A 144,179-nucleotide genomic window follows, 5' to 3' on the forward strand; every position below is an offset into this window, starting at 1 on the left:
GGACAAAAGACGCGTCGAGTTTTGGTCATCTTGATGAGCTTGGAGCCATAACTGCAGGTGCTGTAGCCCCCAGGACTAAACTTGAGCACCTTGTTCCTCTCCCTAGAGGACGATTCTGCTGCATTGGGCACAAACAGCTGGCACTCCGTGCAAGGACGGCTCCTCCTCTGTGCCTAATGCTTGTTGGGGGCTTAGCTCTGGTCACCCAATAAGGTTTGGGTGGGTGGCAAAGCGGGGTGTGCTTGTGACTGTCAGCTCTCGAGGCCGCCGTTCCACATCCAGGAACGTCTCTGTCCGTGGCCAGCACACGCTTGTTTAATTGACTGGCACCCCGTCCAGGGTGGTGCAGACTACTTGGTCATCCAGCATTCCTTCTGTTCTTTATCCCCCCCAAGGTGACATCCCAAAGTTTTACGACTCCCTCGAGTCCTCAAGAACAACTCCTCTTAAGACACAAACAGCAGCTACCCTGAAGACAGAGCCTGTATGTTGATAAGAATAGAGACGGGCATGGCGCGGATTTCAAGAAGAGAGTGCAACGTAAGAACACGAGAAGGGAGCCATTCGGCCTGTCCAGAGCCACCATGCCTGCCCAGTCCCATCCGATGAACGGGTGAACTCGCACGCAGAGCTGACGTGTGTCCGACACGTTTAACCTCGCAGGGGAAAGGAAGAACACTCTGCAGGCAGGCACTTGGCACCGCAGTCCAGTGGATGGCACTGGGCATTCTAGGGAATGAAGAGGGAAACGTGGCTGTCGGACCCCTGCACTGCATAAGACCCCGCGACACACGCACCCTGATGTTGGCCTTTTTTTGTGTAAGCGCCGCGAGTCGCCGAGGAGAGGCCGGCGTTTAGGAGGCCCAAGCGCCCCATCTAGTGGCCGCCCGGGGAATAGCACTGGAGGTGCGGCAGGTGCCTCGGCTTAGCAAACGGCAGATACGGGAGCGCAGCCGGGTGCCTCGTCTTGTCTTGGTCTTTAGTTCATCTTTGGGTTCCTCGACCCCGTAAAAAAAGAAAAAGAGAATTACCGGAGGAGTCCTGCTCGTGCTGGCAGATTTGAACCCGTGTCACGGCTATGGCCAATCCATAAATTGTGCGAAGTGAACCAACGAGCGTTCCGTTAGGTGGTCAGCAGAATTAACACTTCTTTGAGTTCGATCTGTTGTGCGACTTGCTGATGTCACTCTGACATTTGTGATCCAGCGGTTTTTCTCGAAGGTGACTGTGCGACAGGGATACGATAGCCGCCAGTCTCGGACAGCCAGACGGACTTCACACCTGCGCCCTGCCAGACCAAATGGTTTTAATTACCGGCTGGCCGCTCGGGTGACCGACGCCAGACTCGAGACGGAGTGCTAAGCGGACCTCTGGGCACCGCCACACCTTCCTTTCGCTGATATTGATGACCACCTGGGGCGGCAGCGCCTTTCCTAATCCAGTTTAACCCGTCACGCGGTGGGCTGCTGCGCGCCTCCGCTCGGGTGATATCCAGGGCGCGCGCCCGCTCCCCCTCCGTGAACGCCCTTCCACCATCCCGCCCGCCTTTGATGGCCAACGAGAAAGTCGTCTGTGGGCACAGAGGGGCCAATCTAGGCAGGCGCCTGGTGTAGAGGGGCACAGTGGTGGCCACGTCTAAAACACAAATGGCCGAAGACTGCCCGGTCTGCAGGAATGCGCCATCCATCTTGTGTGGCACTCCTGTCACCTCCACGCTGAGTGACCCCGTGTGTGTTCGCCTATACCCGCTCCCGAACTGGATTAAGCCAGTCCTGACCACGTGTCGTGCTGCTCATCTCCATCCTCGAGTGCTCGGCGAGCATTATAGCGCAGTGCTGTGTTGTTGGCTTTCTCCTAAGATTTTACAAGGTTTGAACCCGCGTCACTTGTGTCCCCGAGTCTCGGCTACTGCATGCGCCGCCCTGGTGACAGACTTCCAGCCATCGGGGCAGGGCACGAGCACGGGCGACAAAGGGACTGGCACAGATGGTGGAGGAAAACCGGAGAATAAAAGAAAAGAACGCCGACCTCGACTCAAACGGTCACCTGACCTGACCTGGCCGGGACTCACCAGGAATGATCGCGACTTCCCGAGTCCCGCTTGAGGTCTCGTGTCCCCTCGGCACTCGCGGCGTCCTCGTCTGTCACCCCTGTTGAGATATCAAGACCTCTTATTTCACACTCGTGGCGTCCTCGTCTTCGGCCGTTTTCATTCTGTACGTCGGTGCTCTCGTGTTACACACACACGCACGCGCTCGCTCGTTTATAATCGGTATGACCGGCAGTCACCTTACTGGTCACTTGTACCCCTCTCAGTGGCCGTCGTGCTATGGACTTGGGCACTCGCCAGTGCCCATGTCGCAGAATCGGGTCCTCAGACACTCGGAGAATTGGCTCGGCTGCGATTCTGCTTCTTGAGCCTCTGCAAAGAGTTACACACTTCGTCCTTGGGAGCAAATAAAGTGTCGGTTATATAGTGCCTTTCACATCTATCTATTATGTAGTACCATTCATATCTGTCTGTCATTTATATAGCGCCTTTTATCTATCATGTAGTGCCATTCTTCTGTCTGTCATTTATATAGCGCCTTTTATCTATCATGTAGTGCCATTCTTCTGTCTGTCATTTATATAGCGCCTTTTATCTATCATGTAGTGCAATTCATCTGTCTGTCATTTATATAGCGCCTTTTATCTATCATGTAGTGCAATTCATCTGTCTGTCATTTATATAGCGCCTTTTATCTATCATGTAGTGCCATTCTTCTGTCTGTCGTTTATATAGCGCCTTTTATCTATCATGTAGTGCCATTCATCTGTCTGTCATTTATATAGCGCCTTTCTCCTCTCTCTTCTTTATTCTCGTGTCTCGTCGCCCTCATATCGCGCACCGCTCGTTTCCCAGTCTTCTGTTTCTCCTACGATGGACTTCTTGCAGTTTGATGGCGTCTTTGAGAGTATCGCACATTCCTTTCGCGTTCGTCCGTCGGTCTCCTCGGTTATTCCCATACCCCCCCCCCCCCCCCCCCCATCTTCTTTAATTCTCACGTTGTTCTTATTTGTTCTCCCCGACCTTCATAGCAGCTGCCACTACTGGCTCGGTGTGACCCTGAGCCCCCCGTCACTTCAGCTGCGTCCTGAGAGATGGAGCCCGTTGTATCTGAGATGCCGTCAGCTCCCCTTAGGATGAAGGCGAGAGCCAGATAAGTGAACGTGGTTGTTGTCGTTCTTCTTCTTTGTCCGTCGCTCTCGAGTGCCACCCCGGGCTCTCCGTTATTCGACTAGCGCACGCGCGGTGGTCTTTAGGACCCTGCGGCGCCCCTCCTCCTCCTCCTCCTCCACCCCACCACAGACGCGGCTCCACTGAAGTGTCATCTTTGAAATGTTGAAGGAAAAAAAAAAAAAACTGGCGACTCGGGCGGACTGGAGGGGCTACGAGAGGCGAAATCCCAGAGCCCTCCGATGTCATCACGTCACACCGCCGTTACATAGAAAAAGTAGAGGGGCGAGTCGGCGGCGGCATTGGTGCTCTGGCTGGCCAAGTGCTGAGGTGCCACCTCGGGTCTGAAGGACGCTGCGCTCGGGACTCGTCTAACGGGACATCGCATCGGCAAAAAGAAAAAGTCAAAGTTCCTCTCGGCTGTGGAAGCCCAACTTTGGACGCACGTGGACTTACAAATGTGTCGGGGGCATTGAGCAGGAACACCGCGGCCAGGCGGGCTCGAGCTCGGCACGGCTTCACCTGCGAGGAAAGGCGCTAGATCGCTTGGCTGACTTTAGGTGTGCAGCCCGACCTGATTGACAATCGCGCTGCTCTCGTCGCCTGTCATTTCTCGCACCTTCTGTGGCCATTTCGTTCACTGTTCTTTAAGAATGGGGTGCGAGTGAAATTCCAGAAGAGCCTCCTCCGCGCCCCCTAAGATGGACCTTCCCCAAATCCTGAATACGACTCGCCTGCCCCTCGACTGATGTGCGACTCCTCGGGATCTCCACTTTCCAATGGACTCTTGACAAGTTTGGTGGGAAGGCTACCCGCTGACCGCCCGGCAGCTCTGCCCGGAGACCCCTAAGAAGACCACCGTGCTTCCCGAGTCGCCAAAGCCGGCCAGATGCAGTTTCGACTTTTCTCCTGCGCGCTCATCATCCTCAACTGCATGGATTACAGTCAGGGTCAGACCAGCCGCTGGAAGAGGAGCAAGCGAGGTCAGTCGGCCGCCGCCGTTGCCGTTCATTCATTCATTCTGTGATTGGTTGAGGTGCCGGCCGGGGTTCTGCTGCAGTTGGACTTCTCATTTAGTTGTCGCACCAGACCGAAAAGAAATCCGGTAGGGTTCAGGGCGAGTGACACGCGTGAATGTGGAGACCTTCGGGACGCTCAAGCATGAACCCAAACCTGACGGAAGAGAGTCGCGTTGTCCCATGGAAGGTAGATGGTTACATAACGCCTCCTACTTTAATTAAAGGCGCTATATGAATGCATGGGATTATTATTAATATTATTATTATTAATTACGGACTCCGTTAAAAAAATCATGCCAGGAGCGAACAAAAATTCAAAAACTAGGATGCGTCTCGTCCACCGGGAGCGATAAGCGCACGTCCCGTGCCGTCCATTCTTATTAATTTACGCTGCTTTGAGAAAGGGCAAAGGCGCCATATGAATAAATGACACTTGTATGCCTGTCTGTCTGTCTGTCTGTATTCTCTTAAACGCGATGGCGCCTTTCCTGCTGATGCTTTACGCAGAGCGAGCGCATCCCGTCAGCCGTCCTGCAGGTCACCCGAGCATCTGTCCGTTACGAGGGTCCAACAGGCAGTCTGGACGGAGAGCCCGTCTAGAGGTGTGCAGGTAGTCGTCGTATTGCGCCTGACATGGTGATGCGCGCCGCCTGCACGAATAGCCCTAATGTTGTAAAGTTGTGTTTTTTTTTCTCTGTAAACTCCTCACGCGATTTTGGGTTGCAGGCGCTATATAAGAACAGACTGAGCGGAGTCGAATCGACGGGTTCGTCGTGACATGGCGACGCACGCACTTCAATCTGAAGGAGACCCGACAGCGAGCGCAGGTGGTTGACGGACGCGTTAAGATGTTTATAGCGCCTTACACGGTGAGCAGCGCCCCGAAGTGCGTGGACCTGTGCCCGTTAGTTGCTGTTTGTATCAGTTCCGTAAAATCGCCGGCGTCAGCCGAACACGAAGTGACTCCATGAGGGTCCACGGTCGGTCACACTTTCACCCTCTAGGAGTTGTTTTAATGTCGGCGATTTAACTGTGATAGCCGTGAACTTGTCATTCATTGAAAGGCGCCATACAAAAATACACTGAATTGAAAGTAAAAGTGAAATCACTAATAGCAAATTATAAAGGAATTCGCGTGTCGGTGATGGCACCCGGCGACAGCGGCACGGGTGTCCCCGGAGAGCCCCTCGACAGACTGTTATTAGCAGAACTCCCTCGGAGGGGGCCGTCATGCTACCGGGACGGGCGGCTCAGCGACACTGATGTGCGGCATGGAGCGGTACGACGTGGGAATAAAGTTTATTATGGGGAGCCGAGCGTCGCGTCGCTCGTTTTTTTGTCTTGGATGAGAAAAGCGCAGGCTTGCTGGACAGGTGTGTGCAGGTGTGCGCCCGCTGGGTGCTCTAGGCGGGCATACCTACACTTGGCACGCATTCCGACTTTCAGGGCAGGAGTTAAACTCTGGGGTCAATGGTGCAAAAAAAAAAAGTGCGATTCGGAGACTGCGTGACATGGGGGCTCTCTGTCATCATGGTGGGTCCACCATCTCCTATGGCCACCACTCAAAGGCAGCAGATTAACGAGCAATTAAGGATCGCCATAAGTACCCTGGTCATGCATACCCCCTTGTGTCTCATGTCTAGAGCCCCCCATATCCCCCACGGCCAATGGCAGAGCTGACTCCTTGGGCCGTGACGCTGTCTGTCTGCAGCTGGACGGAGTGTCATGTCGGTCACACAGGTGAGCCGCTCCATCGCCGTGTGACAACTGCACAGCTCAGGGCTGTGACACGTGTGAAAGAGCCGCACATCAGTGGGGGTCTTTAATAACCGTCCCTCCTAATCCCTAAAGTACATTTATATTATGAGCAGACCCCCCCCCCCCCCCCCCCCAAAGCCGTGGGCCACTTGTGAATCGTCTGCTCCTTCGCGCCGTCTTTGCCGTTTTTGAGTGGGCTGACAACTGGAATGTCATGTTGGTTTCATTTCTCGAGCTCTTGGTAACAGATGGTTTGCAGAGGGGGCTTTGCCCATTCATTTGCTCTTTCCTTCCTTCCTTCCTTCCTTCTTTTCCTTCCTTCTTTCTTTCTTTTTCTTTTCTTTCTTTTTCTTTTTGCCATTTTCACTCATTGGCCGGGCATTTTGGGATCCAATCTGTGCCAACAAAAGACGTCTTTAATTAAATGGGCCTCGGCTAGACGATGGTGGGGTGCTGCGTCTGTGAATCCCAGGGGTGTGGGAGGCACTTCATGAATAGCCCCCCAGGCCCTCGGCGGCGGGCTAATCTGCTTTTAATTGATCTGATGGCCGCTGATTGATCTTCAGGCACTCGGGGTGCGCACAACAATTGGCTTCCCGACAGCAGATGGATTTGCTTCTTGAGTCAACATGGCGACAATCGCTGAATGATCTCGACGCTCCACACTGACTTGGGGCTTTTCATCGGGAGATTCTCTCAGCTTCTGTGGATTATGGACGTGAGAACTGCGGAGTGGCACTCCGAGCGCCTTTGTGTCGAGAAGGTGTGTGTGTGTATGTGATCATGTGAGTGTTTATGAGTGTGTGAGTGTGTGTGTGAGTGTGTGATCATGTGAGTGTTTGAGTGTGTGCATGAGTGTGACTGTTTGTGTGTGTGTGTGTGAGTGTTTCTGTGTGTGTGAGTGACCATGAGCGAGTGTGACTGTGTGCACCCAGCAGAAATCCACAAAAATTCAATTCATCACCTGGAAGAAAATGACCGGGTAATTACTAGGGGTCTGCCCAAGACTTCAAGGCATCCTTAAATAACGGGGGCACAGAGAGGTGGAAAGACTGGCCCAGGTCGACAGCAGGGGGCAGCCTTGGGCTTTAGCGTCCCACCCAATGGTGTTGTATGTGCTGTGTTATTAGTAATAACGTGACCACTAGGGGGCCTCACTGCTTGTCTTTCTGTACTTCCCATGGTGGGCCACACTGCCTACACACCGGACACCAGGGGGCTCCACTGCCTCTGTGTTTCTGGATGTGTCCCCTATCTTTATGATACGTTTAGCTGTCTACAGAACTATTGGGGGGCACCTGCCAGGAGCCTTTGGCTGCAGCACTCAATTCACCCCCACCCCACCCTCGGGGGTCCCACTGCTTGTAGATTTGAGCTGCCTTGGGCTTAATGTCCCACCCACTGCTTTTGTGTTTCTGCACACCTTGTCATTTAATATTCTGCTCACTGGACACCAGGGGGCTCCACTGCCTCTGTTCACCTGCCTTCTGCCCTGACCACTAGGTGGCCCCTCTGCCTGCGTAGAAGTATCAATGCCAGCAGCCTTGTGCTAGGGGGTCCTACTGGCTGTGACTATGAGCTGCCTTGTAGTTTACCTTCCGGACACTGGGGGGCTCCACTGCCTCTGTGTTTCTGGAGGTGTGTATCTCCGTTTTAGCACTTAATTCATAGCCCCCCCACTTGTATATATGAGCATCCCTCCCACTGCCTGAGTGGGTCTGTCCAGAGAGCTGCCTTGTAGTTTTACACTCGGCACACCGGACACCAGGGGGCTCCACTGGAGGCGAGTATCTGACTGTGCAGGGTTTCTTCAGCTTTGTACCTTGATGGCCTCCACTCTGAGCGCCCGGTGGTCCTAATACCAGTGTGCGTTTGTAGAAATGGCCCCGACACGGGGAACACCAGGGGGTCCACTGCCTCAGTGTTTCTGGAGGTGGGCTCTAATGCGGTGTTTGTGAACCTTTTTGGGGTCGCCACCCACTTCTTTCCATTTAAGTGTCTTCCTAACCCACCAAGTGGGGGTTCCCCTTGATGAATTGACAATCAGAGTGAAGGGGAGTGGGGGGGGGGGGGCGGCGTCAAACACTACCCACTTCACGACCCACTTTGACACCCTGGGCAGGCGTGTGGCCTCAGCTCATGTAAGTGGCCGGCACTTGTTGGGCTTCTGCTTTTGTCATTGTGGGGGTCAGCTATGTGACCAAAAGTGGGCTAAGCGAGTATCGAAACTGCAGGGGGACATCATGTGGGGGTCTTCTGAGACCAGCATAGGTCTGTAAGTTTGGTCTTTTCGATGTGTTTGGCTCCAGTTGAACCTGCTGGTGGTGTGTGCCCTGACGGTGGTGCCCGTACGGCATCACGCTTTTCCAGTTGGACCCTCTGCTGTGCCCATCTGTAAGTGATCAGGAGAGCCCAGCGGGGTGTTGGCACTCCCACGTGTTCTGCTGCTCCCTTCTTGTGATCTCAGAGGCTCCATAGTATCATTGGCTGAATCCGCTTGACGTCTTGGCATGGCTCAGTGGGTTAAAAAAGCCAAAAGTGAAAGGGGGGGGGGGGGTTTGTGAAGCCCCTCCACTTGGGTTGGCAGTGCTCTAGCGAAGCCCTTGAACTGTGCCAGTAGTCGTGTGGCTTCATGGGTGCTCTGGCAAATGGATCTGGCAGCAGATTTTGTTATGGGTTTTTGCATTTAGATTCTATTTGGTGGTCCGAGTTATCGGTGGTCTGAATTATCACATGGCAGCTTCTTTCAAAGTGACGCTAGGTGGTGACAGACCTGCCTCTGTTTGGATGAAGTTTGTTCGTTTTGCTGTTTTTTGCACCCTCCGTCTAAGATCTCGCCACTGCGGCCTAACCCATCGCAGTGAATATCCAGACACCGGAGGGTCCCAGGGTCATTGGCGTAGATGGCAATGCCCTCTGGTTTTGGACATCTGTCCGCGTCTTGTGATGGTCATATGGATCCTGTGGACCTTTCCTGGATTTCCAGCCTCCAGTTGTCCGTGTGAGGCTCACCTGAATGGTAATGGGTCTCTCAGACACAGCCCAGTGGGTGTCCCCACCGGGTCACCACAAAGACACCAGCTGTCCCGATCTAACTGCCTTTGGACCGGGAGGTGAAACATCGTTAACCAAGTTGAAGTCCGAAAGACCAGAAAACAGGAAACAAGGTCATCCAGCCAAGACTCAGAACAGAGTTTGTAAGCGAAGACTCGTTGGTCTTACAGGATAAAATCCTGGAGGAGAATCCGCAATCTCGGACAACCAGGAAATGTTCAATGCTGACCTTTATGGCATCACGTAAGGGACATCACATCTCTGCTCCTCTGAGTACAGTGAGACAAGACGCTCACAAAGTGGCCACACTAAGGACTCAAAATGAGACTTAATGGCTGGGAATTGACATCTTCTGTGAATGAAACTCCAGTGAAGACCCACAAAGACGGGTGCAAAATCGTTGGGGTGTAATGATGGGGGGGACCACTTGGGGAAACGCAGGGTGGACACGCAGACTCCACACACAGAGACTCAGCAGTCACATACTGTCCCACAGGACCCCCCACTTCGCCCCTCGGCGTGACTTCGACTCTTTGAGCGCCCGCGCTCCTCTCGCTGTGATTGGTGCATTTGAGTTTATTTTCCGTGTCTCCCCTGCGGAGTCTTTTGGACTTTTATGCGACCAAACAGAAGATTTTTTTGCGGTCCTCTTTCCTGACACACTTGTAGTATTTTTGTGACTTTTGCGTTGCCCAGTTGATTTCCTCAGGATTCCCTTGGAATGAGTGATGTGTGACGTCATTAGGACGACCAGACAGAAGGTGGTCTCATGCGCTCCTGGGGTATCTGCGATTCTCTGTGTCAATTCTGTTATGCACATTCACCTCCCCCCCCCCATTCCCAGTCCAGCCATTGTTGGGATGTGAGAAGAAGCTGGCTGGAGGTCTTCTGGCAATCATTAAAGTCAAAGTCGCCTCTCTGTGCGTCTGTAACTCCTGGACTGGTAAGGCGGCTCTGCTCGTTTTCTGTGTTCGTTTTCAGTTTCCCTTCTTCTGGTAATAATAGCGAGGCGGACATTCACAAGTGTACGGATTTGTTAAACCAATGGTTTGCAAATGATGGGTCAGGACCCGCCATTTCCCGTTACAAATTGGTCCCAGGTGGATCCCAGAGGACGAAAGAAAGGAATGCAAATGACATTTCACATCCAGAGATTTGCTTCCCAAGTCGTCCATTCTCGTTCAGATCAGTTTGGGCTTTTCCTTTTGTCCTGTGATTTGGGAATGTTGAACCCTGACCCTTGAGCTCCACTGAGCACTCGTCTTTCTCAAAGGTGTTCACACCAAAGCTGCTCCTCTCTCCTTGTCTCCTCTCAGGTTTTCGACTTGTCAGATCCTCCGGTCAGTGGGTCAAGGTCCCCTGAGGGTGCAGGTCCTCCATCTCGACGGTGTGTTGCCCTGCCAAAGCGGCCTCCCACTTGTGCTCCGTGTGAAGCGACCTGGCTTGGCCACTGCAATAACGTGAGTTGCCTCGTCCAGGTTGTGCTCTCAGTTGGTACAGCTAGCCTCAGGTATGCGCTCAAATTTTTGACCGCGCCATCGAAGGTTTTTCTGAACTCCGAACTTCAAGCTCAAGTTTGTGGTGAACTCCATTTCAGTTGGTGTTTCTTTTTTGGTTTGCACCTTAACCGCTGCCCGCTCTTTTGTCCCCCTGGTGGTCTTGCATGATAAATTGTCCTTGAGGTTAGGGTTAGTTACTCTTCAATAATTTTTCAGCTCTTTGATTTTCTCTCAAAGTCCATTATTTTCATGGCCACCAGATTGTAAGGAAAATAAAAATCTGGACGTGTTACTTCAGGGTTTACCCTCCGCTGTTTGGTGGTCTGCAGCCCACTGAAGCTCTGCTTCTGAATGTTAGGATTCTGAGCAGTCAACATTACAAGATGAGAATCTGAGACACTCAGCTGTGATGGACACGTCAAAGGCTGTTTAAGACGGGATCTGAAATTGTGGATGACCAGGGCGTGCTCAGCACTGGCCTCTATGGTGCCATGACGGTGACGTCACATGCTGTGTGCTCCTGGTCATCACACCATAGGAGGGGTGGAAAACAGAGGCGGCCATGTCTGCCAAACGTGGCATCACATAACAGGCGGAAATAATTTAATACTTGAAGCTCAACGTGGTTTGATTTTCACAGACCTGAATTCCGTGCCCAATGAAACCCCACAAGGGAGGGAAAAAGACATGAAAAAAATAAAAAGGAGACCAGACGTCTCAACAAAAAGTGTCATTTCATGAAGTGCCAGGCTTACAAATGTCTCGTCTAATGACACATTGGTCTCACTACCTGTGTTATGAGATCAACTTGGGCGACATGCTGGTCCAGCAGCTGGCATTACTGGCACCACTGAACTCCACTTTGTTTTTGTGTCCTTCTCACATTCCTCTGGTTGGTCAGCTTATCAGAGTTTTCCATGGCTGGGCTCAAAACTGCTGGGAAATTGGTGTCAGTAGTGGGATGACAGAAAGTTCAATCTTGATGAATGCCACTGATCTGGCAGGGAAAGCGGAACGGCAGGTTTGTAGTTTAGTTGAGTTTATTAATAAAACAACCAAAGTGCTGCAAATTAAAATGAACAAAAAAAAGCACCAGGCTAAAAGTAGACAAAAGACAATAAACGGTAAATAAATCAAGAATATTTTAAGAGCCAAATGTAATTAAAAGCCAAAGAGAAAAGACCAGTTTTCACCGCCTCAGTGGCTGCTGTGTGTGAGAATTTGCTTTCTGATGTTTCTTGTATTTTGTTGGTGGTTCACCAAGAGGCGGGGCTACCCCTCCATCTCCACCCTGCAGAGCATCATGGGTAATGCTGTCCCGCGTCATGAATGCGCTTGGCGGTGTGGTGAGTCCTCATTTTGGATTATTTGCTTCTTTGTATTTACTGGTTTTGGACTTTCTCCTGCTGTTTTATGGATTGGGATTTCCAGGTTTTTCCTGTTGAAATGTATGTGCTGAGGATGACCTTTTAGGCCACACCCTTTGTCCTCCTTTTTTGAATAGTTTGTTATTTTTACATTTTTTGTTTACAAGTCGCCTTTTATAAAGATTCTTGTGAATCTAGTCTCCGTTCAAGCCGGAGTTTTCCTCTGGTAGTCCCTCTTGTCAGACATATTTGATATATTTAACACCGTCTTTTTCCATTCTGAACTTTAAAAGCCTATTCTCCATTTTGAGGCCTAGGTAGGCCTGAAGCCTGCCATTTTCCTAGGACCAGGCTCCCCAGTAGTGAGACCTTTTTCTTGGGCAGTCCACTTCAGACTCTGGCCTGTATTTTGTGGCCTTTCTGCCATTTGTGTGCTGCAGCAATCATGGTGGGCCTGAGGGTGGGAGTTTTTATCACAGAATCCCTACACCCCCAGTCATCATCCCAGAAAGACCTAGCAGTGGGGCTCCCACTATCACAGCCGCTGATGACGGCCCACGGGCACTGGCAGGACCACACCTGCCATCCATCAGGGCGTCTTATGGCCTGACTGCCACCCGGGTGGGAGTAAAGTCATGGACTCTTGATTGTCATCGCAGCCACATGCACGTCCATTGAGTCGTGGCTGGCCACTGTCGCCACCGCTGATGCCGCCTCATCTGGAGTACTGTGGGCAGTTTTAGGCCACAAAAGGACAGAGCAGCACAAGAGAAAGTCCAGAGGATGAGGCCAGAGGTTAAAACTTTAAAGTAGGAGGAGAAATCTTAAGGAGATGAAGCTTCTCAGTTCAAGTAAAAGAAGATGAAGAGGAGACACAACTGAAGAGTTTAGAACTATTAAGGGTAACGAGTCCAGTGGGTCGACATGGTGGCATTAAAACAAATTCGTCAAGAACAGGAGGACACTGACGTAAACTTGTGAAGGCTCGATTACACACCAACATTAGGATGGGGGGCACAGACATGTGGAATACGTGACCAAGTCGTGTGGTGGCCAGGAGTACTTTAGGGCCCTTCAGAACTCGACTTGCTGCTATTTTAGAAGAATTCAGTGGAGGGGACCGGCGAGCTTCGTTGGGCAGAGTGGCCTGCTCTCTCTCGTCCAGAGTGTGCCAATGTTCTTACAAGCGTCTGAGGTGTCTTATCAATCCACAACAAAAAGATGCTGACGTGATTTTGTGAAAATCCTCGGAGAAGCGGCCCCCCACACTTGGACGATTATCGGCGCTTACGTTCAGGTAAAATTATAGAATCAATTACGGAGCAAAGTAGAAGCACATGTTTACCTCGATGGCTCGTAATTTCCTGGGCCGCTCTAATCGCTTTTTAGACTTGGGGGCCGCGTTACCAGGCTTGCAGCCACATGGAATTTCCCCAGTTGGTCGAGGCTGATGAAACGTAGAAGTCCTTTGTTTATGTACGAGTTAACTGATTTCTTTGAAAACGGGACGATAAGCGGCATCTGGCGCTGCTCTCTGGATGCTAATTACTTCAGGCCCGGGCACTGCCCATCCCACTTTGGCGTCGGCGCTTTGTACACAGAAGCCGCCTTCTTGGATAATTGTGCGCTTGTGAGCGGCTTACCTCATTTCTCGATTCATGTTCTTCGTGGAGTTTCCTCCTCCTCCTCAGATGAGCTTCCTCCCTCTGCCTTTCTGGTTGTTCTTCTTCTTGCCTGGAATGTGAAACACCTAAAGAAGGTCCTGCCAGCAGACTTTGGGGCCCACTGACCCCAGCAGAGGGTCCCAAACTTCACAGAGCTTGAGGTCCAAAGCGTGTGTGCGTTTCTTCTGGTGTTGTTCGCCCCTCTATTGTCTTCAACCACTTAGAGGGTCACAGAAAGCGGGACACAAGGCAGCAGACAACCAGAATGGGACCCCACAGTGGTGACGCTCCACTCAGTCACACCGAGCGAATCTGAGGTTCTTAATGAGCCGTCACCTTCATGTCACAGAGATTAGGGTTAGACCAGAGCGGGAATCTGTCCTGTACCGCTAGCCGGGCTCTGATAGATGAGGGGCTCACTGGCCGCTGTGTGTTCTTGTCTTCGGGGGTCTCCAAAAGCTTGCCGTATGGCCGATTTGTGTGAGAGAGTGCGTCTCTGCCATGGACTGGTGTCCCTTCCATCGGTGGTTCACGTGTTGCTCCTGCTTTTGGTGGGACAGGAGACGGGCTGAATGGGTGGAATGGCACAGGTGCAGGGGGTCCCCAGGGCCGAATTTGTAGGGCAACAGCATCGATTTCTGTTCTGTCAGTGCAGAGACCTCACAGATCTGTTTATCGAGAGATCCGCTTATTCAGGCCAAAGTTACCTCCTGTGAGCTCATGCGGCCCAAACGTCTACACGACGTCCTAAAATAAGAAACGTAGTCAGGAGGTGAGAGCAGCAATTCACGAAAATATTCACCGCAAGTCTTTGATTGGATCCACAATCTCGGATAAGCACAGTGCCGACCTTTAACCCGACGTCACACGCCACGTTCCACACGTTTATAGCATCATCATAGCAACAGCACACACACGTCGTTATAAATGACGGCACCCATAAAAATCCACACGGTGTCCTGGGATATCGTGAAACATACAAACAAAAAGATGATATCAAAAGAAACAAATTCAGAGCAATAAAATACCTCAGAAGGCACCGAAATCAGTCGCCAAAACTCGAGGATCAGAGCAGAAAGAAACGATAAACGGGCAGAAATCGAGACAACTGCGTCTGGACAGAAGACATTGGAGGACGTGTCCAGTCGAAGGACCACCAAGGGCACCAGGAAGACGACAATTGAGAATCGCAAGCGATTTGTTGTACGCAGGCTCTGACTGTCACGCGCCGCTGCCCTCGACTTCGGCCTCAAGCCTGGATTTCCAGCTCGAGGACTTTTGAATTATTTCGTCATGTGACACTTCTCCACCGTTTTGGATTCGTTCTTCTGTTAGTGGCCACGTTCTTTACTGTCGTCACATCGATGGAGGAAGCTGACGTCATCTCGCTAATCTCGTCTGAAATGGCGGCACGCATCGCTGTGTCTTCAGGTTTTCAGATGACCAAAGTCTTTGACGGGAAGGAAATGAGGGAAAGGGATTGTGAGGAACGCCTTAGACCTTCTCTCAAAGAACGTCTCCCCTTTTTGAAGTGACGCCACTCAGTTTATGTTGTCTGTGTGTCCCTGAAGGTTTTCACCTCCCGGGCTCTGGTGGCTCCTTTTTAGAGGCTGATGGGGTGACATCAGCATGGCGGGCAGATGAGCTGAAGGCTCGGCCTCCTGTGCTTACTTTGGTTATCCTGGGAGCTTCATGGAAGGTCGTGGAGTACGTCTGCCAGGTGCCGGAAAGCCTTACATGGGATGAGAAGGAGGAGTTCCCTCGGGGCGATGCCCCCAATCCCAGTCACTCATCCTGTCTGAGTGGGCTTTGGGTTACACGGCAGCCTCCTCTGCTGTCCTACCGCAGGAGGTCTCTCTGAAGCGGCCACTAGAGGGTCGAGGACCTGAGTGACTTTTGGGGGCAGCTTCAGGATGCCACTGGGGTCAAAGGGACCGAATCGGAGAGCCATCGGTAATTTGAGATCCTCCAAGTGCAGCCCAAATGCTGCGTCCTCACCTGGGCGGTGATGAGATCTCAGCTGCCTTGACGGTCCGAGGTCCACAGACAGGTGGGAGGCTCGTAGAAAGTCCTCACTCGATTAAAGACGCACAGGAATCAAAATGGTGCTCGGAACAAACCATCCGTGTTCTTACACTCCAATGACCCACTGGCCCTGTGTGGACCCCCAGATCACCTGCACATGCTGCTGGACAGGGAAAAGGGAATTCTTGTAAAGACAAGACAAGAAAGGCACAATGACAAAGAATCTGTGGCCAAAATGATTAACACCCTCAGGGACATCACAGCAGGACTTTGCTTCATAGCCTCCAAAAACGTGGACAGACAGGACGACCTTCATACTACTAAGTCATCGGACCTCCAAAGCCCCCAGAATGACGTTTAAAATATCTTTAGAGACCAACGACCCACTTCAAAAAATTCAAAATGAACACCAGGTGATGACTCGAAGAAGGTCACCAGCAAACATTCTGCTTCACACCAGTGACCTCAGTAAAGGGCCACCAAAACTGAGCTGTGACTAGTGGGGGTCCAGCCCCAAGAGTGGTGGGTGGGCTCAGCGTGGGCGTCGACATCACCCAGGTGCCAATCCATCTGCCCGCTCATCCACTTTCAAAACCTGCACATCACCACCGCTAAGTCAGCGTATGCCCACTTTGTGACCTTACAAGGTGAAATGCAGACAAATGTCCCCAAATTGACTTTCTGAAGTTGACAATCAAATGCAGGCACAAACAAAGCTGGATGCTGGGAAAGGAATCCAGACTGAAGCCAGCCCACCATTTGTCACCGCTGTGCACCCAAAGCCAGCCACCTTACCTCTCATCCAGCACTTGTGACTCGTCATAACATCGGTGACACCAAAAGTGTCCCACGGCTGGACCGTCACCTTCTACACACCTCAGTCATCGAGGAAGCGCCCATGTTGTTTCGGGGTCAGCTGCCCACACTGCACATTGATGGGCCGAGCTGCTGGAGACTTGAGGTGACATTTGTGCCAGCGTGGCCTCTGACACTTGCCCAGGGGCCCAGGACTGCCTGCCAGGGCTCTGCTGAGTTTGTATTCAGGGTAATCCAAGCGAAGGATAAAGACGACAATCTGCACGTGTGGCTCAGGCTGGATATTTCATTGGTCACAGTGCCACCTAGTGAGCAGTCAGGGGACAGCGCTGGCACTCGGCTCTCTCAGTGCAGAATATGAGCTGTCTGTGTGTGCTGCGAATACAAACAATCAGATGTGCGATGACAATGTGCAATGACGCCGGTGACGGCACGGTCCACTGAACACAGCCAGGGGCTGATCTGGCAGTGCTGGGTGGGTTGGTGGGGGAAGCTTACCCAAAGAACAATTGGTATCTTATTTTGGCATTGAGGTGCCCTCCTTACATATCCAAATGTCACCCTAATTGTTTAATTTGTCCACCTAAAGGAATGGCAGGGAGACTGCAGCCCTGCTCAGAACTGAAGCCCGGGCATGGCACTGTGAGGCAGTCCTGCCACCTGCTTTGCCACTGGGGTGCCCATGTGTGACGCCCTTCCTCCTCCTTGTTTTTTTATTACTTATTAATGACAGCAGTAAGTCCTAGCCCTCGAATGCCACGGGGGTTCAAACAGGTCTTATAGAGATGAAATGATAACTGAAGTGCCATTCATTACGGACCCTGTGAAGCTGGCATGTAGACCATGCCACGCCATGCCACGCCATTAGAGACCAGAACATCTTCATATTTGTGACACGCATGTCAGTTTAGAGCCACAAAGCTGGACGGGGTGAAGTGGGGACAGAAGTCAGTTAAAGGTGGACGGGGAGGTGACGTGTATCGGCCGGGTGGTCAGGTCCAAAGCCCACGTGGTGAGTTCCAGTGGGGCAGTGAGATTTGTTTGCTGGTTTCTCTGTTTTTTGCTCACCAGTCCCTTATAAGTTTGTCTTCTCCCTGTGATCATCCCTCCTTTAGTTTTCAGAAGCCCTCTTTTTCAAATCGAGTTGTGTGGCACCAGATTCAGTCCCAGGACAGGAAGAAAGACTTGATGCGACACCAGTCCACCATGGAACCTGCTCATACAAGGCCAGTTTGGGGGTACCAGCTCATCTGTGGGGTGGAGGAGGAGGCTGGAATACCAGGAGAGCACACAGTCTGAGGGGCCGGGGGCTCAAACGCTGGGCGATGGCCGTGCTGTCCACAGTGTAGGCTGGAGTTCATTTGGGGTTTTATCAAAGTGACACGTGGCCCGCTGCCACCATGGACCTGTAAACAGACCCAAGTCATCCATCATGGCTTGGCGTGGCACTACAGGCCACAATATGCCCGCATCAGCGGGTGTGAAGGAGGGGCCCACCAGATCTCCTGCTGTAGCCCCCCTTTGTGCTTTAATGGTTGTGAGGCTCCCTTAATATAAAAGGTGGAAAGAGTTTGCTGCTGTTGGCGTAAATGCCAGCCCTTTTCTGAGGCCTAATTGAACCCGCTTTGCTGAACAAAAACGGAAAGTTCCATAAACTGGGAAAGTGAATCCCAAAAGCCAATCTGTGTTCTCTTCTCATTTTCTGCCAGTGATGCTAACTTGGCTGGAATTCTTTCCACGGGTTTGCGTGGCGCTGCCACTGAGGGCTCCCCTAGGTGTGTCACTTTTATTGAGTCTCCAGGGGGGCTTTTCAAAGTGCAGTTTAGATGTGGGTGGCACCTGTGGGTGCAGTCAGAGAGTTAAAATGTGGATGAGGAGAAGGGGCTTGTCTGAGGGGCTCGTGAGTGGCATCACCTGAAGTGGCTTGGCCCCAACTGTTGTGCCACACTTAGATTTCCGATCCTTTGCCAGGGTGCACTTGTTTCATTGTTTTCGGATTTCTTTCAAAGCACAAAGTCAAGTGCAAGAAGCACAAGGCCTGCCCTAGTGGTCTTCACAGTTCAGTAGGGGGCGCCAGAGCTGCAGTGTAATCATCCGCTGCTCATCAAATGCTGGACCGTAGCCTGCCCTGAGGGCAAGGGGGGGCACAAAGGAGGAGGCAACCAATGTCTTGGCCAAAATCCCCCTGTGGCATGGGTCAGGAAAACCGTGGTGAGACAGACATGAGGTGGAAGTGCCAAGCACTGAGCCACCGTGCCCACCCTGCAGAGCATCTTTGGAAAGCTTTTTACTTCTGGGGGTGCCCTGCCATAAATCATTTTTAGGAAGCCTGCCGCCTCTGTCTGGAGCTGAGGGCACGCTGCCTGATTCAGTTGTGAGTGGGACACTGAGTCACCTCGGGGGGACCCCCTGATTTAAGAATCACCTTTCAGCCCGAGAAGAGGGACAAGAGGCCACTCTGAGATTGAACCCAGAGTCCGAGAGGTGGTGACAGCTGACCGGTGACTTGGTGACACCGAGAAGAGTCGTGTGAGGGAGACTCGGCCATCTAGCGAGGGAACGCCATTGGACAGCGATGTGGGGGGCATTCCTGCCTGGAATTCTCCATCCTGGTGGTCCTGCCCTTCTATATTTGATTCTTATTAGTCTCGTGAGGAGCCTTGCTGTCCATTTCAGTTATATTGGACAGTTGGGTGTCCATTGAAATTCTACTCAACAGTTGGACTGGGGGGGGGGGGGGGGGGCTGCTGCCCTCCTTCGCTCTTCATGCAGGGCTTGTCCTGTGTCTCTTATGTCTACATGACACTCAGGGCGTCCCCGTCACTCTCTGTGGATGTCACGTTGCTGTCTCTTCATATCTTACTCACTGGGTGGCTTTCTTCTTGTCTGTCTCTGGTTGGCGTGTTCCTTGGTCTAGTAGACCCTCGCTGCCCCTCTTGACTCTCTGGGCGGTCTCGTGAGGAGCGCTGATGTCCATTTTAGTGATTCTGGACAGCCATGTCAAGGGTGAATTCTGCTCAATGGTTGGTTTGGCTTTCTTCTCGTCCTTCTTCACTGGACTGGCCAGTCGTTCAGGGCTCGTCCTTTGTCTCTTATTTCCATGTGACAGTCGGCTGAAGGACATTCTCGTTGCTCTTCGTGGATGTCACGTGAGGAGCGTTGCTCTCCATTTAAGTTTTACTGAGCTGAGAGTTGAGGTGAGCTCCAGTCCTTTGTTTGATTCGGAGACTCGCGTCAGTCGCCTTCTCTTAATTGTCAGCAATCCGGTTGGACAGCCTGGGGACGAGCGGGACCGTCGGGTGAGGAGCCTTCCTGTCCGCTTCATTTCGGGCCTTTGTGTTCTTCTTCATGGCCGTCTTGATTCCTTGTGAGGGATGTCCGCGTCCTTCTAGAGTGCACTGGACAGTGACGGGGTTAGCCGCCTTTGCCTGTCATTTCTGTTGTCTCTTTGAATTGTCCCGGCAGACGTCTGAGGGGCGCTGCTGTCCACTTCTGTCGAGTTGTGGCACGAGGTGACGTTTGTGCCCTACACTCTCCGTTTCTCTTTGCCTCCCTCTCTGTCTTTTGTGAGGGTGGTCCTGCCTTCTCCTGTCCCTTTGGCCTGAAGGACGTGTCCGGTCACTCTTAGTCCTGTTGGACGCTCTCAGGTGGTCTGCTTCTTTGCTTTCTTTGTCGTCGAGCGTTTCTACTGGAGAGTCGGCCCCGTGGCATTTCCTCCACTCTCTTGATTTTACTGGACAGTCTCGGCCGAGGAGCATCGCTGTGACTGGACACTCGTCGGACTTGGTGGGCTGCAGGACCTCCCTGTCCCTTGTAATTCTGCTGTCCCTCCACACTCGTGCAGATTTGCTGTTGCTGCCTCCCTTAAAACAGGGCCGGCTTGAGACCCTGGGGACCCCCACCTGCTTTGGAAAAGGACGGACGGACGGACAGACGGACGGAGTTCTGCTCTTTAAGAGGACTCGAGGCGCTGACGGACACTTCTAGGATGGTCTTTGCGGGGTGAGCCCCCCTCGCTTGTCTTCGCTCGTATCCTTTGCTCAGGTCCAGGCCGCCCTGGAATCGGATCTCTTATTGATTTCCCAGCCTGTTAATCTTTCAGCCTGATTATTGAACTTTGCGTTAAGATTGTAATCCACACTCTGACGTCAGGCGAAAGCGATGCCACGGCCCCCTCGGTAGTGTTAGGTGACAAGGCACAAACTTATTTATTTATTTATTTATTTATTTATTTATCCTGCTTGTAAATCTATTCGGCGTATCATCGCGGGTCTCGTTTTTTTTGGTTGTTTTTCAGAGCGCCTCGTCTTTAACAAACGGTCAATCAGCGGCGCCCCACATGTGCCAGCAGCCTTAATGTCTACCAGATGTTTTGGTTCCAGGCTACATTTCACCACGCTGTAAAAGAGCATTTTCGGAAATGTGAAATAAAATGGATTTACTGTATAACTCTTATAATGTGGCCCATATTTTCCCGCGTTGTTAGGAGACGCCAGCCCTTCAGCCAATGTTTGGGCGCGGGGGACGCCGAGGTGATCTTTACGTGACTTAATTAGGCAATTAGGAAGTTGTGGGGAGCCAGCTTCCTTGTACCCGGGACCTGCTTGGCATGGGGGCGCCAGCGAGACGTCTGCTCCGGGGGGTTGGAGGGCGGCATTTTAAAATGGCCCCTGTGTCGTCGGTGGGGTGGACGTGCAGGGCAGCTTATGGGGCGCACACACACACACACCTGTTAGCACGCTCCCTAATGCATTACGCCTCACATCTCATCGTCCCAAAGCCTCGGACTGCCGTCAGTTCAGATTCGCTTTCCACCCTGACGCCCCAAAACGCCTCCATCTTCACTTAGAGAGGAGTAACGAGACGACCCCGTCGAGCTCAGTAGCGTTAATCGGTTTAGTTTGGACCACAAGACTCAGAAACGAAATATCCGATGAGATCAAAGGAACGTCAGACTGGCGATTGAGGGGGTCACTTGAGAAAGATGGATGGAGGACCAGCGCCGGCTAACAGGGATAGAGGCAGCTGCCCAAAGTGTCGCCCATCACACCTCACCTGACTTTCTATAAAATGAGGACCGCTTTGTTTCAGGAGCGGACACCCCAAGTCACAAATGATAAAAGCCCACCCTGGCGCCTTTTTCACTGAATCCGTTTGGGGTCTCCAATTAGCAGAACAGACAAACCTCTGGAGGGACGTCTGAATATCTAAAGACAGAGAAGAAGTTGTCACTGTCCGTGTCCGGACTGGGATTTGAACCCGTGTCATTGAATGTGTCCGTGCCAACTTGCAGTTTAAAGGGTCCTTAACGTCACATGTGCAGAGGTCACTGAAACTCTGTTGACTTGTGAGGGACTGGGGACCTACTCGGTCGTCCCGTTTAGTGGCAACACAAAAGTGCCTGGGACCGTCGCGGTCCAAATTCTTAAAGTGTCCCGAGGAGTAAACTCTGCTGTGGGCTCAATAACGGGCACTGCCCTCAGGTCTGACTTCTTGTATACCTGCTGAGGCAGAAGGGACATAAGGGACTTCAGAGTCTGCAGATGAAGTGACATCAGAGGTCCTCCTGTAATTCTGTAGGCACAAAAAGGAGAAGCAGTTGACAGCTGTGCCACCCGATGCTCTGGCTTTGCTGTGCCTACCTTGGCAGAGCCCTGAAGAATCTCGATGGGCGCCTGGGTCTGACAACGTTTAAAGGGTCCTTCTTGTCACGTGACTCCAGGGAGATTTAAACTGCAAGGTGCTGCCCCACGTTGCCACTCTCTGTGTGATTAATGAACACCAACTGCTCTGCGTGGCACTGCACACCAGGTACCAGGTGGCGTCACTTTTGCTTGATGTACGTTGTTAGTCCCCCGAGACATTGTGTATTCGCCTGGCCTTTGGAGGGGGGCGGTGGGCAGTGGACGGGGGGGTCAGAGCACAGGGTGAGCCACTGTACAGCGCCCCCTGGAGCTATTTTCGGGGCTCACTGGAGTAGGACCCTTTGTGGTGGTAAATCCGTGTGTGGGGGGGTTTGTCCACTTAAGGCCGACACATCCTCGCTGCTGCAATTCTCCAAAGTTAATTTACTGAACGCTGAGCAGGCGCAGAGTAAGATATCCGAGCTGTCGAGACCCTTGGATTACTACGGGGTATCTTGCCCACGGATTGGCACCCCACCCAGAGCTGGTTCTTGCCTTATGCTCAGTTCTGCCCCGGTAGGCTTTGGCTCCTCACGGCCCTGAACATTAAAAGATCTGAATGGACCCGAGGGTCTCCTTGTTTGCAGCCCCCGCTCTCTGACGCTGCACTTGGATCACGACGCGGCAGTTTTGGGGGTACAGCTGGTGCGGCTTTCCTGCATTGTAAATGGCCGCTGTGGTTACGTGGCTTGGGAGCGGCGCTGTCCTGGTGCAAATCCAGTTGCAGCCACAGGCGGATTGTGTGCTTTGAGCGAGTCGTTTAACCGCGCTGTGGCTTTGCTGCTTGGATTGGACCGAAAAACCAAAGTCTTGCTCGACCAGTTGTTGATGGAGCGTTCACACTCTGAGAGCCGCCGCCACCGCCACCGCTGTTTTGTTTTTTCTTCAGGAAAGCCGTCTTTCAATTTTATGGAGTTTCTGGCCCATCAGACCCTTGCCAGGGACACGTCTGCCAGGGGCTCTTCAGGCTTATGTGCCCGTCGGAGTAGCAGGGACGTGAAGAGTCATGGGGGGGCGCGCTTTGTAATGAAGGTCCCTGCGGCCACTTCAAGTCAAGCAAATGTCTGGAGGACACGAAGCCGCGGAGGGCATCGGGCGCCCGCTCAAGTGCTGCCTCTGGGAAGGAGGGCACATTGCTGAAGTGTCCCGAGTAATTGGCGAGTGTTTACGGCTCCGCGCGCCTCTAACTTTATACAGATGGACGCTTTTTTCTTCTCTCTCTTTTGCTTTTATGGAACCTCTAATTAGGCTGAACACACCACATCAAAATGGGGCTCAGCATGCGATGCCTTTGACATTCAGAGGAAGTGTGCTGGTCAGATTTAATAAAATGTCTCTCTGCGCGGCTCGTCTGTAATTTCAGAATATAGGGTGCATTGATTTAAGGGCACCGCTGCCCTTTCTTGCTGCCTCCTAAGTAACTAAAAGCTACAAATGTCTGTTTATCATATTTTATTTGGCCAAATGAACTTTGTGCTTCACTATGCACGACATTAACCCTTTAATCAGATCGAATATGCGTTTAATTGGGACAAACGAGGCTCACCCTCAGAGATCACTGGCATTCGCCTCGCTGCCCTTCACACCCCCTATGGGGGCTGGTCAAGGTGGGCAACAGAGCAATGAACAAGTTAAACAAACGAGCGAGGGTCTCATTGAAGTCGAGGATGAGGGCCAGTGCGGGATCACAGTCTGGCTATTGGCTTTCATACGATGAAGGAGAAGGAAGAACAGAATGAGGAGGAGGAGGAGGAGGACCGTCACAGGTGGTATGTCTGTGGGCAGGCTGGGTACTGTGGCTCAACCACAATAGCCGTAGCACTCAAGTCAGTCCTTCTTAAGGGGCAGGAGCAGATACCATCTGATCTGACCTCCACGCCGTCCATTCAGTCTGCCAGTTTGGGAGAACGGCCAAATTCAGGAATGACTGGCCCATGGGTACGAAGAGGTGGAGGGAAGAGACCACCCAAAGGAGGTGTAGTCCTCAATCACACATCTTCACTTCATCCATGTGGCAAGCCGTGTGCAGGATGACGAAGGGTGGGATGGGGGGTGTTTAGTCAGGACCCCACCTCTGTCCTTGCTGCAGTGGGTGGCCCTAAGCAGGAGTGCATGACTCAGAGGATTACACAAACCACTCCACCACGCTGACTTAGTGGAGAAGGAGATGGTATGAGGATCATCTCACAAGGTCGATGGACACCCGGACTGTCAAAACCACAGTCAGCTCTTCCCATGCTGCAGGATGACAGCCATCATGTGCATCTGGAGGTGGTACACCGGTGGTCTATTTACTTGAGTCCATTCATTCCATTTCTAGGAGCCATGAGAGCTGAGTCTCTGGCATGAGGAGGACCATCGTCTACATCTGCAGGTGGCTCAGTTTGTCCTAAGGGGCATGAGGAGCAGGAGGACGACCATAATGGTGGCCAGAATAGGTTGAACTCATCCCAGGAGGCAGGAAGAGGACCATCCTAAACAGCCACCCATGGCTTGAGTACTGAAGTCAATTTGTCACCAGGTGGAGCGCCAGGAGGAGCACCAGGAGGACCTTTCCATACATCTATGGGTGACTTGAATGTGGACACTTAGGTCAAGTTGATTCAGTGCATGATTCGGTCTGCAGCTGTAGAGAACCTAAAGCAATATGAGTGATGGGTAAAGTGACAGCCATGGGTGCCACACTTAGGTTGTCCAGATGAATAACCAAACCCAATTAAAGGGTCCATGAAACAGAACAGTTCCTCCTTGGGCTGCTGAATGACTAAGACAATATGGGAGTTCTGGGAATGGCGGAGTCCTTTATTGGTTCACATGTTACAGAATTAGAACTTGCCATGCTAACCGCTTCAAATTAACTTACAACACAATAAAACGTCACTGAAGGCCAAAGCTGGCAGCAAGATCTGAAAGAGCAGGAGATGTCAAGAAATAGCAGAAAGTCTGCCAAGGTAAAGTCGTAAGGTTGTCAGCATGGCATTGCCTGTGCGTTCAACTCTATGTGACTACGGCTCCTGCTTTATGCTACCTGGATGGAGTTGGGGTGCCACGGATGCTGTACTGGCAGAAGTGGCCTCCACAATGTCTTGATGGATCGATTTCAAACATGGCACGCAGCCTGACATCCACAGGGACGCTGTGTGAAGTCTGCATGTCCCCTTCATGTCCATGAGGTTCTTCTCCCGGTTCTTTGGTTTCCTCTTTAATCCCAGAAGTGTGGGTGAGAGGCTGGCGAAGAACTGACATTCTCTCCAGTTTGTCCTGGAAAGTCTTGACAGTATAATGGAGGAACTGGTTTGAGAAGTCTGGGCATGGATCGATGACAAGCGTCCATTCAATTTGAAAAGACCAGTAAAGAGCGTGGAAAGTGAGCCGCGGCTTTGTTTCCTCCATGTTTCCTTAGCGTTGGAGTGATGGTGCTCGTCATCAATGACGCGATACGAGAGGACGGCCGATGGAGTGATGGGACTTGAGAGTTCAGATACAGCAGCCATCGTCTAAGACACAGCGTGCGTCAGGATTGGTGCCCTCGTATGTGACGATGTGACCGGTTGGGTGTGACGTTGGCCCTCTGAAGGACTCCACTGTCCGCTCAGCATCCTCATTAAATCTGTTGTGAGTTGTCATTTTTGTAAACTAAGGGGCTCTGCCCCCTGCTCACTACACTCACCAACCCCTGGGCGGGCGCTAAGCACTTGCCACTTCACGGCTCTGCCACTCGCGTGTGGGGAAGCGGACGTACAATTTAAACAGATTGTTATCTTAATGGGAATTGTTCCTTATGTATAATAGAGCTAACTATTTTACATTACAGCGAGTTATTAAGCAAAGTAGAAAATAGTAAAACGTAATAAATTGACAGTAAATGATGTTTCGTGTTGCATTAGAGGGATTTGCTGCGTTATACGTTTTTGATCTGTTTGGCTTTGAAATTAACACGCAAATACTTTTTAAACTTACACCTTTACTGTAAAACTTCAGTAAAAACAATTTTTTGAATTATCATGTCGTCAATATCGCATTGAATTTTGATTCCGTGTTTGGACTCACATCGTGACAACACAACGTGTAACTGCCCGTGAGTGAATTTCGTTTCTCTCTCTCTAATAAATAAATCGACTTTTTTGAACGTTTGTCCCTGTGATTTGTGAATCGTCATAGAAAAGCTAATCTAACAGGAAACTGTAAACGTTTGAATACGAACGGCCTATCGAGATCTCCTGTGGTGTGTCATGTTAGATGGACTACATGACCTTTCTTGTCGACTGTTCAAGTTTGACATGTCAGAATTGTTCGACCGATTTTCAATACCACTAATCTTGTCCCTCTGCATAGCCCATCACTCAGTAACATTACGACACGTCCTTCTGTCAGCAGTAATTCAGCCGGTGGAAGACCACACGGTGTTAACGGTTGTAGATATTCTTTGTGATTTTATAAGTTGATGTTTTCATCTTCTGCACCATCACCACCAGCTGTTCCAGTAGAGTCTATTGATACGCATTTAATTAATTTGCAGTGTCACCGATCGACAATTTTCATGTTAATTTGTTTGACTTCATCGCTTCTCACTGCTAGGATTGCCCGTGTACTCATTTTTACTGTTGATGACCCTTCATGATGAAATTCTTCAATAAGATTTGGGCAGAATACGTCTACTTTTACTGGGAACTTAAAGTGAAGAAAACGTAAAAATGTATCAGAGCTGAGAGTTCAGGAAGTGTGACTGACAAAAGCATTCACACCAATGAGAGGCGAGAGGACCGCGAGAGGGTGTGGTTTGAGAGGAGGGCGGGACTTGATCAAATCTCTTGGCGATAGTCTCGTCTCAAGATGTTCCTTTATTATAGAGAGATGTCTTTTAATTGTGTTATCATGTACTGTACGTTGTGCTTTGTACCCAGCAGTGCCACCAAAGAGGCCTGGCACCTCACTTTTGGCCATCATGCTTCTCAGATTGCTTGCTTTGTTTTCCCCCTCGTTCTCTGAAGGTGGGCTTCTTGTGGATGAAGCGACGATACCGAAAAGTGTTAATGCGGCCGTGAAAGATGTGCAGAATGCCAGTGTCTGTCGGGCTCTTTGAGGACACAAATCCTTTTTTTCAGTTATTAAAGCGTATGACTTGAGCAGCCCATAATATCCCATCGACAGAGAGACAGACAGACAGCCATTCCACTGTCATAATATTCAGCCCTACACAAGTGTCTTCGGCATATGGCTGACTTTTTAGACGTTTTTTCCTGTGATGATTTCCTTGTACCACCCAATACCAATGTAAAGAGTAAGACCTTGTGACCCAGCGGTGGCGGCCCACTGTCATGCTTATGGTGCGCGTGAGTTCATTTTTTAATGTCTTCAGTGCTACATTTTAGGTCCTCCTATCGCTGCCTTCATGAGAGCCATCATTGGCGCCCCTTCCCGAATTGCCAGCGGTGGCCCTTCCAGGGTCACTAAGCCCTGCCAGAGGAAGTTCAGGTTGGCATCATATGTCCAGGATGCCACAAGCCATTTATAAGGCTGTCGCTCATCATTCACGGCTAGTCCTTTTGCCAGTTCAAAGTCATGTGGTCTGCACGGCCAGCACTGCAGCTCACTGAAGGAGTCCACCTGGATGGGCCGACAGTTCATCAGCACACACGTCTGCCGTTCTGCTCAGCATGGCCGGATCTTGTCCACTAAGGCAGTGGCCACAATCGACTCAAACTGCTTTTTTGATGGCTTAAAAGGATTTGTGTTTTCTCAAACCAAGAAGTCCAAAGAGCCCCTCACTCCATGGACAATAAGTCCCCAGAGACAGACCATAAGTAGAACCCTGCAGTCACCTTTGGACCAGGGCTTCTGTTCTGCCTGAGCACAGTTTAGTGATATGATAGAAATGTACCGCATTGAACCTGGATGAGGAGCTCCAAAAAGTTCTGGGGTCCTCAGGAGGGGTCAGGGGTCTCGAGGCATGTGCCCAGTGCCTTTCCTGCTCTGTCTATTAACCCCTCGTGCACGTCTAGACTGGTGGGCTGGCACCCTGCCTGGGGTTTGTTTCCTGCCTTGTGCCCTGTGTTGGCTGGGATTGGCTCCAGCAGACCCCCGTGACCCTGTAGTTAGGATATAATGGATGGATGGATGGATGCATGTCTAGAGGGTGTGAAGGGACAACACAGAGAGGAGCACAAACACCTCACCTGCCCCTCATGAACTCATCTCGATGAGTTCTTTTAATTCCCAGCATCCCGTGCAGCATCCCACCAATGAGATAGACTGGTGTCCCACCTTAGCTTGAACCCTGGAAGAGCATCTACAGAAAGCTGATGGAGCTGGGGATGATCTGCTGAAATTCCAGGGGACTCGTCCAATATCCGGAATAAAGCGTCAGCATCTGGCAGTACACATGGAGCGCAGTAGCAGCGCGGCACGGGGGTCTGTGAACGCCACCCTCAGAAGGGCACGTCTGTAACCTCAGGGTAACGTCGCTGGGGCCAGATGAGACCCTCAACCACTTCCTTACAGCAATTGCAGTCGAGATGAAGAAAAAAGGAGCTTCGGTTGGAGGAGTGGTGCAAATCTGGAAAGCTATTAACATTTCTCCAATTCCTCTTCCTACCGTTACACACTTGTATTACATTTTGGCCGACTTTCCTTCTACTTAATATTGTTTTATCTGAACAGCTGCCAGCTCCTTCAGAGCAAACTGTCTTTGCCTTTATAAACAACTGTCAGTGATATCATAAATCTCACATTTCTTGGCGACGCGCTCGAGCGGAAGTTCACAAGTCGTTTACGTTATTTACGGGAGACAAGAAGGGACGGCGTCGTCGGTTTGTCTGTCACGTGAGCTTTGTCAGTTTCCAAATCTGATAAGTGGGACCTTTAGCTCCTTGCGTAGTTTCCTGGGGTTCGGAGATCAACAGAAGTCCTCTGCTCGGCCCCCAGCTGTGGTTTTGGCCTTCGTCATTGCCTTGATAAGGTGCCTCTTCACTCGCACCCAACTCCTCATCAAATGGCTCTTTATTGTACCCCATTATATAGTTGATTTTCTGGATGACATATGGCTGCACTAAAAGTGTAATCAGCCGTAAAGATCTCACACGTAACTAATGAGGGGCTTTTCTCGGTGACGAACATGCAGGCCTGCACTGGTGCACAGCGGCTCCACTCTCGCTACGGTGAAAACGAAAACAAACGGCCCCGAAACAAACGGCGGACGACTTTCCTGTACGTCAGCCCTGCACTGTTCAGTTGTCTGACAGAATTGTGCCCGTCACGGCGGTTTACAGCTTGGTTAAGATAACGATTATGTCAGGCAGGGAGTCACAGGCAGTCTGTAGTGTCGTCATGTGTCACACCAGAAGGTCCCACCTTGGCTACTTAATGGCTTGGTGCCTTCAAGCAAAATCGACCGCCCCCAACCTCTCCGCCCCCAGTCTCTCTGCCCAGTTCCTCATTTGCTCAGGGAGTTCCCGCCTCCAACCACTAATCCTAATCTCTCATTCGCTCAGCTAGTCTCCACCTCCAGACACAATGCACTTTCTCCTTGGCTCTCCTTCAGCCTCCGCCCAACTTCTCTTTTGTTCAGGGAGTCCCTCCCTCTGGGCTCAGTCTGGCTTCTTATTGGCTGTCTGTCAACTTCATGCTAGCCTCTCCTTCATTTAGGGAGTCCCCGCCCCCAGCCTCTCATTTGCTCAGGGAGTCCTCATCACCAGCCTCAATCTGAACTCTTATTCGTTCACCAAGTCCCCACCTCCTGCCACGGGCCAGTTTCTCATTCGTTCTCAGTCCAGCTTGTCTTTCCCTCAGCCTCTTATTTCTCAGAGAGTCCCCACCTCCTGCCACTAGCTGTCCTCTCATTTGTTCCCATTCTGCCTCCGCCTCCAGATGGTCATGTGCTCAGTTAGTCCCCACCTCCGGGCCACAGCCTGGCTTCTCATTTGCTTGCGTCGTCTCCGCCTCCAGCCAACTGTCAGCCTCTCATCTGCTCTCACGTAGCTTTAGCCCAGCCTCTCATTTGCTGAGTTAGTCCCCGCCTACAGCTGCACTCTAGTTTCTCATTTGTTCACATCCAGCCTTGGCACCGCCTCTCAGTCACTACATTCATAACATCCAAAAACGTAACAAAACAAATCACACTGAAGAGTTTGTCCTGAATCTTTGGTTTGGGACTTAATTTGATTGTTTTCAGTTGGTGTAGTCTGTTGTTAAAGTTGCTGAAGTATTTTATCGTCGTAGCGATGACTTCATCTCAGTGCCATCGTCTTCACGGACTCTACAATCTTTTGTCACGTCGGTGGCCCTACTGATTATGTGGCTTTTTAAGATGACAAAACTTGGCCTCCAAGCTTTGGACTTCATTATAAGAATCAAATGGCAACTGTTAGTTGTGTTAGTTGGGGACACCTCATTCGAGTCAATGTGAGGACCTTTTTATGACGTAATTCTGCTTTTGCTTTTGTTGCTCTGGCGTCTCCTTTTGGCCGTTTCTTCTTTCACTAATCCACTGGGTGCTTCTCTCTTATAAGGAGTCCACAGCAGTCCACTGCTTCACCAAGTCAGCCACGTTAGCACCGAGTCGAGCAGGTTGTGCTTTAAACATCTCGAGGCTCTCATTCCTCCACAGTGGAGAGGGGCGCACCTTACAGCGCCGACTAATACGAGACGCCTCTACGTCCACCCAGTGGTGAGCCCTTAACTTCAATTCTGACTTCAACTTGAAATACAATTCTGGTTTCCTTATCGCTTTTCGGACTCCCTGTGGCTCTGAGCCCACCGCCAGGATCAACGGCAAACTGAGAGGTAAACGTGGCTTCCAGAAAGCAAAAAAAAAATCAATTCCGAGTTACCAAATGGACGCAGAAATCCATATTATGTGAGTAAGCCCTGCTGCTGGAGAGCGTGATGGACCTTGTGGGAGATGATGGATGTTTGGCCCAATGAGTTCTCCTAGTCAACTGAGTTGGTGGATGCTGCACAGAACAGGACACCCAAATGAACAAAATGGCAAGGACTGCCATGAAAATGAGGCAAACATTCCAGAGGACTAAAGACAAACCTGAAAGATGGCGACCATCATAGAGAGAACTGAAAGGGTGGATTCATTTTATACCTCAGCCAACATAAGAAGGAAGAAGTTCAGTGTGTGTGTGTGTAGTGACCCACCAGAGCAGCTCTGGAAGTGTGTAGAAAGAACGTCCAAACAAACTAAAGGAGGAGTGCAGACCACTCCTCACAGACTGAACGTGCCCTGCTTGACCGATCGTCAGTGACGGGACCAGGTGCCCATTGATCCTGACCACCAAGAGCTCCAAAGGGGTCAAATTGTTGATGGACGCTTTCCAGGCTGAGGAGGATGGACGTCTGAATGAAGGTTTCTAGTGAGAGTCGATTGTTCTGCTCTCAGCCTGCGGGTTTATGTATTGATGAGGTGGATTATCACCACTCTTCCTATGAAGACAGATTGGGAGAGCATGGGGGGTCATGTGGTCGCTGGTGTGTGTCGCCCCGATATCTCTGCAAAAGGACGAAGGTCCAAGTCTTTAGAGTCCTGGTGCTTCCTGTTTGTGAGACATGGACGCTCTCCAGTGACCTGAGATGAAGACTGGACTCCATCATGTGCGTCTCTTCAGAGGGTCCTTGGGGGGCCACTGGTCCGAATGAGGCACATGACCTGCAGTGTGGCACTACGACCATGTGGCACGATTACCTGAGGGTGATCCGGCTCACAGGACCCTCATTGTTGAGGACCCGAGGGGCTGGACCAGGCCAAGGGGATGCCCACATAACACCTGACTCATTTCTGGAGAGAGGGTTGCCAGCTGGGATGCCAAGCTGTTTTGTTGTGTGGTGGGTGCGGTAATGCGCTGTGCAGTGCAGGCTCCCCAACCTGACCTGACCTGAGGTTGGTTATGTGTTGCTATTTTGACGTTTCTCCGCTGTTCTACAAATTGTAGTTCCATACGAGCTGAATATCGAGTTATACTTTTTGTTTTATGGTTACAGTTTGTCTCTCAGTAATCGTCTCCCTCCATATACTCAATGTGATGAGATGTCCGTCTGTATTGTAGAGCATTGGTGCGTAATGTCGTCCACAAGAGGGCGAGAATGTCTGCTGAACATCGGCAAGTGGCCCGAGTAGAACAGTAATGGTGCGCCGTACGTCTGTGCGTCACGTTGTTTGACGTCAGGGCAGGAATGTCTGACAAAGAAAGGCAACAAGAAGCACAAAGAAAGACGGATGTAAGGTACATGCGGTGGACAGAAGTTCATAAATGCACGATGCGACTGAAACAGATGGACTTTCCGTTGTACCGTTACGCCTGTTTTAAGAAGTGGGGGCGTTTCGCTCTGCTAGAAGTTTGATGTTCTTGGCAGTTTAGTTTAACAAACGGAACAAACATGGCGTCATTGCTAGCGGCCCAGAACTAAAACCCATGACAGTACGGAGCACAGATCGATGAGCACGAGAGTAGGATATCAAGACAAAGGAAAGGGGAGATGGAGTGGGAGAACGCGGAAGCCAAGTGGGCTCAAAGGCCTGACGTGCCCTTCCAGGGCTGGTGCTCCATGAGCAGGACGGCCAGGCAGTGAAGTGTTGCCGGTTCAAGTGTGGGCTCCTGTGCTTTCACATCGGGATGAACGGTGATGAGCGGCCATCTTGTTTCGGTGTCTCCGGTGTTCCAAGCTCTCGTTGTGTTGTGAGGGTAACGCACACCTCAGAGGCGTCCAGAGACAGGAATGCTTGATTTACTGTGTGCGGATTACTGAACTCCTCCTCTCCGTCCCCGGCGGCTAACCGAGCCAGCAGTCGTAGTCAAGAACACAAGCTTGGTTAGGATATCAAGCCCAACAGTCCGCGCTCACAAAATATACACAGAATGCTTTATCGGCCGCTAATTACAGCTTCTGCAAACCTCATTTTTGGAATCTGAAGGGTGCAGAGCAATTATCAGGTTGCACCGTGATTTGATATGTCCACCGCGTTCTGACAAAGAGCCGCTTGTTTCCACGCTGACCACCTTTAACAAGACACTGGCACTCTGCAGGCCGTGACATCTCATTTCCTACAGGCGTCAAAGAAAATGTCAGGCAAAGGCCCGAAACGGCTTCAATAAAGTGGACTTTGTCTGCAAATCCTCTCCTCGCTGCTCGATAACGCGAGCTCCCCGCTTTCCCTGAGAGAGGAACAAGCCCGGCCTGACTAGTTGGTCCTCGCCGGCTCGTCCCAGTTTAAGGTGTCATGGCAGCCCCACATTGACGTGTGTTACATGGTACACAGCTGCCCTCTTGGGATGTTTGGAACGCCGTTGGTCAGTCAGATACGCCAGAACCAACAGCCATAATCTGATTTTAGGTACATGGCATCTTTTTAGGGAGTTAAATAGCAAATAAAGTCAAACAAACACCCGCCATGTTAGCCTTCTCAGTCACACACAGAAAAGCCACGTGAGTGCTGAGCGGATGTTTCATATTCGTAGAGACACCGGCGAGTCTGACCTGAGGCCATCGAGGACGTTCATAACATCCCAGAACTGAGACACGTCTAGCAGACAGACAGGCACGCGTGACATAAACGGACTCTGGTGGGACGGCAGCAGAGTCCTGGGTTCACATCAGCCGCTGCCTACATGGAGTTTGTGGCTTCTTCTCGTGTCGGCGTGTGTCTGCACTCCAGACCTCACTCCCCTCTCATTCTACAAAGATGTGCCAGTTAGATTTGAACGTGACTCTTTACTGAGCCATCATGTTCTGCTGTCCCACCCCGCACTTCCCATGATGGACCCTGGTTCCCTCGCGCCAGACCGACATTAAAATATTACAACAACTTTGACAAGAGCAGGCCATTGAGCCCAACGGGCTTGCCAGTCCTATTCAGTCGAGGTGTGAAGGTCCCTGAAGTCCTATGGTCCACCTCATTGTGTCTGTGGTTCCCTTCGTGTAATGCTGTGTGCCCATGTTCAGGATGAAGAACTCCTCTTCAAGTAACGGCCAGAATCCAATGTCCTGACTCCCTTTGTCATCTCTGCTTCTTCTCCTTCAGTCTCTCCTCCTAGCTCTCGCCTTGCAGCTCTTCAGTCAGCCTACTCGCTCCTCTCTGGACCTCCTCTAGTGCTGCTATGTCTTATTTGTGATATGGAGACTCCACGTCAGGTGGTTAGAGCCTACCTTGACTGTCAGGATTTGACCCGTCCATTACGACTCCTCATAATTCATTTTCTTCCATCAGTCTCAGATACGAAAGCAGGCCCTGTGCTCTGACCTAAATGTGGCTTCTTGGACCACCAAGGACAGCCTTTAAAACACGGACAAAGTAAAAATGGCACCACAGGGAAACAATAATAAATCGAGCATTACACTTAAATGGAAAACTGATGATATATTAGTATGACCCCCCCAAAAAAACACCAATTCGCTGTATACCTTACGCAAATACGTCCCTTGAAACCCTCCAAACATGCATAAAATAACTCTTCATTTATCCAGTTTTCATTCAATTCTATTTAGATGGGACATTTTTTCCAGGCCTGGTCCCTCTGTAATGATTTTGACCCATTCAGAGTCACCAGTCGACCCGCCCAGCTGGTCTGGGGTCACCGCGAGTCTCCACGCAGACACAATTTGAGCCGTGAAGCAGCAACGCCATGGCCTCCGATAAGCTTAATTCCCTTGACTTGCAGGTCTGAGGCCTGGAAAGTGTTGTGCAGATGGTAACGTCATGAACTTTCAAATCAATCTCACTCAGTGTGAAGATGGTGCCCGTCGTCGCCCAGTCTCACACAGTGGTGGCTCCCCCGTCCAGATGTGCTGCCAGGCGGGTGTGGTGCTGCTGACGTCTTCATTCCGTGTGCGTCTCGTGGCCTCTGCGCCCTGCCGGCTTGTCCACTCTTGACCCGGTGGATTTCTTTCAGATCTCCCACACTGTCAGCAGGGGGTGTGTGAGCCGATCTCGTTAAAGGGTTAATGAGGTAGAACTGGGCGATATGGTTCACATCCGTGTTGCCGGTAGGGGGCCGGCTGCAGAGCGCAGGAAGCCTGTGAAGAATTGGATCAGTTAACCTTTTCGGAAGCCTCGGCACATTCTTCAGTCGACACCCGAGAAGTGTTGTATTTAAACGGGTCCGTCATCCCAAAAAGTGACCTGCAGGAAGCGGGGTGAACGTCCCGAGCGCGTCCTGCGTGTTGGTCTCTTTGCGCCCCGCTCGGCCTTCGCAGTTCGATGAGGAGTGGCCACCTCGTCCATCATTCCTGCATACTTAGCTGACAGGAGCCCATTGATGTGCCATCCCTCCCTGAAGATGGACAGCCACTCCGTCCCGGGGAGCCGCGCTTTATTGCATTTTCAGATGATGACAGTGCTGTAAATTAAGGACGCTTTAAAGCAGGGTAGCCATGTCATGTTGATTCTGAGACTTTTGATTTATTCCTTTGTTTTTGCTTCTCCGTCTCAGCTGTGCCCATTTGATATCTTTAGATGCCTCCAGCTGTTAGAATTGGTCTGACCCCAAAGAATACGGGGGCAATGGAAAGTGCAGGACAAAAGTCCGGGCAGCAACCTGAAAACTGGCGATGATGCCCATCCAGATATCCATGTGAATGCAATTTTAGGCTGATGGGTAACGAATGGGTCAATTTAGGGGTAGTGATTGGCCTACCCTGTATGCCCTCTGGCATGTGGAAGGAAAACCAGAATACCCAAGAAGGATCCACACAGACAGAGGGAGAAAATACAAACTCCTCACTGATGGCAAACAAGCCGGGATATGCGTGCCATCTGCTGGGTCTGGTGGGGCAGACCAACATGCATCCCCTCTTTAAAGTTTAATAAAAGCCTGAGTGGCCTTTTGTAATGGCCCCCTAAGGTACGTCGCAGTGCGGTCTGGAGCCCCCTGCTGGAATATTTATTGCCATCTTTGAACAGAAAGCCTCTGAGGATATGTAGTGAGTGGGTCTGACCCCAGGACTGTGGGAATGTGGGGGGGGGGGGGAAGACTGAAGTCAGCCAGCTAACCTGGATATACCTGCAAAAGGACTGCTAAACCTGCGGTGATGATGATGATGATGATTGACCTGAAGGCCTCTGATCACTAAACTGATCGAGGTAAATAAACCCTGATATGCCAGTCGTGCCCCCTCAGAAAACCAGACATCTTGTCCCTGTCAGAACACCTTACCTCCCCGAGTGTACACTAAGTGCCACCATTGACTTGGATTTGCCTGCTTCGTGTCTGCCAGCAGATGGCACTAACGTCAGGTTTTCGGTGTCTCAGTTTGAAATCCCAGATTAACATTGACTGGGGTGCCATCTGCTTTTACAGCCTGCATACAGTTGGCCAGGATGGTCAGGTGTTTTTCCCAAGTGATGATTTATCATTGGCCCAAATACATTTGGAAGTGGAAATGAGAAACGTCGGGGCGTTTCCACACAAGTGCCCCGTTTCAGCTCCTTCTCCTTACGTTGTGATATGTTGACTGACCTGCGCATAGAAGGAAGTTTCTTCCCAGCGTTACAGATCACTTATGACTTTATGACCCCATCACCATTTTTTGTCCCTTGGCGTTCCAGTTGTCCACCTGTTTAATGCCATGGAGGTGGGTGGTGGGGGGCTTGAAGGCTTATCTACTGAGGCCTGGAGTCCAGCTTTGTCTATGGAGAGCTGCAGCGGGTGTAGGTTTTTGTGTCAACCAAGACCTCCGTTCTTAACGAGGCCCCCTCTTAATTACTGCAGCAGACCATTACAGAATGACACCATAACATTACCTGTTAATGGGAATTTTAAAAAAGCCAACAAACTCTTTCAGATCTCGAGAGCTTGCTGCATCGTTTCGAATGGCGCAGCTCTTAAGGTGTCACCTGCTGAGGAATTCACAGGTTCAAATGTCGACACAGCAGCTTCTGCTCAGCACTTAGTGCCCCCGTCCTCTCTCTCCTCTGTTGTCTTTATTTGGATGTAAATTAGAGATCCAACTCTATAATAAAACTAAATAAAAAGACAAAAATGCAAATTTCACAAGAGTGAGAAAAGGCCTGTTCATTATGTGAGGACGGATCGCAATTAGGCAATCGATTTATTAATTTAAGTGGCGTCAGATGACAACGGCCAGACACGGGTGCAAATGGCAGCAGTAATGAGTCTGCTTGTGTGGTCACGGCCAAACAGCTGGTTTAAAAAAAAAACAAAACAAAAAAATAACGACTTTTTAAAAGACATTCAGTACTGGAGAGTGGGCTTTGTGCAATGTGCTGACCCTCACTCCCTCGTGTCGCTGCTTCAGTCCCTTTACAAAGTCATTGGGCCCACTTAAGGCCCACACTGACACATGGTGGCGTATCGAATCCAGAGACGAGTCCAATGAACTTCAAAAAAACCTGCTGGCGTGGCGGCACCCCCCCAAGGCCTGAGCAGACACTTAGTGACGACTCGTAGGCAATAAAAAAACGTCAGGGCACGCCTGGTACGGGTCTAATGAGCAAGTGCTGTACCTGCGCCCAGTTGGTCTCGTGCCATCAGAAGCATTTCAGAAAACCAAATGTAGGCTGAAATCTCCAAGTGTTTTGTAAAGAAAAGCCTTTTATTGATTTTAAATGAAAACACATGAGCATTATTAAACGTCACTGCATAAGAGCCGAAGGCAATGCCAAGTGACACGCGTGGCAAAGGTCATTGAGCCTGGCAGAATTGGCTTCTTTGCCATAAAAGGGCCTCCTCTTAGTGAACTGAAATGCTTCTTTGATGTGGCTTGTGCCAGTTGGGCAGGAAAGTCGTTCTTTTGTGCCACTGCCTGCCCCGCACCTCACTTCAGTAAATGCCCTCTCGGATCGATAGTCTTGTTACCGCGCAGCCATTGAGGTCTCGTCAGCTCAGGTGCCAGCGGCACATTGGGCATCAGTGACCAGCTCTGGTTGACGGAATCAAGTTGTCTCAAAAAATCAAATCACCTGAAAACAAACATGCTGTGGGGTCTTGAGAGTGTATGAAGCAGAATCTGGTGAGCTCTGGTGGGACGTGGAGATCCTCGTGCTTCATGACTCCCTCGTGGCTTTGAGGCTTGCAATCCCATGAGCATCGGCAGCAGAGCCATCCTCGGCTACGACCAGACAACTACATCTTCATTGAAACAAAAGACCTCTGCGTCCACACAAGCGGTTGTGGATGAGTCTCCTGCCAAACTAAAACGTTCAGAATCGCGTCTGAGGAAGCTGTTCACCTAAATCGTGACGATTACACAGCGGTCATGGGATTTTACTGTAGCGACCAATAAATTAGAACCATTTAGACGAGAACAGACCACTCAGCCCAACAAACTCGCCAGTCCTGTCCACTTAAATCCCCCAAAATAACATCAAGTCGAGTTTTGGAGGTCCCTAAAGTCCTCCTGTCCACCACGCTACATGGTCACGTATTCCAAGTGTCAAAACTTCCTAATGTTTGTGTGAAATGTACCCTTCACAAGTTTGTTCCAAGTTGTTCTTTTCCATTTCCCCTTCTCTCCTTCACTTTTGATTGTCAGGTTTTCATGTCACAAACAGAATGGTCTTCAGTGTCTCTCTGCATTGTGACTTCTTCTTCAAAGCTAAAAAGGAAGCCTGGTCATTGCCAGAAAGTCAAAACCCCAAAGCCCAAAAGTCTTTGCCAGCTCCTCAGAGAGTTAACTAACTAAGACCCCCGGAGCGTTTTCACAACGTCCAGAATCTCGAACAGCAGGTCGCCGAGCCGACTTTTACACCGTCCTGCAGCTGTCATGGGTCGTGACCTCCGGTCTTCACGTGTCACTTGTGACAGCAGACTCTGGCTGTGCTCGCACATTCTGAATGGTGGGGTGGCCGCAGTACATTTACATTTATTTGTTTGACAGACGCTTTAATCCAAAGCGAATTACAAAGTCAAATATAATATTCAAAATGTTGAGCACCTTCCTAATGAAATCTGAAGAAGAAGACAACAGCAGAATCTCTTTGTGTGCCTTTAAGAACCTGCGGGTCATGGCAGCTGCCATCTGTGGTTCAGTTCTTGGTCTGCCGTTTGTTCTGAAGGACGTGACTTTGATTTGCTGCTCTGTCCCACATGTCCCTGATTTGGCCTGACGTATCTCTGGTAACCTCTGCGTCTCTTATTAGTGGTGGGGTTCATATTTGTACTTTATTATGACTGAACTCAGACTGGCCCCCTATGACACCGGAGTGACACACTGGTCACTGCCACCTTCGTCGTGTAATCTGCACATTTCCTCGATGTGCCTTCTTCGCAGTGCCTGTTCTCCAATGCGCTCGACTTCTTCTTTATTCTTTGCAGAGGTTTCCTCAGATATCAAGAGGAGCCCACTGGTCAGAATCAGAAAATGAAAATATCGACAAGGCCATTTTGTGGGTTTTCACGTTTCGCCCCCATCAGCTTCGGTTTTTCGGTCAAAGTTAAGGGCCACGTAATGCAATTACACTGCCATGGAAGCATTGCCTGAATTGGTGGGGCCTGCTAACGAGGCCCACATGCACGGCACACGTGCCAGACTTGACACACCAGCACGCCAAGGACGATCTCGACGATCTCGACTGTGACTTTCTGTGAAGAGGCTCAGCTGGCACTCGAATTCACAGCAGAAAGTCATATAATGGCTGCCTTAAATTTGCTAACAAACCAGAAATTGCACAGCCTCATTAAAACGAGCAAACTTCAGAAAAGGAACCCAAGCGAGGACTTCAGAACAACGAAGCAAATGTCGCCAAATCAAACTGACAACACATTCTCTTCATTATCTGCCCACATGAAAGCTTTTCAAGTGGTTACCACCTCCAGGGTTTCCACTTGGCACTTTGCTGTGGCGCGACACGCACACACACATGCCAATGCCCCTCGGCCCACAGACCCGGGTTCGACTCCCAGCCTGGGGTGCAGCTCTAGTGGGTTTGGCGCGTTCCCCCTCCACTCAGGGGGGCATTTTGGTGGCTCAGGGGTTTGCACGTCCAGGGGTCCTTTCTGCAGCCCTGAATGGTATCAGATGATGCCAATGATGAAATGGGTTCAGCAATTCTTGAAAAGTACACCCCAAGGGTGTCAAGATTCATCTTTTATGTTTTGTTTTTTTATAATTTCTCCTTCAACCCTAAAAATAATCGCGATCAAGTCAAAAGTGAGAAATAAGTGTTAAAAGTATGATCAGCTCTCTGTCACCCAGGGGCCTTTGGGGGTCTTAATCCAACCTTGTGACAAGGGAGCGTCCCACAGACCGCAGTCTCCGCTGGGCTATGATTATGTACATGAAGGGTCCGACTGAAAGTGACATGCCGCTAACTGGCGATTGGACCCTCCGCTGGGACGCCTGTGTAGGATTCTGGGAATTACAAGCAGCAGATCCTGCGGCTCACCTTTGACGGAGCTTACTGGTTACGTTCATCACACAGAATCACTGAAAATGGTGACAAAGCCCGCCATGTACAGCGCTGTCCCTCATTGTTCGTTACACCTGCGACGTGTTCATCTACTGTAAGTCGAAGCAAAGTGAAACATGGAAGTCAGCAGATGAAAGTGAATTGAAAGTCAAGAAAATCAGAGGGGTTTACGTCTGCGTAGCTTCACTAACCCAAGTTTCCCAGTGAGTGGGAGCTCACCGTTCTAGTGGGCCGATTTGGACGAGGCAGTTCTACCCAAATTAGCCGAGTCGTGACGTAACGCTCACCTTGGGCCTCTTTCAAAAGTAAAAAACAATAAGCAGCTTGGCCAGAAATGGCATTTCTGCAGTCAAGTTACATTTAGGGCAATGCAATATGTTTTTCAGACTGGCACTGGTCCTTTGTGCCCATTTGATTCCAGGGACTCAGCCAGCGAGTTAGGATGGGTAGTGCAGAAAGACAAAAGCTGACAGAGTGAGGGCACCACGGGCGTCCAGCTTCATTGTTCACGTTGAAAATTCAAAAATAAAAAGCAAGTGACAAATTAAAGTTCAGCAATGGCGTCCATGATGACGTGTATTGAGTCCCAGGTCTAAAGTGACAGTGTAGCTTGGGTCAGGAGGCGGGGCAGCAGACACAAGTGACATCACGGCTCCTCCATTTTAGGGGAAACAAACATCGGGTTAGTGGTTGTGTCCCATCTAAATCCCTCCCCATGACATCAGATGGCCCAAATCCCGAGTGGCGGACCCCAAACTCATGTGTTTGACAGTACCCATGACATATGGAAACTATGATCAAGTTGGTTTATCTTCTTTTTACGTATTATTATCTCTTAATTATTAACTGTCGTCAAATTGGTTTTATTCTGCTGAACATTTTTTGTAAGTCATTAATTAATTAAAATCACTGATCATCTCATCCTTTCAGGTTGGGAAGGACTGTGTGGTAAAGGCCCAAAGCACGTGATGGTGCGAGGGTCTACATAAGGCATGGCACACTATGAGGGTCTACATTAGGTATGACACATTATGAGGGTCTACATAAGGAGTAGAACACTATGAGGGTCTACATAAGGAGCAGAACATTATGAGGGTCTACATAAGGCATGACACTTTAAGATGGTCCACACAAGGCACAGCACATTATGAGGGTCTACATTAGGTAAGACACATTACGAGGGTCTACATAATGTACACACATTACTAGGGTCTACATAAGGAGCAGAACATTATGAGGGTCCTCATAAGGCAGACTACTTTATAAGGAGCAGAACACTATGAGGGTCTACATAAGGCAGACTACCAGGTCTACAGAAGGAGCAGAACATTACGAGGGTCTACATAAGGCATGACACTTTAAGATGGTCCACACAAGGCACAGCACATTATGAGGGTCTACATTAGGTAAGACACATTACGAGGGTCTACATAATGTACACACATTACTAGGGTCTACATAAGGAGCAGAACATTATGAGGGTCCTCATAAGGCAGATTACTTTATAAGGAGCAGAACACTATGAGGGTCTACATAATGCAGACTACAAGGTCTACAGAAGGAGCAGAACATTACGAGGGTCTACATAAGGCATGACACTTTAAGATGGTCCACACAAGGCACAGCACATTATGAAGGTCTACATTAGGTATGATACATTATGAGGGTCTACATAATGTAACACATTACTAGGGTCTACATAAGGAGCAGCACACTATGAGGGTCTTCATAAGGCACAGCACATTATGAAGGTCTACATTAGGTATGATACATTACGAGGGTCTACATAATGTACACAAATTACTAGGGTCTACATAAGGAGCAGAACACTATGAGGGTCTACATAAGGCATGACACTTTAAGAGGGTCCACATAAGGCACAGCACATTATGAGCGTCTACATTAGGTATGACACATTATGAGGGTCTACGTAATGTACACACATTACTGGGGTCTACATAAGGAGCAGAACATTACGAGAGTCTACATAAGGCAGACTACCAGGTCCACATAAGGAGCAGAACACCATGAGGGTCCACATAAGGTGCAGCACATTACAAGGGTCTACACAGGGCATAGCACAGCATGAGGGTCTTTCTGCAAGTCTACGAAGGTGGTGGAGAGAGCGGTGATATTGGTTATGAATGGCTAGTCAGCGCTAGATGGCTAATTAGAGGGCACAGATCGTTAGGTAATATCTGATCAAACTGCCGTTAAACATTCTTGGGGATTAACGGGCCCATTTGATTTGAAGATCTGATTAAGTGGTTTTGAAAACTTTACATGAGATATGAGCATAATGAGCGCTAATGCAGATAATCGTCCTCACCCTGATCCCGCTTTGGTGGGAGTACAAAGTCAGCGGAGCTTCATCTTTAATTCCATTAGACCTGCTTAGCCAACCGGCAGGCCAGAATGAGCTTCTGAGGCGTCTCTCTTTGGACTGATCCTCTTAAGCTTTGTTTTTGCCTTTGTGAACACGGCCATTATAAAGTATTTAAAAAGGTTTCAGCTTTCATCCCAGTAAAAGGAACGGATTTTTAGAACTGGAATCTTTCTGCCCACTCCAGTGATAACAGAGATCATGCGGCTAAAACAGTTTGTAAAGAAGCGTCCGTCTGTTCAGAGTTGTGCCTCGCTTCTTTAATATTTCCTACTTTTATTAAAACAAGGAAATGTGCCAGCGGTGTGTTGTGCTGACTCGAGTCTCATATGTGCCTACTTACCGATCCGCCCATTTGATTTTCTCTTCTGTTTCATCCAAACTTTGGGTCTCTGGGAGTCCAATGCAAGGTCCAGCCCTGGTTGGGATGGACAGTCAGTTTAGGGTGGCACAGTGCTACCAGCCTGGTGAAGTTGGCACTTTCTCTCTGTGTCTTCTCTTGTGCAACAACAGAAGAGGATGTTTTGGGGGACCACCATGGTAACCCCGTTTAATGGTGGTATTTGAAAATAATGCAGGAATATGGCTGTGTGCCTAATGAATGCCCAGTCCAAGTGACCTCTTCATAGTGCCCTCTCAGCGGAGGATGTGAGGTCACTCTTTCATCTGGCTGGCATTGCTCTAAACTGTGAGTAAAACCACGAATGGAGTGGCACCGCTTAGCTTATCAGATTCCTGAAGACGTCCCCTGAGTGCTCATATGTGCCACCTGGTGTGCTGAACCCAAGTCCTAAATGTGTTTTCAGGTGTAGTGAGTTGTTAGTGCCAGTGCCCAGGGTACCGTGTAATTCCTATTTGCGTGTGCTGATCAACATGCCAGACATCGCCACTCTCGGGTGCCAGGACTGTGTGAAGGTTAGGTTAACTGGCACTTTTCTGGGTGTGTGAGTGACTGTGCCCTGTGATGTGGAACTCCTTATCATCTCCTTATCACCCAGTAATGGGCCAGCCGCTTCAGAAAGTACTGTAAGAGGAAGCAAACGCAGACAAACTGGCAGAATCTGCTGAGATGATGGCACGTTGCTGTTATTTTCTTATGAAAGCCCAAGCCGAACGTCCGTGAAGCTGCTTTGTGATACAAATCGTCGTCCCATAGAAATTATGTAGGAAATGTGATCCACTGTAAATAAGAGAGGGAAATCTGTGATGGCTTCCAGTAACAGTTGTGCAGTCTGTCGTTTGCAGAGCCCCTGGGACGCCCGGGGTCAATACCTTAATGCCCTCGCATGTATGCCACATAACGATTAGATGTAAAGAATGAGTAATGGGACGTTAGCAGAGCGGCGCGGCGAGGCGAGGCGCTTACTTCTCTGTCTCTCTTCATTCTTCTCAAACTCCAAACAGCAGCTAACGGGGCACTGCGGCCATAAAAACAAAAGGGGACAATCGAGCAAAAGGGGGCCGCCCCGACACGAGTTTGACTTTCAGTTCTCGTTCCCTTTGTTGTAACTTTTGTAGAGAGAAGATGGAGGGGTACAGTGGTGGGCAGGGTGGGAGTCTTCATTTTGTGGTGAAATCATCAAGCCTGGACGCCTCAGAGACCAGGAGGGTCCTGAAGGTTATCAACTTTAATCAAGTGACCACCATAACCCAAGACCACCTGTACTTTTGATCAGCCAGCATTACACGTCCTGATTTGTGGATTTTGTGTGTTTATAGCCGCAGTATTTGCTGTTTTATTTGGCACAGACTTGGTTTTTATTAGTTTAAGTTTCAGCTCCTCCAGTCCGTATGGGGCATCAGGCAGTGATTGCCAGCCGTTGGCACATCTTCCCATGTTACACCCCGGGCTCTGAGCTTTTCCTGCAGATCTCCATGACCTCCTGGGTTGTCCACATCTCGTTTTCCCAATTGATGGTTTCCACACCAGAGCTGTGCTTGAAGACGCGTCCTGTGAACTCGAATCACCGCCAGCAATGGCGTCCGCTGGCCTCTCTGGTCCTGGTCGCCTTAGTATTTCACTGTTTGTTACGTCATCTCTCCACATTCACTTCTCCACGTTATGTGCTGATTTCCTTGTCCTGTGGCGTGTTTCAGTGGCGTGTGTCACTCGTCTTGTCGTAGGCCGCCCTCATTCAAAGCAGGTGGCACTTGTCTCTTCTTTATGTTGTTCTTCGTGATGCCACTTTGTTTATTTGCTTTTGTCATCTCACGTCACGTTCTCCACAAATGGACGAGTATTCGTGTGGCGTGGACCTGATCTCTCCGGACAATGAAGTCGTGGGGTGGCTGCAAACCTCCTCTTAGAAGACCATCCTGAACTATCGCCAACTTTGGCGTTTCTGACATTTTTGTGCCTTCCAAAGTTCTTCTTCTGCATGATGCCATTCAGTTTGGGGCTTTCTTGACCCAAGGAATCCTTTGGTTGATGTCAGTTTTGACGTTAGGTGCTGTAATGAAAAGACAGGAGAGAGAGAGAAAGGTTTGGGGACTCCGCGCCGTATAATGACAGTTATGATGAGTCGTCAAAAAAGACAGAGTCCCCAACTAGGCTAACTGAGGAAGGAAGGTGCGGGTTTTTATAGTTGTAGTACAGGAAGAGGAGGCGGAAGTGAGGTCAGTAGGAGGGCGTGGCCTGGGCAGGAGGGCGGAGTTTGGGTTTCCCTTCTGTGGATATGTAGAAGAGGTCAGTGCACTTTATCAACCCTCAAGCTGACATCTTAGCCTCCGTTAAGCCCTTAGTCTGCCTCCCGTGGGCACGTGGGTGACAGCGTGTGACGTTCTGGTTTCATTGTTTGTGTTTCTTGCCTTTAGGACTGTCACCCGCATTGTCAGGAGGTTATGAAGCCCTGCTTGCTACACGTTCGTCATTTCCATGTCCGAGTTGACGGATCTCGAAATCCTGGTGCTTGCCTGATTTTTCTCTTGGTCTGAACCTTTAGAGCCTTTGACTCAGATTCTCGTCTCCTGCTTGGTTTTGGTTGCCATGCTGCCTGACCTCCTGATATTCGACCCTCTTCTGTCCTTCCTTCCAGTTACTTAACAAAACCGAAGTCTCTGCCTGCCTCTTCTGGCTGACCTCCTTCATCCCGAGGGGCCGCCCTGCTTTCCTTTTAATATGTTTGATAAACGTAACATAACATCGCGTGTCACACCACATTCTCAACCTCACGGGGTCTTTGAGGCCGCAGGCTGCTCTGGGCGGTTGAAGTCCTGGACAGGCCAGCAGGCCCTTGACGGGGGTCATTGGGTGGGCCGTAATTCAGCACTCGGCCTTAAAGATAAGTCGTCACTCCTCCATTCTTGTTATTTGCTCTTTTCCATTTAAAGATCTTTTGCTCGCCTGTGTGATCCTGAAGCGGAGCCCCTTGTTTTGTTTTTTTTCTCCTTTTATTGAACACCATCGTTTTACTCGACGCTATTGAGTCGCTGATGTCATGTGAGATGATCCTCACAATAATCAATACGCTTGTTAGTTTTAAGTTCTCTCCCAAGTGCTTTTTCCTGCAAGCGCTGCTGGTGTTTTGAAGCAGTCAGCTGAGATCATCGCGCCCCCCGGCCCAGCGTGGCCCTGCACTGAGTTTGTTCCTGTGCCTTTCTGGTCGAGTTTCACCCGTTGTACCCATGCTGGGCGCGTCTTAAGACTGGAAAAGCTCCAACCAGGAGGAAGCAGATGCCTCTGAGTGGACTGCAAACCCGGCACCGAGGTTTAGGGATCAGGAGAAGATAAAGGCGACGTGATAAAGCCAAGCAGGGGTCAAAACCGAAAATACGAGAGGAAACAGAACGAGAGACGGGACATCAAGGCAGAGACGTGCAAACGCCAGGGAAACACTTGAAGGGCTTTTAAGTGGATCTCTGCAGTCTCGGATTAGGAACCGGTGTCAGCGGTGGCCTTTCATCCCGTTGGTTAGTGACGTCACGGGAGTATCTATGGTAACAAATAAGTAAAATCCCACAAAAAAATAAAATGTCGCCAGGAACGTTATGAAGACATATACAAAATCAACGTACCATTCCAAGACACGAACTGGCCGTTAGAGAAATAGCAAATAAACGTAAATCAGCAAGTGACGCCTGACCAGAACACGTGACGACTATGCACTCAGACATTGTCTTAAAATGTGACTGGGGTGGGGCGGTTTATGAAGTGAAGACCACCCATGGCGTCACGCTGGAGGATGAAGTTCAGTGACTTCTTGTTCGTTTAAAAGCAGGCATATGAGGACAAATCGGCCCACAATGTCCTTCACACTCGATGAGCCATGCGTTTGTGAGATGCCGCCGTTTCGCTGGCATTCAGGGTCTCCTTGAGCTTCAGTTTGGATCCTTGGGCCAGTTTTCCAAGCTTTGGAGTTCTCTTCTTTTTGTTAGGTCTTGGGCAGTTATGGCAGACTGCTGTAGGGCCCCCTACTACAGGAGACCCCACCAGAAGCGGGGTTCACTTACGTTATAAAGATAATGAAAAATCATAAGAGGCTGAGTTAAGAATCGTTACGAATCACAGCTCTGGATCAGCATCAGATCATGAACCTGAGGAAGTGTTTAGTGACGAGAAAGAGTAAAATGACTTCAGCTCACTCAAACACTTCGCCCGTTCTCTGTCTACCATATCGTCTACTGAATAGATTACAGATCCAAGCTTTCAATCTTTGGCTAACACGGTACAACCCTCTACTGCTACCATATCGTCACGCAGAGTCATGAATCGCTAAGCACTCGCTGTAAGCGTTGTCACGCATGTGTGTCTGAGGGTCTCCTCACGGACTCATTCGAGGGATGTAATAATCCACCGTGACCAGAGGGGGCGCTCTCGCTAACACGTGCGTCTCCTCCTCTACCGCAGCTCTGAGAAACTGCCCAGTGAGGTCATTTGGCTCCGCCCCTCCTGCTCCATGTGACATAAGAAGAGGCGGAGTCTTCCTGAACAGAGCAGCTCCCTGAAAAGGCCTGAAGATCCTGCCATTGAAGGCCCTTGTTTTATTTTGGACTGTAGAACTAAACGGGGCGACCCGCCTGGGGTCCCGACCATTCTTTGGTCTTTATTCACACGTGATTTGAAAGTCTGGTACGGTGAAGAGAGGGCCCTCTCTCTGCTTAGTAGGCCCACCTCTGGTGCACGTCAGGTCTTCATTTTACTGGAAGGACATGCGAGTCTAAGGAAGAGTTTGGGTTGGGTGGTTTGACCGATGAAATGAGATGGAAAAGCAAGCAAGAACTTAAAGGCCGACGGCCCCAGCGTCCTGAATTGGAATCCATGTGGAGTTGGCGGGTACTCCCCCTCTCTGTGAGGGTCTTTCTGTGGCTGCTCCAACAGTTGTGACGAGAACAGGCCCTTCAGCCCAACAAGCTACTTCTAGATAATGCGAAATAATGCTGGGGTGAGACTTGAAGGTCCCTAAGGTCCCACTGCTTGGTCACTTGTGGCACATGTCTGTGGTTTTTTACGTGAAGAAAACTTTTGTAAGGTTCATGCAGAACTGTGTCCCCGTGTTCTTCTGAAGTCCCCATCTCGATCCACCGGACTTTGTCATTTTAAACACCTCAGTCGTATCCCCTCTTAAACTTTGTCTCCTCACAGCTCTCAGTCCCGGGGGGCTTGTCCGCAGTCACCAGTACCTGCAGTGACTCTAAATGGACCCTCCCAGCTGTGGTTTGGTTCTCGCCTTGCAGCCAGTGCCACACCGCTGGGATAAACTCTCGGCCCCCGTGAGCCCGATTTGTCTTAAGCGGGTTAGTGAATGTTCTGTTGAGATCAAAGTGTTTAATGAGAAATTAGCGGAGTGGATGCCAACTCGCATTCCAACCTTGAGCAGGACGTGGGCTGCCCTGAAGGAAGCAGGTTAGGAGTAAATGTCACACAAATGTTTCACATGCAGCAAGTCATCCCTAAAGACAGTAGAGATGTGGCCTTCCTTGAGGAATGAAATGCCTAAGGCTCCATGTTTCAGATTTGTCCAGAGCTCAGGGACCATTTGATAAATTGAATCTGTGCGTCACAGTAAAGTAAAAGTAAACTGTTACTGATGAGCTAAACGGTGGAGCTTGATGCTAAACTTCACTTGTGGATTGACAAACACCGCCCTGCCCGGGGTAGGTTCCCTGCCTTGCGCCCTGTGTTGGCTGGGATTGGCTCCAGCAGACCCCCGTGACCCTCTAGTTAGGATATGGATGGATGGATTTACAAACACAAAACTCACAGGCGTCCTTCAGCCTGACCCGCACTTCTGCGCCAGTCAGTTCTGTGGCTCTCAGTCTCACCACTGGCGCGGAGTGCGTTTTTTAAAAGCGTGACTTGATTCACCACATGAAGGCGCACCAAAGCCCTCCGTCACGCACGTCCTCCCGCTTGTTGCCTAGCAACCGGCCCTTCCTGTTTCTGGTTGCTGTCAGCTGAGGATACGCAAACTCCAGGTGTCCGGCAGCAATAAGGCGCGCGTCATTTCTGTCTCCGATGCATCTTTAGGATTATGATTGTCATTAGAATTGGCAAAGTGGGCGTCATACTACCAGGGAAACCTCAACTCATCTCTCAGGGCACCACAAACCGCCTGGCGACACGTCATGGGAGGCGACTCCGGTGACCGAGAACTTTATTGAGGCACAAAATGGCAGGCGGACCAATGCAAGCGTTGAGAGGTGGAAAGCAGGGTGAGGTGGGAACAGCAGGGTGAAGGAAGGGGTGGTGAAAGACGAGGGCAAAGCGCAATGAGCCTCAGGGAGCAAAATTCCTTCCTTACCACCCCAAACAACCTAAAAGCCCCAATGGAGTGCAGTTTGTGCTTCACAGTTGAAAAATGAATTTTAGGAGCAGCTTTGTGAAAGCGTACAGTGCGTGAATTTCATCTCATCACTTCAGCCTCTCATGTGCTAACTCTGACATTTTGTCTTTCTTTGCAGCTAGTTATGGGCAATACCCAATATGCAAAGGCTGCTCCGTTTGTTCCAAAGACAATGGATGCCTCAACTGCCAGCCAAAGCTGTTCTTCTTCCTTCGGAGGGAGGGAATGAGACAATATGGAGAATGTCTGCACGCCTGCCCAGCAGGGTATTATGGTCTGCGAGCTCCAGATATGAACAGATGCTCAAGTAAGACATTTTTGGTTTTCTTTGTTTTGTGTGTGTGTGCCACGTGCGCCTAACGTGCGTTCAGATGGCAAAGGTAGACCTCCCATCGGGTGGGCATATGTGTGTTTGAAGTTACGATATCTCAGGTTATTTCAAAGCCACGTTTACTTTCAGAGCAAAAGTAGTACAAAGCCAAAGTGGCAAATTACAATGATGTGCCAGTGTGCCAAGTGGCTTAGCACATGCATGTGTCACTGTTGGGGGATCACACCCTCCTCCTTCAAATCACATCCCACCTTGAGAGAGGAAGTGTAGCTTTGTTCATAATGACCATCAGCTCCACCACTACCTCCAGCAGGTCCAGAGAGCCCCCCATAACTGAGGTTGTACCCTTAGTCAGCTTGTTTATTAGGTGGGCCGCTCTTCAAATGAGTCTTCTCTTTGCTCTTTCCTCTCCCATTCCTCTGTGCCCTGAGACCACTCCAGCCTCTCCCTGATGTGGACCCCCAGCTACTTGTAGCAGTGCACCATCACCACATCCACACCGGGTTTGTCAGGCGGGTGTGTTATTGTCAGATGGCACTAATCTATAAGAGATCTACAGTAGTTGGAACTCGACCACCAAACACTTAGGAACCTGAGGCAGAGATGAAGAGTCTTGGCATTAGTGGGCACACTGTGGGTGTGTGATGAGCTGACCCACTGTGTATATGCAGAAGTGCCAGGGTGCCAACGTGACCCTCTCACATTGTCACATCCCTCCACTTATCTTGAACATCGGTAAGTTAAGAGAAGTGCAGAGCGGCTTGACGCCACCCGATTTTCTGGAAATTTTGGCTTTTAAGAACCCAAAAGGAAAACGGAGTGTGCAGCAGCAGCAGGTGCCCAAAGGCTCGCCACGAAAATGGCGAATGTTAAGATGAGGTGTTTATGAAATGAAGTCAGAATAATCAGGGGAGAAAAGCCCAATTTACATTTGAACTGCAGCCAACTCTAAAATATTATTATACAATAAAAGTGGTGGCAGTGGTTCATCGATTTTGTAATGTTCTGGATAAACACGCCTTCATTATTCCAGGCCTCAGTCGAGCCGTAAAATAAAACAGAAGGAAAAAGTTCACAGGAGCGCTCAGCTGCTCTCAAAACAAAACCATATTTTCCTTCCACTCTCTCGGAATGCAAATTTCCAAAGTGGTATAAAAGCTAAAATGTGAATTTTCTTATTAGTCATCCGCCAACGTCCAGTAGAGCAGACAATAAAAAGACAAAAAAACCTTTGGATCGCAACCTTAGAGAGTCACACTGCATGAAACTTACTGGTGGACTGACTTGACTTTGATGTGCTGCTGAATTCATAAGCCAAACTCTCTGTGACCTGCGCTGCTCGCTGCTTTTTATGTTGCTGTGATTTCACATTTCACACTCAACCATCATCATCATCATCATCATCACATGTGCAGCTCATCCTCACAGAGCCCGGGCTCTTTATGCCACTGGAAAGAACTCAGCTTGACACGGAAAAAATAAAATAGCCAGTCGACTACGCCAAAGTCCTCGACTCTGATTATTGACTTGTAAGTCATCCTGGCAGAGAACGCCAGGCACAACTAACAAGCCTGGCACTCCAACACGGAGAGCTGACCATTCAGATGGAAAAGTGAAGGCCAGAAATTCACCAGGGTCTGCTGTACATTAGACCAGGGGTCATCGCTATAGCGAGAAGTGGGCACAGGCATGGCAACACGGGCACCAAGCTGTGGGTTTATAAGGTGAGGGTCAGTTTTAGTGCTGGAGTGCTATGATATGTACCTGCTATCCATCACATAGATAGATAGATAGATAGATAGATAGATAGATAGATAGATAGATAGATAGATAGATAGATAGATAGATAGATAGATAGATAGATAGATAGATAGATAGATAGATAGATAGATAGATAGATAGATAGATAGATAGATAGATAGATAGATAGATAGATAGATAGATACTATCTATCTATCTATCTATCTATCTATCTATCTATCTATCTATCTATCTATCTATCTATCTATCTATCTATCTATCTATCTATCTATCTATCTATCTATCTATCTATCTATCTATAAAGATTCCAAGAGTCTGTGCCGACTGCTCATGCATACTGTTTTGTGATAAGCCTATATGCCACTTTCTATTAGCATGCATTGACAGGTAAGTGGGGTGGCAAGTTTTTACCATTTACCCTATATAAGTCTATTATATAGTGCCTTTCACATATCTGTCTATCTATCTATCTTATAGTGCCTTGCAACTATCTATCTATCTATCTATCTATCTATCTATCTATCTATCTATCTATCTATCTATCTATCTATCTATCTATCTATCTATCTATCTATCTATCTATCTATCTATCTATCTATCTATCTATCTATCTATCTATCTATCTATTATATAGTGCCTTTCACATATCTATCTATCTATCTATCTATCTATCTATCTATCTATCTATCTATCTATCTATCTATCTATCTATCTATCTATCTATCTATCTATCTATCTATCTATCTATCTATCTATCTATCTATTATATAGTGCCTTTCACATATCTATCTATCTATCTATCTATCTATCTATCTATCTATCTATCTATCTATCTATCTATCTATCTATCTATCTATCTATCTATCTATCTATCTATCTATCTATCTATCTATCTATTATATAGTGCCTTTCACATATCTATCTATCTATCTATCTATCTATCTATCTATCTATCTATCTATCTATCTATCTATCTATCTATCTATCTATCTATCTATCTATCTATCTATCTATCTATCTATCTATCTATCTATCTATCTATCTATCTATCTATCTATCTATCCTATAATAGGAGACAGCAGGTACCTTCACTGTCAGCTCTGACTGGAGCTCAAACATCTCCCGGCCAGTAGATGGCAGCACACGACACCTGGTGGAGTCAATGGGATTGCATGGCCGTTTTTAAAGTACAGGCTGACACAAGCCAGTAGCGTCCCTCCGTCCAATCAGGATGCAGCACACTGTCACACCTTGAGCCCCGGCATGAGAAATAATGAAGACATTAGGGGGAGATCTTGGAGCCTGAAGTGGGGTGTTAAAGTATAGGACGTATCGAGGATGATGTGTGACACCGAGTGATTCTGTGAGTGCACAGCAGAGCTGACATCATTTCTGTATCGTATGTATTGAAACAACCTGCCAAATTAGAATTCTTACAGCCTCGAGTGGGAACATAACATAATGAGCAGTTCAGAGCGGAAAGGCGCTTGTTAAGCACAAAGCCATTCATAAAAGTCAAAGTCCTCTCTTTATGTTTCCCGATGCTGCCATTATTTATTCCAAATTGTGTCTTGGCAGACATGTTGGGTTTGATCCGTGCTGTGCTACGGTGGGTCGGCGGCAACATTGCTTCATCCATTGGATCCCCGCCTTCTTTTTCCAGTCTGGCTCACGAGCCGTCTGCGAGTTGGCACCTAAAACCCGTGCTGACATGTGCCCACTTCTCATTAGCCGGGCTGATTCCCAGCCTTTGCCCTTTGTGCACATGTTGGCGCACACCTTTAACTGCACACAGTTCATAGCGCCAGCCTGGCCCTAGCTCTGCCTGAGACCCACCCTTGGGTTTTGTTTCACATTTCCTTTGTTTTCTGTGCCATTTCCTTCTTTCCTTCCTTTTGTGGGTTCCTTTGTTACTTATGCTTGTTAATCTTTTGTTAATTTCTTTTGTTAGCTAGTAATCTAATTAAACATCAAATTGTTTTTGGAGTCTTCACAATGCCAAGAAGCATGCCAGGATCTTCATGAACCTGCCCAAAATAGGCTCACCTAAACTCAGGCAGACCCCAAATACTACCTGCTGGCTTTAGCCGGAGCAGGCCCCAAACATGGGAGGCTGGCAAAACAACAGCAAAAGTCCACAAATTTATCAAAAAGCCCCTCAAAAGGGAGGATAACTGTCAAACCGCGGCTTAGGAAGAAAAACTTTAAAATCAAAGATCTATTAGCAAAGATATCAAATTATTCTCAAAAAAGCAGAAAAAAGACAAAAGGAGGTGCCTATAAAGCAATTGAAAACAAACAAGTCCTAAAACACAATCTAGAAACCCGAATCCAGAAGAAACAGGCAGGAATTTCACCAAAAACATAAACAGCAAATCCAAAGAGAAACAGTCAAATTCACAGAACTCTATAATGAAGGAAGAAATGAATGATCTCCTGCTCCTGAGCCTTCTCAGCCAACTTAAATAGCCAGAGGGCAGAGTCAGGGGTGGTGATGTCATGGTGGCCCGACCTCCTGGGGCTCCACCCACCAAGAAACAAACATAACAATATGACAGGTCATCACTCAAAAGCAGCAAAGACAGCAATAAAGCACATAACGACACTTTAATACACAACACCGATGCCGTCGGTGGGTTTGGCCGCTGTTTTTGTTCATCTCCCTGCTTGTTGTTCACATTTCTCGTGTGTTTTTGTTGTTCATTTTTTCTTCTTGTCTTCCTATCGTGGTTTCTGTAGAGTTGCTTTTGCTGTTAGTGAGTTGCTCTTTTTCTTGGCGTATTTCGTATTTAGCACAGGGTCCCTTTCCCCCTCTATTGTATATTCTTTATTCTTGAATTTGTGTTGTTATTTTTATGTGTTGCCCTTTTTGACTTTATTGAGGTCTTTTGAAATATTATGTGTTTTGTTAATTTGGGCCAGGGGTTTTAATGGTTTCCTCTCCCTTTTGAGGGTTCAGGCCCAGACCTGCCTTGTCTTTATAGGCCTCCTATACTTCACTCCGATGTTGCTTACCCCATGAAGTTTGTAGTAGTGGCTGAGAATTGCTTTTAATCTCATGTCTCCATGTAGAAATGAGATTTGCAAAAAGAGTTCATTATGAAATAAATGCCACAGATGACCAATGCTGTCCACTGGCAGACGAGGTCAGACGGCTGTGGCTTCAGCTTCATGTTCTCCGTCTCTTTTGCTTGTGTCCGTGTCTCCCAGCTGCCTCTCTTATGTTTCCAAGTGCCTCGTGGGTAATTCCAGTAGGCAGGGCCACCTGCCAGTCACTGAGAGGAATCTGGAGGGTCTTCCACAGTCCCCGGTGGACCACTGTGAGTTGGTGAGCTTGTGTGCATTCTGTGAATTCCGTGTGCTTTGCCTTTACTGGATGTCATTCGGCTCTTCCTGGGGGAGACGTTTGGTTGTATTGGATTGCTTTATTTCTTTGAACAAATCTTACTGTCGTCGTGCTCCACAGAGCTTCATTGATACTGAAGGACATTTTTTATTTTTGAAGAATAAGTCTTTTACTTTATAAACATTTTATGAAGCCCTTTTTGTGCCTAGCTGGGGTTTTGGATGGGATTTCCACCTCTAGTGGAGCATTTCTGGAAGCCCTTTTGGGATGTGCGTGATTTGGAACTAAATAATAATAATAATAAAACTGACATAAAATACTTAATTAGACAAGTAATGAAAGAAAAAACAATACTACCATAAATAATAACAATCAAAGAATCCAAAATGAACAAAAAGGACACTTTAAAAGTGTAAGCTATAAGAAGAATTGTGACTTACAATGGACACAAATAAAAGAGGTTAGTGCAGCTCAGGATGGACACCACTAGGGGCAGTGTGGAGCAGCGAGCTATCAGGCCACTGCAAGCCCTCCAGGCCACTAGGAGGCAGCAGAGGTGAGATAGGGCGCCCTTAGGGCACCAGGGTCCACCACTGGGAGGAAGCCCTGGCATGATACCCTTGTGCCCTGCAAGCGAGATGATGGCATTAAAGGGGCACTCTTTACTAGTGACTGTGGAGCTGGGATGAAGACTAACTGAGACAAGGTGATACAGCAGAGGTCTGGAGACAAGCCTATCTGGTCCTGGTTTCCACCCTCCCTTGTGTTAAGCCATTTGATTTTGTTGCATGTAAGGAGGGACGCCAGGGGGTGCTGTGCTGCCAACACAATGAGCACATGTCACGACAACACAATCACGTTCAGCGGTGATTCAACGCTTCACAGGATGAAGATGGCTGAGAGGCTGAAGATGCCCTGTTAGAATTGTCTCCTCTGAATCCCCCGCAGGGGGTCTTTGTTGCGTGGGCACAGCTGTATGAGTTTACTCTCTTACTGGTTTATTCTACCTTACAAGTGAGTCCCGTTTTTCAGGTGACCTTTTTAGAAGGTTCAGAGGAGCACCACTTCACCGCAGTATAATCTGCTATCTTCTGTTTCTTGTTTGCTGTCGTAAATCTTCTCGCTTAATTAAAAGCAGCCCCTTAAACCGAGGGCTGTCCTTACCACTTCCACACTGGCGGGATCGGAGGACCCGTGGCGAAGGTCTTGTGGAGTTTAGTGAAGCCGGTGCCTTCCCGACAGACCTCGTATTTAATCGTCTGCAGACTCGGGCCACACAGACAAGCCGCGCTGCTTCCACGGTTTGGGTCGACGGCAAACGAGCGGCCTGTCGGCGCGTGACATCGCAGCGGCAGACCGACGATAGATGAGCATCCACGAGTCGGAGTCGGGGCCATATGTCTTCTATCAGTTTGGTAAATACGTGCTGAATCCTGTGGGGCTTTGCAAGCCACTGTGGGCTGCCCTGCCAAAGCCTGTAACCAAAGCTACGCGGATATATTTCATGGCTGTGCGAGACTAGAACTCGCTGGAAAAGTCTGAGATTCCAAAGCGCGCACTAATCAATGCTCCTTGTGTCTTCGAGGGCCGACACCGGTTGAGCGAACGGTTCAGCATGAATGCCATTGTTTTATTTGTAACTCGACTCTTCAAGCTAATGCCATGTGTCTGTGTGTGCGTGCGTTAGGCAGAGGCGGCCCGGGGCTCCAGAGGGGCCGACGAGGAGCCCACGATGGCGTACTGGGCTTTGGATTTAGGCCGGCACCACTATGACGATGCCCTAGTCCTCCAGCCATCATAGGCTGAAGCCTCGCCATTTATATTGGACTTGGACTAGAGGGCTAGAGGCCTCGGCCCAGCTATGGTGCCAGTTAAGATGGATGGATCACTTAGCCTCATCATCTGTATTGGACTGGGGCTAAGGGCTGGCACAGCAAACAACGTGATGCCACTTCTCTTTAACTCCATGGCGTCCTCATCTGCTGTTTCATTCATATAGAGAAGCAAGAGCCATCTGGAAAGCCTGCCAGCCGCACACATTGGCGCATCTGAGTCTGATGATCTGGCCGATTCTATGAGTGCAGCACAAAGGACCAACAGCAGAGGGTATCACTCCATCGAGGTGCTGTCTGCTGACTGGACTGGGATGCCCATGCTATCTGTGCACTTTGTGTTTTTTTGTCTTTGGTATTTTTATGTCACCAGAGGTTGAGAGGTTTACTTACCTCGGCAGTGACATTCACGACTCTGGTGACTCTTCCTATAAAGTCAGTAGACGGATTGGGAGAGCAGGGGGGTCATGAGGTCGCTGGAAAGGGGTGTGTGGCGCTCCCGATATCTATGCTAAAGGACGAAGGTCCAAGTCTTTAGAGTCCTGGTGCTTCCTGTTTGTGAGACATGGACGCTCTCCAGTGACCTGAGACCAAGACTGGACTCCTTCATGTGTGTGTCTCCAGAAAATCCTTGGGTACCGTTGGTGTGACTTTGTGTTTTGGATTCATGGAGTCCTGAATGAGGCATATGACCTGCACTGTGAGGGAGCGTCAGTTATGGCACTACGGCCATGTGGCGCGTTTCCCTGAGGGTGATCCGGCTCATAAGATCCTTATTGTTAGGGACCCGAGTGGCTGGACCAGGACAAGGGGTCACCCACATAACACCTGGCTGCGGCAGATAGAGGGTCATTTCCGGAGGGTGGGACTGGACCGCGTGTCTGCCTGGGGGGTTGCCAACTGGGATCCCGAGTTATTTGGTTGTGTACCAGTGCAGGCTCCCTGACTTGACTTGACTTGGAATTTTTATTCTTTATTGTGTGTGGTGCAGCAGGGCAGACTTTAGCGACTCTCTCTCACAGCTTCAGAGATTTGAGTGTCTCTGTGGCACCTGCATGTTCTCTGTGTGCCCACATGGGTAACCCTGCCGCCCAAACATCTAAACTGGCCCATTATGAAGTGAGTGTGATGTGTGTGGGACTTTCTGCTCCTGCCCTGTGCATGACGCTGTTAGCTAATGCTGCCACCACCCTTGTATGCCAATGGGTGGTCTTTAATTGGAGTCAAAAAGTAGAAAAGTCCTATTGTTGCCCCTCAGAGCTTCCACTTCCCAATAACAGCACTTGCTGTGGACCGGAGCAGAAACTTCACAAGGTGACATCCTATGGCAGTGCCATGTTTAAAGTCCGTATGGCTCACTGTTGGCCAATGGAGAGTGCATGGCTCGACCTTTTGGATGAGGGTCTGCTGGCTTTTGGACATTTAGTCTCTCTGTCTTAATGGCTCAGTTTGGCTGAGTGTAAGGGTGTCCTGTAATGCCACCCTGTCTGCTGCCCTGTGCCATCCTGTTCTGGCATACCAGGACCCCCTTTTTACTTGAATAGGTGGAATATGAACACATTGAGTGCCAGTGCGGTGACGTGGCTCGTCAGGTTGTCAGCTGAACTCCTACTGGGCGCCAGTGCTAAAAAGTACACAATTGCAATGTACCCTGACCTTGTAAATGGCATTGGATAAAGACATCGGCCTCATATACAGTAATAATAATAATAATAATAATAATAAGGATTGTCCAAGCGACCTAGAAGTCTTTTCATTCCCGTTGTGCCGTCATTCTCGTCTACTTTGTTCCAGTTGCTGTTCTCGGTTTTCCCCACTGGCCATTCTCCTGCTCTTTGTTCCCTCATCTCCAGTGACTCTTTTTGTCCTTCTTGTTCACGGTGGGACACGTCGGTCGCTACGGCGAGTGCAGAGTGATATTTACTAGCTGGCCTCTGCTGAAAGCCAGGAGATGAGCCCCTCGTGTCTCCAGGGTGGACCCGTAGAAGTCGTTGTCTTGTAAGTTGGTGCTCCACTGCTGTGAAGGGAAGCCTCAGGCTGTGGTCAGGAGTGGCAGACGGAGGATTTGGACATTGGGTGGATTTCCATGAGGGTGAGGGAAGTGAATATAAATTTTTACAGAAATAGTTTGGATTGAGCGTGTTAGATGAAGGCCTAACGTAACGTGACATGACATGAGAAACGTTTTGCGGTGTCCACTGGTATGGGTTTGTGGTTCTGGGGTGACCCCCATAATATCCCGCGAGGGTTTTGTCCTTTGCTAATCTTTTGCGCGTTGTGTTTATATCTGAGTGATTTCCGTGGCCCCCCGACTCTGTTTAAGTGCCATTTCGTCTGATCGCTCGTGTCACAAATGTTTTGAACGTCTGCCTGGTATTTTTTGACAACACGTCGAGAGTTTTGTTGATCGGATTTCTTTGGACTTTCTGCCATTTGTCCTCTCCGTTTTTCTCCTTCATCTCCTGGTCCATTTTGTCTTTTATTTGCCATTTTATTTTATCAGGCAGAACATCCCCTCAAACCCTGGCAAGCGATCCAGGGAGCCCACAAAGGAAACTCTCCCATTTAAACCTTCTGATGACCAGATACCTGCTGTGTCAAGGTGTCGAACCCAAGCCACCGAGGGTCCTCTGTAAACGCAGTGAGACCACCAGCTCTGTGTGGCGATGGCACTTCCTGTGTGCAGCAGAAATAAATGAGACGTGGAGCTCGGGGCTTGGGCGGCACTTCTGTGGTGGCCGCCGTCTCTGTAGAGAAATGACCTGCCATTTGATGAAGCTGAATCTCCGGCCACCTTTCCGAGGCAGAGGGCCGATTCTTTCTGCATCAATTCTGCTCCGAGATGCCAAATTGCTCTTGAGGCTGACCTCATTCAGGGCATCGATGAAATAATTTGTTCATTGCTTTTCTGTTGGCTTTCCAAACCACAGTCGAGAAACATATTGGCCTCTCTAGCGCCTAAGTATTAGCTCATGTTAGCGCTTGGCAGCCCTCCGTCCCCTTTCTGTCGACGGGACCCTGGGAAGGCGTGTGCATGTAAATGAAATTTGATTTTCGCTACGAATCTGAGATCTATCGTTTAGGAATGCTGGCAGGGCGCTCTTAGCCAAGGAGCTGATCAAAGCAGCTAAAACGCCAATATTGTCGCTGATGTGTTTACAGGCCTTGGGGTTTTGATTACCTAAAGACCACCTTCAAAGCACAATAGCGGAAGATTTCAAAAGCGCCGATGCCTGCAGGGCTGCATATCAGTGTACTGAGCAGGACTGAACTCGCGATGAGCTACAGGGATACGGCGGGCCCCGCAGTTCAGGTTCCGAAACCGGATTCACGAGATGATCGCGGCGGAGAGCCGCTTAGACGCTGACTTCGACAAACGTGTGCACCGCCGTGTGACCTTCTGGACTCCATGGAGGGGTCTTTAGTGACTTTACTTTATCTTTACTTGCACATTTGGTCTTCCACACGTCAATTTCTTGCTTTGTATTGATGGGATTTGCTGCCACGTCATCGTGTGAGTCTTGCTTTGCATCTAAGGATGCTTGCCTGGGGCCGCGAGGCCTGTGGTGACACCTTGTCAGATCTTTTTCATAAAAATAAGTAAATAAATAAATAAAGGAACGACATAGCATAAAAACTTATTTAAATGAATCATTTATGGAGATCTTCTGGTGTAATAACAATAGTAATAATAATAAGATGAATTTACATGAGATATTTTTACAAAGAAATGTTAACAAAGTCGTACACATCGATAAAAGCAATCGCACGATGGTATAAGAGCCAACAGTGTGAAGGTGCTGCCGAGCAGCTGGGGACGAGTCTGGGGACAAGTCACCATGTGGTGGGCTCCAGTCAAGCTCTTTGCAAATCTCACCGAGAATTAAAGCATGCAGGAGTCCCATGTGGGAGCTCTGAGTCCTTGCAGGTTTTGACGTTTACTACGCTTGCTGTCCTTTCGGCACCATATTGTCCTGGTTGATTATCGAGTGTAGATTGATGGGCAAAATGAAATCCACAGCACCATAAAGTGTGCAGAAAGTCAAGGGGCCTGAAGTCTTTATGAATGGACAGCATGTGTGAGCAAATGAAGGGATGAATGAAGCCCATCCACATCGTGTATCTGCAAAGAAGGCTTTGGTCGAGAAGCTCAATGTGGTGCATTCAGTGTGCACTGGAAGTCCATCTGATGTCTCGTGGGCTCACGAACACCTGGAACTCAGCCCACCAGACAGAGACCATCCCAGGATGGGGTACTGGCAGCACAGAACGAGAGTCACAAGCTGGAGTACCAGGACAAGATCGAGGTGAACGTGCAAACCCGACACAGACGGAGGCCAGGCTACGATGTGAACGCAGGCACTGTAAGGCAGCTCTGCTCTCACCCATAATGCAATTTCAGGAAAGCTCCACATACATGGATTTCATACTTCTGATGTAAACACAGGCCTATTTTCCAGATGTTTATCATCAAGTCCTGCAGGTGAGAGTAGAGAGGAGCAGAGCGGCCAGGAAGAGGATCAGCACCTCCAAGGCTGAAGTTGTGGTTGTCCTCTCTGGGTTGGGGATGAGGGGCCGAGTCAAGTGAAGGAGTTTAAGTATCTCGTGGTCTTGCTCATGAGTGAGGGAAGAAGACAGACAGATCGGAGCAAACGTTGTACTGGCTGGTTGTGGTGGTCTCGTTTTACAAGTCGATCTATGTTCCTGTGCTTATTTATGGTCACAGCCTTTGAGTAATGACCAAAAGGACTGGACCATGGACACCTTCATAGGGTGTCTGGACTCAGAGAGATACAGAGAGGGGTGCGGACATCAGAAGGATCTCAAAGGGCCGCTGCTCCTCCACATTGAAATGAGCCGGTTGAGGTGGTCCGGGTATCTGATTAAGATGCCTCCTGGACGTGTCCACATGGAAGGGCAATGACATGTCCAACCAGGAGGAGAGCTCAGGGCAGACCCTGGACACTGTGGAGAGATTATATGTCTTGGCCGGCCTGGGAACACAGAATCCCCCCAGAGGAGGTGGCAGGGGAAAGGGACATCTGGGCATCTTTGCTTAAAGTGGACTCGGATAAACCACAGAACATGGGCTGATGGCTAATAAAAAGCAAACTAAGGTGAGGTGTGCCAAGCTACAACCATTCAGAAAATGTCAAATAACTTCATTGGGCCAACAGTCCTCTGAGAAAAGGCAAAGTCAAAGTGACCCACTGAAGAAGCCCAGTGGTCCCTCCAGGATGCCATTCCATCTCAGAGACCCTCGGTGGCATGCTGTGCCATGTTGCCCACTTGGTAATATTGCACTTTTATTATATTCTTTGTAGATGGTCATGTGAGCCCCCTTATGGGTGTCCTTCCCTTTGTCAGTCCTAAGGGTCCACGAGGACACCAGGGGGCTTGTCTTTTAATGGCCTCAGACCTGTCAAGCCGCCTGTCTAATTACATGAAATGGGTGACACGTAGCCTCTAATTACCTAACGGGCCTCGCCCAGCCTGAGTTGCCCGCTCCAGCGAGGACACGGTGCCCCGCATCTGTCAAAGGCCCAGGTGCTGCTGCGTCACTCCCCTCTGTTTCTTCCTGAGGTAATTAAAATGTTCCACTTTTAGCCATTTTAGAACTCGGATGCTTAATACGTTCAATCTGCCCTCGCTGGCCCGTTGAAAACACAAAGATTCACTGGGGTTGTAAATAACGACGGGACCCCAGCAAGTTGATGCTTGAAATGAACAACAGATGGTGACTTCACTGAAGGCCTGAAGGTGATGACAGGTTAGAGCAAAAATAAGGTAAGAAAAAAACGAGAGAAAGCCCTTCAAGGAACGAGCAGCTGCTTTGAAATTATGGATTTGATTTATGAGGTGTCCGGGCCCCCAGTCCTGACAAGCGGAAATGTTTGGCCATTTAGGCTGAAATTTCAAACAGAATCGAGACCCTCGGTGTCACTGCATATCACGCTTGCTTATCGGCACCGCCGTCCTTCTGCGGGCCTCTGCGGCCCAAATGCGGGTGACGGCTTTCCTTACAAAATGGCAGCGGCTGGTAATGAGCCCTAATCAGGTGATCAAAGAGGGGCTTGTTTGTGCTTTTGGAATGCTGGCTAGTAAAACACGGCCATTAGGCTCGAACGTTATAATTAGTGGACGAGATGCGTCGAGCGCCTTTGAGGCCTGGATGATGAAAGTGGAGGGGGATAGCGTGTGTTCTGCCATGACTTCACTCGCAAATTAGAGGGACAGGCAGGGATGTTATGCTGCTGTCTGATCTGTAGTAACGCCGGCCTGGCCGTTTGTTGACTTTCGAGGCCTCTGTTTCTGCTGTCACGTGTGCTGGAGTGGAATTTGAAACTTGCCGCCGCTCTACCTGCAGGTCTGTCGCCCGTGTGCAGTGGCCAAATCAGCCAAATGCCAGGATGAGGTATTCAGTCAGAGCCGAAACGCATTTGTGGGGCTGAGGGCCGCTCTAAATCAAGTCAAACGAGACATTCCAGGGCGATGGTCGAGCGCGTCCGGCCTGTAATTACGACATTAGACCTGATGCTTTTCATCTCAAGTGCTTCGCCTTAGGATTTTCCTTTTTTAAAAACTTTGATTGTAGGTATTACACGGGCAGCAGGTAAACACGGATGGGCACAGAAAGGCAGCGCCAAAGCGAGAGAGCGGGTCACTGATTCTGTTAAAGGTGTGACTGCCCAGTGCCCCAGTAGTCCTTGTTAACGTCTAGGAGAAGCTGCAGGCTGAATGGGGGGACATCATCAGTGGGGTCTGTGCTTGGGCCCTCTGTCACTTTCAATGACTCCAGTGTAGTTAGGAAACTTGGGACATTTACAGATGAGGCAGCAGGACAAGACCTGGACAAACACTTGGAGAATGCAATTTCATGTAGAGAAGTGCAAAGAGGGAACGTCACTCATGTCACAAGACAGGAGACACTGAGCTACTGGGCATTTAGGGGTGTGTCACCATCTAAGCAGTACGCAGAACCTCAGAAAGGCAAAGCAAATGTTAAGTTGTATCATAAAAACTGTCAAGGGACGTCATGCTCAGACTATGTAAGGCACTGGTGAGACCACAAGGGGAGTACTGGGTCCAGCTTTGGGCCTCACGATACAAGAAAGACATAACAGAGGGGAGCAGCGAGGTCCATCACAGGACTTAAGGGCAAGTCCTACTGTGACAGACTCTGGGAATTAAACCTGCTTAGGCTCGAGGAGAGGAGAACTTGAGGGGACCTCATCATGGTCTTCAAAGTCCTCCAAGACATTGATAAAGCCGATCCAGCAGAATTCTTTTAACTTAACGGTGAATCAGTGGCAGAGCATTTAGGACTGAAGTCAGGAAGCACCGCCTTTTGCAAAGGGTGGTAGGACTCTGAAACAAATTACCAAGCCATGGAGATGAAGCAGAAATGATGGGGACCTTTATGGAGAATCTGGAATGACTTACTGGGACAGCTTAGAGATTAGCTAAACAAACGAGGGACAGATGGACTGCATGGTCTCCTCTCGTTTGTCAGATTTCTTCCATTCTTATGTTCAGACATAAGACCAGAGACCAACGGTGGACAGGGTGCAAGTCCATCACATGGCCTCCTTTAATTGGAGCTGGCATTTACGGGAGTGGGAGTAAATCTCAGAGGAATGAAGTTAGGAGATCGACGGCCATCCTCGCCACCTTCCCTTGCTGCAGATCAGCGTAGTGGTGGGCCTTCAGAAGCCTGCCATCAACAAGGAGTACTGTACACCCTCAGCATCACCACTGACTTGGTTTGTTTGCCCTTAACGGTGTTAGAAGAAAAGATCGGAGGCTTGGTTAGTGACCTCAAGGAGGTTGGCATCCTGATGGGATGTGTGCTGAGTGTACTGGCGCACAGTGCCCACCTCTTACTACAATTTGGTCCAGTTTTGTTGTTTTTTTTCATGATGGGTACCTTCTTGATGGTCATGATATATTAATACATTGCGGTTCATGTAGTAAATATTGTGTGTTGCACCAATGCAGAAATAGTACCAGTTAAAGGGCATGGGTCCAGCTAATTTCGGTTGACTTGAAGAACGTCAAAGTGAGTCATCTATTAGTGTGAGCAGACACACAGGGGACCCCCCCATCACACCATCCTTTGAACCTGCGTGTTTGTGTTGGACACTCGGAGGCGAAACGCAGCAGAGAGGCACACGTGTGTCTATGGGCAGCCTTGGTGCGAACGCTGGTATTGATGCCAATCCAACACTAGGTTCAAGTTCTGAGTTGGTTATTATCAATGCACGCCTACTGTATATGGCAGGTGTCTTTAGAAGGCCCTCCATCCTGTGAAAATGAAAAGAACAAAAGATGGTTTGGGGGAGCAGCGAGTGACCTCGTTTAATGTCCACACATTGAGGTGAGGGGGCCGAGACGTCCATTCATCTAGCAGGCTGGGTCCAGAGTGACATGGACTAATGTCATGGGGTAGAAGTGGGAGGGGCAGAGCGACTGGGACAAAGTGACGTCACAGGCCCCCTACTGGTGTTGGCAGCACTAACATCCGGGATGACACCTGGCAGTGCGTTTCCTGAACGTCTGGCCCGTCTAGAGATTCCATTTCACGTGTGGTGTGTGCTTTGGGATGTGGGAGAAAAGCCAAAGAAACTCCCAGATGGGCAGGGGTGGGCAGGCAGCTGCGATTGGGATCGGGACCCTCCCTCCTTGGAATGGCTGACTTAAGGGCTCTTTATAGAGAATCCAATCCTGACATGTTGTTCTTCTTACTTACAGGATGCAGAATAGAAAACTGTGACTCGTGTTTCAGCAAAGACTTTTGCACCAAGTGCAGATCGGGCTTTTACTTGCACAAAGGCCGCTGCTTTGAGGAATGTCCGGAAGGCTTCGCACCTTGGGAAGAAAGCATGGAATGTGTGGGTAAGGAATTTGGCCTCCTGTGTCTACCGCCATTCGGAGAAACGTAGGAGCGAGGAATCCTTACGGTGACAAGCACTTTTTAGAAGATTTGGTCCTCATTTCCTTTGCCGAGCCGTACGGCTGTTCTTTGTATCTTTTTCATATTACCTGACAGCTAATGTGTGCTGAGTGTACTGGCGCATCATCCCGGTGGGCGCTACCCGTTAGTGGCACTTCAAGTGGCACTTGAGTAATGAGTATTTATTTATTGCTAAACTAGTGTTCAATAATGCCTTTCTGGAAACTCCTGCCAAGTGTGGCCGTGTGACGTGCACCATGGAGGCCGAGCGTTTGAATTGAAGACCCGCCTCTCCCCTCTTGTTATTGGTCAGCCCCGCCCAGTAACAGCTCAGTCATTGGCTACCCCGATACCAACATAATCTGAGAGGGGCACACAACTGGAGATTTCAGGCCAAAGAAAAGCGAGTGAAGATATCTTGAGGTGGGACGCGTGTGGCGGGCAGTCAGCGCCCTTCCGCAGGGCATCTGCCCTCATGATAAGTTTTGCCAGATTGTTTCTCAGCAGCCTGTCCTCACACTTATTGTGCATTCGTTGTCATTTGGTAGTTTTAAAACGATGAATTGTAAGAGGTTCTGATTTGGATTCTCCTCTTTATGTTTCTCCCTTGCAGATGGCTGTGAGGTGGGCCCGTGGAGTGAATGGGGGACGTGCAGCAGGAGGAACAAAACCTGCGGCTTTAAATGGGGTTTGGAGACGAGAACCCGGCATATCGTAAAGAAGCCTCCCAAAGACACAATACCCTGCCCGACCATCGCCGAGTCAAGACGATGTAAAATGGCCAAGAGACACTGCGTGAAAGGTAAGCCGTTTGGGGGTTGAAAGGGGAGCATTTGTGGTGGTCAGGCCGTCGGGGGGTCCAACCCTGCTGTGTTTTGAGTGCTGAGATCTCCTCGGAACAAGCGACGAGGGTGATCTTGTGTTAATGTCTCCATATTTCCTCTGGTGTTGTGAAGTTGTGACCAGGACACATCAAAACCGACCTTCTAGTCTTTCTTTCTTGAGCCTTCTTGATCCCACTGAAGGTCACAGAGCTAATTGTGGCCAGACCCGAGGCCGGTGGGCTACCAGACGTGGATTGTGAGATTCAGCCCAGTTGATAAAGTGTGTTGAATACAACAATATGAGGCTGCAGGGACAGCGGGTGACATTAGGGGGAGCTCTTACAAGACAACACCATAGGCTGTCACCTGGAAGTGTCTCTAAGGGGACTGACGGTGACCCCGGAAGTGCTTAGAGGCCATCGGGCTTGGGGTCAGGGGGGTCGGAGAGGGGGGCGACTTTCTCTTGACTAAATGGACCAGAGCCCCCCCAGAGTTAGACAGGCGTGTGATTTCCTAATCAGCCCAGTCAGTTGAATCGACCACAGGTGGGCTCCAAACACCTCAGGGATGATCAGTAGACCTCAAGTGCTACAGGAAGGGGTCCGAATCCTTGCGTTGGTGGGCTGTTTTTTAGCTTTTCTATCGTTGATACATTTTGAAAAACTTTGTTTTGTTGTGCTGGGGTGTTGAGAGAATATTGGGCTGCAACAAGACAGAATGAACCAGCGCCTGCAGTGGAGGGGCTGCGGAGTCCCTGAAGGCGCTATACACGTCCAGGGGCGGCCCCCGAGTGTATTAAATGAAGCCCCCCGGACGGGCACTAGAGACACACTTCTCCTTGACTGCGGTGCCGAGTTTGCTGGGTATAATTTACTGAAGACAAACAGGAGACCCACCCAGATTTTTGTTGTGATTTTCTTTAATCGCGCTACCCACAAAAAAATGTCTTCTAGGAAGGAGGCGTTTGTACCGCAGCTCTGAACGTTCCCAATTTAGTGTGTTAGCTTTGTAATATAAAAGTCACAGGAAATTACTGAAGCATTGCCACAGTACGGCTGCGAGGAGAATCCTGCTATTTATCTGGAGGAGGATCTTTCTTTATGCCATTTATGTCAGAGACAAACAAAATATAATTGAAGCGCACGGCCGTGACACGACCTTTGTGTTTTATTGGGCCAAATTACAAATCGGTGAAGAGCAGGAAATGCTTAACTGGAGGATCAGCAGTTATATCGAGTGGCTGCGCCTGGGAAAAAAGACGCTCTCTGTGTCGGCCTGCTGCCATCATTGCTTTTCAATTATTGCTCTCTTGTGGCAATCGGAGGTCCCGGGTTCAAGTTCCGTAGTCCCCCTCTTATCTCTACGTTCCTCAGTGGATGGGGTAAAGCTGAACCCATGGTGCACAGTCACTCCCTGGGGATTACACTCCTCAATAACCCCGCGGATACTGAAGAGGCATTGCTCTTAAAGCCTGGTGGGATGCCAGCTCAGGGAGAAGACTGGCACGGCATAGACAGGGTCTGCTCTCGCCCCACCCCCCAGTAGTCACCCTTCCGCTGGTGTGCCCGCAGTAAGCTTATCAGGACTTTTACTTGCCTTTTAGGGCTCCGCCTGGGGGCTTGAGTGAGTGAGGGGTGCCGCTCACAGACCTTACTGGACCACCCAATCGCTAGTAGTGGGATTTAATTAGGGTGAGCCTATGACCCGCACTTACTGGGAGTTCCTCATTCGTGGCATACAATGCATCACCAATGGATTCAACGGCTAACCCACGCCACTGGCCGCTGGGTGGGCACATGTTAGACATTCAGTGTCCCAGGATTTAAGGACATCACAGACCTGTTGTTGATGATGTATGACAGGCGGTGGGTTACATTTGTGTAGATGCGGATACGTGAATTCATAGCAAGTGCGGTCGAGCGAGCGAACGACAGGCTCAAACAAAGATAAATTATGGGCCACCAACCCAGCCGCCCCCCTTTGACCTAAGGGTTTAAACAAGAAAACAACCCTCGATGCCGTGAAAATGAAACCAAAACTGATGCCACCAGAATAATGTGGCTGCAATAGAAAAGGCCGCTTGGTCTGCCATCAGCTTTGTGAGGAGCTCCTTTGCTCTCCTCACTTGGCTAAGAAGTGATGCCTCCTTCCAGGCTGGCATCATGTCTTTATGGCCCAGGGTCCTGAATGGGCGGAGGTAGTTGGCAGTTTCTCTGCACTGTGCGCAGCCAGTTAGTGGCAGCACCCTCTGTCAGTCTGGGGTGGTGCCACATGACCGGGAGGAACTCAAAGGGTGACCCTCAGACTGGCATGTGTGACACATGGTGCTACTGTATTAAGCAACATAAAACCTGGCAGCCATAGAGCCGGCTCTGCAGTTTCAGACTCACCTGGTTAACGTCGCTCACCCTCTGGCACCTCCACACTACGGGGGGGACTGTGGATTATTGATTTATTTTTTTGTCTGTGTTAAGGGAGAACTGTTCCTCGCCCATCCGAAGGCTTTCTTCATTTACTGCTGGTCTCTTCCTCACTTCCGCCACCCTGGACTTGTCTGGGTCTCTGTGAACACAGCCTGGCACTCACGTTTGTCTCTGCCCTTACATTTCTTAATATCCCGTGTTATATGTAAAGTTGTTGAAGTCGTTTTCCTTTCGTATTATTCGATTCGTGCGTCGGATCAATCTCGGCCTTCAAACTCCACCATCGCCCTGTACACATATCTGAGGTGGCCTCAGCACTTCTAGAGTTTCCAGGTCCACTAGAAGGCTCAGACAGCAGAAGGTGCCCACCAACTTCCCCCCCTTAACAGCCAGACTCGAGTGCCATACAGATCAGGGTAGAGAAGAAAGAGACACAGGAAACCACCCATTGAAGTATGGCAGGATCCTTCTCCCCTGACGTAACCCAAATGCAAGGAGCCGCTGACAGAAATGTGTGTTTTTGTGTTGCTATAATAGGAGCAAACGGTTGATCTGTGAGGTTTGACAACACGGTTCAAAGGAAGGCTGAAAGGGGAAATGAAACGAAAAGGGAAACCCAACCACAGAGGAACAAAGAGCAAAGTGCCCTGCTTTGATGTGACAGGCCGACTGGCCAGCAGACCTCCAGCTTGAGCGCGCGTGTCTCCTCGGGGCTCCGGAGCGAAGTCGTGCTCTCCTGTGTTGTGTGGAGATCGATATCGACACCCCGCGCCTGCCGTCCTAATCACCAGCTTTTAAGAAGCGGCCCACTTTCCTCAGCATGACTCGCCATCCCTTCAATCCACAAAACGTTACCACATCAAACGTGCAAACTAGAAAGAGCTGCTCTCGGTCAATACGTTCAGCGTGGACAGGAATAAGAACACGGAAACTGTTAAAATAATGCCAATGGAGCGGAGTCGGGCTACATGAGGCGATTCTGTACAGCGGCACCCTGGCACAGAGCGGCAGCACTGCGGCACAAGTGAAGAGCACGGATGGCAGCTTAAAAGAAGAGGAAGCCCCCAAAAGTGATTTCGTATTTAAGCCTGTTTTCTAGCAGACTCAGTAATGGCCGCTGAGTGATTTCTAACACCGTGAAACCCACCGTAATAATGGCCCACGCCATTTTGATTTTGAAGCATTTAGAGTTTCAAATTAATGGGGTTGAAATGAGAAAAGGAACGGGTGGAAGTCCCTGTGATCATTAGGGGTGGGGGTCCGGAGGGGAGGTTGGCCCAACTTAGTGCCCCCTGTGCCTACACCTCGTCCTTGTTGGTTCTTTCGTCTTCTAATTCAGTTCACTTGACTTTCGCCTCCTGCTCTTCACTTTCTTGTCGGCTCGGAGCGCAGCAACGGGTTCACAGGTAAAATACAAAATACACCTAAAGATGGCGTGCTGTGCCGTTAATGGAAAGGACAGAACTTGTGACGGGAACAAGACGAAATGAAAAAGAAACAAAGTCTTGTAACAGGCGCGGGTCAGTCCTGGTAGCCTCCACATCGTTAAACAAGCGCCGCTAATAAAACTCACTTCGAGATTCACAGAAACTTCGTGACGTTCTCCAATCGCAGCCTCCTAGCAACCTGTCATTATGTCTTAACGACGGGACTCCCGTTAATGAAAATAATAATAAATCCAATGATTTTACTCAGGGGAAACCGTAGGAAATGTAAATAAAACCAAAGCTCTGAACTCCATAATCCACGAAGAACACGCAGAACACATTTGGAAACGGATGTTGCAGACGTCTGCGGTGTTGGCAGGTACAGGTTGGTTAAAACGCAGAGTACAACAAAAGAGTTTCAAACGGACTGATGTGACATCTAAAATGGCAAACAAACGCAGAGATGAATCGAATGTCACAGAAAGGGTCCAAACCAGGAGATGAAATGTTAAGCAAACTCCGAGTCTAAGAGGAATTATCAAAGTTTCCCAAACCACAACATCATAAACTAACTCACCCAACTCGTGTTACTAACCACAACCTCGGATGAAGACACCGGCGTTCATATCCTCTCATTGATGATGCGATCTTCAGATGGCTGTCAAAGTCACGGCCCTGACAATGGACTTGGAGAACGTAGAGGGAGATGAGCTGTGCCGATTAAACAGGCTGAAAGCAGATCACAGAGCGAGTGCGGACAGAAACCCTTGACGCATATTTTTAGAAAATCTACACAATTCAGAAACGATTAAGGACTGGAGAATAGCTGGAATAAAAAGGGCGATTAACGAGTAGATCCGGGTGACTCCAGGCCAGTTAGCATCATAGGGAATGGAAGGAAAACGGATGTGCTAGCAAATATGGAACATGGGCTTAGACGAGGAAGGTCGTCTTTCACGAATGTGCTGTGAGGAAGCAACAGAAGTATGCGATCAGAGTGGCGCAGATGACCTTACTTATTTTGAGTTTTTAGAAGACATTGGAGAAGATCCAACGTGATCAGACTTAATGAAGTGTGAATTGTGTTGGTGGGTACAGAATTAGCTTCAGCACAGGGAGCAGAGGGTTATGGTGAGGGGAACTTCTCAAGAATCAGGTAACCTTAAAGATATGTAGCGGTGGATTAACACCGTTGACGGGACCCCAGGAACGTACCCAGCCTTGGCCTGACTTACACACACCATTATTATTAAATCCAAAATAATGTGACGTATTAAATGAAATGGAAATATAAACCACAACTAAATGGTTAACCCTTCCTATTCCAATACAGAGATGACCAATAACAACACCTAACAGCAATGAACACTCACGACAACGTCCAAAACGCAGGCCAACAGATGATGATGGATTGCGAGTGGAAAATCCTGTGAACGTTCACTGTAAGTGATGCAGAGTTTCCCTCGGCGGTCTCCTGATGCATTGTGGGTTGAGGTGCTTGGGAACGCTCCAATCCGTACAAAGTCACATGAGCAGGAAGGCACGAGACGCACACACACATCCAGATAGGACCAGCAATCCAAATGTGTGAAACACCGTTTTATCAGACAGACATGCGATCGAGATCTCCTGGCGTCCTGCTGGCTCACTCTTCTTCCCAGCCACCCCTGTGCCCTATGAAACTGTCCACTAAGGGCAACACTGCTGGGGCAGCTGGGATATGTAGTCCGTTATTCAGTAGCAGTGCCACAGGTGGTGTCCAGCAGGGGTCAGTGTTGGGGATGATGCTCTTTTAAATATACACACACGATCTGACAGGACTGTAATCGATAAAGTGATTAAGTCTGCAGATGACGGAGAATCAGCTAAATTGTCATGGATGGATCTGTGGACGGTGAATTTTAATGTAACTAATTGTTAAGAATTACACAATGGGAGGTCAGAAACTAAGAGGGGGTCCTGGAAGTGGTAGTGGACCCCTCTCTGTCTACAGCCAGTCAGTGCAGAGACAGCTACTAGAATGTCAGGTTATATAGCGCCCTGGTGCGTGGAGCTCAAGTCAAGGGAGGCCACACTTAAGCTTTATAAGACACCGCCGAGGCCTCGTCGCAGTGCTGTGTGCCGTTTGTGGCCTCCACATTACAAAAAAAGACAAAGCAGCGGTAGAGAAAGTCCAGAGAAGAGCAACTCGGCTGAGAAGTGCGGGCTGTGAGGAGCTGAGCCTTCTCAGTTTAAACGGAGATTGACAGGTGACAGGACTGAAGTGTTTCAAATTAAGAAATGAATTAGCACAGTGGACCCCAGCTGTTACTTTCAAAGAAGTTCAATAAGAACATGGAGACGTGGTGAGAAACATGCTAAGGGCACATTCAGCACAAATGTCAGAAGGTTTGTCTTCGTGGAGAAAAAGAACTCCGACACATGGAGTAAGTGACCAAGTCGGGCCCAGGGCTCGAGGGGCCTGATGTTATTTTAGCCAATCGACGTGCACAAGATGGACACTCTGGTTGGGCTGAATGGCCTCTTCTCATCTCACCTTGTTCTAAAGTTCTAATGGTGGCCCCACCCAAAAAACAAAACACCATGAACATTTAATGACACCTCCTAATAGAAAAACCACAAAGAGACTTCATTGTAAAAAGCCCCCAAACAACCTTCAAGAGTAATAAAAGGGTCCTGCAATACATGAGCATTCACGTCAACTGTCCTCGACGATTTGAATTTGTGCTGACGGACGGACGGCTCTGTAACCCTCTGTAGTAACCCTTAGTTAGCTCTGTAACCCTGCCCTATCCGTGTGCCAGTCTCCGGGACGGGTGGCCGTAATGTTTGGGTCTAATGCCGGGCAGGACAAGAGTCCCGTTGATCTCAATTACAAGTGCAGCAGATTCATCTTCCCAGACGATAATGGAGATTCCTCTGTCTGCTGACAAGCAGCTGCCCTCTCAGCCAAGACTAAGCCCGGCTGGTGACAAATTGCTGCCCCGCTAATTGGTTGCTCTGAAGCCTGTCAGACATGCTTTATGGTTTAGCAGATGGTTTCGTTTCTTAGGATAATTAATGTTACATAAAATTTCACTCCTAATCTTGGAAATAAAGTGGAATGAAAGATCATAATCTCAGGAGGAAGGAAATTAAAGCCAAGTGCGCGTGGAGGAGCCTCTAAATGTGCAAACCCCGGCACAGCACTGATTATGTCACCAAAGTAGCTTAAAGATTTGGGAGGATTTAATGGACACAGGAAATAAAAAGGGAGCACCAGTGGCCTCCCGGTGACATATGTCTCCAGTGTCGACCAACATACGTGAAGGAAGCTTTACAATAAGAGCACATGCGAGTGAGACCTTCACAGCGCTCAGTAGCTGTGGCAGTAACAGTGTAACATATAAAGGGGTTTAAGCAGAAAGGGAAACCCAAAGAGCTCCACTTCAAAGAAGCTTCTACAATTAGGAAGGGGGCAAGTCACGGAAAACCGCTGGGGTCTCCCGGAGATCCCCGCTTATTAGCAGAAAGGCTACTGATGAGCAAACAGAAGAGGAACCTGAGGAACCGTCCCATGGGTCGCTGCTTCTGCGGGTTACTGTGACTCTAGCAGTCGCGGGGTCAACAATGAACACCCCCCTCTGGCCATTCCTATAGACAGGACGGGACTTCCGGGAATCTCAGAAGGGATGTTGATGGTCTTCAGGGCGCTGCTCCTCCTCCAGAGATTAGCGCGTGGGCCTCAATGTAAACCTGAACCCCACAACACTTTGCTGTTTGGAGCCCTCAGCGCGATCCCTCAACGCACACAAATGTTATGGTCAGAGAGCCAGGCAGGGCAGGAAGATGAAAACCCCAGCATTCATGAGGAGTCCATCTTAATCAAAAGATCAGTGTATGTGTGCCCTTCTAGGTGCTACGTCTCCGTATGTCATTCCAACAGATGGAGCATCACAATCATTGACACTGCTTTTATTAAATCCCACACCAAATGCCATATACCAGAGACATTTGCAATGCGTTTGTTATTCCAGCAGATGGCGCATCACAAACAGTTTTAGCAATGCATTTTATTACTACAACTGTTTGTATTGTGCCATCTGTTGAAATGAAAAAAGCAATGCAGTATCTTACTGGGAATGTTTGTGGCGTGCCATCTGTTGGAATGATGAGTGCAACGCATTTTAGCACTACAAATGTGCCATTTGCTGGGATTCATTTTATTCCTACATGTGTTATAACCTTGGGATTAATAAAGTATCTATCTATCTATCTATCTATCTATCTATCTATCTATCTATCTATCTATCTATCTATCTATCTATCTATCTATCTATCTATCTATCTATCTATCTATCTATCTATCTATCTATCTATCTATCTATCTATCTATTGTGATAAGCTGCCTGGACACAGACAGACGGACACCATATTCAAGTCCACCACACGTTTATTGTTCATAATAATAAGTCCAATAAAGTGCACAACTCCAGCACCAATCTCCCCCAAAGTCCAGGCTCTCACTCTCTCTGCCTGCTCTCAGGCCGCCTCCTCTCTCCTGCCTCCAGTCCTTCTTTGCAGGGAGGCCGCCCCTTTTAGAAGTGCCCAGATGGGCTCCAGGTGATCCCTGACACTCCCTAGACACTCCCCTGTGTGGCGGAAGTGCCGGCTGTGTTCCCGGAAGCCCTCCGGGTGTTCCCAGTCTTCTTCCCCCCGGCACTTCCTGGTGTGGCGGAAGTGTTGAGGTTCTGGGTTCTTCAGGCATGGGGGCGTCCCCTGGCGGAAACCACGGGCCCCTACAGGGTGGGGCTTCCAAGCCCTGCACCCGTGGCCCCTAATGGAACCAGGGCGGTCGCCCTCTCGTGTTCTGGAGGAGGCATAAACCCTCCTCCTGTCTTCCTGGGCGTCCCGGCTGGGGGTGGCACCCAGCCGTCTGCCACACTATCTATCTATCTATCTATCTATCTATCTATCTATCTATCTATCTATCTATCTATCTATCTATCTATCTATCTATCTATCTATCTATCTATCTATCTATCTATCTATCTATCTATCTGATACATTCCAATAGATGGTACCCAGCAAGCGTGAATGCCGAGGCCTACGTTGACGACTTGGATTTCAACCCAGCTAATGGAGAAGATAAACCTGTAGGTTTACCGAGGTCGACAGACTGACCAGCCCTGTCCGGATTGCCTAATAAAGGCGACGGTTTTTGATCATCAGAAGGGTCAGCAGTTGTACACTCTAAAGTATTCAGTGGTCCTTACATGGCCCACCCCGAGTCGCCAGGTTGGCTCTTGCTTGTCATTTTATTTGCCCCTCGTTGCTAACAGATGCAGAGTCAGGAGTCAAGGTGTAAGATGGAGGCTCAGTTAGCGGCAGGGACTGACTTGTGATAGGAGCAGGAGTGGAGCAGCAGACCCCATGAGTGGGGGGGCTGGCCTGGTCTTTTAATTTAAGGCTTGAGTAAATGTGATGGTCACTACATGTAGGCCAGCAGTGCAGCACCACAGCGTCCCTGAGCCTGCTGTTCCTGTTAATAAATGTTAAGTTCGGAGGCGCTGAGTGTGGCATTGGCGGTTAGACATCTCAGCATGAATCTGGGGGTCTCCTCTGGATTTTATGATGAAGGGAGGTCTCATAATGATCTCGTAGAACTGGGGTTGGCCACTTGGACTTGGGCCTGTGCTACTTTTAGCCATTTATTGGTGACAACTCAGCGAAACTTTGAAGTTGCGTTGTTTTGTGACCAGAGAAATCCTCGCCGTTGACCCAGGGAGAAACGTGTTTGGGATATTAAGACATTTTTCACCCCACTGTATTTTCATCGTATCTGCCACCTTGTGGCTGTGATAATGAAGGACTGCAATTCCCATCAGGCACTAGGAGTACTCCTGGTGCCTGATGGGACGCTGCTTTGATCTGCGCCCACATTGGACCAATGGCTCATACAACACTTTGTCACTGTAGTTGCATCAGTACCGACGGACCCCCTCGTGATTCATCAGGTCCTGTCTTGGTTATCGATGTGGGACTCGTTCTGCACGTCCGTTACCTTCTGTTGTGGGGTCAGGCGGAGAGCAGAGGCCGACTTTGGTCAACTTGCCGCCAGAGCAGATTCACTGAAATGTGACTGGAATGCCAATCAAGTAGAAAGATGACCTGTGCAGCAGGCAACGAGCCACCAGGATGACCTGAAGGTTGCAGCTTGACCCTCCCGGGTTTCCAGCTGTTAAACGTCCTTAACCCGGCAAATGTAAGGAGCTTCTCAAAGATGGCTGCCACAGCGTTTTCTTGCCGGCTCATTTGGGTTTCATGGCCTCGGTGGAGTAGACGTTCTGCCCAGCGGTATAGCTCTGTGTCTCATCGTGGGCTGCGTTTATCCATATTGAGTTTCCAAATGATACTCTGCCCCCCCAAGCCGTCTTTTCATTTTGATGCTTTTCTGGGTCCAGCAGGGGTGTGTGAAGGGGCCAAAGTCCTTTACTTTCCACCTCCTGAAAAACGTTTTAGTGTCAGTTTTGCGAAAGGACACTCTTCTGTTTCGCTTGCTGCCACCCATTCCTGCGGAGTGGGACTATCGGGACAATGACACTGGCGCAGTGGTGCGCGTCGCTCAGGCGTGGAAACAGGAATTTCGTTCTACTGCCTACACACGTCAACACGAAAGCGTCGAGATGAAATCAGGGCAGAGTTCGGGTCAGGGAGCTGACGATGTGACAAAACAAAGCCAACCACACACCTGCGTGACGTCACTAAGTGTGATGGAGATAAGCCACGACGAGGCAGATTGGACGAGGAGCTTTTACTATTTCTTGTAAACTTTGACTCATGGCTGCTGCCACTTAAGGCTTTGGTGCCAAGATGGCGTCGTGATTCGTTTTGAATGAATCGGCTTTGAAAGCTCCTTAAACGTCCTCAAGTACCGTGTAACCAGTAGGGGCGCCACTGAGCCCCACACCCCCGACACAATCACACCCAAACCAATCCCAGGTCCAAATGCCATCCCTCTAAAAGTAAACGGTCCTCCTTCTTCACACGCGTCCCGTCCACCCGACTCTGTCTGCCAGTTCAGATGGTGCGGCTCCTTTTATCTTTATCGTCCAGGGTCTGCAGGAAGCGGACAAGAGTCTCCCAAAGTAGGGACCGTGGTCCTCTGCAGCACCCCCTATGGAACACAACAGGACCGTCTTCTGGAACTTCATTTCCCATGATGCCCTGTGGGTAGCCCTGTAGTCTATCAGGTGACATTGTACCCGGCGTCTCTCCTGGTGCTCCCATCATGCTGGCCCCTCTGCCAGGTAAGGATTCCTGTACCCATCGGGTCAGAGAGCTCGTCCTTTTGTTTTCTTTGCTCTCTGCCACCGCCACTGGTGATGTCCCCTCTAACAATACGGAGTCGTACAGCAAGGAGTGAGAGCCACTCGCCCCTCTGCAGGTGACGTTCCTGGTCTGTGTTGGGAGGACAGCTGGGACACGGCCCAGTGAGATTCTCGACTTCCCCCAGTTTGTCATTCAGGGGTCCTCATGTCAGTTTTTCAGGTTTCCGGTGTGCTCAGACTTTAGAAAACGCCTATCAGTTGTGAAGCGGTACTTGCTTGGCACTTTCCAACATTCCAGTGCAATCAGATCTGTCACAGCGAGATCCCGATGTCTGATAAAAACCTGGAGACAGGATCTGCGGCCCCCTTCTGAAGGAGACCACCCATCACTCCCGAGCTGGGCCACCGGAGCACGAATGTGCCAACTTACAGTGCGTCTTTGTCTCTTTGCGGCCCTCACTTTGACATCTGCATCGTTTGCCTGTTGTGTGCTTGGATTCCGACGTGTTGCATACAGCTCATCAAGGGAAACTTAATATTCTCCAAGAATTTACTTTATTTCCAAAATAAAAGGAACAAATAAAAAGGTTTCAGTTTATCGGCAGGAAACACGGGAGGGTCGAGCTGCTGCCTTCACGTCAGCCTGATGGCTCGTTACCAGCCGATTGGCATTCCGGTCACATTTCGGTGAATCTGCTCTGGCAGCAGCTTGCCCCAAGTCTGTCTCTGACATCCATCCCATAATAAACAGCAATGGACGAGCCGAACGAAGTCCAACATCGCTGAAGAGTTGGCCTGTGACACTAGACATATTGGGGGGGTCCCTAAGTACTGATGTAGGTACAGTGACAAGTGTTGTAAGAGCCAATGTGGGTGCAGGTCAAACTGCTGGTGCCTGATGGGAATTGTAGTCCCTCATTGGCCCCATGGTGTTGTTTCTCTGTCAGACACGGGCCGGTGAGAGAGGAGATCCTTCTGTTTTTTTCTCAGTCCACATTGGCACACCAGGGTCTTTGACATGCCAGCACTGGCTGGAATGGAATTGGGCACAAGCCCTGCTACCCGCTCCTCTACTGAACTGCCCAATAAAGCATTCAGCTCACAGGATATCCGGTCTGATTGACTGGCACCTCCGCGGGCTGCAGTTCAAATCCTGGCCGGACTCCACTCAGGGTGGATTTGGCACGTGTGCTTTGCTTTTTACCCACAATTCCAACTAACTGGCTGAAGTGACCCAGCTGGAGTGATTGGGTATGCTGTATGACGATGCTCTCTGATAGACTGGCATCCAGGCCAGGGTTGGTTCCTGCCACGTTCCTTAGGTTTCTTGGGCTTCATGAGGCTCATCATCTCCTGTAATGGAAAGGCTCAGAAAATGGATGAATGGATTGATTTGTAAATGGGCCGAGGCCAGTCGGGTTGTTAAAGTCCTTCACTCCTCGATCTCTGGTATCTTCATATTGAGATCCCCTGAAGGACTGACGTCCCACTCGGGTTTGGCTCCTGTCTTGTGACCGAGGATTTCTGGGATCGGCAGGTTAATAAAATGGATGGACGGAGAAGCCAAAGGCTAGCAGCACTTCCCTAGAGCCTTGATCATTTACTCCAGGTGGGGACGTCTTAAAATGGCTGTCCATCCATCATTGTCCCTCCCTGGTCATTCATTCCCTTTTAGTGCCCACTTATTGTAATATGGCAACGGTCCACGCCCAGCCATCCGGGTGCCGCTGATTAACTCGGACATGGGCAGGTTTCCCATCAGAGAAGGTGCCAGCTCCACACAGAAGTGAACTGGGGTCCGGGTGCGCACAGAATCACACAGCCAAATCTCCGTCAAGACACATTACATCCGAGGGGTTGCCAACAAATGCATTCCACTTTATTAAATTCCTGGAAAAAAACAAAAAAGAAAAGCGGATCCTTTTATTTGCAGGTAAGCCAAAAAGGCGCCGTGAGCGTTTTGTTTTATCGATTTCCACGGAATGAGTCAGCGCAGAAAGCAAACCGACGACATGATGGGAAGGCCAACCTCCTGACCTGAACCAGGTGACCAGACCCCTCAAAGCCCCTTAAACGAGTGACGGACTCCTTGTGGGTGCTGAAGAACGCCAGTCAGCAAGGCTTCGGTGTGTCGGATTTGGGCTTTTCATGGGGGGGTTCTTTAATTCCCTGTTTTTTTTTTTTTTGCCCACTTTGGTGGCGTGACATGGTGGGAACTGAACTTGCAGCCCTGTTCTCTCCGACCGCCTCGGGGCCACGAACTACACGAAGGGACTTCCAGTTTGTATTGTAAAGACTGAGCACCACCAGTCTGGGACTCGGGTTCAATCTGTGGCGCTTCACTCTGTAAAAGATCCAGCGTGACCGATGACTTCTCTATATAGAGGTGGCACACTGGCATGGTGGCACAATGCTGCTGGCGCCCAGTGGCTTGTTCATTTCTTACTCCATCCCAAAGACGTATCAGGGATTGGCCGGGCATTCCAAGATGGCGCTTTGTGTGTGTGACATGGCGAGTGACACTAGACTGGCTGGACTCTGGCGTCCTGTGACTCTGAATTGGATTCACAATGTCCTGTTATCTACTGTATGTATAATGCCAGAGCAAAGACAACAACACAAGTCCTCTCTTGGTAATACTGTACATGTAGATGATAAATACACACACTCGGCAGGTAAGGACAAATGACATCCAGCCACAAACATCGAGAAAGGGCTTTGTGCCAAACGATGCCACCCCTCGTTACTGTCCAGTTTGACAAGCCACACTTTCTTACCCTCTGTCCCCCTTAAAGTTTTGACTTGCCCTTGTAGTGCTGCCCCCTTGTGGCTCCTGTCTTTGTGTGGAAGGCTGGCCATCTAGTGGTGCCATTGCATAGTTACCCTTTCTTAGCCTGAGAGTCTGCCACGGGCTGGCACTTTCTAACCACCACGCTGGCCTCATTGCTCTCTCGGACTTTTTGGAGGTGACTGTTTGTCAATTCTGCAGATTCCAAACCATGTCATAAGGGGGCTGGAGCCAATGCCAGCAAGCATAGGGTACAAGGCAGATCAGTCCCTGAAGAGGGTGCCAGTCCACCCTAGGGTGAACAGTCACACCTACACCACACACACACATTAGGGGGCAATTTAGTGTCACCAACCCCCCCAACCTGCGTGTCTTTACATTGTGGGAGGTTGCCCAGGTGAATGCCACGCAGGCCTCCTTATTGTGAGGCGGCAGTGCTACCAACGCACCCACTGTGCCACCCATAACAGATTCTCATATTCAAAACTACAAAAGGTGCTACTGTATATACTGTACATTAGAGTTCAGGGCTTTGTGAGGCATTGTGCCACCTCAATGGAGTCTCGAGGCCAGAAGCGTTTGTACTTCATGGCTGGTCTTACGTTGTCTTTAAATTCTCACACCTCCTTAATCCAATTCACAGCCACGGATGCCTTCTGCCCACCCCAGTAGCACCGGGCACAAGGCAGGAGCCAAATGGGCACCAGTCCATTGCATAGCCCACTCAAGCACACTGCTGCTCTTACCTATTGCCTGTGTGAGACATGAGACCACCAATGTATTTCTTATCCAAAATTAAAACGTATTTTTCAAGGGATTCTCTATTTACTTTATCATCCTTTATGAAACCCTAGATCTTATTCACTGCACATAACTGCACGTCCCAAGAGAAGATGAGTGGGAGCACAAATTCCACGTCCACCTGTCCACACACCGTGTGCAATTCATTTAGCCTCCGATAATTCATATCGGCCATATTTCAGCTCAGACAGCACTCTTTAGGTGGCCTGTGCTGCTTTTGGCCGTAAATTATAATTCACCTCACGTAAATAGTGAGAACGCGGCTGATGTCATAGCCGTAAATATCACCTGTGCAGTCGAGAGCCGTGGGCACGACAAGGCCTCGGATTTATGGCCACTTAAAGGAGACGCCTGCCCACCCGACCGCCATAAGGGAACCTCTTTCTTACGCTGGGCGTGGCTGCCATACCTTCAGTTTTTAAGTGGATGGCATCAAATTGTTTACATTACTTGATTGTGTTTCAGTGTCATGTAAATAAAATGCATAAGATTATATATATATATATACTTTATAATATGATAGATAGATAGATAGATAGATAGTGTAGTTGGCAGGATTAGATAGATAGATAGATAGATAGATAGATAGATAGATAGATAGATAGATAGATAGATAGATAGATAGATAGATAGATAGATAGATAGATAGATAGTTGGCAGGATTAGATAGATTGATAGATAGTGTAGTTGGCAGGATTAGATAGATAGATAGTGTAGTTGGCAGGATTAGATAGATAGATAGATAGATAGATAGATAGATAGATAGATAGATAGATAGATAGATAGATAGATAGATAGATAGATAGATAGATAGATAGATAGATAGTGTAGTTGGCAGGATTAGATAGATAGATAGTGTAGTTGGCAGGATTAGATAGATAGATAGATAGATAGATAGATAGATAGATAGATAGATAGATAGATAGATAGATAGATAGATAGTGTAGTTGGCAGGATTAGATAGATAGATAGTGTAGTTGGCAGGATTAGATAGATAGATAGATAGATAGATAGATAGATAGATAGATAGATAGATAGATAGATAGATAGATAGATAGATAGATAGATAGATAGATAGATAGATAGATAGTGTAGTTGGCAGGATTAGATAGATAGATAGATAGATAGATAGATAGATAGATAGATAGATAGATAGATAGATAGATAGATAGATAGATAGATAGATAGATAGATAGATAGATAGATAGTGTAGTTGGCAGGATTAGATAGATAGATAGATAGATAGATAGATAGATAGATAGATAGATAGATAGATAGATAGATAGATAGATAGATAGTGTAGTTGGCAGGATTAGATAGATAGATAGATAGATAGATAGATAGATAGATAGATAGATAGATAGATAGATAGATAGATAGATAGATAGATAGTGTAGTTGGCAGGATTAGATAGATAGATAGATAGATACAGTAGATAGTGTAGTTGGCAGGATTAGATAAATAGATAGTGTAGTTGGCAGGTTTAGATAGATAGACAGATAGATAGATAGATGTGTAAGGCACTATATAACAGACATCACCCTGTACCTACAGTCACATGCTTCCCAGTTGTGTTTTTGCCTATCAGGGTCCGTCTAAAAGAGCTCCTGCTCTTGCTGTGGGTCACACTGTGCTGTCCCTTGTCACCTAATGCTCAATAGCTCCCATGTCATGAGGGCCACCACACCACCCCAAACCCGAGCCGCTTCCGTCAGCCCTGGTTTGAGTGGTGCAGTGCCAGCTCCCCCTATAAGATGACACTCTTGTGCCCCCTCCTGAATGCCCACGCCAGGCTTCGCCTGCCCATACAGCCCCATACGGGCCCATCCCCAGCCTTCCCGCCTCTGACTGGAGACGTCTGGCGGTCCCATTGAAGTGGTGACGCTCTCGTGTCCCGTCTTTGTCCTTCTCCGCGCCGGCCTGCCCTGCACTTAGTGGCGAGCCCACACAGCACCACATGTTACTCACAAACATGTGCATTCATTTACATAACAAAAGGTTACATTTACACATTTCGGTGCATTTGTGGGTTTTATTTGTAAGAGCCGAGTGCCATTTTGAAGTCATTTAAACCTCTGCCAAGCGGAGTCTTCGATTATGCGCCCCTCAGTAATAACAACCTGGGAAAAAATAAGGGTCCTTTCATCAGGGTGGCCACATGTGGCCCCACTTGTCAAAGCCCATGTGTCACTGACTATAGAGGATGGGATGAAAACATTAAAAAAGGTCGCATGAGGTGGCCCTCCAGGGAGAGGCAGTGGTCACTCAGAGGAGACCTCTAGAGCCTTAATCCGGTGGCCTGACTCATCCTGGTCAATGATGGCCACAAGTGGCTCAACTGCATCCTGCTTGTGATTTTTGGGGTCGCATTTCAGGTCGAGGTTTACGGCTCTGGGTGACTATGTGCCCTTCTGCTGAACGGGTTTTTATATAGTGCCTTTCTGTTGGCAGTGCCAACCTATCCAGTACACGGTAAAGGTCATAAGGTCAGGGGTCAAACCTGTAACCCTTTCAAGTGTCTATAGTGCCTTTCTGGAGTGAAGAGCACCATCTGTACAGGTGTGAAGTTCTGATTATAAATGCTGTAGTCTTGTAACGTAAGAATCGGGAATGTGACGCAACTTGTTTGGGGTGGGAGAACTGAACATTTGACCTTGTGATTTTATATAGCACCTTTCTATAGCCTGTAGTAGTATACAGCAATGTCTGTTTAATCTGTTCACTGTGTGAGCCCCGGCTGTGGTGGTCTAGTTACAGATTGGCAACAGACCCGTCCAGCCCTGAACATGGCAGTGAGGGGGGCACCTCAAATACTAGGGAGGGCTTGGTGTGATGAAGACCCAAAAATCCATCAAGTCACAATAAACCTGACAGTGTGGAGTGTGAGTGGAGGGGCTTGACATGATGTATGGCTAGAGTGGTGGGTGGCATGTGTCTTAGTCCAGCTAAATGACCCCTGGTATTAGTCCGGTGCCCATTCCACCCACTCTGACGAAATGACACAGGTGGGGACACGTGGCAGCCCTCCAGGATGGATTGTGAGCTCCTTGAGACGCAGGCCAGTGCCAGAGCAGTGCGTTGTTTGTGTGACACCGCGTGTGCCACTCCACATAACATCTGTTTCACAGTTTCACCAGCAGAAGTCATTTTGGGGGTACTTGGTGGAGACACAGCAAGTCATAATTGTGGGTTGATGGCAGCACACATTCTCAGTTGCTGCTGCCCACTGCCATGGCACATGACTGAAAGAAGTGATATTAATAAGGCTTGGTGCCCCAGGCAGGGATGGCAGCACCACTTTGTTTTGTCATCTCCTTCTCTGCCTTTGTCTCCAATTCTAACACGCTCACACACACACACACACGCTCACACACACACACACACCGGCTACCACTAGTTAATAGGTACAAATGAACTGCGGGCAAAGCACAATAAAGCCCACCGAAACAGCAGGCCGATGTTTTTACAGGGCGGTGATCAGTCTTCATGTAGCTGTTTAAACGAGAACACTCGCTCTGGCAAGTCCCATGCAGACTCCTCCAGCGGGTATTCCCTGTGCCAGCCACCCGTAGGCTCCTCGTCGGGCCTTTTCAAAAGCCGCCTTTATGGAGTGAGACTTGCAGATCGCAGTAGAGATCAGCGAATCATCAAAGGACGTTGTGCCGCGGGGAAATTCAAAGCACATGTGTGCCGCTTCCTGTTTGTGTTTGGCTAACGGCAGATGAACTAATTGACAGCGAGGCACGGGGGCTGCGTCCCCGCACAACAAACCCCACCGACGTCACCAGTCTCACGTCTGTCTGGGGGCACCAACATTGAGTGCCTTTGGAAACGCCTCGTACTGCGTCTTCAGGTCGGCCTCTCCTGGTTCATTCAGGTGACTCTTTCATGAAACTCCTAGTGAAGTTCTGGGTGGTGGGAGTGCCAGGGGGCACAAAGTGACCGAGTGGCAGGCGTTGGGACAAACCACCCGTCTGAGCGCAAACACCCCAGGGGGCAACTGGATGCGGCAATCAACGCTAAAAAATTAAACGAAATGTGTCACTCTTACAAACGTCTGAGAAAAGCAAACAGCGCCGTGCAAAAGACTTAGCCCCCCTTGGTTAGGTTTTGTCTTAAACAGTTATTGTTTTGAATTTCAGATTTCCGTTTATTTTCCAAAGACGCTTGTCATTTCATTAAAGAAAGTAACTTTGTGTAACTTCTGACCAGACAGACAGTGGGCCCGAGAGGCATCACATTTTGACTCAGCTTAGCTGTTTTACATCACAAAAGAAGAGGCCGACAGTGAAAAGGAGTTGGTGACCCCGAATGAACAAAAACAACAGAAACACGCAAGAAATGCGGACTCGTCTGAAGAAGATTGGCAGGAAAGGGAGGGTCCATGATGGTCACAGAAGTGACGTCAGTGACCGACTGCCATTTTGCCGAGTGAGAAAAGAAGGTGTTAGGACACAGCGCCAACCCCTGGTGTGGAGGGCAATCACTGTCACTCAAGCCCTTAAGCCATCTCCCGTGTGCATGCGTGTGACAGCATCTCGTGTTCTTTGTCGTGCCTGATATTTGCTCTTTCTCTTGGAATGTCTTAACACCGCTCTGTACATCAGCCTGTTTGACCAAAGGCAGGTCTGCACACCCGGCGCCAACCAGGCAGGCGAGAAGGCAAACCAACTCAACATGGAGAGCAGCCGCTCTGTGCAGTGAATGTTGGGACTTCTGCTGTCATCTCACGTAACTTATGAATAATAAAGGAGGGTGTATCAGGTGACCGCTTTCCTATAAAACATGTCATTTCCAGGAATCTCGAGCTTGCGTCCTAGAAAAGCCACTCCTGCCGGATTAGATAAAAAGGGACAGGACAAAGTGACAACACTGCTAGTCTTGTGCAAAAATCAGACATTGTGTAAAAATATCAATACTGGCGTACTCAGAAACCCGGGCAGATGCGGTTCCCCGAGCGTTAAGTTGTCGCTCAAGTGAAACACAACGAAAAATGAAGATGACGAGTACAGACAAACGGGACGAGCAACGCCAACCTCAACAGCACCTTGGAGATGCTCCCACGTCACTCAGGTGCTGCAATATAACGAAACAAATATACAAAAAAAATACGACGAAAATCATTACCTTCACAAACACGACAAGTCTGCAGGATGTTCTGGACCAAATGCATCATGGGACTAAAGGGCTTGGCGTACTCTGACAGGCTCAAAAAAGAGAAGGGGGCCTCACTGGGGTCTTCAGAATCCCCAGAGGGATCAATAAGGTCAGCAATTCATTAATTGTATGATATAAATGGCCTTATTAGTGAGAAATATGCTCCGAGAATTTCAAGGAAGGAAGACAGACGTTTATACGATTAAAGGGACCACGTTGTCACATTTACTGGGCACAGTTTAATTCTTCTTGGCGTGTGGGGATCAACAGGTGACACGTCGTCATTAGTGAGATAGGCCATCATGAAAGTCCCAGGACATGTTTGTCATGACGAGGAGGACCAGGGATATTAGAAACGCAGTTGACTGGCTGGCTGGGTGGGGTGAGATGTTTGAGTGGCAGCTGACTGGCTGGCTGGGTGGGGTGAGATGTTTGAGTGGCAGCTGACTGGCTGGCTGGGTGGGGTGAGATTTAGATTTAGGTTTTCCAGGGTCCTTACTGTCTCGAGGGTGCTGAGCTTGTGCTAATCAATAGGTGACAGGTCGCCGCTCTCCAGTGCCACGATTCGTGATTTTGAGGTCAGGTCACTGATCGTGTGTGAGCACTTCAGTGTGTTCTGTATGTGGGACAGTAAGGACCCTGCAAATCCGATCCCGTTGACCCAGAAGAATTCTTCCGATGTCACAGTCACCCATTTGCTCGAGGACATCTAGTGGAGAGTAAAGGAAGCGCATCTAAGAGGGACGCTTTTGGGCATCTGGAGCCAATGACCAAGTGAGTTGTGACCAATCTCTTGCCACTAAGGATTATGGGAATATGGAAACAACAAGCGAGTCATGGATTTGAAGTGGAAGTCTAAGCGTTAGGATTAGATACCGAGGTACGTCAGCTATTAACTAACCGTATGAGAGCGTTGTAGTAAATGGACTTTCTGTTAGCGTCTTTCTGTCTTTTTTAGAACTAAATATGTTTCTGAAGCCAGAGATCTCCATTAATCCTTAGTTTCAAATTTGATCTCTAGAGTAATGTCAGCTTTCACTAAAGTTATGTTGTGGTGTTTATCATGCTGCCATTTTGTTTTTCCTGGGCACCGCCATTTTGTGATTCTGCTCCCATGATGCTGGCGGCCCCTTGAATTTCTTGTGGTCCCCGACTCTGGACAGTCTCTGCGTCACTTTCATGGCCGTTTGGTCTTTGTGGCTCAGTTCAGTTTTCCATGTTTGGTGGTCATGAGTGATCAGAAGCCCCTCCGGCTCCATTTACGTCACCCTTGTGGCCTGCCATTCTGGTGACCACCTCTACATGTTGTCACAAAGTGGTAGCTGAATCTGGAACTCTGGTTTTAACGCTGAGAGGAGTGCAGGTCAAGAGCGTGACAGTGACATGACAATGACACACAAGCACACCACGGTGACCGTGGTGGGCAGGCGTACTGTGATTTTTGTGTTTAAGATGACCTCCATTAGCGCTCGACATGTGGATCACGTTAGGTGGGGGTGGCCTCGAGTACACTTCCGAAGAAAATTACACACCATTTGGAGCCGCGATTTGAACGGCTGATTAGTGACATTTCAAGAAGGTTTTCATCAAGCATCTGGGCCAACAGATTTGTTTCAAGCTTTGATGTTACGCTAATTCAATTAGTGGCGATGCCATTATGACTCGATAGGAGCAATCTGATAATCAGCGCCTGGCCTGAGCGCCATCACGTGAACAAGGAGGAGGAAAGGCCGACGGAGTGCTCCCAACACGCAGACCGCTCAGCACTGATGGCGTCTGGCAGGCGATTTGGGGGCAAAGGCTCGACACCTGGGTAGACGGTCTGTCCCACCTTCATCCTGCCATGATGTCACTTGGAGGGGACCTTCAAGTAGACCGCTTTTGAACCTTTCATTTGCCTATGGCCACTGCAATCGACCAGCGAGGGGCTCACATGTGTGAAGAGCACATTACTCTAACACTTGGCAACATGAAGGAAAGCGCATGGCACGCAGTCGGCGGGGGACTGAGGCACATCGAGACAGCTTCTGCACACGCTGCTGTACTGTATGCACGTTTGCGCTTTCTACTTCCCATTTCCGTTTACCATTTTGTGACCCCCCTGTGAGGCTCTGTACTGCGCATGGCACCATATATAATAAAGGTAGCTGAGTTTCTTCACACATCCCAAAGATGGAAACCTCCTAAATAGACAATCCGAGGGTAACATTCCATAACCTGGTCGGGCTGCTACTTAATACAACAAATAAAGGGACAGGCGCACAGAGAGATTGTCCTTAACACATACAAGGTGGGTGTCACCATAAAGGACAGAAGGCTGAACATCGAGGAGGTCACCACGACTGAATGGTTCCGTTTCATTCAGTAGATGAGAGCAAACACTGAGATCTCCAGTGAGTCCCATGCACTTCGGGCATTCATTCTCCACTCTTGTCAGATCAAATACTCCTCAGAGGAAGCTTTGAGAATTGCGGACGCCTCTGATTCTGCCTCATCAGGTGAGGAGACTGAGCTGTCAGGTGCAAGTAACGATAAGGGTGCTGCTGAAATGTCCCCAAATGTGTGAGTGACAGTGACCCCCACTGTGCCAATCCCCACAACTCTCATTTGGGGAGACTATCCTGAGATTGGGATCCCGGGAGCCCCTTTGGTTGGCAGATTTCAGAGAAGTGTGTGGGGGTCACCACTCATTGAGCCCGTTGGTGACATTGAAGTGTGTTTTTTTCTGGAGGTTTTGGAGACGAGCAGACACGCAGCTCATTTTTTTGAGTCTCCTTGTGAGTTTTGAAGAAATTCTGCAGGAACCAGAATGCCAAGCCAGATGACGCAGTCTGTTCAGCTGGCAGCAAACACAGCGTTGCAGAACAACACGGGGTCTTACTGACGTGTACCTGGGTGACTGGAGTGACATTGGATGGTTCCAAATGATCAGGTGTACTGCCCACATATTTGAGAGTTACACATTTTCCATAATTTGAGTAATAAAGGTATTTTCACGTCTTTCAGAAAAGTAAGCCTTTCTGAAAAGAATTGTCCCATCTCAAAACAACCAGCGGCACAAACCAGAAGGGGTTCAAACAGAGTTATGGGGCACCAACCAGGCCACCCTGCGTAATGTAGAATGAAAAAAAGTGTGTGGCCGCACAACGAAAAAGAAGGCCAGCGGCGGCCCACCACTTTCATTTCTTTCTGTGGTGTCCCTCGGTTACTCCGTCCTCCATGATGGTCTGTTTTACACGTCCTACGGGAGGGCTCGGCTTTTATGGCTCCAGACCAGAAGGGGTGAGTCTTGCTCTGGGCCTTGGAGGTGTGGTCAGCCCGCCTCTCTGGCTGCCTCCTCAGAACTGTGGGCAAAGTAGAAGATACTGTTAGTGACAGCGCCCTCTCTCGTCCTGGCACGGCAGTGCTTACCCTAACAGAGCCTAAAAGTTGTGTGACAACTTAGAAGGGGGCAACGTCTTCATTGTGTAAGACGGCTGTCTGTGTGGCGTTTGCATGTCCTCCCTGAGGCTAACTGGTTGTCCTCCCACAATCCATAGATGCACATGGCAAGTTTCTGGCTGTACGCGAGGGAGTGTTGGCACCAGTCTGGCACCAGTCTGAGCGTTTGCAGCTGACGCTAATATGGTGGGCTCTCTCTTTGCCTCCCAGTCTTCTGCTGAAAACAGGAAGATGGCAGAGGGAAAGGTTGATGGACATGAGTTCATCCATATGGACTCGTCACTCGTATTCTCTGCAGTTGGCACACAATAATGGAACTGAACTAAACGAGTCCAACCAGTGGGTGTTTTTTTTTGGTTTTGAACCCACCCTGAGATATATTTTATGACAGTTCCAACGCATCCGTCATAGAAGAAATTATGATTCATGGACCTGAAATTCATTCCTGGCTACAACCCTGGAGTCCATCCACCAGTTTTGAGAAGCCGCTTGTTTCTTTAGAAGGTGTTTGGCAGCACTGGCACCTTCATTGGACCCACTTGTGCACAGCCATTCCCACCCACACTGGGCCACTTCAGGGTCACCAATGAGCTGGAGAAATATTTGGGAGAAAACTGGAATCTTCAGAGAAGAGCAAGTGGAGAGAATGTGGAAACCAGTCATGGGCAGCAGCCAGCCTGGGGCTTGAACCCGTGACCACTGCCAACACCATTGATAAAAAGCCAAACTCACCACTGGATCACTTAATGGCTTATCCTTCTCAGCACGGAACTGAAATGTTTGAGATGCGTAACAATATAATTACGTAAGAGCAGAAAGTGGATCCTGGGTACGCTATGTGCACGGCGGAAACTGTGACAAGAACACATCAGAAATCGGTGACAACTGAATGTACGTTAAGGGGAGCTCAGACAGCTCCAGTTACTAACTACATATCCCAGTATAAATGCTCGATGTACCAGGAGGAGCCTCGATTTCCTCTCGACGTGAAGCAACGTGAACCCAGATTTAGGTGTGAATCCCAAGACGCACCAAACGTCAGTCGAGTCTTTCGTGGCATCGTCCCCTCTTTAATACGACTTCAGGATTCAGAACTATAGGAGCAGTGAGCTGCCATCATCTGTTTTCTGTTAGCGCTGGCATCCAAACAGCGGCCGGCGATGCTTTGTAGAATGCCGTTGTTTATACAACAGTGCACATTTCATGCTGCTCAAATTAGTAAGGGGGTATATGCTGGCATCGTGACGGGCCAAACTGGCATAGCAAAGGCAATTCAAAAGCAAACACCAGGCTTGCCAACGATGCCTGAACGCTGCCGACATGGAGTCATTGAAGTCAAAAGGGCCTACAGTAGGCATCACGATGCCAGTCCTTGGTTTCTTTACTGTTGTTGGGTAAACACGAGAAACGTGAATTGGCCAAACCACATCCAGGGAGATTTTAATAGAACGCAATAATAAGAAAATAAAACCGTGTTTTAAAAGGAGAAATGTGATTGAGCTACCTTATTAGTTCATAATCCAGCATAAAGTGTCTCCAGCAAGAAAGTCAGCGGCCTCGTCACTCTCTGGGTAATCTGTGCGTCCTCACGGTGCGTGTGCCGCAATGTATACCAACGCTCGCCAACACAGCTCTACAGCCCTGTGGCATGCTCGATCCGAATGCTTTGTGTTTTTAGATTTGTTCTCAGTCCCCAGAAGCCATTAGTTATTACAGTCTGTGGGTCGCTGATTGCAGCTCTGACATTCGTTTTTCTGTTAAAAATGATTGGCGTCTTTTTGAAAACTGTCACAAAAACGACAAACAGACATCATAAAGGTTTGGTGCAGCCACCCGTGTAATGTGACTGAGTCTTAAACAGGACTGTCGGTGCTGAATCAAGATGGACGCTTTAAAGGCCAGTCTACGAAGTGACATCATCAGGGGCTGGAAGTGGAAGTGACATTATCAGAGCTGGGGACCAGAAGTGACATTATCAGAGGGTGGGGGGGGGGGTGGAGTGTGTCAAGTGATGTCATCGGTGCCAGAAGTGGAAGTGACATCATCAGAGCCCGGGACTGAAAGTGACATCAACAAACCCTGCGGGATTTCCTGAGAATGATCTGCAAAGGATCGAGAAAGATAGTTAGTGCGCTCCGCCGCCCCCTGGTCAGACGTGGAATCGCCGTTATTTAGGCCCTTTAGTTGACTCGTACTCGCACGTGGGTGACAACACTCATGACATCTCTGCCATGACGGTGTAAAAAGTCAATGTCGTACATTTCTGGGTCATGCAGGACTCAGACAGGAAATGAAAGAGCGTGACGTGAGTGTCTTTATTATCGTATCCTGGCTATGCTGACTCGCAAGAGGCAAAAAATAGAAAACATCAAAACGACCGGAAGATGTGAACATCGAAACCGGGAATCAAGGAGATCCACCATCAAAATGTCAGGGTCAGCTAACCAGAAAATCAAAATCAAAGTCTTAGGGTCATCCGTCAAAGTTGGATACCCCAGAATCACCAGGGACAAACGTACGCCTTCCAGGGAATTCTGGGATGGGCAAAACAAATAGTCCAAAATGGCGGTGTCCATCGTAAAAACAAAATGGCGTTGTGAAAGTTTGAATGAAGCCGGAAATATCGAAAGAGACTTGAAACTGAGATTGTCACAAACTCGTACTACTGCATGAGTGACCACTGGGTGCGGCGCAGAACAGCGGTGAGCAGGCACTGAGACGACGGCACATTGTGGCTTTTCTTTTGCTCTCCTTTTGTTGTGGGGTTCAGATTCCTGTTTCAGGTCTCTTTTTGATTGCTTTATTTATGCTGATGTTACTTTTCTTGATTATTTGCCTTATTTGTTGTTTCCAGTTGTGTCTACGACTGTTTATGTCTGGGCTTCCTTCCCTGTGTTTTGTGGGTGGGGCCACCTGCCAGTCACCACCAGGAACTGCCCTAAATCCGGGGGTCTCCCACAATTCCTGGCGGTTCATTTGAGTTTTGGAGACTTTGGTGTTTTTGCTTCGTCTTCTGCTTTTCGTTATCTTCTGAGGACCTTTGGAGTGTCAGGAGTGATTTGTGACAGACAGGTATCAGTAAGAGTGACAGGGAAGGTCTACAGGATGGTGGTGAGACCAGCTGTGTTATATGGGCTGGAGACAGTGGCACAGGAGACAGAGCTGGAGGTGGCAGAGTTAAAGATGTGAAGATGTGCATTGGGTGTGACGAGGATGGATAGGATTAGAAATGAGGACATTAGAGGGTCAGCTCAGGTTGGGAGACAAAGTCAGAGAGGTGAGATTGCGTTGGTTTGGACATGTGCAGAGGAGAGATGTTGAGCATATTGGGAGAAGGGTGCTAAGGGTAGAGCTGCCAGGTAAGAGGAGAAGAGGAAGGCCTAAGAGGAGGTTTATGGATGTGCTGAGAGAGGACATGACGGTGATGGGGGTGACAGAGCAAGGTGACTAGGACAGGAAGAGATGGAAAAAGATGATCTGCTGTGGCGACCCCAGACGGGAGCAGCCGAAAAAAGAAGAAGAAGCTCTGCGTGTCAGCATTTTGTTTTAGGACAAGTTCACGTGGGTCACCTTCTTCTTCAGGTCAGCCCCTGATTTTGTGTGTGCTCTCCGGCGCTCCGCTGTGTGAATACGAAGCCCTTTTAATTCTTATTAAGATTCTGTCTTTGCTCTTTAATCTGGCTGGGGTTTGGCAGTATATCCCCCTCTAGTGAGCATTTTTGGTTACTGGTTTGACAACTTGGCTTGTCTCCTGACTTACGTCTCTTCTTCTGGTCCTCGATTTAAATCTTTCCTGCTGAATTGCTTAACAGAACACTGAAGTTTGGACTCTAAGGGGCGTAGTTTTGGGGTCTTGTGACCCAGACGCTGAGGGGGAGCCACCCTTTCCAAAACGTCTAATAGCACTGAATGTGTGCCATGGACATCGAGGTGCCCACCATTTTGGTAGCTGAGGTTGGCACACGTTCCTCACTCAGCAGGGTGGCGTCTGTGAAACTCAGGCAGTCCACCCTATAGAATTTGTCCCCCCATAGTGCTATGGACACCAAAGGTGACCCTTTTCTCAAAGCCTAATTCATGTTATGGACACCGAGGGGCACACAAGCTGGACACTGCCTAGGGCTTCATATGCTTTCGACTGGCACTGCCACAGGGCGTGCCTAATGGGGTCTTTTGTGAGTCCAGGTGGTACCTGGCAGCACTGGATGGCTCTTAGATGGTGTTGTGGTTTTATAAAAGGAGGCACCAACCAAGAAGGGTTTGTGGAATTCAAAGGTGACCCCTGAAGTAACGTCAAAGGACGAATTCAAAGAGCTGGCAGCCCAGAGAAGCAGTGCCAGTTGTGCTTGGTAAAGGCAGGCGTGCGCTGCTCTTCTGGGGGTGTCCTGCTGTGTTTTCCTCCATTTGATTTGATTTCAGTTGTCCTTCTGCTTTGGCGGGCCCCTCACTCAGATTCCATGACCAACGCTGAGGTTGGCGTCGCTTTTTGCCTTTCATTCAATGCTTCTTGACGGTTTTTGAATGTCATGCCTTCCTCTATCCCTCTGTGCCACTGAATGGCCGCTCTCCTCTGCTCTTCTGAGACCTCCGGCCTATAAAACGTCACCCCCAGTTTGACTTCTGCCCCGTCGTGCCACCATTCTGCTAGTTTTTCTCTTTCCCTTTGCGTTTTTTAGCACTACTTCTCAAACTCCGGTGGGAACTATTTGGAGATCTTAAAAAAGCTCCCACAAGTAGAAATGCCAAGCGAAAGAAAGAAGAGAAAAAAAAACCGCCTGGCTGCAAATGTTGCCTCCACAACATTATAAATTTATGTGAGAGGTCCTTAATGGATTGTAATCCAATTTCTGACACTGAAATCCAATCTTGCTGGCGCCAGTAGTTGCTTGTATTCCTGGGGAGAGAACAGAACTCTGTAGAGAGGAGAGGATAAGACGGAGAAAGAAAAACCCAAACATGCTGCGCCGCTCAGATCTACTAAATGAAGGTGGCAGCGAGTCGAGGAACGGCTCTCGCTCCGATAAGGCCACTTGGCACGCTGGCAGCCTCGTCACCTCACTTCGTTGGGATTGCCGCCACTCAACAATTTCACAAAAAGGGGAGGCAGCCCTCCAGAAACAGCAGAAGCCCACCAGAGTAGGCTTCACTCCAGGTGGCCTCGCCCCTAACTTCAATGGCTTGCACAGGCCCAAAATGGGGCAAAGGCTTATAAACCATAATGCTTTGGGTCCAAACGTAATATTTAGACTTTTATTAGGAAAAATTCAAAAAGATGACCAAAATGTGGCGGGAGTATAAAGGAGCCAAACGCCGTTGCTTGGTTTTGTTTGATCTCCCACTTTAGTGCGCGTGCGGTGCCAGGCGGCGTCTCGCTTATCGTTTATCACCTGCAATGACACTCGACACACTGGAGTGGCCATCCCTAAAATGGCTGGAAGGCGTGAAACATTTTAAAACATAAGGGAAAGAACTCAAAGGGAAATGTCAAAAGCCGAAATGAAGTCTTCACCTGCCAAACCTAGAAATGCATAAAAATCCACAGTTTAGAATTGTGGCAAAGTCCGAAACAAACAAACCAACCAACAAATCTAAAATGGCTGACATCGTAGCATTGCCTTTTCCTGTTTCCCTCGAGAAGTTTTCACAAAGGCAACCGATAAGGTAAAGCGGCGGTGGTGACGTCAATGGAGCACACGACGCCATTCCATCACTCGTCAACGTCTAGCAAAGTGACCTGTTTACTGTAAAACGCACATCCCGAAGGACCCGACCAGGAGACGAAGCCAAAGTCGGACGGGCGACAAGCAAATCAGTAAGTCGCTCAGCACACGCGCGCCACAACCCAGTGGTCAGAAATTCACATCGAGACGTCCTCGCTGCCCTGTTATGAAGGCTTTATTCTTACGCCAATGCCATCACTTGCACTTGCCCAGCGATGGATTATCGTCGGTCACGACAGTAATAAAGAGCGAGTGCAGATCATTCCTAAAGGACCAAACGAAGAATTAAGAATGACGACACACGGAGAGTTTAAGATGCATGTGACCTGTGAGCGTCCGAAAGGTGCACCGCTGGCAGGATCTCCAAAGTCAGGTTTGCCCATCTCGGTGCCCCAGTGAAGAGGACGCTGCTGCCCCAACGGTTTTCCCAAGTCTACTTGTTTTGTTGGCTGTTATTTGACGTATGTTGCATTTCCCCACATCACTGAGGGCCTGAAGTATCAGCACAAGACTCACCTCAAGAGCTGGGCCTTCATATTAGGTGGAGTGGTGGCTCTGAGGCTTGAGATCTGCACTGCCAATCAGAAGGTTGCCGGTTCGAATCCCGTAAAATGCCAGTAGGGACTCTGCTCTGTTGGGCCCTTGAGCAAGGAAGGCCCTTGACCTGCAATTGCTGAGCGCTTTGAGTAGCGACAACAACGCTATATAAATGCAGAGAATTCTTATATTGTATCTTGCATCCCACCAATCGTCACCGTGTCTGCTCTGTCACTTGTCACAGCTTAGCAGAGTGGCCCAGGAGATGAAACAAAAACTGAAAACAAAGCGAGGCCTGGAGTGTAGCTGTGGGCGACACCCTGGTCTCACCTGCTGCCACGCTGCTGACTTTTAGAATTCTTTCTTCCATTTTTTCTTGTGGATACCCGGAGAGTCTACATTAGTGGTGGCTTTACTGCTTTATGTCACTTTACCGTTACTTTTATTCAACGTTATGTTTTTGTGCCACCAGGTCATAGCTTTGGTTCAGGATGTGCCCTCAGAGATGCCATCCATGTGTAGTGAATATCGTGACCAGTCCCGAGTGTCTGTTCTTTGCGTTGCGTGTGCGTCTGATGATCGAGTACTTTGGTATTCGGCTCCTCGCCACGTTCTTTTGACTTCGGTTTTTTGAACTCTTCCCGTTTTGGCGATTGAGCTTTGATAGTTTTGACCTCTTGGGTCTCCTGCCAGCCTTCCATCCCTTGGCAGTACAACGCCATGGCACCTGTTCATTTGGATGGGTACGGTCCTAGGGGACTGGCTAGTTTTTCGTGTACCCAGTAAATACTTTTTATGGATAGTGGAGGAAAGCTCAGATGCCCGGTGTGTGTGTGTTGGACCACCACAATCCTGCACTGTGGGTCATAATTAGAGCACCAGCCGAAAACTCGTCTTATTTCTTTACATTTTCAAAATAAAAGTGAACACCGCCATCGAGTCCCCTCTGGCTCTGGTAAGTCAGAGTTGTCAGCGCGCCCAACAATGGGCACAACGACGCCATGCAGGACATCACGTGTAGACCATTAGAGGAGGACAGATGAGCCGTGTGATGAGGTGGCACCTGGGCTCTGCCAAGTGTTTTGCTATTTGAGGGATTATGGAGCCTTGTGAAGTGGGTCGTGAAGAGTGGGGTAATGCAAGGGCACCGTTTGTGAACGTGCAGGGATAAAGCGAGGGGCTGGGATGAGATGGTGTCTGGAATGTCTGGTCAGAGCGGGTCAAACGCGGGCTCAAACTGCCATTCACTTGGGCTTTCAAAAATAAAAAGGACAGAAAACGAGAAGCAAGGAGAAAGCACGTCTCGGTGCTAAAAGTGCGACGGGCCATTAGTTGAAGGAAATCTTTGGAATTGCCCCGAAACAGCGCGTGGCACGGTGACAGGAGTCCATGGCGTTCTGAGAGGATCGTTTAAGTGGATCGTTTCAACTTTTTAAAGTGATTTGAGGTTTGTAAAAAGCGTTTTATTGGCCGGTGTCATCCAGACGCGGTGATGCGGATTAGATTTTCCGATGGTTCCTCGCGCACACACACACACACACACACACACACACACACACACACTCGCCTCTTTTTTTTATTTCTCTCCTTATAGCCTCGGTGTCCCGTTTCAAATCGCAAGGTCAGAGTTTTCTTAACTGTGGATGCTGGAGCTCATCCATGTGACCCGACCGTGTAGTAGACGGCCGTTATTTAATCCAAATGAAAACTAAGCGGCGGGGCATTCGATTGCCAATGGCATTAATGCGCCCGTGGGCAGCAGTCACCAAAGTGCAAAGTTTAAGTGTTAAAAGCAGAGCAGAAAGGAAAGCTGAGCTCGGAAGTGGAGTCTGGCTGGCAATAAGGGGGCCTTTCTTAAAGCTCAGGGTTTGTCATTCTGCAGGTGGAATGCTGGGCTGACTGGCGGGGGCTCCGCTAAGTGGGCACTGCACCCTAATGGTGACACAGTAGGGCACATAGCTAGAAGGGGCTGATAATGGAGCTGGTTTGCTGTTGGTCACCCAGCGTGGTGGTCCATGGCGTTGGAGTTTATAGCTCAGGCTCCTTGGGTTTGTGTGTTTAATGGGGAGACTGGGGCTGATCGCCTGAGCGCACCATTGGTTCCAGTTTTCCCATAGACTCTCCACAGGTTGTAATTAGGACATCACGCCCTAAATGAGGAAGGGGGTACAAGAAAAGGCGAAAGTAAAGCCGGCGGTCAGTGAGGAGATCGTGCAATGGAGGAGCAGGGAGGGTCTTGGTGGACTTCTAGGGATCCTGTAGACACCACAGAAGGTGTGACGTAAAGTGAAGGACCTCACCGTCCTGCAGCAGCCGTCGTTACGTCCACACAATACAATTCAGCGCTTTGCTCACTGATGTGACCTTTGATTCATTTGCGTTTCTGCTCTTGGTGTTGAGTATTTGATTCTGGGGTGGAGATCTTGTCACTGGTGGTTGCCCAGTATGTCGACAGACCTTCATATTGTGTGGTTTGTGATGATGTCACCTGGGAGACATTGACTGGTGACACTGGGGAGCATCTCCGCCTCACTCCTTCACATGCACTGGAGGCCGCTCCTGTCCTCGGCCGCTGCTCTCCCCTTCCTTCCATGGGGTCTTTCCTCAGGCTGTTGGTTCCCTCTGATCATAAAACTCAGTAAATGGACAGATAGTTGGACTGATGGTCATTAAAGCGTAAGGTGGGTCCATGAAAGCCCCTCCTCACAAAGCCATAGATTCCAGAGCCGTAACGTTATTAATTCTCGTTTCTGATGCTGCCTGCCAGCACGCTGACTGCCACCATCAACAAGGGGTTCTCCGATCATCTTCATGAATTTTTGATTGGCCTCACTAGTATTACAAGTGTTCAGCATCTGATATGACTTTCTGTATGCAATCGAGCATCTCAGGAGGGGGCCGCTGCTGTCTACGGCGGGCAGCAGTCTGAAGCAAATTGATTTGAATGGCCAGTCCTTCATAATAACGTCGAGCTGGTATCTAATGGGGGTCTGACAGGCTTCGTTTTAGGTCTGAGTCTGCAAGTTGTCCTCACGTTTGTCACCAAGCAGGTACACCCCATGTGACTCTAATGGTCCCGGTGTCCATGGCGCGGCTCCTGTGGCTCTGATTTGTCACATGCTGGGGGCGCAGTCCTACCTTGAACCTGATGCCAGCGGGACCCTGGAGTGGATCAGCTGTGCCTCATAATGGGCTGAAGGTAAAGAAACTGGAACAATAGAAGAGAGAAGGGAAGGTGAAACCTAAGAAGTCTCTGTGGCCCCTTCCTCTCGAAAACAAGCTACGACCACCCCGGGTAATCATTACCTTTTTTCCCACCACTACAATGCCCACAGTTGGGGTGACCACCTTGGTGACCCCCATTAATGTTGGTAGTTTTGAAAAAAGATAAAAAAAAGAACACAAGCTGCTGTGAAATAACAGCAAATAAATAAAAGTCACCGTCAACGTCAGTCGCAGGTCCTTAGTGAACGCCGGCCTCGAGGAGCCTTCAGATCTTTCTAGTGGACTCCTGGGAGGGGCCGGGGCTTCGGTGGGCAACGTGGAGATGATGTCAGGGGTCCTTCGGCCCACATCCCTCTGTACTGCAGGTGCAAAAGGCAAGGTTGTTTGTGATGGCGCCCCCTCTCCCCTCGGGTGGTATTACTTATCTCAGGTGCCACCTAAGTGCTGGTGTGTTTGACCAGTAAACACAAGGGCTTCACGTGTCCATTATAACACACCTCGTCATCATCAGGGCACCTCTAAGGACTGCGTTGGTATCAGCAAAGAGTTTTACTTGTCAGTTAAAATGTCAGCAAAGTAACCGCATAATCAGGTGTAACACAGGTGGGCTCAGGCTACGGTGGTCTCAACTTACTGCAATTCCACAGCTGAACTTCAATTTCATTGATTTACTTACAAGTGAAACAAACCGTTCTTGGTGGGTTCAGAGGGTAGCAGCCATGACCAATGATCCGGACTGGCACTGCACAGTAAGACGTTGTGCTTCCACGAGATGTAACTGGCAGAGAGAGCTGCCATGCCAGGAGCCCCCTCACAGGTGTGGCAGACACAAGTGGCTTGTTAATTCCCAGAATCCTCAGCAGGCTTTCCAGCTGTGCCAGGTGATGGACGCTGCCAGCCAATTCATGGATTCAGTTCTTGTGATCTTCCCATTCAGGTGAACCATTGAGTCCTGTGATTTGTTTGATTTGCCACTGGGGGTCACTGTCACCCTGGGAGCAGAACTGTGAGCATTTTACACACCTACTTAAAGTCACGGTCACGGGGACATGGAGCCTGTCCTGGCAGCATCGGGTGCCAGGCAGGAATTAGCAATGGACAGCATGGGACACTCGTGATATCTTTACAATATATAGCGACTTTCATCTATCTATCTATCTATCTATCTATCTATCTATCTATCTATCTATCTATCTATCTATCTATCTATCTATCTATCTATCTATCTATCTATCTATCTATCTATCATATAGTGCCTTTCATAGTTGTCTATCTATCTACATATCTAATCCTGCCAACTACGCTATCTATCTATCTATCTATCTATCTATCTATCTATCTATCTATCTATCTATCTATCTATCTATCTATCTATCTATCTATCTATCTATCTATCTATCTATCTATCTGTTATATAGTGTCTTTCCCTTCTGTCGATCCGTTTATCCGACCTCCCCATTAACATTCCTCATAACATAAAGATGACAAACAGCAACACCACAGCTTTTTCTTCGCCATGTTGCCTTTCCAGAAGACCCTTCATCGTCACCCCTTTGTTTTCCTCTGGACGCATTTCCATCCATTTTTGGACCGGAAGGATTCAGTCTTGTCATCGGCTCATCTCGCCTGCCCAAGCTGACTGTTCACTTAACGGGGTCTTCATTGTTTAAATGATCTGCATGGCGTCAGTCAGTTGTGATTCCGTCTTCTTCACCCAGAAATGTTCATGTTTGTACCCGTGCTGTTTATTTTCATTAAGATAAAAACGTGGCTTCAGCGGCCATTAGCGAGGGGGCAGTGTAGAAGAACAGCATCCCTGAAGGTCACTTCCAGTATCGGGCCAGTGATCCAGTCAGATCCTCACGATGTCCCAAGCACCAGCAATTCCTTTTATTTCTTTTTTAATGCTCTTAAATGAAATACTTGTTAAAAGGCAGAATAATGCACTAAAGCTCTGCCTTCCATCCAGGGTCGCCTAAAGCCCCCCCCCCCCCCCCCCCCAATCCCCCCCAATTTGTCCCCAGCAGCAGAGGCGACAGGTGCACGGAGCACGGAGGGCTGGCGGAGCTGCGCGCGTTCTGGTCGACTCATCTGAACGCGCCTGCCGTGGGTTAGCTTGGTGCTCACTGCCCTCTAGTGGCCATTGCATGGAAGGCCGTTTTAACATTTAATCCACTACGCTGATATCGTCGGTTTTAAATATGAGATCAAGAGTTAGGCATTTGGTATCCGCTTTAAAAAATGTGATATTAACACCTGGAAATTTGATATCCATCTTTTGAAATTAGATATCACTCATTTAAAAATATGATATCAGCTTTTAAATCCCCAATCAGGTAGCCATGAGACCTGAGGGGCTTCCAAATGAGTCTTTGGGTGTGGAAGTGAAGCGAATGAGACGGCGATGAGTGGATTGTGTGTGACGTGACCTGCGGCAGATGTGCGGTGAACCATCGTCAGCCTATCTGTGTTTGATTCATGGTACGGGACGTTTATATAGTGCCTTTCTGTGGTGAAGTGATGAGAACTGAACCGGCGTCCTTGTGATTTACAGCCCACCACCTCTGCCAAGAGGCCCCAGTGCCCGAATGATGAAGCGTTTGTCATCAGCGATGCCGCAAGCCTGTGTGGCACACCGGAGGTGGAATGTGAGTGCCAACGGACAGAGGCGTTCGCTTGCTCGGCGGAGTTCCACTTGACGACTCGTTCGTTAACTGAAGAGAATTTATGGAGTGCTGCTGAGGGTGTGCAATTCCTGCGGATCCCACCGCTGCTCAAACGAACAGGCCACCAGCCGGAGCCATTAGAGCTGAGCCCCTAACATGCTGAGAAGTGAAGGTCTTAAATAATTAAGCCAAACGTAGCGTTTGGGAGCGATTTCTATCTTTGATTTGTTCTTCCCAAAGATGACTAATGAGTTGGCTCCTAATGAGTTGGCTACTTATTTTGGACACTCGGGGTCCTGTTGTTTTGAGCAGACGCGAGTTTTCATTCAATTGCAAGGCAGCATTTCCCCCTTTGCTCTCCTAATGCAGGACATGTGTGCCGAGTCCCACCGCGCACGTGTTTGTGATTTGACCGAGTGTGTTCCTCTCCTGTTTCGGATGTGTGCAGTAGCTCGGCGAGCTGGCGCGGCGTCACCACGGTGACCTCACTGATGGATTGACTGACAAGTGCGTTCGTGGTGCGGAGGAGCCGAGCGCTGTGGACAAGACGAGTCCCAGTTAGGAAATGCATGGTGGTGGCTCATTGTGGACTCTTCAGAGGGACCTGTAGTTTTCGAGGTCTTCACAACTTCACTGATATCACATCGGGCCTGCATGAGGCCTGGCTAACCAGGGGAACGCATGTCGGCCCCCAAGTTTCTACCTACCAGCCACATGTCAGTCATCACACAAAGATCCACTATTGCTGCTCTCACCCAAAAACACTTTCCTTATTAATGGCGTAAATGACTTCCGCCAGATGAAAGGGATAAACGATGACGTGAGGGCAGCGAGGAGGATCAGGGGCTGAAACAGAAAATAAGACAAAGATGGGCAGGAATTGAACACAACGAGGAGAAGTCTTAAGATCTTGGGATCTGAGGAGCAGAATCACAACTTTGGGAATCACACGGTGCCAACTTCAGGACATCCTACTTCCTTCTGACCAAACTCCATTCTTCTTCTCTACCTCCACCACCATGACATTCATCCTCTAATTAAACTCTTTACGCCTTCCTAGCTTTGCCAAAATAGCATCCATCCTTTGACCTCCCGTAAAAATGGCATCAGCCTACCACCATCTCGCTGTACACCACACCCCATGATGTCCCCTGTCCACCATCTGACTACATGCCCTCTGGTGCCTCCAGTCTCCTGAAAAATGGCATCCACTTCTCCCCATTCCACTGTACGCCATACCCCACCGTGTCCCACGCCTCGCTTGCCAGCATTGGGCTATAGGTGGTATATCATGACACCTTCAACCTCCACCAAACTCTTCTGAAAAATGTCCCACTACATGGCGCCTCCAGCCCGTACCAAAATCTGACAGATGTTATCCATTTTTCGACTAAACGGCGTACCTCACGATACCCATCACTGAAGTCCACCTCTGACACAAAAGGGGGCTTCAGAAGGGGGCCAGGCAGACGGTTAGCCCCTCCAGCTTTTACTGCTGACCAATTGGAATGAAGACACACACACACACACACACACACTCCACTCTTTATTTAGGGGAGAATATTTGCATTTTCGGGGGTGGGAATGCGTTCTAGACAGCCAATCACGTTTATCCCCCGTGTCATGTCTCCCGCCTCAGGGGGTCTTTCGCTGACTGATTGTCAGACGTCACATAGCTAGGCTGACCACGAAGTCCTCACGCACACCTGAAGTGACCTCTCCTGGCGCGGTGGGGACTCTTAACTCATACAAGTCACTCGGACTCCGACTCTGACGCGCAGCTCAGAGCTACAAGCTGACTTTGCAGTCTCCTGGGCCGCCATCTCTTAACGTTTGTGGGTCTGCTGAGGGGTGAAGTGCGTCACTGGTGATTTTATTTTGCTCCGAGTCTTACTGAGCTTCTCAAATGGAACTGTTGTGAATGTTCCACGTATGACACCTTTACCCTCCTGTAGGATTTCCAAATGCATGGTCTTGGACATCTGGTTTGAAGTGGAGACCCTGACAACAGTCAAGAAGAACCTGGAAGAGATACGTGGACAGTTTAGCTATCATCTGAGCAAACGAGCGACAAGGGCACTGAGTGGTCTCCTCTCGCTTGTCGGCTTCCTTAAGTCACCGTTTTGTTGGAGCGGAAGCCATTAATAGGATTTGATGTTTTCCGAGGTTTGGACCCCCACTTTCAGTAGGGGGTGTCGTCGTTTAGTTGGACTAGGAGTGAAGATAAAGTTTCACTTGGGTAATTTTAACAGAAGTACATGTGGGGACTGACTTTGTCCCCTTGTTGTGTCACACTTGTGCCCCCAGGCGATGTTGACCTCTTTGGTGAGTTGCTTTGCATAAAAGCGTAACCCTCGATGTAAATGTGAAATATCAGCGCAGCCCCTTAGAAGCTCAGATGTCCACTGCGGGTTTGTCCCTGGGGCTGACGGGGGTCTCTTGATGGGGGTCCTGTTCTCCCTGCTGACCCACTGGTACTGCAGCTGTTCAGTCTTAGGAGGAGAGTTTTTGATTTTTAATCAATTTGCTAAACTTCTTATAACACGTGGTCACGTTGGCATTATGGGATGTCAAGCAGAGACTTCTCCAGTTAGCACACAATGAAGTGTGCAGAAGGGGTCTCGATTCTTTTGGGGTCCGCTGTACCGAGATGGCGTGAATACAGCAGCCGTGTCACCCATGCATGGCGTCTGCGCTCTCTTGTGTCCGTCAGTGATGAACGGCTGCTATCACGACGGCACAAAGCCAACGGCGTCCCACCACCGTGAAGAAGTCGGTCATTCCTGGCTTGGCGGTGACTCGGCCGTCTCGCGGATGGAAGGCGTTGACTGCGGCATTCCAAAACGCCCTTAGCCCTTCAAGAGGGTCTCTATTCCCGGTGGTCTGCGCTCCTGTGTGTTGCATTCAGTGAAGAGGTGCTGGTTGTTGTCCTGAACGCCATTCTCTTCGGGTGGAGAGCTGATTTCATTTTTCTTCTTTTCTTTTCGTTTCTACTTTCTTGCAAGCAAACCTGCCCTGCCACTCTTAAGAGGAAGCTCCGTAAGTGCTGATTGGTTCCCCCGTCGGACATGCTGCGTCCTGATTGGTCCATTTGTCACCCTCTGTTCTGTCACCGTCCCTCCATTTTGTTTGTGTGTGTAACCCGTGCTCATCAGCACCCCGCTGGGTTTACCTTCCTCGTGCCTTGTGTTTTCATCGTATTCTCAAAGCTCTTCATTTATTGGAAATGTGAGCGGAGGATCTGCTTCAGAGATGAATAAAGCGCTCATTTACGAGCTTCGCACTGGGCCTCTGATTTATGGCCGTCTGTTTCTCATTGTTTGCTGAACTGATTCTTTGGAAATAATCAGGCACATGTTGTGCGAGCGCACATTCTGGAAATATGAAATCGCATCAATGAAATTCTCACTGATAAAGCGCCTCAGCATATCCAATTAAATAGCGACGCTCCTCGAGCTCCATATGTTTCGCATGGCTCGCTGTGAAGCGTTCTCGTTTGATGCACTTCGATTTGCCCGGGCCCACGATACGCCGCATTAGAAATCATATGGAACCAAGTAGACGGAATCAAAAGTGTTCCTGTTGCACTTGTTGGTGACCATCTGATCTTCATCTTCGGCCTCGGGCAGTCTGTTAAATTCACCGGAGACGAGAGACTTGAGCGCTCCCAACGCATTCGCCGGAAAGCAAAACAAACCTGAAATACGTTAAACCTGTGCACTGCAGCAATGAAACGCGTCGGTGAACACCAAATTGGCCGTTGTCTGATTTCTGAGCGCAGGCCAGATGTGTAAGGTAGATACGAAAAGCAATCTGCTGAACGAAGGTCAGGGAGCGGACCTCAAAGGCTAAAAGGGGCCGTCACGGCCTAACAGAGCGTCACTGCGCCCCTCGTGAAAATAAGGAGGGCCAAGGAGGTCTTGGGCCCTCATCCCGTCTTAGCAGCCGTGGCACTGTCGGTGTGGACCTCCACGCTCTATGCAGGGCTTTAAATTGCCTGGCACAAGTGAGAGGGCCCTGCCCTGGGCTGGCATCCCATCCAATGCTCTCAGAAGAAAGGCGGTGGGCCTAGAAAAATGAACGATGCAGTGATTTAGCAAGTTGTTCTTAGTAATTTAATTCAGGTGTGGTGGTCAAAGGAAGGGGGGTCGATAAGCCGACACGGCCCTCCCTGATTAGTAACACTTCTTTAAAACAAACACAACACACAATGGCGTGCAAACTACAAGAAAACAAATGGCAGGGAGCCACGTGGCCTGTGATCATCAGGTTTCTGGCGGTAAAGCCCATCTCGTTAGAAGCTTCTCTCTCGAGATCATCTCCTTCTGGACGGTCCTCCAGGACCAGAAGTCAACTGGCATCACTGAGGAAGAACATGACAAGGCTGTTAGCGGCCTGGGGTGGTGCTGCATACCTGGGAAGAGCCTGGGTGGCACTCCTCAGACGTGCATGCATTACGCAGGGTATTGGTGTATAGTGCCTTTCAGAGCGCGGTAACAAGCCCACAGTTCATGAAATGCATACACATAAAGGGGGTCTTAGTTTTATCTCAGGAGTGTCTTTCATTTCTGGGATGGGTGCTGTCATCAATTACACTTTTGAGTTTGAGTTCTTCATCGGTGATCTTTAAGTTTTGGGTGTCCAACATGACGTCTCTCTGAGATTTTCAATACAACATTTGATTTCCTTTTCAAAGTATCGTGATTGATGTTGCAAATTCTTCCTGTCGTCCCACAAAGCCCATATGGGGGCCAAAGCGGTGTCAGGAGCACAAGTGTCATAAACGACGTGCCTCTGTGTCCATCGAGCGCATTTAACATTCTTGTTAGACTTCTAGGGGGGTCCGCCCCTCAATGTCCATAATGCCCGTTCAGAGGAATCCCCCTTCACGCACCCCTTGAGTTACACAAACAGTGCCCCTTGATGTCCATAGCATGGATGGGGCGGTCCAGTGCTTGTGCCACTTGAGTTTCATAAATGGTGGCCTGAGCATCACCCTCTCGAGTTACAGAAATGGTGCCCTTGGTGTCAGCAGCATTCCAGAGTGCGTGGCACTTTAGATTCATGAATGGTGCCTCTCTCGGAACATCACCCCAGGTGGCCACCTCTGTCACATAATGGAATGAACATCTCAGACAATGTCATGCGATGCCCTGTGCCCACAGCCAATGGGCACCAACCTCTGTTGGGACATCCAGTTGTTCGTAACTAGTGAGAAGATGAAAACAAGTTTTGGGTGCAAAAAAGTCTAAAAGTGCCTGTTGATTAAAGCAAAAAGTGTCACTGTGCTGTCACATATTGAGAAATGCGTCCATTAAGACACCATTAAAGATTGGTTCCATTGTCACTGGTGATCCCCTTGTCTCACTCACTCAGCAGGCTGGGCACCCATCAGTACTCTCCCTCTCGCTCCCTGCCACCTCCCGTGTCGGGTTTTCATGTCACAAATTTCCCAGTAAGTCCTCCCCATGATGCACTGTACTTCTCCATGACGGTCACCCGAGCCTTTGCTCAGGTCTGGCGTGAGACCTTCATGTTTCTTTTGGTTGCTGCCTCCATGCGTCCTCCTTTTTGATTCCCGGTTGGTGTTTTGCTGCTCGTCGGTTGTCTTTCTGACTTTTCTCCCGGTCTCTCCTCCATTCGCTGTCTGCTGCCAGTCAGTACGGTGACGTCACAAACACCACGGTATGAAGGCAACTCTTGGCCATTCCGCACCATGTTTTGGAGACGCCACACTTCTCCCTCAGGCGGCTCCTTGTAGCGGTGAATCGTTTCGAATTTCGACGTCTGGGACGCGTCTCGTTAATTCCAATTTTGAATATCTAACTTGTACATTAAAAATGCCGATTCCTCCTTTAACGTGCATCTCATTTCTTTTTCTTTTTTTTCTTTCTTAATCAGAACCCAGAAGACCAAAACCAAAAGACAAGAAAAAGAAGAAGAGGAAGCTCCTGGAGAGAGCCCGGAAAGAGCACAGCGCGGTTCTGGCGACAGAGCGGACCGGTCAGTAGAGACGAGACTTTAGCCATTAATGGACGCTGCTAGCTGCTCCTGCTCCTTGCCACGCTGCGCCCCTGCCGCTTTGTCAGTACCGGTGGCAGCTCCACGTGGAAGCCCAGTCCACGAAGCTTGTTCCTTTTGTTAACAACGCGACCTTTCCAGGAAGCAACTCCACGGTCGACCAGAGCCGTCAAGTAACGGCGCCACAAGTGCATTGAGGACTCTCACCCACGGCTGTGACTACAACAACGGCGGACCACCTTCAGCGCAGAGCCGAGGGTCACGTCCCGTTTCGAAGCGGACTTGTACATATGTGTTTGTAGAGCCCGAATCTCTCTTTGAAGGAGAAGGACTGTCTCATGCATGGCCTTTATGTTGGGGAAGCCCACCTTACCAGACGAATCCCATGCATACCTACTAAGTATTCTCTTCTCAGCGCAATTTCAGTTTTTCTTTTTATTTTTGCCAAGAACATCCTTATTGTAAAAACGCTTGAAGCTGTAATTAAGTACTACAAAGTGGAAAAAGAAAAGATCTTTGTCGTCCGACAAGCATGGCAGTCCTCCTGTGTACATAGAGCTGAGAGTCGACACCACATAATAAAACGTATTGCTGTGTTTTATTGGCCCTCCATTGCTTATTTCAATGAGCGAATTTAAAAAGAAAAAAGAGCACACAAGTTCTGGGCAGCCTGGTGGCGTTGTGATCAGTAGGGCTGCTGGGATTTGGAGTCCTTTGTGTAGCACTGCTACAAAGCAATGAATGATGAGGGAGCCTGGGATCTTCTAGAAAACCCTTTGGACTCCCAGAAAGCCTGAAAATCAAAATTCTTTTTGTGTGTGTGTGTGTGTGGTGGTGGTGGGGAGGGGGTGTCCCAAAAATTATATGTTAAGAACATGTCACTTGGTGCCCAGTACTGGCTTGGTGAAAAAGTACAGTGACAGCCAGCAGATGGCGCTTCAGAGGCCAATTACAGAGGCAGCAATCTTTGAGGTTGGGACAGGATGAGTGGGGCTCGTCACTTGAGTGGCAGTAGGGAAGGGGGCACATACTGTGGCACACCTCAGGAGGATTCAGACGACAGTGACTCAGTGACGCTAAAGAGTGGGAAGGTGGATGGCAGAATGTGGCCTTCAGAGTTCAGTGGCAGGGGACCCTCGATTGAAGTCAATTGACAAGATGGCACCAGCTGCGTGTCCCGACTGGCTCTTTTCTGCGGCACGCAGCAGTCAGTTACCTTTCGGCCACAAGTGATCCCATCTGTTCCTTGGATGGCCCCGTCCTGATACGCTTGTAACAGCGGCTCACGTTGACATTCCAGCAGTTTGCTGTTCCTTACCCACTCACGTCAGTTCAGGTGCCCGTGCTCTCTGACGAGTTTATTTGTCAGCGCCCTGCCTGCTTTACGGCACTACATTCTGTCATTGACAGAAAAGTGTATCACATGGCAAAGACATTAGGATTCGCGGATTTATCGATGAAATGCTTACTTGTGAACGCCCATGTAGATGGTGACCATAAAACACCAACAAACACAAAGGCCATTAAGTGATGCAGTGCGAGTGACAAGTGAAGGTGACACAGTGTGATGCTCAAAACACAATTGCTGGTTACCCATGAGTCTTATCGTAGTTGGGTAAAAACTCTTCATGAACCAGATGTCCACATCCAACTGGACCTCAGGTGGCTGGAGTCCCACCCGATAATATTCACTCTTCTGAGATAGCGAGTGGCGTGGAGCACAGGAAGCTGTGTGCCCGTAATCTGCAGCAGAGCTCTGCAGTCCTGAGCTGATACCACGACGTGCGATGCGTCCTGCCTGGGGGCACACAATGGCCTACCTGTGGAAGCTGCTAGAGGTTGTAGGAGACTCCTGAGGAAGTAGAGACCTTGGTGGGCCTTCTTCACCACAGCTGCAGTGTGACACGACCATTTAAGGTCATCAGTGAGGGTGACCCGAAGGAACTTTGAGCTGCTGACCGCTCCACGTCACCTCCTCCAGTTTAAATAGGGGTGTGTTCTGTCATCCATGATCAGCTGCTTAGCTTTGCTGACATTTAGTTTATTGTCCTCTGCTAGAAGTCTGATCTTCTCTCAGTAGGTCGTCTCGTCATCCTCACTGATCAGACCGAAGATGGTGGCGACATCATCAGCTGACTTGAGGATGGTAAAGGAGCTGGACTTGGCCCTGCAGTCACAGGTGAAAAGGGAGAAGAGCAGAGGGCTCAGCACCCAGCCCTGCAGGGCCGATGTTCATGGTGATGGTGGATTAAATGTTTCTACTGGTATGCACCCGTTGAGGTCTACTGGTAAGAAAATCTAGGATGCAGCTGCACAATGAAAAGTTGAACCCTAAATCCAGGAGCTTAGTGGAATGCCAAACTGTGGTCCACATCTGGATCTGGTAAAGAAGCTCCTGACACTTTCCACTCATAACTTCCACAGGTTACCCATCTAAGTCTTCCAGAGTCGGAAAGGGGCCAGGGAGACCCAGCGTGGCAGAAGTTTCCCTAGTAGACCAAAGTCTGAGGCCAGGCAAACCCATAGACACTTGTTCATACTAACTAACAGCAGGGTGGACCTCAGGGATGGTGATCATTGTCCCCCCAGTGCCCTGGATTACACTGATTCCTCAAAAGTCAACTGAGGTTTCTACCAGTGTATTTGCCTCCTGGGTATCCTATAACCCGATTCCTGTCCAGGATAATTAAAGACCTCAGCCACTCCGCATGGTCACCTCTCTACACTTGGATGGAAGGATGCTCTTTTCTGCCCAGGTCACAACTCGACAGCACTGACCACAGCGTGAGTGTTTCTTATTTCTGTTACTATCTTATATTTGGGCTGTACTTGTGTCCTTGGCCTGTGGGGGACAGGCAGGTAAGTGACAATGAACTGGCACCTTGCGATGGCCTCGGGACTCGTCCAGGGATGGTTTCTTTCTCACTTGTGCCCAATGCTGCCCAGATCTGCTGAGGCCCATCATGACCCTCAGCTGGATTTGCCAGGCCAGGTGATGGAGGAGGTCTGGAGGCGGGTGGGTGACTTTGATTGACCAGTCTGTGCCCTGCAGCTGTCGGCTTTTCTCTTCTGTAAATGAAATCACAGGACACAAAAGGAGTCACCTGAAGTCCTTTAAGTTCTACCAGGGGTCAAAGGGATGAGGGGGGAGAACCAACCCTGGACAGGCCGCCAGTCAAGTGGGCTTCATTGAAGCATTTCATAAGTAGACTCGAGGATATCGAGAGGGAGCTGAGCCACGCGCCTATTTGTCCCATCTGAGTAATTCACATGAAATCCTAATTCTGTGATTCTAATAAAACCTTCTTTTAATGAGAAGTTGGAGCCTGGAAATCTTGGCGCACGCCACCGCGTCTTCCCTGCACCCAGCTCCTGTCTTTTTGTTTTTCTTGCTTCGCAGTCCTGTCCAAAATGGCAAGAGAGAGGAGACAGGCTGGTCTGCCAGCCCAAACGCATCCAGTGGCATCCAGTCAAAGTTTGCTTGAAAGGGACGGTGAAAACCAACTGTGGTTACGAAGCCCTCAGCAATCAGTGGAAAGTTCTTTTCACTTTTCATTTCACTGGAATTCTGGAGGCAACGTGGAGGAAAATATGAGCTGAATTCTTACAGATGTTCAGCAATGACAGGAGCAGATTGGCCTCCTTTTGAACGTGTTAGATTGGGCAGAGCAAAATACGCAAAAAACAAAACAAAAACAGCAATGGTGACCTTCATGGCCCTCAGATATGCCACCCGCGCCTCAGGATCAAAGCAAACACCCCCTGAGGTTTGACTGCGAATGAGGGAGGAAGCAGGGCCACTGGGACTGCTGGTGCTGACCACTGGGTGGCAGCAGACAGCCAGGTCACAATGAAGAGCTCTGGGGTGGCATCAGGGGGACTTCCTCCTGCATGGGCACAGCTCATATACCTAGGACTGATAAAAGTGGGCACTGTCCCAAGGGGTCTGACTGGAAACTTTGCTTTTTAGCAGCATGATGATCAGGCTGGGGCCACCAATGGAGGACAAGAGGTAGTGGCACAGGCAAGTCACCCATCACAGGCCCGTGTGGTCAAGTGACCTCACCTTAAGTTAAGATGGCTGGTCCTGCTCTACTTCATCTCCAACTTCTCTTCTGCGTGTTTACTTTGAGCCGGACCCTCCTTGTGGATTTGTCACAGTGTCCCCCGTATTGAGCTCTAGGGTCACACACTCGCCCCAGGCGACCTCTGAAGATGAATAGCTGAGGTGTAAAGGTGGGCTTCTACCAGGAAGGAGAGAGCAGCACGTTTAGGACATGGCACTTGTTCCTCTCTTTCTTTCGGGTGGGAGTTCAATTTTGGTTTTGTTAAGTTTGACCCGATTGTATGGATTGTTATTTGTGTTTGATTAAAATGAATTAAATAAGAGAAAGAACTTCTGATAATGAAAAAGCGGCGGGCTGCTGTGTCTGGGGTCTCACGGTGACGTCACGTCAAGCTCGTGGAGATTTGCACAGGTAGACTTACACACGGTGGGACATCCGAAATGCATCAGAGTGTGAGCTACTGTGCGGGTGGGCCGCCATCCACCTCAACCTGAGAACCGTTAACAGCAGCCTCGTCGAATTTATTAACAATATGGCAGTGAAAGCTTTACATCTCAAGACCAAAGAATTCAAACTATTTAGAAAAGCTGGGACATCAAAACAAAAAGGAGCGTCTTGGGTGGTCAAACAGAGACAAGGGGCTTCATGCTTTACCCAATCAACTGCATCGCATATATACATTTATATCGATATACGTTGTGGACGTTAGGGGTCGCCGCTGCCCCTTTAAGCCCAACAGACAGACCCTCAGGTCGCAGGGTAAAAGCACTGAGAAGTATTTTTATTTCTTCTCTTCTCGAAATCAGTGTCCTAAGCACCACAGCCACAAGAAGCAGGCAAACAACACCCCAAAGTCTCCTCCACACCCCCCAGTTAGCTTTGTCCACCTCCACCCGACTCTGCTGGGTCTTCAGCAGTCCTTTAAATCGTCCTCGACCCCGAAGAGCTTCTGTTCTTCCTCTCACGTCCGGGTCAGAAGGAGAACTTAAGTTCTGTAATCAGCCTGGAAGTACTTTGGCGCTTCCGTCCTCTTGACTTCGTGAGACGGGACTCCCCAGGTTCTCTCGCAGCGTTTCCTGTGGGTGCCACCCACAGTATAAAACTACATGTCCCATGGTGCCACCGCTACACTGCAGGAAAGCTGCCATCTAATGGCTTGGGGGAAGTAGTGTCCCAAAGAGGTTGCCTTCCCCCATCCTTCCACTCCAGGTGTTACAACGTCTATTATGACATTAAGGACGATGTGACAAGTTGAAATAAGGCCGGAGTAAGACCCCCACAGGGCCTTAACACAGAGAGTTGCCGCACGAGCGGTCAGCTCTCTCTATTAAGGAGCTGAGTCACCCAGAGGACTATGGGAGTCTTACTCCGGCCTTGAACACAAGTGACTCGCCTTATTTCAACTTGTCACATCGTCCTTAACTGTAAGGTCCTCAATGTCATAATAGACGATGCCGTCGATCGGGTAGAGCACGAAGCCCCTCGCCTGTATTTCAACACAACTCCAAGTAAATGCACAACGTGATGAAAAGATTCACGGAATGCAGTGTCGGCACGTGAAGGACAAGGCAGAAATCCACGAGATCTCCGATTCTACAGACGTCACTGCGTGGATGCCATGACAGGAGTGCTTTGCTGGTCACCCACAGACGCGAGTTAAGGCCTCACTCCGCAGAGCAGCAGCCGAGCCTTCAGAGCCAGAGAGTTCTTGGGTTTGGTTCTTCCTGGGTTTGGGCCACCGGGCGCCTGGTCATTCTGTTATTAAGCAGGGTGGTCAGGTTGGCACCGCAACTTTGTCTGTCACTCGTACCTGACAATATATAAAAACTATAGAGACGATGACAAGAAGCTGCGGCTGCGTGCGTAAGGTGGCTTCTTCCTAAATTTAGCCCCTGGCGTTCCCCAGAGGGGGATTATCAAGAAGACATTGCTGCCCAGCTGCACACTTCAGTCGAGAGCCTGATTGGCCGAAGGATTTAATGAGTGCTGCTAAAAGAAAACGCTTTAAACGAGTGAGCCGAGTGTCTCCAAACGCCACCCATTTGTGCAGCAGGCCTCCGAGAGGCAAGAAATCATCGCATGGCTACCTAAAGCCAGGCAGCTGCGGTGGCTTCGCGTATTCCACTGGTTTATTGAAAATTAGAGAGAATAAATCACCTCCTGTCAGCGGCGGTTATATCCGCTTCAAAAATGGAAAATGATTTTGTTTTTGTATTTTTCGTTGGGCGCTCTGGTAGATCACGGCAAATATGATTAACTTAATTACAGAGTGACGTCAACGCCCGTGCAGTGTGACACGGCTGCAGGAAAGCAATTATGGCGTTTCTGACGAGGCTGTGGGGTGCACATGAATGAACGACGACAAATAAATAATGAGCTATGAAATGACCCCTTGGCAGACGGGCATAGCCTGCTGCCAGGCCAGACAGAGAGAGAGATGTGGCCACATTTCCTGGCCTTGGCAGGACCAGAGAAGGGCTGAGGGAGCAGCATGTCATAGCATTTGGGGTAAAGGCGTCAGTGGGGCCAAAGCGATCGAGCAGAGGATGGCAGGCGCCTACGCTACGCCCCTTCTTACCTGCTCTGTGCCAAGTGATGCCCAAACAACCCTGGCCACCGTAGCACAAGGACAGCAGGAGACGATGGTCCAACAGCTCTGGAGATCTGGACGTCCCGCGTGTTACCCACGTCTGTCATGGCTTGCTTTTGCTGGTTTCATTCACAAGGTGGGCAGTGCCACGGCTGACTTGTTGGTGCTGCTGCTGCCTCTTTGATCTGGCCTCCTGGCGTCTAGTTACTACGTTCTCTCCGTGTCTTCATCCAACGTCCACAACATCACTTCTTTCTGGGAGAGCCCAAGAATTCCTGGGTAACAAATGAGCTTCCTGCCTGGAGTGGGCAAATGGCACAATCCTTGGGCATGAAGACCTCCACGATGACAAGAGGTGACTCTGTCCCTGACCCCACTGCCAAACCAGGGTGCTATTTAAATCCTCTAATTAAACACGTTTTGTTTCTGAGCAAACCTCACAAGACAACTTTACGTTGTCTAAAATTCAGTTGAACTCATAGTTGGCACATGGCACTTGTAGCTGGCAGGCCATGTGTGAAAGTGATGTTCGTCTTACTGCCTCTGATGCTTCTTCAGTTTGTGAAAGACCCGATTTCTGTGTCGGTGGCCTGCTGCCTCACAGTCCGGGGACTCAGGTGTGTCCCCCAGGGCCACCCTGCATGGAGATGGCATTTTCTCCGCATGTCTAGGTGGGTTTCCTGAAATAGTCCAAAGACACGTAGGTTAGGTGGGTTGGCAACACTAAATTGCCTCACAGTGTATGGTTGGGGTGTGTGTGTGTGATGACCTGGCACCCTGTTGGTCCTTCTGTGTGCCCTTTGAACCAAACCTCGTCAGCCCAGAGCAGAGAAGGCTGCGGTAGTGAGTGGGGTTTAGAAAATGACTTGACATGACAGCACAGAAATGGACCGAACGTCTCTGTAAAAGGATGAAGGTCCAAGTCTTTAGAGTCCTGGTGCTCCCTGTTTGTTCTGACACTAAGGTTTGGCTTCCTTGAGACCATCAGGTCACACGAGTAGGGTGAGTCCCCAAGCTTAGGCGTGAAGGTCCCCAAATGTAGCAGACCTGGTCAGACATGCTGTTGTGTTTCATAAGATCATCCTGATGTCATATACAGATAAAGCTATCATTACAAATGTGCTGAAGTCCTCGGAAGGAACAGATTTAAAGGGGGCACAAGGGGACAGGATTTGGAGGTGGCACCACAGCTCATGTGCTTGTCCTTGTCCTCCACTGCCAAAAGGCTGACAGCCCCAATGAGGAACATCACCTCTGACTCCGGCCTTGTCCAACTCCCCCTTCACATTCATAAGGGCTATCATGATGTCAGAAGAGACCATCGTCTGGAGGGTGACATGGATGTCCTTCCTTTACATTCATCTGACAGCCCACCTGGCATCTCGACACTTTCCACACCTTCATTTGGGTTTATTTATTTTATTCTCATGTCATCCATTTTGTGCCATCAGCTGTGTGTCTGTCTGTGAGTGTGCTGACCTCGTCATTGAGAGGTTAACTGACCTCGGCTGTGACATTCACGTCTCTGGTGACTCGTCCTATGAAGTCAGTAGACAGATTGAGGGGGTCTTGCTGTCACTTTAAAGGGGTGTGTGGTGCCCCCGATATCTCTGTAAAAGTCTGTGGAGTCCTGGTGCTCCCTGTTTGTGACACATGGACGCTCTCCAGTGACCTGAGATGAAGACTCAACTCCTTCATGTGTGTCTCTTCAGAGGGTCCTTGGGTCCCGCTGGTTTGACTTTGTGTTGCTCATGGGGTCCTGAATGAGGCACATGACTTGCATGGTGAGGGAGCGTCCGTTACGGCAGTACGGCCATGTGGCGCCATTACCCGAGGGTGACCCTCATTGTTGAGGACCCGAGTGGCTGGACCAGGCTAAGGGGATGCCCATGTCATTTCTGGAGGGTGGGACTGAGCCGCGTGTCTGACTGGGGTGTTGCCAGCCAGGATGCTAAGCTGTCTCATCGAGCGGTGGGTGCAGTGATGTGCTTTACCAGTGCAGACTAGCCGACCTGACCTGACCTCACCTTATTCTATTCCTGGAGTGCTGGTGCCCATCACAATAGCTCTTTTACTGATGAGAGAACCCACCATGGATGGGCACACTGCCACTCACTCTCACTCACAGTGGGCCAATTCAGAGGAGAAGTGGAAAAGCCACGTCAAGACCTGACCAACTCCGGTCAAGCAGTGCTTGAGCCAGGACTGAAACCCAGCAACCTGCCCCTTTGAGGCAGTAACCATCACCACGGTGCCCGTGTGCCAACCTGAACTCCCCTTGAACAAAGCTACAAGCAGCAGGCCTGCTCCAAAGTTCATAAGTAATTCAGCACGTCGGCGCCATTTCAACAGAACTGCTACGGCACATAGAAACACAGCGGTAGGATGTGATCCAAGCGAGCGTTTTAAGGTGTGGACTTCCAAGAAGCTCATTCCCTGTGCCAGTCTCCACCAGCCTGTGCCCAGCTCCTCCAGCACCTAGACACACGATTCACTTTCACGGTGTGTGAAGCGTGAGTGTAACCGAATTAACAAAGTCGATCTGTAGATCTGTGGGCACAGGAAGTGCTTTTCTATTTTTACTCACAAAATGCGCCATCTGTGGGGATTTAAGTGGAAATAAAGCGCTGAGGGGCATTGAAACGTCACCCTCCGTCAGGGCAGGAAGTCACAGCCAGGCCGTCTGATCTGATTGGTGGCTGGTGGGGCTCAGTTACAGGGCAGATACCTGGGGGCTGCTCGTCCTCGGCCACCGGCCTGCGCCTCCTGGGACTTGCTGAACGGTGGCCTGGGGGGCCTTTGTGCACTTCTGGTTCCTCCACGTACCTCCTGTCACGGAAAATAGGAAAAGGAAACAATGGAAGTCAGACTAACAGTAAATAAATAAACGAACAAAGCAGAACGCGAGGAGAACTTTAATGGTACCTGAATCTGTGAGCCCAGCGCTGGCAAACGTCTGGGGAAGAGAGGAGTGGAGAAGAGAGGAGAGGAGAAGAGGAGAAGAAAAGAGGAGAGAAGAGGAGAGGAGTGGAGAAGAGAAGAGGAGATAAGAAGAGAGGAGAAGAAAAGAGAAGAGAAGAGGGAAGGAGAGAGGAGTGGGGAAGATAGGAGAGAAGAAGAGAGGAGAGAAGAGGAGAAGAGAAGAGAGGAGAGGAGAAGAGGAGAGAAGAGGAGAAGAGAAGAGGAGATGAGAGAGGAGAGGAGAAGAGGAGAAGAGAAGAGAGGAGAAGAAAAGAGAAGAGAAGAGGGAAGGAGAGAGGAGTGGGGAAGATAGGAGAGAAGAAGAGAGGAGAAAAGAGGAGAAGGGAAGAGAGGAGAGGAGAAGAGGAGAGAAGAGGAGAAGAGAAGAGAGGAGAGGAGAAGAGGAGAGAAGAGGAGATGAGAGAGGAGAGGAGAAGAGGAGAAGAGAAGAGAGGAGAAGAAAAGAGAAGAGGGAAGGAGAGAGGAGTGGGGAAGATAGGAGAGAAGAAGAGAGGAGAGAAGAGGAGAAGAGAAGAGGAGATGAGAGAGGAGAGGAGAAGAGGAGAAGAGAAGAGAGGAGAAGAAAAGAGAAGAGGAGAGGAGAGAGGAGTGGGGAAGATAGGAGAGAAGAAGAGAGGAGAGAAGAGGAGAAGAGAAGAGAGGAGAAGAGGAGAGAAGAGGAGAAGAGAAGAGGAGATGAGAGAGGAGAGGAGATGAGGAGAAGAGAAGAGAGGAGAAGAAAAGAGAAGAGGAGAGGAGAGAGGAGTGGGGAAGATAGGAGAGAAGAAGAGAGGAGAGAAGAGGAGAAGAGAAGAGAGGAGAAGAGAAGAGGAGAGGAGACAAGCAGAGCTGAGCCGAGCAGATGGTGTCCTCACGTCTGGGGCCGCCCTGGTGGCCCATTAAAGAACATGAAGGAGCTCAAAATGTTTGAGACTGAAAACAAAACACAGAAGGTTTGACCCAAAAGCAACAATAAAAGTTTGACCTAACGAGAAGCCCTCAACGTGACCCAGAAGCCCCCAAGTGTTTCTGTGGGCCCCTTCAGGTGTTCCGTGTGCACTGCGTCACCCGCACAGGACGCTCCATTGAGTTGAAGTGACTTTGAATTTGCTTTGGGCCTTTGTGACAGGACATCAAGCTGGGATTTCACGGAGAGACTCAGTCAGTCAGTGGGTCAGTCAGTGAGTCAGTGAGGGACGTGTCCAGCTTTCCACTTTGTCGGCCGTCACGCTCTCCTAACGCTCGTCTCTTACTAACAAACACATTTGAGTTTCTGGTCCTTTTTTCTTTTTTTCTAACCAGTGAGCTCTGAGTCACATGAATCAAAGAAATAAAAAACCCAAAGATCAAAGGACGTGTTACGAACAAACGTTTAGAACTCTGCTGCTGCTTTAATTATCAAAACCCAAAGTGCAGCCTCGACTTTATTATTCTTGCATTGCACATTATATCTGCTTGAAGCTACGATTTGTGGCCTGAGTGAATGAAATAAAAAGCAAATCTGAGGCAAACATGAGAAGCTGCAGCTTGCTGTTAAGTGACTGAAAACATAACTGGGTCTTTTTAATTAGCGGCCGTTCCTGAAACGGGACGTTCTCTAATCAGCCTTTTTCTGCTTCCTTATATTCTATTTTTTACCCCCACTATTTAGTCGCAGGCATCTGTTTGTTTAGTGACTATGAAAGGCTTTCGGAGTTCTGCTTGTAACTCATTAAGTCACCGCAGGGCCGAGAAGGAATTGCAGGGTGAGTCGTAAGTGAATCAAAGGAGACGGCGAGCGGGTAACACGGGCGTGTAACGTGCGCCAACTCCACTCATTCTGCTCTCTCAGGCTCGGAGAAGCAAACCTCGCCAGCCCTGCAGTAGTGAAGGCGACTTCTTCTCAGAATACATGATACGTTTTATTGCTGCTCTAGCAATGCTCTCCTTTCCTGTTGCTTGGTTAGTCGCCATGTTCTGTCTGTCTTTGCATTGCCTTGGTGGTGCCATTGCCTGGTGCTGTGCCTGCTGCCCGCTGTCTTGATTTTATGGTTTTTTGGATGTGAACAGGTCAGATAAGGGACCCAACATGGCAAGAGGTCCCATAATGGCAGAGTCTCTGTCTTGGTGCTAAGGTTCTGATATAACAACGGAATCAGTTCAGTCAGAGTGTTTGCCTGTCAAGGGTAAAGGCCTACCTCTTAATGAGCGTATGCAGTAACATAAATCTAAAAGGAGAAGTGTCTCTCTGTGTGTCCGTCCTGTTGTTAATGTTGTAACATTCCAGCAAAAGGTTTTAGATATAACAGGCATTGCATTTGTCAATCCAACAGATGCTGCATCACAAACATTTGTAGTAATGGCCAGGTACATGAAGGTGTGCTAGGAACTTGTCTTCATAGTACTGGAGTAACATACAAGGACAACACAGCAAACAACAGATGACGCAACACAAGCAGTAGCACTGCTTCTAAGAATCCCACATCAAATGGTATATAACAGGCATATGCATTGCATTTTTCATTCCAACATATGGTGCATCACAAACATTTGCAGTAATCAACTGCACTGTGGGCGGCACGGTGGTGCAGTGGGTAGCGCTGCCCCCTCAGAGTTAGGAGACACAGGTTCACTTCCCGGGTCCTCCCGTCGTGGAGTTTGCATGTTGTCCCCATGTCTGCGTGTGTTTCCTCCGGGTGCTCCGGTTTCCTCCTACAGTCCAAAGATATGCAGGTTAGGTGCAATGGCGATTCTAAATTGTTCCTAATGCGTGGTTGGTGTGTGTGTGTGCGTGGGCGTGTGTGTGTGTGTGTGCGTGGGCGTGTGTGTGCGTGTGCAACCTCCCCGGAGTTTGTTTCCTGCCTTGGGCCCTGTGTTGGCTGGGATTGGCTCCAGCAGACCCCCGTGACCCTGTAGTTAGGATATAACAGGTTGGATAATGGATGGATGGAAACTGCATTGTATTTTTCATTCCAACAGATGGTGCATCACAAACGTTTTGCATTGTATTTTTCATTCCAACAGATGGTGCATCACAAACATTTGCAGTAATAAACCGCATTGTATTTTTCATTCCAACAGATGGTGCATCACAAACATTAGCAATGCTTCACAGCAAATGGTATATACCTGGCATATGCACTGCAGTTGTCATTCCAACAGGTGGCGGATCACAAGTATGTGTAGTCATTTTCTTACAGAGGACATTCCAATAGATACATGACGTGGATCTGAGCAGGTCTTAGACGGGTCGCACTGCTAGTAATGAATGCAGTAACATAAATAATCGTAATTCACATACGGGAGCCTGAATGTGACGCTTCACTGATGATAAGAGGGTGTTTGCCGCGCATCGTCACATTTTCTTTTCATTTTGTGTCAACTGTTTTTGTTTAAATCTCACTAAAGCTTCATAAATGAAGACACTGGGCCTGCTGAATTTCTCGTCTGTGTTGTCGCGCTCAACGCCTAAACCTTTCCAGCTCGGTAGCTGCACGATGTTGGAAACTTTGAAGAAACGCGGCTACAATAACAATTGGAATTTATGGCTGATGTGGTGCTGATCAGTGTTGGCCTCCACCGATTCCTTCCTGACAGAGAATTGCCAGATGAGGTCAGCGGTGGCAGAGCAGCTCGACAGCCGGCTCTGGTGAAGTCCAGGAGGGGGCCGCGGTGGTCCCAATTAAGGGCGGACCTGACGAGCTCCTTTTGCCTTCTCTGCTCTTTGTGTTTCATTACCTGTGTCACTGTGAGCGCACGTACCAAATAAGAAGAGAACTCCTCCGGCTCGCCTGAAATAGGCGCCACTTGGGGGACAAGCGATGAGGAACTCCGTCCAGACCCCCACAAATCAAATGGGATTCCTCTAAATGGGCCCGACGGACTCTTTTTGTGGTTTTCTTTGTGTTCTTTTAATGAATTGATGAAGACTGCTCCTCATCTCCCCGCTGGCAAGTGCCTCTGAGATAAGTGAAGTCTGCTCCTCCGGGACCCTGCAAGGCAATTATAAAATAAAGCACAAAGTTACGAGCAGCAGCCAATCGCCTGCTGTCTTAATCTCTTCACTTCCTGGTGTGGTTTGGGGGGCTCGTTTATCCCGTGCTTGTTTCTGGAGTCCCCCCACCTTGCGCCCTGAGGTTTGGCAGCTGTAATGCTGGGGTTTGAAGCCCCCCTGAGGGTGGACAGTAAGGGTCTTCTCAATTACAGGACAGCCACACGTTTGATTTTCAGTGTTTTTCAGTGGAACGACTTCCCCGCACACACAATTAGCGCTCAGTGCCCCCTGGAAGGACCCTTTATTAGCTCCTCCACTGTGCCATCTCTGTGTGGTGCCCTCCAAATGTGCTGTGTACCCGCGGCCCTGTCAGCCCACTTCTGTTTCTCGTCTCCACGGTGGTCAGATTCCTCACTCGCCAATGGTGGGTGGCTTCACCAGCAATACGAAGGTGGCAGATTGTCCTATCCTGGGTGACACCTAAAGCCTCAGTGTGTCCAGTCTGGCGCTGTCTGCAGGTGTTGCCATCGTGTCCGTCAGAGGCACCACAAGGCAAGACTGGCACAGTAGGGAGAAGAAGTGACATTGAGATGTAACGGACAGCACACTGGGTGAACTGGCAAAATCAAACCTTGTGATGGCTAAGAGAGGAGATGAGAGGCGTCGAGGTGCCTCCAAAGCACCGAGGGCACACGTTCAGGGCTGAGGGTCCCGTCACAGACGAAGCCAAGCCCCCCAGCCCATCACGTCACCGTGACAGTGGATCTGCGTTAGATGGCACGGCCTCCAAACCCTCAGGTGCCCCTCTGTAGCTCAGGTTCTGCATTTTCGCCTACAAGGACCCCCATTTGAAGTGTGGCTGGAGGGCCCCCCCATAGATTTACAAGTGATAATGTGAGTTAAAGATTCCGTATGTGGAATTTATACAACTATCGTGAAGCGAAGCTCACTTCACAAATGACAGGAAATGAAAAGCAAATCACCGGTGGGCTCCGTGTAACAAGATGAGAGCGAACAGGACAAGCCAGGTGAGCCCCCCGCCTAACAGGACATGAGGACAAAGCCAGACGAGAGGGGCCAAAGGGACGCCATGAGGTCACAAGTCATCTGAACTGCGGCTGCCACCGGAGCTTCGTGAGCTCAGAGGAAGTGACGTTAGAAGGGGGCCGCAGTGACAGCGCCCACCGCTGCTCTGGAGAGGATGCTCTTTCTCTCTCGGCTGATGTTTTAGCTCCTTCTTCTAGCGCGATGGGATAGATGAGCCGTGTCACACATATGTGAGTAGGAAGGAGCTCTGTGGACCAAGAGAAGGAAATTCCATGCCAGGCCAGGGGGTGGCGAAGTGCACTAAACCTTCTTCTGATTCCTCTGCAGCCCAAACACAGGAGAACCTTCCTGATTCACCTTTGGTGACGTCACTTCTGCTTCTGGCCGCCATATTTTCACTAAGGCAGCAGTTCAGTTGTGGACTCCAGCCTGTGCCCAGCAGTGCCACTTACAGACCCTTTAGCAGCCTGGGCTATTAGACGGGTGGCTGCCCCAAACCTTTTCTTGAGTAACGCTGTGCAGAATCCCCTCGGCCCACCCTGAGTACGTGACGATGCTCAAGCTGTTGAGCCCCCCATGGTGCTGACCCTACCATGGGCTCGTCCACCTCTGCCATGGCGTTTGCTTTCCCTTAAATTCTCTGTATAGTGCCCTTCCAATAATATGCCAAACGTGCCGCTTATGATTTAGCCCATCTGCTCCTCTCCAGTGATTTTACACATGAAGTATTTTCCAAAGCGTTTCATCTGCCGTTTTCGTATAAAGAGGATCCAGCAGATAAATTCACGCCGTGTCCACGAGCGCCTGTGACAACGCGACTCATCGAGTGACTAAGCCGGCAGTCATCCTGGTTTGGCAGCCGCCAGACTGGGTTGAGAAAATGCGTTTAGGCGACAGATGTGGTGGCTTTGAGGTTACGCAGGAGGCTTCGACGGTTTCTTTATTGAGGAGATTGTTGTGGAAAAGCAGGGAATCCTTTAGAAGGACTTATGGTTCTTAAAAGAAGTCTGGAGGTTACCAGTGTGGATGTGGGAGAGTTTATGAAAATGTCAGCAAACAAGGATATGGGCGACGATGGCAGGGTCCGCTTGTTTGTCCTCATCAAGGATTTGGGTCAACACCCAGGGTAACTAACATTCGTGGTGACACCAAGAGAACGTGGAGGAGTTTCATTCTGGAATTCCCAATTAAATGTGGTCGACACCCAGCAATGGGAAGGCTGTCCGGCCGGGCAGTGCCTCCATGTGACTCACCTCCAAATGGTGGCCCAGGTCCTCAATGCGTCCCTTGTGACTGCCTTACAGCCACCTTGGTGCCGCACTTCAGCGTAGCCCCCCAGTGTCCCATTATGAGGATCAGCCTTCACTCAGATCTTTAATAAAACGCACAGTCCGTCTGTCTGCTTGGTGCTGCCAGGACTTAATAACCAAGGAGGTGGACTGAAATTACGAAACTGACGTCACCTTCTTAAAAAACGTTGCTGTTTTCTATCTGAAAGTCTCTTTTGTTTTTGTTGTTAGTGCTGACCGAGACCCCCTCGCCAGTTTGGGTGGACAGGCGACTGGTGGTCTTCCGAAGCCACAGGTGGAGCTCTAAGCTTTACAGACCCCCCTGTGATCACGGAGGTCTCCAGAGAGGTCCTTGGCTTTTGTCCTGACACGCAGTGTGAGCCTCTAAACGGGGGTCCTTTCTACGGGACGTCCAGTCAATTCAGTTGGCCTCCCGTCAAGTTCTGGACGAGGCGTACGTCTAGGAAGGATTGAGGGGTAACCTGCAGGGACTGACCGCTGCCTGCTGCCTCAAACGTGATTTTAAACGAAGAAACGAACGGGAGAACGTGTTGATCAAAATGGCACCGACAAGTACAACGAGAAAGAGAAACGGAGAATGAAGTAAGTGAATTTCCCCTTGGGATTAATAAAGTATCTATCTATCTATCTATCTATCTATCTATCTATCTATCTATCTATCTATCTATCTATCTATCTATCTATCTATCTATCTATCTTTTATATAGTGCCTTTCACATATCTATCTATCTATCTATCTATCTATCTATCTATCTATCTATCTATCTATCTATCTATCTATCTATCTATCTATCTATCTATCTATCTATCTTTTATATAGTTCCTTTCACATATCTATCTATCTATCTATCTATCTATCTATCTATCTATCTATCTATCTATCTATCTATCTATCTATCTATCTATCTATCTTTTATATAGTGCCTTTCACATATCTATCTATCTATCTATCTATCTATCTATCTATCTATCTATCTATCTATCTATCTATCTATCTATCTATCTATCTTTTATATAGTGCCTTTCACATATCTATCTATCTATCTATCTATCTATCTATCTATCTATCTATCTATCTATCTATCTATCTATCTATCTATCTATCTATCTATCTATCTATCTAGTGCCTTTGATATCTATCTATCTATCTATCTATCTATCTATCTATCTATCTATCTATCTATCTATCTGCACAGCCACCGGTTTTATGGCGACAGTGACACAGCGCAGGTGTCGCCTTACTTTAAAAACTCCGCTCAGCGGCAGCCCTTCCGTGCTACTTTGGCTCCCTCTGCTGGTCACTCTCCCCGCCACAAGCCCGGCACAGGCGTCCAGCTGTCGGCAATGTGTCGCCTTGGCGGGGACGCCGTGTGACTGTGTGAAGCGCGTGCGCGGCCATCTCGCTGACATGAAATTCTCCTCAGCAGCTGCTCGCCTCATCCACGTGTAACTTCACAGGAGCTCCCGGCCATTTGTCCTCCTAAAATGTGAAGGCGCGTGTCGCCGAGGAAGCTCCGTTTAGCTCCCGCGTTTCTGCGTTTATTTGGTTCTCTTTTTTTTCCTCTTAACTAGATGGATTTGACATTTCTGTGTGATCTGAGAATTTAAAATTGAAATATTATATAGCGCCCCCACAAAGTCTTCAGACCCTTCACTTTGTTTTCTTATGCTGCAGCTTTGTGCTAAAATCAATTCAATTCATGTCCTCCGTCATCAAACGGCTCAAAAGCAGGATTTTTGAAAATGTACTTAAAAATCAAAAAGATCCCATTGACCCATGAATCCATCTTCCCCGGCACCGCTGGACCTGAGGATTCCTCTGTGAAGATCAACCAGGCTGGATGGAGGACATCAGAGGAGAGCAGCTTTCAGGTGTCCTCAGAGATGATCAGTTGGCTCTGGCTGAGCCACTCAAGGACATTCTCTGAGTTGTCCCCAAGGCCACTGCTCTGCTGCAAGGTGAGCCTCTGGTGCTGACCGAGACCCTCTCACCAGCTTTGCCCCGTTCATCTTTCCCTCGCCCCTTTGTAATCTCCCAGACCCCGATGCTGTCACCATCTTGTATTGCACACCTATCTTGGTTTGCTCAAGATAGGACCCCTAGAACTGAGGTCATCCAGTTAGTTCCAGCTTGGCTTCATCAGAGCAGAGACTCTCGTTCCTCACAGTCTGAGAGTCCTTCAGGTGCCACTCTGTCATAAAGCTCAGATCAGCTGAGTGTTGCAGGGGTGGTGGACCTTCTGAAGGTTTCTCCCATCGTGACCCGTGTGATTGGGGGCTCCTGGTCACCTCTGTGCCTCGACACAATCCCCTCTCTCCAGTAAGCTCTGCAGCTGGTGGACCTCCTACAGACTGGTGTAGGCGCCTTTCCTTATCACTCTCAGTCCACTGAATTGATCTTAGGGGGGCTCCAAACAAGCTGTAGAAAGAAACAAAACAAAAAACCAAACAGGACCCACCGATGCCAAATTACAAGTGTCATAGCAAAGGACCCAAATCCTTGTGTCACTGTGAGACTGCAGTGTTTCATTTTTAATGAAGCTGTACACGTTTCTAAAATATGTCTGGCATTGAGACATTGGTGAACTTAAAAACATATGAAGAGACCCAGGACAGACCCCACACCAGAACAGCACCACCTGGCAAGATGAAGCCATTGCCATCTTTGTACCCCACATGAGTGAATCAGCAGTAGCCAGGAAGAATTACAATAGGCGAGGCTTTTAAAATCTTCCAATGTCCACCTTAATAAAAGGATATGTCGTTGTGTATTTGGTTGCTGTGTTCTGTCTTTCCAACAGATGGCACATCACAGACATTTGTACCAATAAAATACACCGCATTTGTCATTCCAGCATGTGGTGCATCACAGACATTAGCAGTGCTCTTATGAATCCCATGGCAAATGTCATATAACAGAGAAATATGCACTGTGGTGGCCATTCCAACAGATGGCGCATCACAAACACGTCTAGGTTTCAGTACGCCAGAAGTCATATTCTGTACCCTCACTGATGTCCTTCTCAGCCCAAGCATTCAGGAAAAGGGATTGTCTTTAAAACATGAAGTGAATGCCAAGACCACGCTGGCATGGTTTTGGACGATGCCCTTGTTGTGGTGGCTTTTGTCTCATTTCATTTGGCTGTCAGATGGCGTGTTACAATTGAATTGCTGCCGAGTGCGCTGGCGTCTTTTGAAGGTTTCTTTTTATTATTATTATATGTTTTATTGTAATTTATACAGAATGTCTTTTCCATCGTTGCTGCACCTCCATTTTTCCTCCAGCTTTTTGAACTTGTCAGGTGAGGAGGCGTCGTTGGCGATCCGAGGGTGAGCTTCTGCTGCCGATGCTTTGCTTTGGTATTCCTCACATTTTGGAGGTCCTCGGCCCCTTCAGTAAGACCTCCCTGAGCCTCTCTTGCCGTAACCAACGTGTAATTGCATTAAACTGTTTTGTCTTGACGGCCTAAGCGTCAGCGGAGTGAGAAATGCCCGCATGTCTTTTTAATTTTAAAACTGGGACCCTACAGGTCAAAGCTGTCACTTTTCAAAGGGAACGACAAGCAGTTCAATAAACAGCAGCACAACAAGAGTGACGGGAACAGCAAACTTAAATCCAAAGTTCGATAAGCACCAGTCACCCCACGAGACCCCCAGGAGGAACGTGCCAAAGTAACATCCACAGGAATGCCAGGTTCTTCCCACAATGCATCCTGCTGCCATTCGCAAGACTGAAACGAAAAGAGGATTCCTCAGACCAGGCCACCTCCTGCCACTGCTCCGTGACCCAGGCCTGACGCTCTCATGCCCGTTTTAGGGACTTTCAGCGGTGGGCAGGGGGTCTGCACTGTGAGGTCTGCGATGTTCTCTCATGACCAGCATTAAGTTTTCTCGGCACTTTGTGCTTCTGCGTGGGATCAGACCAGACGTGCAAGTGCATCAGTGAGCCCCGGGCGCCCATGATCCCGTCACCGGTTCACTGGTGGTCCTTTCTTGGACCACTCTTGGTAGGAACACCTGAGAAGTCCTGCCATTTTGAAGTCACTTGCCCAACACACCAGCTGCCTAAGATATGCCACCCCCCTGACAGGTGCCATTGTAACAAGACAAGCAATGCTACTCAGTGTGGAGAAGCCAGGGGTTGACGGTGATCCCCTCCCTTGTGGGACATTTTCAGAGTATTTCATGATACGTTTTTTGAACTTTGATTCTGAAGTGCTTTTTGGCCCGCTGTTTCTCTAGTAGAAGCTAAGCCGTCTCTCAGTGCACCTCCTCCGGGTGGGCTGGTGGGATTTGGGCCTACTTATCTGGCGTATTTCAAGGCCTTGCACCGCTTTGGCCACTTTGTAGGATAAATCATATCTGTGACGCCTCTGGATGAGAGAAGCAGTGAGGGTCATTCTCGGTCCAGAAAGAATATGAAGGTAGTTAGGAGTCTCTGGCCTCGGATTTTGGGCTTTGACGCTTGTGCTACCGACTTCTTGATTCGGATCTCAGCCAGGATGTCATCTCTTTGCTTGTTCTGCCCCAGTCGGTGACTCCGTGTCCTGCTCCTCTACGCTTTTGAAGCCCTTGGGATGAACACAGAAACAAGGAGCAGGAGACGAAACTCGCCGAGATCTTAGCCAGGAAATCAGAACGATCGGTCAGGTCAAAACTCGAAATCGTCGTCAAAATATCGGGAAGGCTGAAGTGAACAAGTGCGAGGGCTGAATGTCAAAGTCGGAGGTGGAGGACGTCACAGGAGTAAGAAGTCAGACACAGAAGAGCAGCACAGGACCCGTGACGCGCCATTCGCGGTCATCATTTGTCATTTCTCGTAATTAAACGAGTTGGCACACTGGAGACCTCGGCTCTTTCCTGCCTTTCTGCCACACAGACGCTCCCGATTAATTGTGCGTCTAATCTGAAGACCTCGCCATCAGTGACAGTTGTGCTTTATAGAAGTTCCACAAGTCCTGAATAAAGTCAGGGAAGTTCACTCAGGTCGCTGCTGAATGCTGATTGGCGCATGGCAGTAAGAAAGTCACTGGCACAGGTGACAATAATGACAAGAGTGTCACCAATGAGCCAGAAAATGAGTACGAATGCCAGGCCCTGTGGAGTGTGAAGCACCACACCGCACCACCCCGGGGTGGAGTGCAGATGAAGAACGGATGTCCTCATGAAAATGGCTGCGCCTCCCGACCTTCAGGCCTCTCCCTTTTAACGCTTTAACCAGGGAATCTGCCGCATCACCACATCTGTCCAGCAGAGGGCAGTGAAACACTGAGGCTTTCTGTGGAATTTCCAGTTTTTTGTTCCAAGTTCTCATCCCAAAGGAGAAGAAGAAATAAAAAGGGATGTGGGCTTTGTTTTCATTTTGGCAGCAGGACGGCTAATCATTTTAGAACACGAGAACATTTCATTTGTAAAGGTATAATCATTGAAATTGGGCATGTACTCTTACTTGTTTTCACTGAAATTCCATTAAAATGGGATTTTATGTGACAATCCCGCATTGCCACTAATTGCTTTTGACAGCTCTTGCCTATTCAGTCTTTTCCATTACTGCACAACAATGACTTTGGGAAGTTGTTAAAAAAGTAAGAGAATTCAAGTCTGCGTATCTCTCTTTTCATTATGGCTGCCTTACTGGAAATGCTGGTTTTCTTTTGTATTTTTAACGTTATTTTACTTTGATCTCCCCGCCTTGTGGCTAAGACTCTGGACTCTGACCGCCATACCCGAATTAGCTGCCCGGTACCTGACAAGAGCGCCAGGCGCTGCTTCCACAACTGCACTTCACGTCACTTGGATGGCACGGTGGCAGTCAGTTTCTATAAAGACGCCAGCTTTGGTTGTTCTGCCGTTATTCAATGCCACCCAGTCGACTTTGACTAATGGAGACCCCACAGATCGCTGTCCCCAATTGTGGGGCTAATGTGGGGGTGTAAGGGAAATAAACTGCAGCGACCCCTCGGGAGTGGGCAGAGGAGCACAGAAGATACCTGACATCAGGGTTAGGCTTAACAGGCCACAAGGCAGCTTGGACTGTTTACACGACGTGTGGTGCCCACCCTCGGGCAATCAGGCCTTGGGTGACACCGTGTGATCAGGCCATCCAGCGTCAGTGCCCACTCCGGAGCGAGCCCCCCGACCGGTTCATTAAGGGGTAGAAACAAAGACAAAAATATCTCTGAAGACAACACCAAAGAGTACCCAGTTGAGGTTAAACAGCTTCAATTGGCATTGGGGGTGGCACACAGACCCCTCACCCCAAATCAAACCCTAACCCAGGTGTTTGGATTTCTGTGGGAAGGCATAAGTTGATATAAAATCAAACGAATCCCAGTCTTGACTGCCAGAATTAAATGTCGTGGTCAGCAGGATTTAGATGAAGTGAGCGGGCACTGGATTGAAGAGGGGGTCTTCCTCAACAAGTGGTCAGCGTCTCCATGAGCAGACATCCTACTCTCCAGTGCACTCACCAACATCAGCGGCATCCGCCAAAGGCCGTCAAAGCATTTCAGCACCACGGGAGATGCTGCCAGCGTAAAATGGCACAGACCACCTGAACGACACGCTCAGCAGCAGAACAGAGCATCACAGCATGGCAGACAAGCACACGCGCGATTAGCGGGAGCAACAGAAACGCGCCTGCGGGTACGAGACGCAAACACGCAGCGGAGCAGAGGGACACGGACAGACAGACAGACAGAAGGACGAGCTCATCCTATGAAAGGAAACTACAAAATGATTACAAAAGAATAGAAGAAGAAACCCTCCTGCCAGCCGGGCACTCCATGATGCCAATCGATTTTCATCAACTGAGTGCGTAAAATTCAAACAACAAAACGTAAAAAAAAAACAAACCCCACCTGCAGGGGGCGCCCTCAGTAAAGCTGGGCAAACCGCCATTTCTGTGAGCCAACCTTCTCCTCACCACCTGCCTGCAGAACTTTGTGCCACACGTCAGCTGCTTTCTGCCACCATTGACGTGCCTCTCGTGTCACAAGCTTCACATATCTTTGTTACGACTGATGGCTTCAGGTGTTGGGGTCCATCGACTCTGATGAGTGAGAGTGGCCTTTGGATTCTGAAAGGACCGCCAGGATGGTCTGACAGGATATCCACCACCACCACATGGGCTGCTCCACACCTGGCCGTGGGCACATAGTGCCCATAGTGCACACAGTGGACACCCCATGGAAGGGGACACCGTCAAGCTAACGAAGGGCATCACAGGAGCACTGGAGGCCATGAAGATAAATGGAGCCGAAGGCCCCAGAAGTGGAGCAGAGACTGGCGCAGAGCTACGGCGGGTGACCACGATGTGGTGGCAGGACGGCCATCCCATTAAACACGATGCCCTGCTATGTGACGTCAAACATACCTTAGTGTCCTGTGTCAACGTTACCTTAGGGGCGGTTACACCAGCGTGGGCATGTTGTATAGTCGCCAATTCAATGGCAGGGAAGGGGCACACGCATGGGCAAGCAGCTCATAGGGCAGCCCCCTTCTCCTGCGGCTCCAGGCAAGTCAACCTTCAAAGTACAAACGGAAGAGGAAAGCGATTGTGACAGCAGACGGAGCTGAGGACATTGTAAAGAACGACCTGCAGATAAGCCCACAAAGATGCGGCCCCCCGTGATATAAACGTGCTGTTCCTTCGACTTCTAGTTAACGGTTTGGCGCAGGCCACTGCCATTTTGAGTTCTCGGTGACGACCTTTGCTTTTCTCTTCTATTGTCCTCTTTCTGCTGTGCTGATTCTTAATCCGTATAACAGCTCAAGATAAATGGAGGGTCTTTGGCTAGGATGTAAGTGCTCTTTTCAGCCAGACCCCCAAAGTGAAAGGTCTGAGGAGACACACAGGAAGCAAACGGCAGGCGTGGCGCTGAGACCCCCTGCAGAGGTAGCCTGGCAGGGATACAAGCGGGTATTATTTTCTCTTCAATTGTATACTTTATTCTTCTTCTTGTGTGTATTTTTCTGATAAAAGTCCTTTTTGTGATGTCTTTGGCCTTCCCGGCCCACCAATAAAGCAGGCTGGGGGTCTGTAGATGTTGGAATTCATTTCATTTACATTTTTTGAACCCTTACGTTCAGAAGCAGAGCTGGGAAGAGCCAAAGTGGCAACCAAAGTGGCAAACAAAGTGGCAAACATTTGCTCATGCCAGGCCAGTTCATAGCCACCAGTCAATCTGACTTTCAGTGTGGAGAAAGTGCCAACTCAGCAGCAATGCCAGGCAAGGTGCCCCTAGGTCCCTTCTACCTGTCCGGGTTTGTCAGCAGGTCCCCCTTGAGGGGTCTGCTCAGAGCTGATGGGTTCTGCCCTTCACGTCTCAGTTTCGATGTCAGTCGTGCCCGGAGGCTTCGCCTCTTCTCTGATCCTCTGTGCCTGCCTGTGCCAGTTGGATTCTAAAACCCTTTTGTCTTCAGAATCGTGCCTGAGGCGTTTCATTCATTTCTTGGCCACTGAAGTGTGGGTTCGGATTTATTTACGAATTCCTGGGTATTTTGAGTGGCGCAGTCTTTTGTATTTTTGTGATTTTTTTTTCTTCTTTCTTCTAGTTGTCTAGTTTCTTTTTCTTTTTATTCCAAAGCTATTTTTGGTGTCTTCTGGTTTCTTGCTGACTGATTTCTTGTGTTTTCACAATTTTATTTGTCAACAAATTCCTTCTTGTTTTCGGTTTGTTTGTTTCTACAATAAATTGATTTTTGCGCAGGACTCCGAATGTCTTTGAAACGCTGCCATCGATTGTTACTGGAATGCCCGTCTCTCTTTTCCCAACATCTTTCTTTTTCTGTCTTCCATTTTACAATACAATACAATACCATTTATTTTTCTGTAGCCCAAAATCACCCAAGTAGTGCCGCAATGGGCTTTAACAGGCGTTGCCTCTTGACAGCCCCCCAGTCTCGACTCTCTGAGAAGACAAAGAAAAACATGGAAGAAACCTCAGGAAAGGCAAAGAGAGACCCCTTACCAGGTGGGCTGGGCATGCAGTGGGTGTCAAAAAGAGAAGGGGGGTCAATACAATACACAGAACAGGACACAAGTAATCCTCAATACAATAGAAATATTACAAGTGCAGAGCAGAACTCAACAGGAGATGATATCCCATAATAGGATTTGGATTTGCTGAGAGTCCTGGAGACCTCGGCCTTAAGCTGCTCCCCCCCCATTGGCCATTCCACAGCTGAAACAGCACTGGGCCAGCCAATCTGATAAAAGGACCCCTCTACCCCACGATTCCTGCAATCCTCCATCAGAGATGACTTTACCTTAGGCAGGCAGGTGGGCCATGGCACCTAGTGGCACATTTGAATACAGAGAAGTGAAACAGAACAGGTGAGGGTCCGTAACAAATAAGAACTGTCATGTTAGCCTTAGTGTGTGCTTGGTGTGTGGGTGTGTTTGTGTGTGTCCTGCGGTGGGTTGGCACCCTGCCCAGGATTGTTTCCTGCCTTGTGCCCTGTGTTGGCTGGGATTGGCTCCAGCAGACCCCCGTGACCCTGTGTTCGGATTCAGCGGGTTAGAAAATGGATGGATGGATGGATGTTACTTCTGTTTTAGTGCTAATGACAGTCTGTACAGTTAATCAGCAGCTCTAGTCAGGGTGTGCTAAACTGAAGTGGTGAGTCTTAAAAGCTGAGACCGAAGGGGCATCTCTTATTGTAGCAGACAGACCATTCCACAGTTTAGGGGTCCTGTAACTAAAAGCTCGACCTCCCATTGTTGTTTTATTAACCCTTGGACTCCTAAGCAGACCGGCATCTTGAGATCTTAATGTGCGCTCAGGTTTGTAAGTCATGATGAGTTCAGACAAGTAAGCCAGACCTCAGCCATTTAATACTTTATATGTTAAAAGGAGGATTTTGAAATCTGCCCTAAACTTAACCGGGAGCCAGTGTAAGGACGTGAGGACTGGTGTTATGTGTTCGTATTTTCTTGTTCTTGTTCTGGCAGATTAACTGCAGGCTCTATAAAAAACAGTTTGAACATCCAGTGAACACCGCATTGCAGTCGTCAATACTACTAGAAATAAATGCAGGAGTTAATGTCTAACAATCCTGTTTATTTAGAAAGCTCCTTAATTTCCCAACATTTTTAAGATGGTAGGAACCTGATTTGGACAACTTTGTGATGTGCACTTTAAATGACCTGCTGGAGTCAAAGAGAACTCCGAGACTGTGGGCTGATTCAGTAAAATTAATGGAGACTACAACTGAGTTAAGTGATGACAGAATATCGTTGTGATCCCAACATCCATTTTCTTGTCCTTTTGAGACTCAAGGAGAGCTGGACGTTGGATTCTGCAGAAGCAGAACAATCATTTGGCCCCGGGGCGGTTCACTAAATGCGATTCCCGTGCCATTCATTGATACACTGAGACTTGGCCATGGAGCCGTTTGTGTCACTGCCAACCGTGTGTGGCTGGTGAGTCTCAGACGTCCTCGTCAAACAGACGCCACCACTGCCAGTTCAACCACCAATGGGAGCAGCTGTGGATGGAGGTGACATTCCCACTCACACTGCGTGGTGAGTAACGCTGATCTGATCTGTTTAGAGAAATGTGAACGGCAAGAGAAACAGAACTTCTCAGATCAGATTCTGAAAAAACTTAGCATGTGGTGCTAAAGCCGATTCTGATGAACGCGACTCTAATGTGAAACCCAAATATCCACAGAGTTTCTTGGCAGCCTTTGTCGATTTTCATAAAGCGTTTGACTTGGCCCTGTGGGACTTCCTGAGGGTTTGTGGGATCCCCTCATGGTTGCTGGATGTAATGGCGGGCTTGTCCACTGGTACTGTGAGTGCTGTGCAGAGTGGAGGCAGACCCTCTCAGTTGATTCTGGGGTCCATCAGCGGTGTGTTCTGCTCCTACTCTGTTCAATGGACTGGGTATTGGGGGGCTGTGGGGTCCAGTGGCTGGGGGGCATCTGTTGGTGAAGAGAGATTCACTGATCTGGACTTTGGTGACGATGCTGTGATCTTCACAGAGTCAAGGGCTGCTCTGATCGGGGGTCTTGAGAGACTGAGCAAGGAGTCAGAGTGTCTGGGCTTGTGAGGGTCCTGATAAAAACCAAAGAGCCAGACCTTTAATGACATCCTGGTGACGGCCATCAGCAGTGTGTCTGTCTGTAGAGAGAGTGTCGACCTCGTCATTGAGAGGTTTACTGACCTTGGCAGTGACATTTATGTCTTTAGTGATGGATTGGGAGAGTTTGGGGGTCATGAGGTCGCTGGAAAGGGGTGTGTGGGGCTCCCCATATCTCAGCAAAAGGATGAAGGTCCAAGTCTTTAGAGTCCTGGTGCTTCTTGTCTTGTTGCAAGACATGGACGCCATCCAGTGACCTGAGACAAGGACTGGACTCCTGTGTCACTTTAGGGAATCCTCGGGTCCCGCTGGTGTGACTTTGTGTCGCTCATGGAGTCCTGAATGAGGCACATGACCTGCATTGTGAGGGAGCATCAGTTACGGCACTACGGACGTGTGGCACCATTACCCGAGGGTGATCCAACAAGTAGGACCCTCATTATTGGTGACCGGAGTAGTAGGACCAGGCCAAGGGGACGCCCACATAGCACCTGGCTGTGGCAGATAGAGGGTGGGACTGCCTGGGGGGTTGCCAACCAGGATCCCCAGCTGTTTCATCGTGTGGTGGGTTGCAGCAACCCCAACCTGACCTGACCTTTGTTTGAACTCTTGAATCTGAATTGTCAGGAAACAACTAATTTTACATCAATGTTGAGAAAAACAATGAATATGACGGAGAAATTTAAAATTAAGGAGAGGAAGACGAGACGAGAGTCAGCAAGGCAAGCAAAGAAATGTTACCAGCAAGTCCATGAAGGCAGAATGCACCACCCAAAAGGTCCTCACCAGCAGCTCGACTGAAATAAGCACATATAAGCTCTTCTCTTTTTAGCTTTTTTCACACACATGTGAAAATAGGAGGGAGCTGTAGGACCAAGTGAAGGTAATTCCACGCCAGGCCAGGGGGTGGCGCTGTGTCCTAAACCTTCTTCTGTTGTCTCTGCAGACCAAACCTGCCTGACTCCACCCTGAAGACGTCACTTCCGGTTCCAGCGCCAGAAACACGTCACTTCCTTTTTTCCAAGAACCCTCAGTCTTGTTTTGGACCCCGTCAAGGACACATCTGTCTCCATTTTCAAAAACCCATTGCAGCCAGAGAAATCACACGGGTGGCGGCCCCAAACCTTTCTTGAACTGCGTGGTGTCTGATTATTTCACACTGGATACAAGATGGCGACCTTTTTACCTTTCACCCACTCACCCCTGGAAGTCGTGACCCCTAAGGCCACACCCTGACAATCTGGACCTGCATAACAAAATGGCGGTGCCCAAAGAAATCAACGTTAATAAACAAAATGCTCCTTAAAACTGCATGAAGTCCCTGAGCGTGAAATCCCTCGGATCGGCTCAGCGTAAGGCACAGAGACTCAGAGAAAGTGAGAGGTGGCACAGCAAAAGGCCACTGGACAATATGATGACTTTGGGTCTGTAAGATGCTTTTTATTCAATCAGATTTCTTACTTTTATTAAAATAAAAACTTTCTTCAGCCCTGATTTGGGTGAATTGACTCTGCGTGTCGACGGGACGCACAGCGTGTGCACTGAACTTCGTTTGTTCTCGCGTCGTTTGTGGGCTTTAACTCTCTCTGACATGTGTCACTCGCTCAAAATGTACTGTTGGAGGATCACGAAATCTAAAATGAACGAAACCTTCTGGAGCAGACTTGACACTGATGGTAGTAATTCATGGGGCTGAACTAGCTGGCCTTTCAGTCTTCATAACCCAAATCATCGCCACGCTTCTATTATTGGATGTTCGTATTTTGATAATAAACGCAGATGGATTTTCAACAAAGGGACACCCGGAGTTTGACTTTCTGGGTTGTTGAATTTGGACAACAGGAAGCGAGGGCTCATGGTTTAGATTGGAAAGACCTCCACGGCTTCTCTTCTTCCCAAACGAAAACATAAAAGAATACAATTAAAATATTATGACATTGTCAGCGCCCAGAGCTGGCAGAGCTCCTGATTATCTGGCATAGCGAAAGTCAAATCCAAGCTGAAAGCACAGGCTCCGTATTTATCAATGACAACAGTTTAAGCGATGGTCTGCGCCAGGAATCCAGGCAGAGACTCGGGAGTGCGCCTCCATGTGGCCTTTTGTGTCCTGACTGGCCCACCAGAGTCGGCCTTCCCCAGTGGTCTGTAAGGAGCGGGCTGTAGATGTCACCCTGAACCCCCCCGACCCGGCCTGGCTCTGCTTCTCTGCACTCGGCTGAATCCTCAGAAAAATGAAGAACGTGTGAGGGTCTTAAGTACGGACAAAGTCACAGCAAAGTGTCCACTGCAGGCTGCCAGGTGATAAGTGGCACATTCAGAGCAAAGCATCAGACGCATGACACGTTAAACCAGAAGAAATCAAATCAACGAGAAGACTTTGTTAACACCAGACGCTGCAGGAACCCCCAAAATCTCGAGAACAGATTTATGTTACTTAACGTTTACATTTCTTTGTAAATCCAAAGCGACTTACAAACATAATGGAGTAAACATCAGACTGTTTGGGGACAAGCCCAAAACTCCAGTGAGTCTCAATTCCTGGATAATTAAAGCCTAACAGCTAACATCAGACAGACAGACAGACAGACCTTCGCCTAACAGAATATTCTTTTGGTGGGTTTGTTACTCAATCAGAAATCTTATTTATCTTATCAAGCCTCTCAGATCTTAAAAATGAACCACAAGCTCATTTGGATGTACGGCTTGACACTCTGGAAAAGGAAGCAAATCCGTTGGACTTTTTCACTCCCTAATAGAAAGCGTTGATCCTTACAATTCATAAAATGGCGGATGCCTGTCAACAGCCGCTGCAGATCTCCGGCACGCCTTGCTTATTTGTGACGTTGTCCATTTTTTATTTCCTCTGTACGCCTTCACGGGAGAAGCTTCAGACACAAACTGCATGATATGCTGAGCAGCCCACACTCTCGCCCACTGACGTCAACGTGATCCCGCTCCACCAAACGTGGCCTTTCGCTTCTTGGTAGCGGTGAAGGAGTCACAAATCAGCTCCGCGGGGCTTAGCCTCCGACGCACGGTAAGCTGGACGTTATTTCAAAGTGACGGCAGCTAATCTTTTAAACCCATGAGGTAAGTAAGCAGAGTTGCGTTTTCTTCAATTAAAAAATGAAGTTCTGCATTTCCCCTGTGCTTTGTACCAAGCGGTGTAGGTCTCAGGATGGTCTCTGACCGTTGTCTCCTGGATGAGGTCAGCGTCATCTCCCACAGTAACGTCTGCTCCAAACCGTAGTAAGGAGGAAGTGCTTTGTTAGTTTTGTCTAATTTGTCTTTCACGCTTGGAGTCAAAGACTAAGATTAACTTGACGACACGTGGCTCGCTAAATTACGCTGAAGGCAGTCTGCCTATTACTGAGAGTTGCTCTGTCCAGGAAGGTCTGCGTATCCCTCTAAAACTAGAGAGCACGCCACCTACTGGACAGCCTGAAACTCTGGGTCAGTCCACTGAGCCTGACGTACAGTAGATCTTATCAGACTTTCATAGGAAATCCAAGGGAGGGAGGGAGGCAGAGGTTCTGGTCAGATTGTTGCCAGTGGAGCCTCCATCCTTGGGCCGAAGCTGAGAGAACGTTTAGAGCTTTCAGGAGATTTAAGAGCCAACATGTGTCAGGATAGACCAGGTATGTGTGAAAAGCTCAATCATTCACACAAAAGGAATGTACTGTACACCAGTGCACTGAGATGTCCTCACATACACTTGTAGATCCTTTCTATGGAAATGTAAGTAAGAGAACACAACCGTACACACACGCACACACACACACACACACACACACGAGGTGTCATTACGTTGGCTTCCAAGAAATCTTTAGGTCTTCTGAGTGAAGAGAAACCTTTGAGAGGTCTGCGGATCCAAATCTGTCTTCACTCTGAGGGCCTACCCAGTCAGCTCAATTGCTTTTGAAGTAGTTTCCTCCTGTTTGGTTCTTCACGGTATTGTTGTTATCATACATAACATGAATTATAAAAATAGCTAATCATGTGGTACCGTTACATACCTCCAAAGAATATCATGAAGGAAGAGTCTGCGTGCTGCCCTCTCTAGATATGAAACGAGATCTCCGTCTGTGCTCTGTTGACACGATGATGTCAGCGCTACTTCTGGACTTTTTGTCCATCTGTGTTCTCTCGGGATTTCTTGTGTTAGATCGATTGACGCCATACGAGTGCCAGCGTGCTGTGATGGCCTGGTGTTCTGACCAGAGTTGGTTCTAAGGGCCAGTGCCCTCCATGACTCAGGAATGACATGATGACAATGGAATGTACATGGAGCTAAGCACGAGCTAAAGCACACACTCTGAAGAGTTTACCATCTCAACACTTTCACAGTTCTTGCAGGGATAGTAAAACATGTCCTGTTTGAAAAATAATAAGCAGATGAACAGGTAGGCCTCATGCAGGCGTATGTGAGGACCGCATAGCGACATCCCAGGAGGTGCCTGACGGTTGCTGTCTGCACCCCTTCAAGACAGCTGTGAGTAAGAGATGACCCTCATAATGGAAGGGACACAATGAAACCACAAGGAAGAACAAATCCAACCAGTTCAAATACCAGTCAAGCACAATTACCGAGATACAAACGAGGCCATTCTTCCACTTGATATGGCTGCTAAATCCCCCGTCCATTAAGAACAATTTTACTATGTGGATTATAGATTCGAGGGACTCATCTTTCTCTTTCTATATTTTATACAAACAACAAACGTTTTATTCAGTGTTGAGCGACCCCTTGCTCCATTTATCTTTAATTAAGCAATCATCTTCCCAGCTGTGGCCCATTACACCGTTTACTGTTGTTTAAAATGAAACAGCAAGACGGAGACGTCGTATTTTATCTGGAGTTCACTTTTGTTTTACTAAGGCACTTGAGATCCTGCTTCTAAACCGAAGATTGATCTGATTTTAAAAGGATAAAACTAATTAGTGAGGAGTGAGACAGCAAAACGATGGGCTTTCCATGGCGTTGTGTTACACTTCGGCCACTTTATAGTTAAATAGACGCCAATAAAAATAAAACAGAAGCCCCCAGGGAAAGAGTTCATCCTGGGCCTACGGAGCAGCGGTCCCACGCGTGTCCACACTAGAAACACACACGCAAAAAAACACTTTGAAGTGTAAAAAAACAAAACATGAGCAAAGAGCGAAATGAAAACAGGACTCCCTGGGAAGTCAAAAATAAATAAACTGACGAAACTAAAGGAGTCCCTTTAAAGGGAAACACACACAAAGAACACATGGAAGTCCTTTAAAGGTAAACTTAGAAGTGGAATCTGAAAGCATGTCGCACAAAAGCAAATAAACATCTGGACCTTGGTGCGGTTCGTGGCCAAGTCAAGACAAACCTACCAAAAGTCCGGGACTGCCTGCTTAGCGTCGCTGGAATGCTGCCTTTGGTCTTCTGCTGGAGCCACGGCCTTCACTCGAGTGGTAAAACGGCAACTGGTAGGTGTGGGTTTGTGAATTCCAGGTGTAGATCGAGCCATCATGCCATTCCACATGCTTACGGAGGCTTACTGGGGCCTTTGATGAACAGAGTGACAGGTGCTTAGTGGCAGACTCGTCACACACTCAACTGACACGCATTGTCAAGCACACAAGCTTGAGGTGAGCCTCTACGGGCGTCTCTCTGAACGCACACAGCAAAAAAGGCAAAGTCTGAACAACAAAGATGTGACCGGAGGATTAATCTTTTCTGGGACGAAGATCTATATTCAGTTGTTTGAGATCTTAGAATTCAGTTGCTGTGAGGAGTCTTAGTTCATTTTGACAGGACAAATCCGTGACCTCGGATGTGGTAAGTTACCCCAGTACACCTTGATTTTGATTTCTTTTCTTTTTTCCTTTCTCCCTTTGCGGTTCATATTTGACGATCAAAGGCGTTGAGGTGGGACTTCTAGGTTCAGGAACTGAGATCATTAGTACGGTCACATCTGCATTTCCAGGAATCTTTGCCCCCAATTTTCCCCATAGGATTAATGCTTCAGTATTTATGGTTTCCGTATCCATGGATTTTTTTCTGGAACCCCAGCAAACAATGAGAACCAACTGTAGTGGAAAACCCTAAATCAGAGTCACACTCCCCCTGCAAGATGCAAACAACACTACAAAAATATGCAAAAGAGACCAGAAGATACCAGGATGAGGCAGCCATCAGACAGCAAACAACGCTAAGAAAGCCTCCAGCAAAGAACAAAACACGCTCATCGAAAAGCAGTCAGAGAGGACGAAACTTCTTGTCAGCCCCCTGCCACCCTCAATAAAGGAAAAGTGAACATCAAACAGGTGAAATACTGCAGAGGTGGGACAAACACTCAAGGATCTGCATGTGATAGATAGATAGATAGATAGATAGATAGATAGATAGATAGATAGATAGATAGATAGATAGATAGATAGATAGATAGATAGATAGATAGATAGATAGATAGATAGATAGATAGATAGATAGATAGATAGATAGATAGATAGATAGATAGATAGATATGACAGGTGCTATATGATAGATAGATAGATAGATAGATAGATAGATAGATAGATAGATAGATAGATAGATAGATAGATAGATAGATAGATAGATAGATAGATAGATAGATAGATAGATAGATAGATAGATAGATAGATAGATAGATAGATATGACAGGTGCTATATGATAGATAGATAGATAGATAGATAGATAGATAGATAGATAGATAGATAGATAGATAGATAGATAGATAGATAGATAGATAGATAGATAGATAGATAGATAGATAGATAGAGAGATAGATATGACAGGTGCTATATGATAGATAGATAGATAGATAGATAGATAGATAGATAGATAGATAGATAGATAGATAGATAGATAGATAGATAGATAGATAGATAGATAGATAGATATGACAGGTGCTATATGATAGATAGATAGATAGATAGATAGATAGATAGATAGATAGATAGATAGATAGATAGATAGATAGATAGATAGATAGATAGATAGATAGATAGATAGATAGATAGATAGATAGATAGATAGATAGATAGATAGATAGATAGATAGATACTTTATTAAATTCCCATACTCCAGCAGCAGCATACTGATAAACACAATATTAAATTAAAGAGTGATAACAATGCCATTATACAGACAGACAATAACTTTGTATAATGTTAACGTTTACCTCTCCGGGTGGAACTGAAGAGTCTCATAGTGTGGGGGAGGAACGATCTCCTCAGTCTGTCAGTGGAGCAGGACGGTGACAGCAGTCTGTCGCTGAAGCTGCTCTTCTGTCTGGAGATGATCCTGTTCAGTGGATTCTCCATAATTGACAGGAGTCTGCTCAGCGCCCGTCGCTCTGCCACGGATGTCAAACTGTCCAGCTCCATGCCAACAATAGAGCCTGCCTTCCTCACCAGTTTGTCCAGACGTGAGGCATCTTTCTTCTTATTGCTGCCTCCCCAGCACACCACTGCGTAGAAGAGGGCGCTCGCCACAACTGTCTGATAGAACATCTGCAGCATCTTATTGCAGATGTTGAAGGACGCCAGCCTTCTAATGAAGTATAGTCGGCTCTGTCCTTTCTTGCACAGAGCATCAGTATTGGCAGTCCAGTCCAGTTTATCATCCAGCTGCACTCCCAGGTATTTATAGGTCTACACCCTCTGCACACATGATCACGGGGTCCATGAGGGGCCTGGTCCTCCTAAAATCCTCCACCAGCTCCTTGGTTTTGCTGGTGTTCAGTTGTAGGTGGTTTGAGTTGCACCATTTAACAAAGTCCTTGATGAGGTTCCTATACTCCTCCTCCTGCCCACTCCTGATGCAGCCCATGATATCAGTGTCGTTAGAGAACTTTTGCACGTGGCAGGACTCTGAGTTGTATTGGAAGTCTGATGTATATAGGCTGAACAGGACTGGACAAGTACAGTCCCCTGTGGCGCTCCTGTGTTGCTGACCACAATGTCAGACCTGCAGTTCCCGAGATGCACATACTGAGGTCTGTTTGTAAGATAGTCCACGATCCATGCCACCAGGTATGAATCTACTCCCATCTCTGTCAGCTTGTCCCTAAGGAGCAGAGGTTGAATGGTATTGAAGGCGCTAGAGAAGTCTAGAAACATAATTCTTACAGCACCACTGCCTCTGTCCAAGTGGGAGAGGGATCGGTGTAGCATGTAGATGATGGCATCCTCCGCTCCCACCTATGTAGGCTTACGTGCTATTGTTGGTTTGGAATTGGTATCTTTCATGATTTGATATCATGTCTCTCATGGTTTACTCATACATTGACTCTTTATGGAACCCCCCAGGAGGTAGGGCCATTTCTGAGCCGGCCCTATGGCTGAGAAGGCTCAAGAGTAGGAGATCATTGCATTTGTGAAGGATTCTGGTGAGGTTTGCTAGTTTTGTTGATTAGTTTTTCTGATTTTACGGACTCTTTTTTCATTCTGTCATTGGACTTTGCTTATGAATTGTGGATTTGAATTGGTTTGCATTTGGTTTGACTTTTAGGGCACTCCTTTTGCTTAATTTTGCCCTTTTGAGTTCTTCCCCGTATTTTTCTATTTTTGTGAATAAACCCTTTGTTTGTAAAGATTCTTTGTTTGCCTTTTTGCACACACACTGGTCTTCCTCCTCCTCACCCTAACCCTTTCTTCTGGGGTTTTGCCCTATTTTGGGACTTTCCTATTTATTTTGCCAGGTCTTCTTGGATGAGGCCCGTTAGGCCAGAAGCCTGCAGCTAGCAGTTGGGAGATTAGCTGGACGTGAGGTGAGGCTCCTTGAGCAGGCTGCTCACAGCCTTTTTGTTATTTTTTGATTTGATTTACTTTGTTAATTCCGAGGGGGAATTGTCTTTCTGCATGAACTTTTGAGACTCCACATCACTGCACTATAAATGCCAAAATTGTACAGAAGGCAAGAAAGAAAAATCTTTTAAAATATG

The 144,179-nt window shown here is 48.9% G+C and overlaps 1 protein-coding gene across 1 annotated transcript; it reads left to right on the forward strand.

Annotated features, from left to right (window-relative positions):
* Positions 1-3,088: 3,088 nt before the first annotated feature.
* On the forward strand, positions 3,089-108,800 carry rspo2 (R-spondin 2). The gene is made up of 5 exons (XM_028790928.2): positions 3,089-4,203; positions 49,757-49,945; positions 65,660-65,803; positions 66,475-66,663; positions 108,082-108,800. Exons 1-5 carry the CDS (start codon positions 4,110-4,112, stop codon positions 108,189-108,191), a joined length of 726 nt encoding a protein of 241 aa, XP_028646761.1. The 5' UTR covers positions 3,089-4,109; the 3' UTR covers positions 108,192-108,800.
* Positions 108,801-144,179: the final 35,379 nt, after the last annotated feature.

The sequence above is a fragment of the Erpetoichthys calabaricus genome, chromosome 13 (assembly GCF_900747795.2).
Source record: "Erpetoichthys calabaricus chromosome 13, fErpCal1.3, whole genome shotgun sequence".
Lineage (NCBI taxonomy): Eukaryota > Metazoa > Chordata > Cladistia > Polypteriformes > Polypteridae > Erpetoichthys > Erpetoichthys calabaricus.

Bases quoted from the DNA above. Each gene is read 5' to 3' on its own strand.
- rspo2 (XM_028790928.2), top strand. From the start codon at position 4,110: ATGCAGTTTCGACTTTTCTCCTGCGCGCTCATCATCCTCAACTGCATG. The intron at 4,204-49,756 runs GTCAGTCGGCCG...CTTTCTTTGCAG, and splicing joins CTGGAAGAGGAGCAAGCGAG to CTAGTTATGGGCAATACCCA. The intron at 49,946-65,659 runs GTAAGACATTTT...TCTTACTTACAG, and splicing joins AGATATGAACAGATGCTCAA to GATGCAGAATAGAAAACTGT.